We start from the raw sequence: 115806 nt of genomic DNA on the forward strand, positions 1-115806 counted from the left end.
TGTGTGAGGAATAGAAATAGGCTGGCTTGAATGGTACATACCTCCGTGACTCTGAAGACTTGAGCAAAGCTATATTTAATTTTAGACCTATGAGCCTGTGATTGTAGTTAATTAACGGGAGAACTGAGAACCAGAACTCAGGCCTTCCTAATCCCAATCTCTTTTCACTGCACCCGTGTTTAGCATAGTGCTAGGCATATTTGTTGTTGAGTTGTTTCAGTCATATCCAACTCTTTGTGACCCCATTTGGATTTTTCTTGGTAAGGATACTGGAGTAGTTTACTATTTCCTTCTCCTGTTCACTTTACAGATGAGGAAACAGAGGCCAATAGGGTTAAAGGCTTGCTAGTAAGTATCTGAGGCTGGATTTGAACTCAGGAGGATGAGTCTTCCTGATTCCAAACCTAGTGCTGCTCTCTCTACTGTGCTATCCAGCTGTGGCCTTCGAATATACGTTTTAAAAAAATGTTTGTTGACTTGGCTGAAGCGAAGTCGGTTTTGATTGTGTGGCGATGGTGTGACATTCAATAGGAACTTACAAGCATCCGATATTTTGCTACTTGACGTTACCATAGTCATATCCCATGTATCTCTCCCTGTCCCACTCCCAGACAGCCATTCCATATGACAAATAGCATTTTTTAGAGAAAAATAAATCAGCACAACTGATGGACTCATTGGAAAATATCTGAAAACATGTGCAATGTGTAACACTTGTGGACCTCCCACCTCCACGAAAGGGTAGGTTGGGGGTATCTACTCATAACTCTTCAGCAGAGTCTTCTGGGAGCTTTGTAATTTTGTTACATTACTTTTGTTTGTGTAGTTGTTATTTCCACTTACATTACTGTAGTCACTGTGTATATCGTTTTCCTGGCTCTGTTTACTTCACTCTGCATCAATTCATGTACGTCTTTCCATTCTTTGTATTCATCACACACATTATTTCTCACAGCACAGGAATATTCCACTATATTTATGTACCACAATTGGTGTAGCCATTCCTTAGTTGATGGGCATCTACTCTGTTTTCAATTTTTAGCTATCACAAAAATGCTGCTATTTTAATTTTATTTATTTGGAGTACATAATCTAGGCTGGATGCAGCCTAGATTTCTCCACACAGGTACCGTCCCCTCACCTTTGCGCCTGCAGGCGGCGCCATAACTGCTACCTCCTCTCTCCATCCCCACCATCCCTCCAGCTGCAGAAGGACCTTCGCCGCTCACTCCTCCTCCCCAAGCCGCCAAGGAGGTGGGCGGGGCCTCCAGGAGAGACCGACTTGCTCTTCGATTCGCTCCCCGAACCATCAATCCCGGGATTTGGCTCCCGCCTACGTCACGTGACGCAGCCCATCATGGCGACGGTGGCGGTGGCGGCGGCGTTGCTGCTGGTGGGGCTCCGGGTTCCGGCCAGCGGCTGCTGAAAGGCAGGCGGCAGCGGCGGAGGCGGTCGGAGCCGCAACCGCAGTATCGACCGACAGACACTACGACGGGAGCGGGAAAGATGCTGTTTCCCGGGCTGGAGCGACGGGGGCGGACCAGGAGCCGGGCCGGGATTTGGGAGCAGCGATTTGTCTTGAGGAGCCGGCGCGGGCGCCGCTGAGGCAGCCGACGGAGGGAGGTAGGGGAGAGCAAGAAGGAGGGAGCGACCGACGGGCCGGCACGTAGACGGACCCGAGGCCCAGGGAGCCGGGATCCAGCTCCGGGCGGCTCCGGCCGCAGAGACCTCGCCCGCCACCTCCATTCGTGCGGGGGAGATGCCGGGGCCGCCGGGCGCGCTCCGGCCGCCGCCGCCTCGGCAGCTGCTCCTGCTGCTGCTGCTGCTGCTGCCGCCGCCGGGCGTCGGAGCCGCGCCACTTCCGCAAACAGGTGCAGGTGAGAGGCGGGGACACCTCGGCGGGGGTCCTGGAGGAGGCCGGGGGCGGGGGCACCTGCGGGGAGCCGGGGAGGGGACGCATCGGGGGGACTTCGGCTAGGAGAAGGAAGAAAAAAGGAAATGGCTTATAGAGCGGGGTGGGAATTGGGGTGCCGCTTAAGGGATGGAGGAGGAGATAGATGAGCCGAAATCACCCCGACATCTCCGGAGGATGAAGGGGAGGAGGCTGGGTAAAGCCCGTACCACGGGGGAGGGGGGAGATCTCAATGAGACGAACCTTTGGTTTGGGGTGTATGGTTTCGGAGAGACTGGGGAGCTTCGCCGACCTGGTGCGGGAAGGGGAGTTGGGTTAGGGAGCAGCCCCTGGGCAACCTTCCCCTGCTGTTGCGCTCCGAGGCCGCCGCAGTCCCGGCTCCGAACCTGTTGTACGTGGCTTCGCATCCCGCATCTCTCTGCAAGGCGGTTTAGCTTCCGCCGCTTCGGAACCTTCATCTGTCTGCTGTCACCTGCCTGCCTGCCGTGGGATTTTCACTTCTTGTAGCAGGAAAGAATGTTAAAATCCTTTAAGTGATTAGTGAGCGCCAGTTCTTCTGTAGCTTCTTGAAACTTAATTGTTTACAATTTAAAAGCAAATGTTTAGGCTTCTGGTTTGTTTGTTTTTTTTAAATTTCCTACGAAATGAATCTACGAAGATGATGGTTTTGGAATTCCATCTGTAAATCACCTATTTGTTGAAATCATGTAAGCAGAGCAAACTGCTTTGTACAGTTATTAGGAATCAGGTCTAAAAATGATTAAATTTGTTTTCTTAGCAATGTCATTGATTTTTTTTCCTTCTATTTTCCTCTATAATCTACATTTGGCAGTTTTTTCCCCAAGAGTACATTAGCCCAATAAAGCATATTCTGCATTTCGCCCCCTTTTTTTTTTCTTAACAAGTCTACATTAATTTGCCATTATGAATTGTTGCTTGTTTGAAATAGGAGAGACCAGTGTTAACTATTTAGGGAGCTTCTTGTGGTTTATCGTTTTCGAGAGTCAGATGCTTGGAAGAAGAAAAACTGGAAAGCAAAAAATCTTTGTAGGATGAGTAACATTTATTGATCACGTTGAAGTTATGTATATATTATTCAAGAAGGTTTGGAGAAAAATTCACAGTATTTTGAGACGAATACCGCTGAATTTGACCCAACCTGGCACTCTCTTTTGAGAGTCTTTATTGCTACAGGGAAGTACCAGATGGGGAAATCTTTCTTTCAATATAGATTACTGCCATTTTTGCAATTGATAGTCTTAAAGAATTTCCTAGAGCGCTGAGAGATTGAGACTTACCCAAGGTGGTACAGCTAGTAATTTTCCTAGAAAGAATTTGAACCCAGGTCTTCCTGCCCGTGAGGCCTGCTGTCTAGCCACTACGCTTCAGCTTCCTAGACCAATTATCTTGTAAGATGAATTTTGATCTAGTAGATAAAAAGAAATGTGAATTTTTAATTAGCCCAGAGCAGATTGATACAACATCGTCTAAGAAGAGAAAATGGAAAAAGATGTAAAAAAGTAATTTTGAAGTCAATTCAGCAAGCGTATAAGTTCCTGCTATATACAAGGTACTATATTGCCTACAAGGAGCTCCTAGGAAGACTGTTATGTATTGATTGACATAAATAATGAGTAGAAGGGTATGATAAAGGTTGCTTGTAAAAAGAGTGATGACGGTACAATTGCCAATTCCCAGGATTACTGGGGACATGTTTTTTAAAACCTTAAAACAAATCTTTTTTAAAAAAACCCAAATCTTAAAATAACAAAAACAATGCCTATTTGTGAATGCTAAATGTCAGTTACTGCCCTTTAGGGCTATAAATTCATGTGGATGCTTACATATAAAACATAAAATGAAACATCAGCTTTTGCCTGAATATTATAAAACAAAGTGACTTCTAAAGTCCTGGATTCTTATATTAAAAATTAACCTATAGATCTTTTCTAATTTATTGGTATCTAGATTATCATGACAACTTTTGTAAAACTAAAAAGTTTTCCCAGTAGATGTTCACCTTGTGATATATTGAATTCTTTTGATTAGAGGGTTTCAATAGATGAGTGACAAATTCAGATGATAGTTATCTAGGTAAAATTCTGTGGAAATGACAGACTTAAAATATAAAGCTTGTTGTCTTATGTGGCTGACACAGTACTAGATATTAAAGTACAAAGATCCTGAATAAATGTTTGTTGGATTGGACTGATAATTGAAATGATTCAAAACTGAATTCAGTTAGGCCAAGAAGAATTATTTGAAGAAAACTTTGTTGTATATTATTATTTCTCACTAGGTAAGGCAGACTTCCCAATGAATTTGTATGCTTGATAAGAGCCATTAAGCATCGTAAAAATGATAAACATTCATCTTTTTTATTACATCGGTCATTCAACAAACATTAATTCCCTATGTGCCAGCCATGGTTTTGGGTTCTGGGATTACAGAAACAAAAATGAAATAGTCTCTGGTCTCAAGGATATGACACACATAATATGCAAATATTTACAAAATAAATACAAGGTAATTTGGGGGGAAGGCAGCAGCAGGGTAGGGGAAGAAACTGGAGAGCCTTCATATAAGAAGTGGTCTAATCCAGGGGTGGGGAACCTGTGGCCTCAAGGTCACATGTGGCCCTCTAAGTCCTCAAGTGTGGCCCTTAAGAGTGAATCTTTGAAGGAAATTAGGATTCTGCGGGAAGAGGGAGTACATTTTATGCATGAAAGTGAAGAGGAAGTCTCTTTCACCCTTGTGAGGGGAACAGCCTGTTAAAAAGTAAGGGGGAGTCATGAAATTGAAATTGGTAAGAACAGTTATACTTTTAGAGTTCTGTATGCAGACTTATTTGTTGCTTCTTTTTGCTCTTTTTGTAGAGAAAAGGAAGGAAGAATAGCATAGTATTTCTTTTACATATACAATAATTTTAAAGCTATTAGGTATTATCTAGCCTAGGTGAGACTTCTTATTATTCACTTTTATTATTTGTTACTACCCCTTTATGTAAAAAAGATATGGTAAAGAAGTCACTTGAAACAATCAGGTAAAATCAAGCTTTAGAATTTCCTTTGAATTTCAGGTATCTTTAACCATTCCTATTTGTAAATGACAAAATAATCATGGATAAATATAAGTCACAGAAAAGTCAACAGCTTGATTTTACCTTATTGATTTAAATTCCTGCTTAAATCATTCAATTATAATGTTTCCATGGTAACTATATGTGGTAAATATATGGGTTGGGCTTACCCACCAGGTCTGAAGGAGTTTGCTTTATAACCCTCTTTCTTGGCTCTCCCTTTAAGTTTCTTGGAGACATCCTTGCAGTCAATGATCTGAAGCCTTTTTTTTTCTTTTTTCTGTTTTAGCTGCTAGTCCATATTTCTGGCAGGTCCATCATTTGCGGGCAATCTCATCCTGGAGATCTTCAGGAAAAAAGTAAAAAAGAGAGAAAGTTCATTGTTTTCATGACAGTTGTAAAGTTAACAATTTTTGAACAATTTTTTCTGGATCTCAGTTTTCATTAGATTCTGCTTATCTTAGAAAGATTTGTCTATGCATGCAGATTTCTTTTACATCTGCACTATTCTCAGACCTCTTGCAAAAAGTAGAGACACTTCGAATTGTTTTGAAAGATTGAGTATTTTCCTAAATAGAAGGCCCTCCTGTAAGTACACACAGTATCTTAGTGATATCAGGGCAGTAGTTAGTCAAGGAAACCTACTTCTATTGTTCTGTTGGATATTAGGTCACAGAGTACAGAAGAAGCTTTCAGCAGTTCCAGATAAAGGACTATACGGACGTTTCAGTGAAGCCAGTGGGAATCAGCTACTGATTAAACTTGAGTATGTGAAACTGGGGCTCTAGGCTTAGACTGAACAGAGACTTTTAACTTGCAAAATGCTTTTAAAGGGAGAATTTAGTAAAAGGCAAGTTTTGACATACTGACACACAGCTGCAAATTATTTCTATCACAGTTTCCACAAAGGAGTTTTTCCATCTTTGTTAGAAATAGTCTATATAATTTAGTTGTAATTACTACTCTAACTACTTTTAGTATAATGAATAAGAAAAAATACATCTTATAGAAAGGTCAGTTCAGATATTTTGTAGTTTATCTACATATATACATCAAACCCCTAAGTTTTGCTTGGATTGCTAATGTTGAGTATCCTTTTTTGTTTGTTTTTTGAGTTAATGAGTCCTTAGGTCATTAGAGTTTTGTGGACAATGTAATTGAGATAATTGTAAAAAAAGGAAATAAGTTTGCTCTGGATTATATCCAGAATTCTGAAACACTTGGGAATGACTCCTCAAAATAAGGCTATGTGAATTTAGTTATACAAGGAAAAACATGTAGTCAATATTCTGTTTCATACTCACTGAGATTATATGGACTTGAGTTCAAATTTGGCATTTGACACTTGCTACCTGAGTGACCCTGATCAAGTCACTTTAAAAAAAATCTCTGCCTCAGTTTCTTTGTGTGTAAAATGGAGAGAATAACAGCACTAATTTCACAGGGTTGTTGAGGATCAGATGAGATAATATTTGTATAGCACAGTGCCTACACATAATAGGCACTATGTAAATGCTAAGTGGTGGTGGTAGTAGGTGGTGGTGGTGGTGATATTTCTTTTTTTTCCTCCCATTTAATGGTATTTTATTTTATCCAATTACATGTAAAGATAGTTTTCAATATTCACTTTTGTAAGATTTTGAGTTCCAGATTTTTTTTTTCCCCTCCCTTCCCCCTCCTCCCCAAGACAGCAAGCAATCTGATATAGGCTATGCATGTACAATCATATTAGACATATTTCCACATTAGTCATGTTGTGAAAGAAGAATCAGAACCAAAGAAAGAAAAAATAAAAAATAAAATGATATGCTTTGATCTGCATTCAGACTCCATAGTTCTTTCTCTGAATGTGAATAGCATTTTCCATCATGAGTCTTTTAGAATTGTCTTAGATTATTGTGTTACTGAGAAGAACTATATCAAAGTTGATCACTGTACAATGTTGCTGTTACTGTGTACAATGTTCTCCTGGTTCTGCTCACTTCATTATCAGTTCTCAGAAGTCTTTCCAGGTTTTTCTGAAATCTGCCTGCTCATAATTTCTTTTTCTTTTTCTTTTTTGCATTATATTTCTTTTTTTATTAATTTATTTTTATTTATCAACAGTCATTTCTATGAGCTTTTGAATTTTAAATTTTTCTCCCCCTCCCTCCCTAGCTCCCTCCCCAAGACAGCATGTAATAAGATATAGGCTGTATATATATATATATATATATATATATATATATAAAACATTTTCACATTAGTCATGTTGAAAGGAAGAATTAGAACCAATAGAGGAAACCACAAGAAAAAGGAAATAAAACAGAAGAAAAAAAGAGCAAATAGTATGCTTCGATCTACATTCAAACTCCATAGTTCTTTCTTTGTATGTGGATAGCATTTTCCATTATGAGACTTTTGGAGACATCTTAGATCCTTGCATTGCTGAGAAGGGCTAAGTCTATCAAAATTAGTCATCGCACAGCCTGGCTGTTATTGTGTACAACGTTCTCCTGGTTCTGGTCACTTCACTCAGTATCAGTCCATACAAGCCCTTCCAGGTTTTTCTGAAGTCCTCTTGCTCATTATTTCTTATAATAGTATTATCACAACTTGCTCAGCCATTCCCCAATTGATGGACATCTCAATTTCTAATTCTTTGCCAGGTGATGATATTTTTAAATTTCCCTCTGTTGTATCCTATCCTTGTTAATAATGGTCAAATGTGTCATTTCAAAGAAGGAAGGAAACATCTTATTTCAGCTCAGGGAACCACTTATAGAAGAAAGATACCAGGGAAGGTCTAGAATTTTTTGGATTGTTAAATTTTAATTACACAGAAAACTCTTTCTATGGTATGTTGACAAAAGAAGACCCTTCATACCTAGTATACAGATTGCATAGGCTGGGTTATTTAGTTCTCAAAATAATTTTGTGTATTAGTAATTTATAGGCTGAAGGACAAGAAGTAATTTGAGTCTTGGAGAAGGGGTTATGTAAATTCATGCTGGTCTCAGTATACTATACTGAGTTTTTATTAGAATAATATGTTATTCTGTTTTGGGGAATACTTTTTGGGGGACAAGTTGCAGTTATAGCAGCTCTTATAAGTAAAAAAATTGCAAACTAAACAAAGATCCATCTAAATTGAGTGGATTGAAGAATAAGTACAGTATTTTGTTAGAATAAAGCATTTCTGGAGGCTACATGGTAAAAAAAAATGAACATTTAGTAGACATCTATCTGTGGGATAAGCACAAAGAAAGTGTCATTTCCACATGGAGAATGGTTGCTACTGGCTTTTAGCTATTAATCATTTTCTCCTACTTCCTAGCTGAATATCTCATTCACAAGGGAAAAAAGTATTATAAAATAGGGAGAGTTAGACAAAAGTCCCTAGTCTGAAATGTGCAAACTGCTAATTACAAACTGCTTATACATTCCATTGTTAACCTGTCCTTGGACCTTTCTTGGTGACACTGTAAGAACAAGCTAAGAAAATAAGATGAAGCAGGTATGTTGGGGCAAAATAATGAGATAATATATTTAAAAATTGCAGCTGGTGACTAATTTGGAACCATGCCTTGGCATTGCAGTCATAGCCATACTGACAGGCACATCAGTGAAATAACTTTAATGGTTAGACAGGAGTTAAAATAGATTGTACTTTTCATTCGGAATTAATATTTGAGCTTAAAAACATGGAAGAAATGAGGACTATTGTTATCATATAGCCTAGGTACCTGAAACCAAAATATGGTAGATGTTCTTTCTGTTTCCATTTCTGTTATCTTTTCCAAGCCTGCATTACTTGCAGTAATCTAGACATTAGTAGTCTTCTATCTGCTCTCCCTGTCCAGAGTCTCTTCTCCCCTTCAAGTGATCTAATACATTGTTCCCAGATTAATTTTTTCTCAGATTAATTTTCCTAAAATACTGTTTTTGGACATTTTACCTTCTCTGCTCTAAAATCTTCAGTGACTTCCCACTGCCTATAGAGCAAAATGCAAACTCTTCAGCCTGTCATTCAGGTTTTCTCCACAGCCTGGATCCCACCTAAGGCATCCAGCTCATTTCATACCAATTTCCTACTGCAGTGGTTCACAAACTTTTTGATCTCAGGATCCCCCAAAGAGTTTTTGTTTATGTGGTTTATAAATACACTTAAGTGTAAATGCAAAACAATTTAAGGAGGAAAGTAGTTTGGGGGAAATCCAGGAAAGGCTTCAAAAAGAAGACATTGCTGAGCCTTTAAGTTCAGTCATCATGATCTTGAGGTTAGATAATGATGACAATAACTTAGGACATTTAGATAAACTTTTAACATTTGCAGAGTAGTGTATATACTTCATTTGAAACTTACAGTAAACCTGTTATTAACCCCTAGTTAAAACTCAGATTTTATGACCATTTTCCTCAGGAGGATTCTGATTCTCACAGAGCTTTTTAAGCCCAGGTCTTTCTGATTCTAAATCTAGCACTCAGTGTACTATGTTTTGAACAGGCAGAGATGAGGGGAAAAGGCACATTACAAACACAGAGGAATAGTTTCTGTGGAGGAAGTGGAATTCTAGATTTAGGAAACAGCTAATAGTACAGCTTGGGTAGAACATAGAGTTCATAAAGGGGGTATAAAGTGAAATAGGCCTCAACAGGAAGGTTGGAGCTGAATTGTAGAGATTATTAAATACTAGGCTGAGGATGGGCTTTGATATCTATTGAAACTCTGTGGATCTTATGCGTTTTATTTTCAATTACAGGCGATAGGGAATTGCTAACGGTTTTTTGGTACAGGAACGGTATTGTCAGACCTGGGCCTTAGGAAGTTAATTTTGGCAGCTTTGAGAGAAGGATGAATTGGAGAGGGGAGGATTTGGAGGCAAAGAGATCAACTAGAGAATATCACAATAGCACAAGTGAGAGATGATGAGGGCCTGCTTGAGGGTATTGGCCCTATGAATTGAGAAAAGAGAATAGATGCAAGAGGTGTTGTGGGTTTAAATTTATGATACTTGGCAACTTATTGGATCTGGTGGATTAGGGAGAGGGAAGGGTCAAAATGACTCAGAGGTTAAACATGATTGACTTTGAGGATGGTATTTTCAACAGAAATAGGGGAAATTTGGAGGAGGAATGGGTTTAGGTTAGCGAAAGATAATTCCAATTTGGGTTTGAGATGTTGATGTGTTAACCATGTGGGAGATGTCTGGCAGTCAAGTTGGTGCTACAGAACTTGAGGTAGGGAGATAGATTAGGACTTTAATGTAGAGTTAGAAGTAACATGAGATATGTTACCTACTAGCAGTGCCCTGTATAGTTAGCAGTGTGAGTCAACTGATGCCAGCTTCTGCCTTCTTTCCCCCAGAGTCCTAAGACTAGAAGTATGTATAGTTAAGGAATCACTTTATGATGCAAGGAGGAATGCTTTTTATGATTACTTTTTATAAATGGATATAAATGTGCTAACAATCACAGTTTGTAAACATTGACTTAACATGGTTGGTATGTTAAATGGGAAATCCTTGTCCAGTGTGCTATGGGTAGAAATGCTACTAGAGTAACTGCATCACTTCAATATTGACATTCTTGCTATAAATGAAGACAGAGAGCAAAAGGAAGTTGCAACTAAATGGAAGATGATGGGCTCTTGAATTTTATTGAGAGGCTTAGCTTTAACTGCCCTAGTTAGGCCGTATCTGAAATAGTGTTCAGGGCACTACATTTTAGTGAAGCAAAGAATTTCCAGGTTAGGACAAACAAGTTAGTGAAGGGTCTTCTTCTGTGAATTTGTGTCATATGGAAGTCATTTGTAAGAATGGGAAGTGTTTAGCTTGGACAAACAGAAGACTCAGGGAAGCAATAGCACTGGGTGGAAGTTGGGAAGAGGCATTCAGGCATAATGTCAGGAAAAACTTCCTAATGGTTAGATTTGCTCCCAAGTGGAATGTGTTACCTCAGGAATTACTGGGTTGCCTCTCCTTGGAGGCCTTCAAGTGGAGATTGGATGACCACTTGTCATAGTGGAATTCCTTTTGTGTGTGAGTTGAATCTCTGATGATCCCTTTTAATTCTAAAATTCTACTAGTCTATGAAGAATGGGTCGTGGGTAATTCATGGAGAAGCAAATAAAGGAGTTGACAGTTTTTGTTTTTATCTTTTTTTTAAATTTATTTTAAATTTATGGAATAAAATAAATATTTCCATAATATAGTGTAATAAAAAAGATGATTGCACATAAAACTGCAGATCTATTATGTACAACTTGTTATTCCTTTTAAATGTATAATAAAGTTATCGTGTACATTTCCTTTTTTCCCCTCTTTTTTTCTTCTTTCCCCACCCTCTGCCCTGGGAATGGCAGCCATTAAGAATACAATTTCATTAGACGCATGGTCACTTCATATTATAATATTTGTGAGAGCATTTCCAAAAAAAAAAACACTATGAAGATAATTAAGCTTATACCCTAATGTCCGTTGTAGGTCATGAACAGTCTATGAAGAACTCAGTAAGACCGTTTAAGTTAAAACAATGTTAAATACTTGGTGACTTCATTGCAAAGGAAGTTATAAGCAAGAATGATGAGAAATGCTGGGAAAATGTGATTTGGGTGTAAGAAACAAAAGGCCAGAGAAAACACAAGCGCATGTACACACACACACACATACACACACACACAGATGCCTATGTATCACGAATATTCCCTTCAGGAAAAGAATGAGGGCATGGTGGGCACCAAGTAACACCATAAGAAATGAAATTGATTATATCTAAATGGGTTTGAAAAAACTACTTACAGGTGTGGGAGTCATTTCCAAGTCAATTATCTTTGTACAGTTAGAAGATCAAAATTTTTAGAGCAAAGATCAAATCAATACTGAATTAATAAAAAAATAAAAATTAGAAGATCTGAAATGTCATTAAAACCATTCCAGCCTTTATGCAGTTGATACTGAAAAATGGTAAATGGAAGACAGCTATATAGACTAACATCATTTCCTAAGGATGTAACTATTTTCCTAACATTTAATTCAGTCATCACAATAATGAGAACAAAAGAGCTTAAAAACTGCCTTAAATCAGCAGATAATAATTTCTGTTTGGCAAGCAGATAGATGTGGCAGCTGAAGATAATACAGGTCTAGAGAATAAGCTCATATGGAAAACTCTTAACGAAGAAAGATGGTAGATCACAAGTAGTACTGTGTCAGGAAAAAATTAAGAAGTGATATAAAAAGAAAAATTTTATAAAAAACCTTGGAAATATGAAAAACCTGGTTAATTCAGATCATCCTGAGGGCATTTAGGGAGGAAACTGAAAATACCACATGAAACAGATAAAAACAGAAAAGATTTGTTATTTTCAGCCATTTTTTAGACCACGTTAGCTGCATTCTGGCCATCCTCATCCTCATTTCACCATTATGGACTCTGCCCTTGGGACCTTAGGCTTTAGATAAGCTTACATTTTATTTTGTCTAGAACCAGTCCTGCTCATCACTTCCCAAATTGTGCAGCTTTGATATCATTCCCTTCTCCCTTTATGTATTATCCTCCCCCATTAGAATGTAAGCAGCTTGAGGGAAAAGACTTTCTTGCTTGTACTTGTGGCCCCTGTGTTTAACACAGTGCCTGGCACATAGTAAGCACTAATAAAGATATTATCATTCTTTCATTCATAATCATCATTATTTGTTCATTATCATGACAAATTAGTTATTCTCTCCATCAATGACAGTGAGGGCACAATCCTTGATATCCGTACATAAAGAAATAGAAATAGCACTAAAGAAAGCAAAGGGCAGCGAGATGAGTCCTAGTTACACCAGAGGAGGATATACAAAGAGCAGTGAAGAGTTGATTCTCAATATTGCCCAAAGAAGGTAGGCTGCCAGGCAGTTGGGGGAAAATATTGTAGCTCTTACTGCTCCTACTTTAAAAAGATGAAGAGGAATAATCAAGAAAACATCCTATGTGCCCACTTTCCCACGTACTTGAAATCTTAATGAAAATAATTTATACATGCATCAGCATCATTAGTACATATGTGAATAAGTAAATAAGTAGGATATTGCAAAGCATATTGTACAGTAGGCTCCATCTTTATAATCACAAAACTGACTGAGAGTTGTCGAACACACTAGGAATTATTCTGTTTGTTACTAGTTGACTAAAAAAGAATTGGATTTGGTGATGCATAACCTTTCCTTCAGTAAGATATCTCATGTATTGGTTAAAGTCATGCAAGGTTCCTTGAAAGGTAGAACAGAGATAAATTTGTTCAGCCCTCTAATTATAAATAGCAAGTAAGGAATAATGCAGGGGTAAGTATAATTGTTAAGGTGTGTTTACCACTCTTAAGAAGGATGATCAAACCACGTGGAAGAGGTTTTCCGTATAGATGGTGAAGTCCTCCAGATGATTCTGTTTTCTGATGCCAGTATGCTGATCATATAAACATTGGAATGTGGGAAAGTCTCCTAAATTAAATCCATAATCACTCAAAGGACTGGTCAGTTGTCAACTCAGGAAAACCCAAGTGAATGAAGAATGTCCATTGATGAGGCTATGTTGTGAAGGTAGATAGGCAGCTCAATAGAGCTGATCCATCAGTACATATATCTTGAAGTGACACTGCATGAATAGTGAACTGGTCCTAAATTTGTATAGAAAAAGAGAGAGGCACATTTGTGCACTATTGATGGACTTGTGAATGGCCATAAACATTTTGGAAAGAAATTTGGAATTACACACAAAAAGTGTGTACCCTTGACCCTACTATACCACTGCTATGCTTATGCTTAAAAGAGAGGAAAAAAAGAGAAAAGGATTCTATGTGTAAAAAAATACATATATGTATATATACACATACACATATATATGTATTTGTAGCAGGTTTTTTTTGTACCACAATTGAGAAATGTCAGAATGAGTAAATTGTAGTATATGAATGTGATGGAGTACTATTATTGTGCTATAAAAAATGAGGAAAAAGATGATTTCAAAAAGACTGACATATGAACTGAGGCAGAGGAAAGCAAGAACTAGAAAAGCAATTTATAACATCAGTAGTATAAAAAGGAATAAGTTTGATGGACTGATGAAGAATGAAATGAGTAGAACTAGGAGAACAATTTATTCAATAACACTGTAAAAACAACGTTAAGAACTACAAGAATTATGATCAAAGACACAGTGACTATTCATGTAAAAATATTGAAATGTATGCCTGGCAAAGGAGATCTTACTGATTATGTAGCAAGAATAAAGGGTAACTGTGGACATCATGTGTGCTTAATTGTTAACCTCTTATTGTCTAGATCTAGAGAAGCACCCTTGGTAGAAGATTAGTCAAATGACATGGACAAAAATATCACAAATTGAGGTGGTGTGCTTGGGTTATGACCTCTCACTATCTGGAAGGATTAAGCACATCAGGGAGAACATTGAACTTGAAGCCTATTTTTAAGGCTAGAAAATTCTGTTCTTCATGGCATAGTATTTTGTGATAAGCCACATATTATAATGAAAACGTAAAGCCTTTTGACAGTGTAGTTTATCTTACTTTCAAGTACTCAAAATAACCTTTCCTGACTTAATTTTCCAGTTTTTGTTATTATTTCTGCCAGTTACTTGCAAACTACACCCACTAGCAGCATTCAGGGGCATTGATGCCCTGCTCCATCTATTACCTGTGTGAGCTGAAAGCGGGTGGAATTTTAGTTGGTTCCATAGAGAGAATAGAAGGGGATTGATTGTAACCAGGGAACAGAGGTAGTATGATTTCTGTATCTTGAGGAATTATCTGGAATTTTCAAGACTAAGTCAAATAATATTCATGAAATACCATTTTAGAGCTGCTAAATCTCTTTAAATATGTAATTTAAAGAGGAAGCAGGTAATTCTTTAATTAGCAAACGTTCATATTTTAACTAGTCATGGTAGTGTGCTGTGATATATCTGAATAGCATGTAGTATTGATAGGCCTGTGTAATCTGAAAATCTGTAATGTCTTGCTGGAGGGAAAAGTTTATTTGTCTTAATCAATCTTGTATAGTATGAGAAAATACTTACTAAAAGTTGTTTATGTGTGAAAAACAATCTTGGCGTGTTTCCTACTTTTTACTGTTTCTCTAATTTGCCATAATTGTGTGTGTGTGTGTGTGTGTGTGTGTGTGTGTGTGTGTGTGTGTGTGTGTGCCCAGCATTCTTTTATTAATAGATTTTAATGATTTACATACTCGGTTTTGATTTAAAACATAAAAGCACATTAACATTTGATAAAGATATATAAGGATTTTTATCTTTTTTTTTTTTAAGGCAATTGGGGTTAAGTGACTTGCCCAGGGTGACATACCTAGTAAGTGTGAAGTGTTTGTTCTAAGGCCGAATTTGAATTTAGGTCCTTCAGACTTCAGGGCCAGTGCTCAATCCACTGCACCACCTAGCTGCCCTGATTTTTATCATTTGTGTAAGATAGGTACTTAGGACAAGAAAACAGACTTTAGTATCAGTTTAATCCCTAAAAAGATTTTGATGGAGAGGGAGTGTTTAATAAGAATAATTACCATATTGAGATTTAACTTCAAAGAATTAATTCTGTAGAACTTTATCCTCTAAATTTGTTTTATACAATACTAAAATGTTAACAGACCTGAAGGGATTTCAGTTTAATATGCTATAGCTAAAACTCCTAATTATAATAGGTAAATAAGCAAGACGTTTTAAAATATAAGAGCAACTCCAAGGTTCCAAAGTTAACAAAAATAGAAAATGAAAGATGCTGGAGAGGTTACAGGGAAAGAGGCACATTGATACACTGTTTTTTTCCTTAGGCAGTTGGGGTTAAGTGACTTGCCCAAGGTCACACAGCTAGTAAGTGTCAAGTGTTTTGGTCTGAGGCCATATTTGAACTCAGGTCCTCCTGACTTCAGGGCCGGTGCTCTATCCATTGTGCCACCTAGCTGCCCGTCACATTGATGCACTGTTAGGTGGAGCTGTGCATTGGTTTAACCGTTCTGAAAGGCACCTTGCAACTACATGCTCCCAAATTTATTAAATTGTGCCTGCCCCTTTCCCAGTGATACTTTCTACTAGGTCTATACCCCAAAGAGATTAAAGAAAGAAGAAAAGGATCTGCATGTACAAAAGTATTTTAGCAGCTCTTTGTAGTGGCAAGGAACTAGAAACTAAAGAGGTGCCCATCAGTTGGAATGGCTGAATAAATTATGGTACATGAATGTAATACAGTACTAATATACTGTAAGAAATAAACAAGTAGACAATTTCAGAGAAATTTGGGAAGGTTTCTACGAACTGATGCAGAACGAAGCAAGCAAAATGAGAACATTTTGTACCGTAACTCAACTATAGAATTCTTTGCTATACTGTTCTCTTGAATGGTGTTTCCTGGGGACTATTTTGGGTAAGTTTGTTATTTCTCAGAGTCTCAGTATCAGTCAGTGTCCTGCTGTTGCATTTTATTGATAGTTTTAGGTAAGAATAAAGTAGGGTCCTGAACAGTAACCAAAAGGCTACTTCCCTGGAAAGTATCATTTGTCTGTATGGAGAGTCTTTTCTTAGAGCCATTGTACTATTAAACAATTTTGAAAGACAAGAATTCTGATCAACCTTAATTCCAGGGGCCTCAATAACAAAGATTGCTCCCCATCTTGTGACAGAGAGGTGGTGGGCTAATAAGCAAAATAAGATGTACTTTTGGATGTGACCAATGTGGGGATTTGTTTTATTTGTTGTAAGCTTTATGTGTTTTCTTTTATTCTTTGGGGGAGGGGAACAGGTAGGAAGGAGAAAAAAATAAATGCTTGATTTAAAAAAACAATTCTGTAATACTAAGGATTTGCAAAAAAAAAGTAATATAGGACTACTTTATAACCATTTTGAGTATAGAAAAATAGCTATTTTAAACTAGGCAATAATTGTTTAACAATTGAAATTCTTGTTTTAAAAACTATTAAAAAATTATAATATATTTACCCATCATCAAGCTAGCTGTTCAGTTTACAGATTATAAGGTATTTATAATACATAACTACATTGGGAATGATACTTTTATGATGATTTTTAGAAAGTCAAATCTGGGGGCAGCTAAGTTGTGCAGTGGATAGAGCACTGGCCCTTGAAGTCAGGAGGACTTGAGTTTAAGTCTGGCCTCAGACCACACACTTGACACTTATAGCTGTGTGACCTTGGGCAAGTCATTTAACCCCAATTGCCTAAAAAAAAAGTCAAATCTCTTTCAACAGTTCTGACAAAAATTGAGGCCTATTTTCAAGAACAGAAAATTGGAGCATTCTTATGAATCTTTTTATGCTAATTTTAATAATATTTTTTCTAGTGGGGATGATTACTGATCAGCATATTTACAGTATTTACATTTCTTTTATTATGCAGCGAGAAATAGTTGATTGACCTATAAAGTAAGGTCCAACCCTCATGTCAGTAGTTTCAGATTGTGAATAGAATATATATTTGCAGATATGATTAGAGAAATCTTTGGTAATTGGCATTACTGGTCTATTAAGAGGTCTCTAAAGTATCTGAAAGTCAGAATAGATCAATGAAAAGGTCACGAAACAGAGTCAAAAGACATGATTTCTAGGCTTACTTCTCCAGTTAACTAGCTGTTTGGCCTTTGGCAAATCATTTAATTTCACTAATCCTTTTTCATCCTTTGTAAAATGATCATATGGACCTAAATCTTTCAATTGTAAGATTCTCTGATTCTAAAATCCAGAGAGTCCACTAAGAGATAACTAATATAGCTGCCTTTGGTGGTCAGAAATTTTTGTGATAAGATGGATATTAATTTTTTAAAAGAAAAGCATTTTTAAATTTTATCTTTTCTAGTTACATGTAATAACAATTTTAAGCATTAAAAAAATTTTTTTTTGAGTTCCAGGTTTTCTCCCTTCTTCTCTTCCCTCTCCCACTTTCTGAAGGCAAGCAGTTTGATATAGATTATACATATACAGTCATGCAAAACATATTTCCATATTAACCATTTTGCAAAAGAAAACACAGACCAAAAAACAAAACGAGAAAAATAAAGTTTTAAAAAGTATGCTTTGGTACTGCATTCATGTATCTGTTCTTTTTCTGGAGATAGATAGTATTTTTCATCATAAGTCCTTCAGAATTGTCTTGGGTCATTGTCTTGCTGAAAATAGTTAAGTCATTCACAGTTGATCATTGTACATTGTTGCTGTTACTGTGTGCAGTGTTCTCTTGGTTCTGCTCATTTTGTTTTGCATTAGTTCATATGTCTTCCCAGATTTTTCTGAAACCATCTTGCTCCTCATTTCTTATAGCATGATAGTATTCCATCACAATCATGTACAACAATTTATTCAGCCATTCCCCAATTTATGGGCATCTCCTCAATTTCCAATTTATCGCTACCACAAAGAGGCGCTATAAATATTTTTGTACATATATAGGTCCCTTTCCTTTTTTCTTTCATCTCTGTAGGATATAGAAGTAGCACTGGTATTGCTGGGATCAAAGGGGTATGCACAGTTTTATAGCCTTTTGGGCATAGTTCCAAATTACTCTCCAGAATGGTTGGATCAGTTCACGACTCCATGAAGAGTGCTGTAGTGTCTCAACATTTGTCATTTTCTTTTGTCACATTATTCAGTCTGGTAAGTGTGAGGTGGTACCTCAGAGTTGTTTGTTTGTTTTTTTCAGTCAATAAACATTTATTAAGTGACTCATGTTCTGGGCTCTATGCTAAGTGCAAAGGAAAGTCCCTGCCCTCAAGGAGCACACAGTCCAAAGGGGGAGACAACAAGTAAACAATTATGTACAAACAAGATATATACAAGACAAATTTTAGCTAATTAGTGGAGGGAAGGCACTAGATTTGAGTGACTGAGGAAGGTTTCATGTGGGTGGGGCTTTAGCTAGGACTTGAAGCCAGGAGATGGAGATGAGGAAGGAGAACATTTCAGGCATGGGAGCAGCTAGAGAAAATGCCCACTGAGGAACTAGGAATGTCTTGTTCAAGGAGGAACGAGAAAGTTGATGTTCCTGGATATGGAGTACATGGGGTGGAGGGTGTGGGGAAGAGAGAGGCTTCAGAGTTGTTTTAATTTGCATTTTTCTAATCAGTAGTGATTTAGAGCGTTTTTAAAATATGACTTATGGATAGCTATGATTTCTTCTGAAAACTGCCTGTTTGTATCCTTTGACTATCAATTGGGGGATGATGTGTATTCTTATAAATTAACGCATTTATGTATTTGAGAAAGAAGCTTTTATCAGAGAAACTTGCTATAAAACTTTTTTTTTCTTGTTTTTTGCTTTCCTTCTAATCTTGGCTTCATTGGTTTTGTTTGTACAAACCCTTTTTCATTTGATGTAATCAGAATTATCCATTTCACATACTATAATACTCTCTATCTCTCTTTTGGTATTAAAATTTTCCCTAAGAAAAGCATTTTCCACCATATATTTCTTTGCTGTACCCTTACAGTAACATTCTCTTGAATGGTGTTTCCTGGGGACTATTTTGGGTAAGTTTGTTATTTCTCAGGGTCTCAGTTAGCAATCAGTGTCCTGCTGTTGCATTTTAATGATAGTCTGGAGTAGAAGTAAAGTGGGGCCCTGAACAGTACCAGAACAGCTACTTCCCTGGAAAGTAGCATTTGCCTATATTGAGAGCCAAATCCTTAGAGCCAGAGTGCCAGGTCGAAAAGGGAGGAGATTTAATTAAATTTTTCTTGAGAAAAACACAGCTTTCTTTACTTCTTTTTTTTCTTTCCGTGTGTGTGTGTGTGTGTGTGTGTCCGTGTGTGTGTAAAAGAACCAAGGAGGCATTAGTATTTGTGCAAAATAATATTAAATAGATGAGACCTCTTCATTTATATGGACCCTAAATTGGTTATTATTATGGAGAATAAATTAACTTCTAAAGTAAGATGGAAGAATAAAAGAATATTCTGTTAGATGTGGTGAATTATAGTGAGTAGATTATCAGTATTTTTTGAAAGTAAGTTTAATACAGATACTTGTAAAAAAAGCAGTATATCATGTAAAACCCATAATTTAATTCACTTTCTCTATGCCAGCAAGGTCCATATTTGTGTTTAACCAATTATGAACCCCTATAACTTGAGATCTAGAGAATTGAGAGGTCCTCCCCTCAAAAAAAAAAAGGACTTTAAAAAATGTTTAAAGGAATAAGATAATCTTATGAGGAAGTTTTTCTGAACCTGGGGTCTGTGAACTTAAAAATTTTTTTTGTAGCTGTATTTCAGTATAATTGGTTTCCTTTGTAATTTTAGGTATTTTATTTTATTCATTTAAAAACATTTTCCTGAGAAAGGGTCCACAGATTTCACCAGAGGTCAGAAGGGGTCTATGACACACTTCTGTTGTAAGGGAAGACTAAAGGGATTAGAGTTTTTCAGTCTAGAAGTGAGATTGGTATAGGGGCTTGAAAATCTCTTAAAAGAAAATAGTATTCTAAAAGAAGAAACTGCCATATACTGCAGAGTGGAACAAGATAAAATAAGTTTAAATTATACTGGGAGAATTTAAGGTAAATGGGAAGAATTATAGGTTCATACACACCAAAACAGGTTATTAAAAAGAGATTTTGCAATCATAGACTGCTGAGAGGCAGAATGGGATAGAGGACTAGAGGAAGGAATGCTAGAGTTAGACATGAATTCAGATTCTGCCTTCCACCCTTGTTGGGCAACCAGTCATAGGTCACCTAATCCAAGACTCAGTTTCATCATCTGCAAATATTTACCTCATAACATTGCTATGAAGTACACAGAAGATAATAGTTAAGTGCTTTACAAATCTTAAAAGGTCTGTGTGTTCGTTGTTCTTCACATTTTTAAAGGAAAAGGCAAACCGCTTTTGAAGATGACATTTAATCTGCTGTAAGATCTAGAAAGTGAAGGAGTACGAATGAGGTGATCTGACCTCCAGAGATCCTTTTCAGCCATGATTCAATAAAAGTGACATTATGTTTTCTGATATTATTACTAATATTAAGCTGCCCTAGAAGTTTCCTTAAATTTTTATAGACAGTGTTTAGAGGGGAAAAATGTTCATTTTTGGATTTGAGCTTCCTTTAGTGACTTTTCTTATTAAAATGGATTTCTCAGGTTGAAAATTTAAGCAGTTAACTAGCATAACAAAAGGAGCTAGCTGTAGTGAGGATCTGGAGTCCAGGGGTAGGGAATCTGCAGCCTCTGTGCGGAATGTGGCGCTCTGGTTCCTCAAGTGTGGCCCTTTGACTGAATCCAAACTTCACAGAACAAATTTCCTTAATAAAAGGATTTGTTCTGTAAAACTTGGACTCAATCAAAAGGCCCCACCCAAGGAACGAGAAGGCCTCAGGTTCCCCACCTTGCTGGATTCTAAGCTGTATTGAAATAACCAAATAATATGAAGTACTTTGAGTTAAGAGTTTCCTTCCTTCCTTCCTTCCTTCTTTCTTTCCCTTCCTCCCTCACTTCCTTCTTTCTTTCCTTCCTTCCTCCCTTCCTTCCTTTGAAGTCTTTAGTTCTTGATGATTGTGAGCCTCAAAGCAAAGTCTGGTTCATGTCACAGAAACCTTTGACTTTTCTGGCTAAATTGTGAAAGGTACTTGTATCACTTTGTATTGCAGCTACCAAAGTAGTCTTCCTTTAGGTTAATTTATATTAAGTGTTATGTTACAATTTTTCTGATGCGGCTAAAAATTAGACCTCTTACTGTACATCCGCTTTGACCAGCAATACTGCTGCAATGTCTGTATTTCACAGAGATAAAAGAAAAAGGAGGAGGACCTGTATGTACAAAAATATTTACAGCAGCTCTTTTAGTGGTGGCAAAGAATTGGAAATTGAGGGATGCCCATAAATTGCAGAATGGCTGAACAAGTTGTGGTGTATGCTTGTGAAGGAATGCTATTGTGCTATAAGAAATGATGAGCGGGATGATATCAGAAAAACCTGAGAACACTTATGTGAACCTGATGCAAAGGGAAGTAAGCAGAACCAGGAGAACGTTGTGCATAGTCACAGCAGTATTGTGATGATAATCAACTATGAAGGACTTAGCTACTCTGCTCAATACAGTGGTCCAGGACAGTTGCAAAGGACTCGTGATGAAAAATGCTATCCACATCCAGAGAGACAACCGATGAATCCTTGAGTACAGATTGAAGCATATTTTTTTCACTTTATTTACTGTTCCCCTCCCCCCTTTTGCAACATGGCTAATATGGAAATGTTTTGCGTGACATGTACAATGGATATCATATTGCTTGCCTTCTTGGTGGGGGTTGCTTAGGGAGGGATAAAATTTGGAACTCAAAGTTGAAAAATGTTTTTTTAAGAACTTAGAGCTCTTTTTTGGGGGGGTATAATTTAATGGAAAATGAAGAGAAATAAGCAGTTTTACCTAAATCAAAAGGCCTTACTGACATTCTGTTGAGGCAGTGATCGAATATACAACCTTCCCCTAATATTAGTAACAATTGGTGAGCTAGTCAACCTTGAAAATGATCATTACACAGGTTGGACAGCATTGGCCATAATTAGCGTAAGGTGCAGTTTTATTTCCCTAAGCTGTTAATGTTTAAGTTATGTGTCATTTCAGGGTCTCTGACTCATCAGCTCTAACGCCATTTACAGCGCTCACAGTACTGCATGAACAAGTTTATTTAGTGCTTTGGTTCATTGTCCCTGCCTTTCTAATATTAGAAACTACTGAGACTTGAAATTGCTGAACATTAACATTATAACAAATGTATTGTTACATTGAGGCATAGAAAAACATTTTAGTGACTTAAGATTCTGTGTGCAGGAAGCTCATGATAAATGTATTCATAATTTGTGGTTTAAAATATTTGTGATGTCACTTTAAACCACATTCTGTCCCAAAGAGTATTGACTCCTTCTCCTCCCCACCTCCCCTGAATCCCTGCTGGTCATCTTCTGTGTGGTACAGAGCTGCGGGAGGAAGAGGTGGATGGATGGTCTATTGCTGTATGCCACTAAATGATGTAATTTTATTTTAAACCTTTAAATTTGTCTTTGCTAGGCCAGTTGATATAATAGGCCTGGTTTACAAGGCTACAAACCTCAGCCTTTCCCCATTCATCCCATTCTCCCTAGTCCAGTTTATTTTGCCATTTCAGGCCAGGTACTCTCTGTTCACCATGGTCCCTTACACATTTACATTTACAGGTGAATTTCCTGAAGTGGAAAGGGGTGGTAGAAAAGAGGAAAAAGAGAGATTTATGTATAGGCTTTTGTGGGTCCCCCTTTTTATGTTACCACTCTTCTTGTCCCTAAAGCCAACATGATGGGAAATGAAAGAGAATGGATCATCAGGCAAATTTCTCCATTTGTGGTGATTCTGAGAATGACAATGGTGAATATATCTTAATAGAGTATTCGCAGTATTTAGGTAGGAAAGAGAGATACTCTTGGGCATTTTGTTTTATAGTACTAAAGTGAAACATCTTTATGAAATATTCTAGCATTGAAAGAATTTTGAGCATTTATATATGAAGAGAATGACATGTATAAACACATAATACATAAAATTATTTTATTATCCTTGCTTCAGATCTTAGGAAGTGAACATAGATGGATAGAGCTTAGTGTCTCAAAAGCTGAGTTCAGATCTTTGCTTTGACATTTATTACCCGTATTGACATTGGGCAAATTACTTAGCCTCTTTGGGCCTTATACTTATCTGTAAAATGAGAGCATTGAATTAAATAATGTCTAAGATCCCTTTCAGTTCTAAATAGTTGACCCTATTAATGTGGAAGAAATATAATACTCTCCTATCCACTCAGATGTACTATTGGTGTCATGTTTTTGTATTAAGGAAATACCCTGTTACTACTTTGGCAAACATGAATTGCAAAATAAGTAAGAAAAGTATGAAATATTTTATTATATATAGTGGATCTGAAAAGTTCCCAATTTCTAAAAAGTGGTAAAGGAGAGGACTAACTAAATCCAGTATATGTAAGGAAATTTCTGACTATTTCTGATTTGTGATGGAAATATTTGCCAACGTGGATATTGAAGTCATGTTGTGCTTCTCATACGTAATAATGACCATGGACAAGTCACATAACCTCTTAGTGACCTAAGTCTTGTCAGAGATGTTGTTGATCTTCATTGGTAGAAGAAATTTCTACGGCATGAATTCATAGCTCCATGTTTCCGTATTTTACAAGAAAAAAAATTGTCGAAATTGACTTAATTCTTTAAATAAATTATTATAAACTTAATCCTCAGCATACGCAAAGGTTTTAATATACAAAGACATACCAAATAATCTGTATGAAACCCTGAACTTCTATTATGTATAGTCCGTTTTGAAAAAGCATGTGTTAAATTTAACAAGACTAACAAATTACCATATTTTGTATGCTTTTCTGAATTTAAAGTTCTAGGTTTTTTTTCAGTGTTTTATTGGTGATCCATTTTTTCATCTCTATCACTGCCTTTAAAAAAATTGTTATTGTATTTTTCAATTAACAAATCTATTTCCTCTCTCCCTTTACCTTTACACACACACACACACACAGAAAAAGGAGGAAAAATAAAATCCTTGTAATAAATATGCAGAGTCAAGCAAAACATTTTTACATTGGCCGTATTAAAAAAAATATGTATCTCAAAAGTATATCTCTGAATCTATCACATCTCCGTGAGAAGGTGTATAACAACGGCATGAGTTCTCTAGAGCAATGGTTGTCTTTCTGTTAAGTCAAAACTTTAATATCTTTCAGAGTTGTTTTTCTTTATAATCTTGTTATTATATATGTTCTGGTTCTGTTCACTTCGCACTGCATCATTTCATATAAGTCTTCCCAGGCTTCTTTGAAGCTATCCTTTTCATAATTTCTTATAGCATAGTAGTATTCCATCATATTCATATACTATAATTTGTTTAGCTATTCACCAATGGATTGGGATCCCCTTAGTTTCCATTTCTTTACCACTACAAAAAGAACTGCTATAAATAATTTTGTACATATTAGTCATTTTCTTACATCTTTGATCTCTTTGGGGAGTAAACCAAGTTGTGTTATTGATAACGTTTGCACACTTTAGTCTTTTGGGACATAATTCTGAATTGCTTCCCAAAATTTGGCTTAGCAGTTTTTGTAAATGTCTTGAGTGTGTGCAGTATATAGACTGCTTTCTGGAGTGGCTGAATTAGTTCACAGCTTTACCAGTGGAACATTAATGTGCGTGTTTTCTCACAGCCACTCACACATTTGTGATTTTCCTTTGTTAACTTTGGCAATCTGATGGATGTGATATGGAACCTCAGTGTTGTTTTGATTTTAATTTCTCTAATTATTAGTGATTTGGAACATTTTTAATGTAGTTATTTATAGCTTGTATTTCTTCCTTTGAAAACGGCTTCTTCGTATCCTTTGACCATTTGTCAATTAGAGAATAGCTCATTACTAAATTTGAATCCGTTTCCCATGTGTCTTGGAAACAAGACTTTTATCAGAGAAACTTATTGCAAAGATTTTTTTTTCATAGTTCCCTGCTACCTTTCTAATATTAGTTGCATTGGGTTTGTTTATGCAAAAACTTTTATTAAATTTTTATACAATTAAAACTATGCATTTTATTTATCCTCTTTATCCTTTGGTCATGAATCTATCACTACTTATTCTCCACCCAAATCCACATAGAAGTCCTCCATTATAACAAGCATAGTCAAACAAAGCAAGTTAGTACATTGGCTATGTTTGAAAATAACACCTCATTTGGCACCTCTTGTCCATTATCCTTCTTGCCAAGAGGTAGGAGGCATGCATCATCATTAGTCTTCTCAAGTCATGATTTGTCACTGGTTGATAAGTGTTCTAAAGTTTTATAAAGTTGTTTTCTTTCATATTATTTTGGACATTGTAAACATTATTCCCTTGTTCTGCTTATTTCACTCAGCTCATACACATTTTTCTCTGAATTTTTATGGTTGACTTTCTTATGGTGCAATGACATTTCATTACATTTGTATACCATAATTTGTTCAGACATTCTCTAATTAATAGACTTTTTCTTTGTTACAACAAAAAAATGCTACTATAGATGTTTTTAAATATGTATGCTCTTTTCCTCTGGCTTGGATCTTTCTGGGGTATATGCCTTATAGTGTTATTGTTGGGTGTACTTAGTGGGGTGGGGTTTTATTGTTGTTGTTGTTTTGGATATAGTTCCACATTGTTTTCTAGAGTGGTTGAATCGGTAACATCTCCACCACAAGGCATTAGTGTGTTTGTCCTCTTACAGCCCATTCAAGTAATTGACTCTTTCTTTAACCATATCTTTTTTTCTTCCTCTCTATGGAATTTTTAGGCTAGTTTCATGAAAATTATTTTTTCTCATTATACCGGTTACCAAAAAGCAGCTTATATACTTCTGAATATTTTTGAAATAACAGGTTGTCTGCCTTGTATTCCTTTGAAAGTATCTAGTAAGAAGGCTTCTAGATTTTGTAATAGAATTGGCATTTGGGTATAGTTACTGTGGGGGAAAAACTGGTTAGAAGCCTTTGACATTAAAGTTCTTTTCCATGTTTTTGCCTTCAAGCCCTCCCTTCTTCCAAATTCCTCATTTCTGTCAAAGGTATCACCATCCTTCCAGTCTCCCAGGTTTGTAGTACAGGTATTAATTTAGACTTTTATTCTCCCACACCCCACATAGCCATTTGCCAAATCTTGCCATTTTTCTCTCTACTGCATCTCACATCCATCTCCTTCTCTCCACTCAGACCCTCACATATCTTGCCCTAGGTGTTGAACGTTTCTTGATTGTTCTCTGTGCCTCAAGTCTCTTACCACCTCAGTCCATCCGACAGACTGCTACCAGTATAATTTTTTGTGTGACTCCCCTAATTAAATGATTGACTGATAGAATTCTAGACCCTGTTTCTCATACATGTTGTAACCTCTACCTTCTTTCTACCTTTTGGCAATTCCACTGTTTTTATTATGTATATGGAATTATGTAATCTTATGGATATGAAGTGTTGACAGTATATGTGGACAAATATCATAGATCTGTTTATGGAAACAGCCTGGATTTTATAGGATGAGTCAGAAGTCTCTGGGCATTTACCATTGATGATTAAGTACAGTGAAATCCTTTTATAAAGATGATATTGAGAACTGTGTTTACATTAAGTTTCCATCGAGTTTTCAGGTATCTGTGGTGTATCCAAATCTTTGTAGTAAGTAGACATGTTATTGTAGGAAGATATTGTAACAGAGCACAATTCCTGCACATTTTTATACCTCAACTAAAATGTTGACAGTTGTACCTTCTACATGTTTACAGGCCTGAATCTTCATGTCTTTTTTAAATTATAGTTTCTCTTACACCTTTTCAGCAATGGTACCACAGGAACATTTGGATCACCCTATTTAAAGATTCCTAGTTTCATTGTCAATATTTTAAATACTTATGCTTTAAAAATTCTGATGAACAGATCTCTGAAGTTCATATTTTGTTCACTATAGATTAAATAGTATTATAGTTGCTACTTTTTTTGTATTTGAGAAGAATGAAAGGGTACTTTTTGATGTAAGTCAAACATTTTTTTCATTCAGGAACTTGCAGATTATACTAATTAAGTAATGTTTATTATGTTAACATTTGTAAAGAGCACAGAGCTCCTTAGGAACAACACTGTATATGATTATTTAAAAGTAATCATTTTTTGAAGAAAAGAATGTTTAGTTTTCTTTGTAAGTTCTGATGTCTTTACTATGGAGGCCACCTGATTTTTAAAATTTAACAATACTTCTAATGTATAAAGTGACCAATAGTATTTGACTCATAAAGATCAATATCTTTTGATGATAACTTGAAAATGAATTTTAGAATGTTTCACAATGGTACTTCCTGTTAACCTTCTAAGAAGAGTAGGGTTCTAGATTTGCTGATAGAACACTTGGGTTCAAATCATGGTTCTGTCAGTGAAAGCTGTGGAATATTAGACAGATCACTTCACCTCTCTGGTCCTCAGTTTGCTTATCTGTAAATTGATGAGTCTGTGATAACTGGACTCAAATTCTGACATTCTGTGGGTCTGAATCTTCTTGTAAACAAAGGGTTGGTGGCCAGTTTGGTTTTTGTTGGGTTTTTTTTTTTTTACACAGATTCGGAACCCACAGTGTAAACTTTCCCCCTTTTTCATTTTCAGAAAATACTGAAAATCTTAGTTCAGCAGAATAGAGGGATGAAGCATACCCCTCCTCTCAGTAGGCAGGTGGGGGATCATGGTGGGGGATGTTCCATGAGCAATTAGATGCGGTTGTTATATCAGTTGTTTTTGCCTGTTTTGTTGTTATAGTGCAGAGTTCCTTGGGGAGCAGGTTGTATATGAAAATCAACCAACCTGCTCTTTCTGTAGTTATTGATGATCTATTAACTTCCCAGTCTAAAGTACTTGAATACCTTCTTCTTCTGGATACTTGCTCTTCCTTGAATTTTCATAGTGCCCTCTTTTTTATTCTCTTTAACTATCTCATCATTCCTCTTCAGCACCCTTTGCTGGTTTATCACCCATATCTGACGCATTGACTATAGGTCCACCCCAAGGTATAATCCGGGGCCCTTTTCTCTACATTTTTCCTCTTGCTAACATCATCAGCTCCCATGGACTCTGGTTGCAACCCTCTTGCTATGAAAATAGCTCTCTTACTACTCAGTGTTTTGGAATCCCTAGTTTCTTTTAAGACATAGCTCAGGCACCATCTTCTACATGAAATTTTTCACGATCACCTCCCCAGTGCTCTGCAGATACTATTTCCCCCTCCCCCCACCCCCCAAATTGCCTTGTATCTAATTTGTGTATCAGTTGAAAACCTAGACCTAATCACAGAAAAGGGGCCAAAATATTATATTTATTATGAAATCTGGCCATGCCATATGATCTCTTTATGATATATGAACATAAGTTCCTTGAGTAAGTCAGAATGGAGCAATGTCATTGGACGATGATTGAGCATTTTCCCAGGAGACCCTTAAAAGACAGTCTAAGTGGGTTTCAGAAAAACCTTAAAAGACTTATATGAACTGATGCTGAGTGAAGTAAGCAGAACCAGGAGAACATTGTACACAGTAACAGCAGCATTGTGTGATGACCAACTTTGATAGACTTAGCTCTTTTCAATAATGCAATGACCTAAGACAATTCCAAAAGACTCATGATGGGAAATGTTAGAGAAAGAACTGTGGAGTCTGAATGCAGATTGAAGCATACTATTTTTTCCTTTTTTTGTTGTTGTTTTTTCTTTCTTGTGGTTGTTCCCTTTTGTTCTGATTCTTCTTGACGATGTGACTAATGTGGAAATATATTTAATATAATTGTGCATATATAGCCTATATCAGATTGCATGTCTTCTTGGGGGAGGGTAGAGAGGAGGGAGGGAGAAAAAATTTAGAACTCAAAAATCTTATAAAAGGGAATGTTTACAACTAAAAATAAATTTTAAAAAAAGATCACTGTCTAGTCACTCAGAAGTAATGGAGGGAGGAATCAGAAGTTAAAGAAGAACCCAACTCCTTAGCTTTTGGGGAAGAAGAGAATTTTTTCTCCTCCCGTCACCTCTCACTGATTATGGCATCTAGTATTGGAGGTACTTGCTCAGACACCATCTGGTGTTTGGAAAGTTAGTTCCAGAGAGTTCAAAGAATATTTGAGAGAGGACAAACTAAACTTGGTAGCCATTTGAGGCTGGAAGCGACTTCAAGGAACAGGACTTAGAGCAGTACAGAAGAGAACCCACTCTGGACTCAAAAGAGAGCTACCCTTGGCAGTCTCTGAGTGTGGAGCTACAGAAGAGTAGACCTTAGGAACCGAGCTGAGCAACACCCCCCCAGCATATGCTGTACAGGAGTAAATTTGTGAGGACTCCACCAGGAAATAAAGGACATTCTGGAGTTCCAGAGTTGTGAGTTGCCCGACTGGATGTGTCCCCTGCATGGTATACCTCACTGCCATTTTACTCTGTGCACACGCTTCCCATGGACACTACGTTTGTGGAAGAAGTTTGTGCCCCAGGTTTATGTCAGAAATGTTTTGTAGCCATTATGACATTTTTTTAGTAAATACCATTATTCTGGGTTAATTGTGTCTGTCAACTGACTTACTGAAAATCACATCAGTGGAGTTTATAGGATTAGAAATGTAGACCCACAGGCTACCTATGCTGTGTCCTGCAGTAGCAGCCACCCTAAGGGGCCCCAGCTCATCAGCTGGAGTACAAAGTTGGGGAAGGAGTACACAGGTCATGCTGCTCTTAAATATGTACATATTTGTCTCCCCAGAGGGAATATAAGCTATTTGAGGGAAGAATTGTTTATTTTTGTCTTTTTATTCCCAGCACCTAGCACAGTGCTTGACACATAGGTGCTTAATAAATGTTTATTGTTGTTTAAAATAAAGCCAAAAGAGTTCCATTAAAAAGGAGTGGGGAGACTTGAGAACCATTGTTGATGTTGTACTGCATCACGCATAGAGTAGGATATATTTTTGTTGTTTAGTCGTTTTAGTCATGGCCAACTCTTCATGACTCCGTTTAGAGTTTTCGTGGCAAAGATACTGAAGTGGTTTGCTGTTTCCTTCTCCAGCTCATTTTACTGATGAGTAAATTGAGGCAGACTGGGTGAAGTAACTTGCCCAGGGTCACACTAGTAAGTGTCTGAGGCCAGATTTGAACTCCTGAAGATGAATCTTCCTTATTCCAGGCCCAGCACTCTATTGACTGCCCCACCTAGCTACTCAGGATATATTTTAGGTTTCTTCTAATCTGTATTTTCTCTTGGAATAATGCTCTAACATATTTCTCTTTATTAACAGGATACCTAATCATTTACTCAGTAGACATTCAGTGTTGGTTGATGCTAAAAAGGCACCCTTTAAAAATTCAATTTAATAACCAAAGGAACAGAACTTGGTAGTATTATTTTTAAAAGATGATAAATTCGTTATCTTGGAAAAGATTTTTCAAATGTGTCATTTTTTTATTAGTGCTTCAGTGCATAAGCACTTCACTATATAATTTTCTTGTGACATGCATTGTAACTCAGTCTTTCCAAGTAAATTTAAAAAATTTTGTTACTAGCTGTCTTAAAATATTTTTTGAAACATCTTCTTTGCATTCATATTTTGTAGGATATCTTAATGTAGTGCAGATTTCCATTTGTATGACTATTTCAGGGGATGTTAATTCTTTTGACTAAAATTAAAAAAGATTAGGCAACAGAGGTTTTTACTTAGCTAGTGAAATCTCTATTTCCTGTTACTAATAGGAAGCCAAGTATGGATATGAATATGTACATTTCTCCAGAACGAAGAAAGATTGTATATTTTCACCAAATTCTACTAAAATTAGGTATAGAATGGTGGCTTAGGAAACTAGCTCAACGTATTTGCTATTATACTTCTACTCTTCAGTTTTGGAATCAGCAAATTTAGAAAAATTACCCCTTAAAAATATCTCTATTTTTCAGTCAGTACTTGAAAAAGTTCGCTATTCCATCTGAACCATTATTTCATAAATGACTAGTAAGTAAATTACACAGACCAAGGTTAACATTTGTTTTTCTCAGTTAGGAATTTTAAGAGCTTTGTTTAGTATTTGGATTAGAGGATCAAGTGCTTGACTAAGCTGCTGAGTTATACTGAGAAACTTTCTCTCCATTTACCTTTTGTAAAATGTATAAAATATGTGCTTAGTCCTTTAAGTTATGTACTTACTTTGGTGAAGAATAACACCCTGACGTTAGTGAAATTGTGTATCATTGGAAGTACTGATGTTGAAGCAGTTTTCATGAAAATTCTCAATGTGATTGAGGCCATCTATTAGTGACTTTATTTCCCTTCCTTCAGGCCTCAGAACTTAGCTCTCTGTATCTTCATCCATCCTTGCCTCCTTATCTCAGAGGATGAAGTAGCCTTTTTTTTTTTTTAAACCAAGGCTGACCCCTCCAGTTATACCTGTCTCCTTTGGAAGCTTGCCTCTTCTATCATTTTGTCATCTGAGATAAGAAACATAAATGTGTTCCAAGCTTTAATGAACTATGTAAATGCCAACTATATAAATCTATGTTTACATAACAAACATAATCTCATTCTGTTCATCTTTTTGATGAAGTTTAGAGAGAAATGGTCCTGGAACAAATTATTAATCTGCTATTATTCCTGTGTATTTAATTATATGCAGGTTATTGTACAGGTGAATAAAATATCTGGTATTTTTTTGGTTTTTTGTTTTTTGTAGTAGAATAATGGTATTAGGTTAGGATATAAGCTCATCCTCTGTGGATGCACTGAAAACATCCTTGGTACAACTTCAGTAATACACAAGTCAACAGGAATGACATATACTTTGTTCCATATGATATTGAGCTTATCTGTTAGGTCTATATATTTTGAAAGCTTTTTGTTCCATGTAGCATGAAGATTGAGAATTTTGTCTAGTGATAATATATTTAAATGGTTATTCTTAACTTTTTATGGATCAGTGTTATGGGGGCTGGGTGGGAGCAGTTTATTCTATAATAATTATAGGGTAGCCGTAGAATTATTATTTAGTTCTTTGTGTTATTTTGAGACCTGTATTTGTAGTATGGGAATTTTCCATGGAAGGTAAATAATTCTAGCTTCTGATAAATCCAGCCATCAGGTCATGTTTTGCTAGGTATATGTTAGTGCTGAATTTTCATAGTCTGCAGTAATGTGTTGCAGTGTTTCTACCATTTACTTGCATAACCTACATAGATCACTAAATCCAGGCTCCTTAAGAATACTGTAGTTTCTTGTTGGCAGTGTCCTGGTCCTGAATTATCGTTAAAAAAATCCTCGTTTCCACAAACAAAACTGAGTGACTCTGTCATTTCTTTATTAAATAGCATGAAAATGTCCCATGTGGAGGGTCTTTTTGATTGCTTTCTTGGATCATAGCCATTTTATAAACTTCATCCAGAGGCAAATCACTTTCACTTTCATTTGAACTTCCATTCTGGTGACACCTACCACTTAACTACTTCAGCTATTGTTTGGTGAAGTAGTCTGTTTTTTGCAAAAATCTTTGTTTGGATTCTCAGCCTATCATACTTGCTAAGAATGTCTGTCTATCTTCTTCCTCTTTTTTTTTGGTGAAGTATCAATTTTTCTGTAACTGCCTTAGTATTGTGGGTCCTTTGTTTCATTAATGTTATACAAATATGTACAAAGGCTAAATAATAAACATATTGATTTTGTATCCTTAACTGATTCAGACAATAGAATCATTATTCACATATATTTAAAGCTGATCTTCAGTTATTGTGTTACTTAGTATTATAGAATCATAGTTTCACATTGGGAAGGTACCTTACAAAGTAAATCAGTCTCTTAACTATCTCATTTTACAGATGAGTAAACTGAGGCCCAGGGAGGTTATGCTGTTTACTCAGAGTCATACAAGTAGCAAATAACAGAGCCAGGATTTGAACCTAGATCCTCAGACTACAAACAAATTATCATACTCCCTGTTTTAAGATGTCTGATTCTATGCCCAACTAAATCCATTACTTATTCTTGCTACAACAGTAATAATTATAAAATAGCAGTAATAGCTAGCGTGCACACACACATATGGTACTTTTAGGTTTATAGAGTGCTATGCAAATACTATTTTATTTGATGCTTGAAGTAGCCTCAAAAGGTAGGTTTCATTATTATCCCCATTTTACAGATGAGGAAACTGAAGCAAATAGAGGCTAAGTGACTTGCCCAGAGTCACACAGCTAGAAGGTGTTTGAGGCAGGACTCAGTCAAATCTTTCTGACTCCAAGTTACATCCATCTAGCTGCTTAGGTTGCTGGATATCCTTTCACTGCTATTTATAAACCTTTTATTAAATGTAAAAAAAGTAACAAAAAGGCTGGTCTGGTCAATCTTTACCATGGTCATTCTCATATACATCTTACCATTCACATATTCCTTCCTTGTGACAAAGACAATGTTAGTGCAACTTTTAAAAATCATTAGCCAAAAGTAAATATACACATATATTTGTATGTATAAATGTGCTAAAAATTTACCCAGTTTTCAGACCATTTGTAGAATTTAATTTGACTAAAAGTGAGATTCTTGTTCAGTGATCAAGATGTGGACATACTGCTGAATCATATCAATCTTGACATTCTTGGTATAAAAAAGAATAAAAGAAAGTTGTAGCTAATTGAAAATGTGGCATATGTATTCATAGAGAAACAGAAAGGAGTTGGTAGCATTAGTTTATATTTGCAAAAAGAACTGTAACATGTAAATAATTGCAGTTTATGCACCAAAATATTGCTGAGGATGAAGAATAAGAAAGTTCTACTAAGAACTCAGCAATATTTTCTATATTATATCTCTGATGCCTAAGGACTTCTTTGCAAAGGTGAAGAAAAGGGTTAGGATTCTGAGAAGTATTTTAGAAAACATGGCTCAGGGAAAAGACTTGTCGACTACAATTGCAAAATTGATTATATTTTAAAACAGATAAGAAAAGATTTATTATTGATGTGGGAGTCAAACCTGAATCAATTACTTGTGTACCATCAGATCACCAACTTGCTAAAACAGTGATCAGAATTGGTTAAAAAAAAAAAGCAGGAAAAAAATTAACATAAACCTGTTGCCACAATAAGAAAGCTGAAAGAAACCAGAAAGTGCCTTAGCAAACATTTTGCATATCACCAATCAGAGACATAGGACATTCAAAGGCAGCACTAGTTTGAAATGTAAACTTGTTTGTAAAGTGTTACAAAGAGAGAGAATATAGCAGATTATAAGCAGTATCACCTCATAAAGCAGAAGCAGTAAAACTAATTCCAACTAAGCAAAAGTTGTCTTAAGGGTAATTCAGAGATGAAAATGGGAAAATGATAAAGAAAAGGAAAATGGAAAAATCTGCAAAGATGACAGTTACAAAATTGTTAACATTTTACTATCAAGAACAGTGGAATGAAGATCTGTGAATCACAGTTCCAGATGTGCTTTTAGGGCAGGTACAGATAGCACTAAATAGAACACAGACAGGAAAGGATCTGGCTTAGATCTATATAGAGGAAAGGGAGGCATGCCAGAAGCACCACAACTGTTTGAGCATCGAAGAATTAATAGGCAATGGGCAGTTACGTGGCACAGTGGATAGAGTGCCGGCCCTGAAGTCAGGAGGAGTTCAAATCCGGCCTCAGACCAAACACTTGACACTTACTAGCTGTGTGACCCTAAGCAAGTCACTTAACTCCAATTGCCTAAAAAAAAAATAGGCAAGGTATTTGAAAGTGAGGTAGATAATAAAGACATAGACAGAATCTTGGGCCTTATTGTCCACCATCATCCCCCTGCAAAGGCAACTGAGAAAATGCCATCAGTAACTATCAACCTATACACCCGTTTTCCGTTCTGTGCAAAAGCTTTCTGAGAGTTACCTGTACATGAATTAGGGGCATCTTCAAAGAGTATATTAGCATGTAATATTAGGCTTTCACAAGCAATATTAAACAATGGACCGTGTGTTTGTCATTTTGCAATTGACTGAAAGATGTAGGGAATATAAGATCCCATTGTACTTATTGTTGATTATGGAAAAAGTATTTGATTCATTATAGCAAAACTATGCTTTACAGGCTCTCTTCCAACAATTGTCTCCCATCCATACATCAAATCACTTAAGATTACTTGAAAGAGAGGACAACAGAAATGAACTGAAACCGAACTCTGTTCAGTTGATGCATAAAACAAGGAGATGTGTACTCACCAAAAATGTTTCAGATGGGGGAAATCCAGTCCAAGTTGAAGAAGGATTCTCTGTAAATTCCCATTTGTGTATGACATTGTTCTTTGAATAGTATCAGTATTCAGAATGCTTCTTGGAAGAAATCTCAGAAGTTTGATCTGACCATCCATCAGGAAAGACCAAATGAATGAAAAGGGTCTACTGCCTAGGTTACAACATCCATGTGCATGGACAGCTTACAGATCTAATCCAGTGGCATCTATTGGAAATATATAGCACAAATGGATGAGATGAGTCTAAAGTTGAATGGAAAGAGAATAGGCTGAATTGCTTTTGAGAAACTGTAGATAATAGTTAGAATTTATGTAACATTTTCAGGTTTCCAAAGCACTTCACATATATTATTTCATTTGACCTTCACATTACCTCATGTGTGAGCTAGATATTCTTATTTTACAGATGTGAGAAGACAGAGTTTATAGAGTTTAAGTGACTGGACCCAGGTCACACAGCTAGTAATAAGGCAGGTTTTGAATACAGGTCTTCCTGATTCTAAAGGATCACCTGGGATAATTCTGTTAATGACTCCAAGCTTCCCATAGAATCCCGGGCCATCTTTTAAATAGCATCATTCTGCCAGTCTTGCTACATGGCAATGAAACATAGAATATAATGGTTTCTGATGAATTAAAAATGAACACCATGCAAAAGGCAATGGACAGTCACATAATGTTTGTGAGCTTGCTTTACATGTTAGTAAGAAGCATCACAGAAGAACCAGAGTAAAAGATGTCTTCAAGAAAATATGTGGTTAGAAGAGAGGTGCTGGTGGTCATGTTGCAGGGGTGCAGGAAGACAACTGTGTTACCAGAGTGTACCAACACCTCCTGATATTGAGAGAAAACAGGAAGGCCCCCATCATGTTGGATGGATCCTTTCGGTGAATTTACAGGAAGACATGGACAAGTCATATAGGACAGTCAGATATGAATAGGTTGTGGTCTTTAGGGGGAACTTCCTAGTTGATGACATTTTAAAACCATTTAAGTGTTGAGGATCTTCAAGGCACTATAGTAGGTGCTGGAGCTACAAAGAGAAAAAGAAAACAATCCCTTTTCTCAAGGAGCTTACATTCCAGAAATACTCAAGTAGTAAATGCAAGCTATGTACAAAACCTTACAGATTCAGATCAATATAATATGTGTTTCAGTAATTGAGGGGGATTAGAGAAGGTCTTGTGTAGGAGATGGCTCCTGATATGCTTTGAAGGAAGCTAGGGATTCTGTGATTGAGAGACGAGGAAGAGAGTACATTCCAGCCTTGGGACCTCCTTGTGCAAAGGCAAAGAGATGGGAGATGGAATGTGGTGTATGGGGAACAGTAGACTAGTCTGCCTAGAGTAGAGAATACATGAAGAGGAGTAATATGAAATAAAATTGGCAAGGTAGTCTGGAGTCAGGATGTGGTAGACTTTAAGTTCCAGACTGAGGATGTTGAATTTTATCCTGAAGACAGTAGAGAGCCGTGCAGATTTTTGAGTTAATCAAGGTTGGGGTAGAATGTCACCCCATTGTCAGATCTGTATTTTAGGAACATCAGTTTGACAGATATGCAGAGAATGAATTAGGAAAAGAAAACTTTGAAAGATAGCATTAACCTAAATCAGATATGGAAAGTCGTTTCTTAGGTTTAAAATCAATGTAATACAGTGAATTATTGAGAGTAACTCTGGAATCTCCTTCTTAGTTAGTTCTTAAATATATTGATTTTTCATTTGTCTTACATGGCTAAGTACTGAACAGAACTGCCAAGAATGTACTCTGATATCCTTTGACGTTCATCAGTTTAACATAGATTTTTTTTTTTTGGCAAGGCTTGAGGTTAAGTGACTTGCCCAGGGTCACACAGCTAGTGTCAGGTGTTTGGTCTGAGGCTAGATTTGAATTCAGGGCCAGTGCTCTATCCACTGTACCACCTAGCTGCCAAATTAACATAAATTTTTGTAATACATATTTTATAGCACAGATTTAAGTTCTACTATTAGCCAAAATAGTTTTGTGAGAATTCTTTCACTTGAATGCTTGTTACTGCACTGTTACCCACAGATAGGTTTTATTCATACGAGAATTGTATAGCGCTATAGAAGCACTATAGAGATCATCTAGACCAACCTCTTTATTTTACATTATTTTGAATTCATTCACACTTTTTTAAACTTTTCTGTCACTCCTCCCCCAATGAACTCTTTCTACTAGAGAAATATAGTTAAGCAAAATAACACATTGAGCATATTTTAAAATGAATGCCTCATTCATCTTCCTGTTGTTTGTCATCACACCTTTGCCGAGAGTCAAGAGACATGCTCTCTACCCTCTGAATTCACAGTTGGTCACTAGACTAAGGAAAACTGAAGTCTTTTAATGTTGTTTTCTTTTACATTATTGTGGTTATCATGCAAATTGTTCTGGTTCCACTTACACTGTGTTTTAGTTCATGTTTTCCCAAGTTTCTCTGGATTTCTTCTTGTCATTTCTTATGGTGCATTGATATTCCATATATCAGACAGCACAATTTGTTCAGCTATTCTTTAGTTGAAGGATACCCACTTTCCTGCTATAAATATTTTTACATATAGAATCCATTCATTTTACAGAGAAAACAGACCTAGAGGGAGGTATGATTTACCCAAGTTCATGGTGTTATTATTGATGGGGAATTTAGTGCTTTTTATTTGTTGTAGACATACTCTGGTCTTTCTTGAATGAACTACATTTACAACAAAATTTGCCTCATCACAGTCCAGTTTTTTTTAATCTACTATGATTTCACCATAGATATATTAGCTACACTGTTAGTGAATGGTATTAAACTAATAAGGAAAAATTCTTTATTTAGAGAAAATAGTATCTACCAGTATACCCCAACCCCAAAAATGTTCAATCAGACTTGACAAATCATCATTCAGATAACTCATTCATTGCTCAAAGACAGGTGTAAATGAAACTCTTAAGTTGGCCAAAGCTTCATTCTAAGCATTTAAATAGCATTTATTTAATATTTGATCTAGTTTATGCCTGGGGGTGGGGAACATGTATATTGATTCAGTGATTAAAATTGAATTTTGAATGCGTTTGTTTTTAAGAGTACTTGCCTCTTTCTTTTTAGGGGAACCAGCTGCTGCAGAAGTGTCCTTACTTTTTGTGGTTCTATCTGTATGCAGTTTACTGACATTGGTAGTGCTGATTGTGAACTGTGTATCCTGCTGTAAAGATCGAGAAATAGACTTTAAGGTGAGCATTAAAAAAAAATTTGAAATGGTTGTTCTGGAAATGATTCAGGTATAATGGCATTAAATATGTGTAGCATCTTTGACAGTATTTACTACAGTGAATCTAAATTTTTGCCATGCAAGTAGGAAACCATGTTCATTAATTCATTTCTTGTAGGGGGAGGACCTATTCTTTTTAAAACAAAAGAAAAAAGCCCATAAGACTTTTTTGACTAGTAAATTTGTGTTATTTTGTTAAGATTGCTATGGAACAGATGTCTGCAAACTTTTTCTGAAGTTGAGCTGTTTTTCATTTCAAACTAGATGACCATTTGGGGATATTTTTAGAGGACATTTCATCCTTCAGCTACAGGTTGGGCTAGATAACTTCGATGTCTAACTTCAAATGATTTCCAGAAGTCTTGATCTCCCTAAGGCTAGGCATTTCCAGGAAAATATCTAAATATCATTGGAGAGGAATACTACTGAGAATGGAATAGTAGTAGCGATTGCCTTAAGCTTTGAGATCTCATGGTAACTCATACGGTCATTAAAAATCATGTAATCCAAACAGTTAATTTTACAGATGAGGAAATTCAGGCCCAAAAAGGTAGAGATTGGTTGGGAACCTTAGCTATAAAATTTTGCTTTTAAAAAAGGAAATATTTTCAATGGTCATTCCCTGGATTTTATTGGTTATTCTATGTTTATTTATGATGTGGAAAACTTCCCTTAATTCAGTGTTACTTGTGGCTAATATCCATATATTAGCAATAATAATAGCTAACCATATATTAGTATTGCCACCAAAGGACTAAGGACCACTGGTTTGGATACTGTAAAATCTTTGTAAGCCAGTATTTTCTTGGCTTTGATGTATAAAAGCAGTCTTGTAATCAAAACCATCTGTGTGTATTGAATGGATGTTTCTAATTTATATGAACTTCTCTGTCAGGTGCTACTTTGCTCCAATCTAGTAGCACAAGAAAATTACCAACTCTCTGTTTATCACTGGGATTCAATCCATACAAAGAAGGGGGAGAGCAAGGCTGTAGGAAAAGAATCATACCAAACATGCTTCCCTTCTGGGAGCGCAGAGGTGGGGTGACTACCTGGACAGTGAAGTGTTGTACATGCTGTTACAATGTCATCATTTTGCCAATTTGTTTTGGTAACCTCTTTTTGTTGTTACGAGAGGAAGCTTTAGTGTTCCTGCTGGGAAAGAGACTCAGAAATGCTAGTGGAATAAAAGTCATAATAAATGGGGAAATAATCATCAACAGTGATAATTTTATTTGTCTTTTAAAGATTTTATTTGTTCAAATGAGTCAGATATTGGTATCATCACGCTAAAATCATTTTTTGTTAATTTAGTGACCAGGCTACCTAGGGTTATAGCTCTAGGAATCTATTCGCTGAGAGAAAAATGTGTCCATATGGAAAATTTTATTACTATCATGCTTTTATGTAACCTACATTTTACAGTGTGTTCTACTCACCTTCTGATCCCAGAGAGCTGTCTCCCATAAGCAAGAAGGAAAAAAAGGGGGGAAAACAATTCAGTAAAACTCAACAACATACCAGAAAATTCTGACGACATCTCTTCTTTAGGGCCAGACTTGGCCATTATAATTTCAAAATATTTTCAACTGTTTTGTTGTTGTTTTTTCCATTTATACTGTTGTCTTATGTATGTTTTATTCCTAGTTCTATTTACTGTACTTTGCATCATTTTATTTCATACTTATCTTTATTCATCCTATCTTCTACTGTAGTAATATTCTATTACTTTCATATGCCAAGTCTTGTTTAGCCATTTTGTTTTCAGTTCTTTGCTAGAATGCAAAAGATTCCATTATAAATATTTTTGTGTATATAAAGACTTTGTGTCATTTACCTCTTTCTTTGGATAATTCAAAATTGTTTTCTAGAATGGTTAAATCAATTCACAACTCTACCAATAATACATTAATATGCCCATCTTTCTACAACACCTCCTACAATGACTGTTCTTGTTTTCTGTTTATCTTTGACAGTTTTCTGAGTGTGAAGTGATACCTCAGAGTTTTGATTTTCATTTCTCTTATTATTTGCAATATGTAGTGTTTTTATAAAGTTGTTAATAGTTTACAATTCTTCTTTTGAGAACTCTTCATATCCTTTTCTTCTGATGGGAATGGCTTTTGGTCTTATGAATTTCTTTTAGTTGTCTTTATATCTTGTGGATTAGGCTCTTATCAGAAATAATCCACACAAAGATTTTTTTTTCTTAGTTGATTACTTCCATTCTTATTCTCGTTGCATTTATTTTGTTCATTCAAAAAGTTTTAAATTCCGTGTAATCAGTGTTATCCTTTTTACCTTTTATAACTTTCTCTGTTGCTTGTTTATTAAGAATTCACTTCCTAGCCTTAGCTGTGAAAGGTACCTGACTGGTTCTCATCTGTTTTTTTTATTTTTTCATGGTTAGATCTTTAATAATTTAGGTCGTCTACCCATTTTGAGTTTGTGTATTGTATAGTATATAACATTGATCTAGATCACTTGCCAGATTTCCTTTGAGTTCTTATTTGTCTGGGTTTATCAGACACTGCATTATTGGGTTTAGTTGTTTCTGATTCTTCTTTGTCTAGTCTGTTCATTTATTTTCTTTGCTATTTTAAAACTAATACTAAATAGTGCTGATGATGGCTACTTCATAATATAGTTTTGAGTATTCCTTTTTCATTCCTAATTTTTTTCATTGTTTCCCTTGATAATCTTGATCTTTCGTTGTTCCACTGATTGTTGTTATTATATCTAGCTCTGTAAAGTTATCCTATGGGAAGCTTGGTATAGCACTGAATCTGTAAGTTAATTTCAGTAATATTGCTATTTTCATTATATTGGCATGACCCACCCATGGACATAGACCATCCTTTTAAATGGTTTATTTCTGTAAAGAGCATTTTGTAATTGTAACTGTATAGGTGCATTGAATGTGCTTTGATAGATTGACTCCCTTATAGCTTATGCATTTTGTGGTTATTTTGCATGAAACTTCCCATTCTGTTATTGTTTTCTGGATTTTGTTGTTGCTGTGTAGAAGTTCTGTTGATTCTTGTGGGTTTATTATATAAACTACTACTTTAACAAAGCTGTTGTCTCAGTTTCTTTCCTGATTCCCCTAAGATTGTGTAAATAAATCATCATACTATCGGTAGATAAACATAATTTCATCTCCATTTTACCTGTCTTTATGCCTGTAAGTTCTTCCTCTTGTCTTATTGCCATTGCTACCTTTTCTAGAGATGTGTCAGGTAACAGTGGGGAAAGGGGAAAGTCATGTACTGGGGAAACTTCTGGTTTTCTCACATTGCACATAATTTTAGCTTTTGATTTTAGATAGATACACTTTATTCTGTTAAAATGTATGTCCTTCTGTGTCTATGCTTTGTAGGATTTTTAACAAAAATGAGTGTTGTCAAAGGCCTTTTTGCCATCTAGTGATGTGGTTTGGTATGTTAACTCTTGGTCTTACATTGAACCACCCTTGTATCCCTGGTATGAATTCAACTTGATCATATTGAATGATTTTAAAAATAATTTATTATGATTTTTTTGACCAAGATTTTATTTTAAAAATTTGAATTAGTATTTATTAATAATATGGTACATAATGTTATGCACCCCCCCAGTTTAGATATTTGAACTGTCTATATCTCATAAAAGGAATTTGGTTGAATGTTTTTCTTCACAAATTTTGAGAATAATTTTTGTGTATAGATATTAATTGTTCTCTCAATCACTTCACATCCTTCTTTGTTGTTTCCTGAATTTCAAAGGTGCTATCTTCAGATAATTCCAGCTTTTGACAGTTATAATTAAATTCAAATTATACAGAATCATTTTACACTAGTCATTGTGGTTCAAGTCTTGACATAATTCTAGAGATCAAAGATTTTATAACTAATTTATTTCTTTTTCTATAGAAGCTACTTTTCAAAATATCTTTTATATTTATTTTTATAAAAATCAACAATTGGAAATGGAGAGAAAATTAAAATAATTAAAATATGAGGAACCTGATTTGACTTGCTTTATTGGGATCTGTGAAAATGTTCATTGAAAATAATTTCTCATTTTATGGTTAGCGTCATATAAATGAATGGAATGATGTATTTTTAAAGTCATAAATATTTTGGAAATCTAAGTAACTTTTAGATGTAATCTTTTTGTATGCATGAAGGCAGTATGCTATAGTGGTTATGGGGGTAAAAGAGTCCTTTAAGTTAAGAAGATCTGTATTCAAGTCCTGCTTCTGGCAGATTAACTGAGGGACCTTTCAGTGACCAGGCATAGTCTTCTGTTTGTTTGGTTGGCATTGCTTCATAGAACCTCACAGTAGCAAGAGAAATCAGAAGTTCTCTGAGTCTTCTGCAATCCAAGTGATAATAGAATTTATAATTTTCTGACAGTGTAATTTAGTCATGTGTTTTCTTTTTTTTCTTAAACGAATCCATTAGTTCAAGGAACTCCCAGGATGCTAATTCTCTCCACTAGAACAATTTAGCAACTCCTTTATATCTCACTCTTTTAGAGTTGTCTTATGTAATAAAAGGAAAAGTGACTTGCTCTTGGTCACACAGCTAACAGAGCCAGGACTTCTTTTGACCTCCAAGGTGGGACCTCTCTGTTACTTTGCCATACTACCTTTCTGTCCATTTTTTAGCTGTGAATAGTCAAAACATTTCTTATTAATAAATCAGCATAATTGATATGTTTATTCTCTTCTACCCCAACTTTTTTTTAGGAGTTTGAAGATAATTTTGATGATGAAATAGATTTTACACCACCAGCAGAAGATACACCCTCTGTTCAATCTCCTGCAGAAGTTTTTACACTTTCAGTTCCAAATATTTCTTTACCGGTTCCATCCCAGTTTCATCCTTCTTCAGGTAATATTATTGATTTAATTGCTGTCCTGGTGTCAAGATTCACTCATTATTCTGAATGAAATCTAAAGAATAAGAAAACTTCTATCATTGCTGGAAGCTGTACCAATAATCAATGAAAATTGGAGGTGGTACTTATTTTATAATCTCTGTTCTTTTTATCTTTTCTACCTTCCAAAGACTATTTTTTGCCATGAGTTAATTTTTTGTGCTGCCATTGTTCAGAGATCAAAGGGGAGAACTTTATTCTTAGGAGAATATGAGTTCTGTTCATAAAAGGAAATGAGCACTTATTGAGCTCCTATATGTGGCAGACAGTGTGCTAAATGCTGGGGATATTTTAAAAGGGGCTGGGGGGGGCAAAAACATCCCCTGCACTTGAGAAGCTTACATTCTAAGATAGCACACAAAAGGGAGCTAAAAATTGGGTATGGGGATGGAGGTATCTGGTGGGTGCATGGTTTTGAAGTTGAGAAGTCAGGAGCAGAGCTAAGAATGAAAGAATGAATGTGGCTGACTCACCTGGGCCCCTCTTTTTCTGTTAGCATGGATAGTTAAAGTATATGACTACTCTTTGCTGTATTGTGATATAAAAACATAGATAGTAGAGTAAATTACAAATATAGTTCCATATTAACCACTTAAACACATTAAAGTATAAAACATTTTCTTTCCTAGCTCATAAACTCAATTCCATCACCTAACCCCAGACTTTGAGTCATTATTCAATTCAATAAATTCAATTTAGTAAACATTTATAAAATGCCTACTATATATGCCAGGTACTGTCAGCACTGGGGATACAAATACAAAAAAAGACAGTCCCTACCCTCAAGGAACTTCCAGTCTGTTTGAGGATGACAGCACCCAAAAGGAAGTTGAAAAGTCGGAGTGGGGGTGGGTACCAAGGGTACTAGGTGCAGGGGCATAATATAATGTTTCGTCGAGTCAAAACCAAGCAGAGCTGCTAATGGAAAGCAAGTGGAGAGTTACCTAGAAAATTCAGATGCCAGACTCCTGTAAAGGAAAGTTTTGGGAGGAGTTTAGTGCTCACCCTCCAAATCTTAGTAGCCCACATTATTTCTGGCTCCCAGGCCTAACCTGCCCACTTCCCATTAGTCTTTAAAAAGTTATCCCTTTTTTCTTTTTTGGATGTACTCCTTTAGTTTTAGGTCAGAACTCTTCTCCTGGTCTTCTGACCTGTCAGTGCAGCCAGTATTTGTACATTCTAGGTTCTACCCCTAGAAAATGTTTGATCAATCTTTCTTGTAATTATAGGCACTCAGCCCCTTACTGAAATTCTTACAGGTGAGTTGTGCATTGTTATCTTGGGTTCTGTTCTGTCTGGATCAATGCATCCTTTCATTCTTTCCTTAAGTTTTTAAATCCTTAAGATTTTACTAAAAAGTCCCCATAACTCTTTATTAATTCTTCCTTCTTTCACCTTCTATCGCCAGCCCAGAAACCACATCCCTTCAATAAGATTCTCTGTATCCCTTTCTTCAAGAATCACATAGATCAGATAGTCTATTACTGTGTTAAAAATATGTATATATATCTTTTTGCCTTGGAAAATCCCAGCATTGTTTTTACTTATAACAGTTAAAAAGTAATTAAGGTCTTATACTTAACTTATTATCACATTAATTTCTGCCTCTACTACCAGGAAGTTAGAAACTCTCTTGCTCTTTTTATGTTTTGGTCTTTGTATCTTTAGCACCTACCATGGTGCCTTGTATAGTAGGTAATTAATTAATAAATGTTCATTGAATTTGAATTGGTATTGCCCTTCAGTGCACCGTAGAAAGTGAATAGATCTGTTAGTAAGATTGACATCTCACAGTCAACATTTGGGGATCTATTTGGTTGAATCCTGCAGATTTACTGCATGTTATAAATTAGCTATAAGAACTGAGTGATTATATGGGTAGAAGAGCATATCATTAATTGTACCTTCTACTCCTTAGGTTTCAGTAATCCCTTTACAGTAAATTGATGTAATAAATAGTTAGAAACAAAAAAAAATCTATTGTGATTATGTAAGTTTACTATCACAAATGTGTTCCGGTGCCCCAGGCATTTGTATTAAATGTATAATGAATGGCATTTTGATGTACAAATTCCTTTGCATTAATGGAGCCAGAAATATTTAGTATAACTCAGTTATTAAACTAAGTTGCTGTTAAAAGAGCCAATACGTGAATTGGAAAGCTACATCAAATCTATATTTAGTGTTAACTAGGTGGCGCAGTGGATAGAGCATGGGCCCTGGAGTCAGGAGGACCTGAGTTCAAATCTGCACTCAAACAGTTGTATATAAAAATATATATATATTTAGCAAAGTATTACTGTAAACATTTTCTCAATATACGTCAAAAACTATTTAGCACACTGTTGTGTTTGGTAAATCTCTTTTAGGTGTTAGATTTTTTTCCTATTAAAATTCAAGAGACGCATCATGGTATAGTGAGTAGATAGTGAACTGAGTTCAAGTCTCACCTCTGATACACATTGGCTTTGTGACTCTAGGCAAATTACTTGACCTATGAGTGTTTTAGGTTGGTCAGTAAGAATACAAGTTGAAAGATATAGATCTTTATTGGTAGAGGGAGTTTTCTCTATGGGAGATTCTCATAAGAGTGAAGGCTCAGGAAGGTCTGTTCCAAAACAATACTAATACAAATGCCTAAGGTTTAAATGGAGGGTTTGAAATTGTGGGATATGTTAATTTACTGGGTGTTTATTTTATGTTCTTTGCATAGAACTACACTTACCTTTCCCATTTTTGAGAGGCTTATGGTATTTAAGACCCCGAGCTTGGTATTAGGGATACAAAGATAAAAAATGACAGTGTCACCTTCAAGAATATAGTTTTAGTGTATAGTTTTAGTGTAGTTTATGGTGGCAGAAGCTAAATTGCAGAGGATTAAGGATTGAATTGATAGTGTCATGGTTATAGTAGTTCAAATTACTTATTTGGGAAGTTTGGCAATTCTAATATTTAAAATGAAATATCCTAATGTTATTTGCCCATTTACCTAATTGTTATATTTTAATAAATGCAGCAAATATTTCTTAATCATCTAATAAATGTAAAACACTGCTAGGCACTAAAGATGTGAAGACAAAAGGGAAACAGCCCCTGCTTTTAGCAAGCTTATACTCAGCCACATTAGGAAAAACTTAAAACAATACATAGTTTTTGTTATAGAATGTATGCTTAAAACTCTGGTCAGTGTCGTGACTAACCCCAGCTCCAAAGGACAAACTCCAAAGCATGCTTTCTGTCTCTTGACAGAGAGGTAATAATAAAAAGATACAAAATGAAATATTCATTTTTAGACATGGCCAATATGTTGATCCATTTTGGTCTACTAATTTGTTACTGAAGAGGGTTTTTGAAATTTCTTTCTAATTTCAAATTATAAAGGAGAAAGGGGATAGTTAACATATAATATAATGCAGAGGAGAAAAAAAGAAAAGCATAAATAAGTAATTTTTAAAGCTCAAAGAAGAGAACAAAGGGAAGGTTAGAGGGAAATAAAGATAAGCATGACAGCTTGTGGAACTAATGTGCTGAAAACTAGTAAGTGAAACAAATAAGTTGTACATAAGTAGATTCATGTACAGTATTCTTTCTCATTTTTGTACATAGAAACATTCATATTTATTGATATTTGTGTTCAACAAAAAATTTTATTATATGCTTGATGACTTTGTTACTTAAATTCTGGTGACCTTGAAAAAAAATTTAATATGATGAAGGGGGATGTGGTTTGTTTTTTTTCCCCTGTAGCAGAAGGAGTGAAGTCTCAAGTTGCACGCCAGAGTCTAAACTATATCCAAGAAATTGGAAATGGCTGGTTTGGAAAGGTAAAAATTTAATTTCTGAAGCTTCAGTAGTGAAATTTTGGTTTTATGACTGATTGATCTACATCCTTCATCATGTAGAATTCCTATCGGATGTCATAATCGAAAATCACATATATCAGAAAATCTTATATGAATCCTATACTTTTTTATTCCTCACATTTTAAAAAATATTTCCACAAATTATGTATTTGTGTATATATCAAACAATTTTCTAGTTGAACTTTTAGTGCTGGAGAATCATTCTTTTTCTACATATTTCATTATCTGATAATTTTTACTTCTCAATGTTCCTTCACCTCACTAGTTCCCAGTCTTACTTACCATCTATTTCTGCCTGAAAGCAGGATTTTTAGGTTCAGCAACCTTGTGTTTAGGATACCAAAATGACCATGATTGACCACTTGAGTTTTATATTAGAGATTATGGGATGGGGAGAAAGAAAAAAAGTCTTTATCTGAAATTCTTTCTTCTAAGTTTCTCCAAATTCTCACTCTTTAGCTTTTTGTATTTTTTTTAAAAGAACTATCAATAGTTCTTAAAACCTTAGAAATACAAGTAACATCCTGTTGTAACAATATGACATATATTGATCATATAGTATGTTTGAGACCTAGAAGGAACTTTCCTCACAGTAGTGCTGTGAAATTCATAGTACAAGTATTGTTACCCCTGTTTACAGAAGAAGCAACAGATTCTGAGGGGTTAATGACTTCTCTATCATTGCATGTACATAACGTGTCAGAGTAGTATACCTGACCCTGGCCTCCTAATTCCCCTTCCATTTTTTCCAGTATTCTGTACTTTGTAATGAATACCATTAGAAAGAACCATTCTTGTGTAACAAAGCTTTTGATGCCTTTTTGTTTTTATATTATGGTCATTTTTGAGGAGTCTTCCTGTCTCAGCTTAATCCTTCTGTCATGACAAAGAAAAACATTTCAGCAAAGATATCCAGTAGTGTTCACATATATGATGTATACATTAATCTATCTTAGTATTTCCTAATCTTTCTTCCATGAATAGGGAGTTTGTTGGGTTTTTTCCATCACCAGGACCTTCACAGGTTTTTCAGTTACTCAAAGGTCAGTTTCCTTTTAGTGACTTTATCATCGACATTGCTGTAGTCATTTTGTATATTATACTTTTGTTTCTGCATTATAAAGTGAATGGCAGAGAGAGTACTAAGTTAAGCTGAATTATAATTGAGCATTTTAGAATTCTTTTGGTTTGTTTTGGTCTTAACCATCTCAGTTATTTTTTAGATCCTTTTACTTCTCACCTTTCCCTACCTCAGTTATCTCAATACTTTTCAATTCCCAAGCTACCTACCAAAGTAAAATAAAAGTTAAAAGATCAAGGAATTAGGATGTGTACATATGTACATGAAAGGATTTGTGTTTTTACTACTGCTCTTTAGTTTCTCACTCTTTTCTATGTTACTGTGAGAAGATTGGCCACTGAGTAATAAATTTTTTGTCACAGCAATTCACAAAGATATAGAAGGTTTGCAGTATGTATTGGTGAAGGGTATGTCCACACTGTTCAAATCATGGACCCTTGAAGTAGAAATACTTTCTCTATAGTGAATGGCATTGCTAGGTCATACAAGTCAGGTATGTGACTTATCACGATATACTCATTAGAATAAAATTTTACTACAACAAAACCATTTCAAGCACCATAGAGGTGCTTGACAGGTAACACCTGAGGAGTTAATTTTGCAGATTGCAAAGAACCAAATATTGACACAATGTAATTCTACTCACTTCCATGCCAGTCTTTTAATTTTGCATGTTAGCGTCATTTTCTGGTTCTGCCTTCTGGATCAAGCAACATAAATTTAATCCCTCCTTTTCATGACAACCTATCTAAAATGATATTTGATGACACCTTTATATCTCCCCTAAATGTTCTCCATGGTAAAAACCTGTAGCTTCTTCAATAATTCATCAAATAGCTTATTTTCTAGTTCTCACAATATTTTGATTGCTTTCATATGTTTGTACTCCATCTTGTCAATTTCCTTCCTAAATATGGTGCCCAAAAACTAATCCAGGTGTGATATTACAGAATATAGTAGGACTATAAACTGCTTAGTTTTGGACACTAAGCTTCTATTAATACAGTCTGAAAATGGCTTAGCTTTTTTTATTGGTAACATCACATAATTAACTCATATCAAACTTTCAGTCCACTAAAATGTTTTGGTCTTTTTTACATGAGCTGTTGTCTATCTAGGCCTCTCCCATTTGTATTTCAGTTTTTATTTATTCAATTTTATAATTGAGTCCATTCGCTTAAAATCTTTTCATATCTCAGTTTTGTCATTCAGAATGTTCAGTGTTTCTTTTAGCTTGGTCTTTGACAAATTTGATTTGCATGCCATTTATATAAGGTATTGTTAAATGTTGAACAGAATAGGGCAAATAACAAATTCTTGTGACCTTCTACTGGATACCTCCCTCTAAGCTGTTGTAATCTTACTACTCTTTAGGTCTCATTTTGGCGTTCTGAGCATTTTATTATGTTAGAGTCCATTATTATATTGTATTATATTTCTATCTTACAAGGATCTCATGAAAGACTTGGCTGAATGTCTTGCTGAATTCTAGATTAGTATGTCTTTAGCCTTCCTCTGGTTAACCTGTACAAGAGCCATGCCATAAAGGGAAATTCGGTTTGTCTCCATTATTGAAGATTACACCTTGGCTCATAGATTTCAATTGTCTTTATCCCTTCCTTAACATTCTTTTTTCCCTTAAAATAAATTAAACAGCAACAATTTAAAAAAAATCCTTTTCTCCCCTGACATACTCATTCATGGCTTAAAATCACAAAGATCAGCTTCCTTTTCTTTATTGACTTACTTTATTTACCACATTGGTGGGAGTCTTTTTTTCCCCCGTATATTCTTATTACTTTAAAAAATCAGACCTCAGTTCATTAGCAAAGTTATGTAGTGTACATTTTACCGACCCTTTTGTTTACCTTCAGATATTGTTTGCTTACTTACAACCCTTTCTACTTACAGGACAGATTACTAGTTTATTCAGCCAGCAAGTGAAATAATTTAAAAATACTTACAAAGAAAGCATTTTTCATCTTTGATCATTTTGATCTAAAGCCACATTAGCTATTGAGTTTAATTTATGTTATCACTTTTACCTTAATTACCATTTTTCATACTTTACCTTGTAGTTTTTTTACTCAGATCTGCTTTTCTTAAATCACTTCTGTTAATCCTGTATTTCTTTAATGTTTTATAAAATTCAGTTAAACTAGTTTTTTTATGCTTTATTTTTATTAAGGATTTTTAATTTGTGTTTTGTTACTCTAACGAAGATGCTCAGTGTGTAGTTTTAGGTACAAAATAAAGACATACTATTTCTGGAATGAGATGTTTATTATGTTTAGAATATATATCTAAAGATTTGCTACTTACTTGCACCCAAGAAATGAGTACTTTTATCCCTTTATAACTACTTGCCACTTCTAAAACCCTAGTCTGTTGTCTTATGACTACTTAGATTTAAGCCTGAGGTTGTTAAGGCCTATGTCATTAGAGAACAAGATCTAGCAGATCCTACCCAATTAGAAAGGTTTGCAGCACATTCTAGTGACTGTTAGGATCAGTCTAGCAAAATTTGGAGAGACACATCAACACTAGGCTGGACAATGGATATTGTCTTTTGGTCATAGTCATAGTAATTTATAAAGCATAGAGGACATAGGGGACCCAGACAAATTAAAAATCAGATCCTTTGCATTATTTAAATGTAACAGAAAAAACTAAAATAAGCCTGTCAAAGTAAAATGTTTCTGACCAATAAAATTTTAAAATAGCCCTGTAAACTGACCTGTTAATTGATATGTTTTGCCTAATAGAAAAGGTATTTATCTGTATATATGTTAGAATAATTTGCTTCTTTCTGAAAGAATTATCCACAACTTTTCAGTGGTGATTTAGAAAAGGAAAAGAAAGGACTGTTGTGTTCACATCTTATTTTTCCCCCATATTTCAGTTGATTTTAATCAGGAAATGAGATTTCCTGTTCTAGTTTGGTGGGATTTATATAAGGAACTATTCTTTGTTTCCAGGTTCTGCTTGGGGAGATTTATACAGGCAGCAGCGTAGCAAGAGTAGTAGTGAAGGAGTTAAAAGCCAGTGCGAGTGCAAAGGAGCAAGATAAATTTTTGAAAAATGGAGAGCCATACTAGTAAGTAAACTTTAAGCTGTGTAATGATGTGAATATGTTCTGTTGAATGAAGTTTTTTGTTTTTTTAATATTGAAGATACTTTTCTTTGTCTCTTTTTAATGTTAGTATGGTGTCTTTGGTGGGAAATATTTAAAGAAATTTTCATACTCTATGGCAAAACATTGAAAGGATATAGTATTTGCCCTAAAAATAACCTAGCTATATTAAATATTGAGTTATAATTCTATAATTACATTTGCTAATGTATAGTGGTACTGTAATAAAGGCTCAAAATTGAACCTTTCTATGTAAATTTGAATTACTCTCCTTAATAAAAAAAACATTCAATGAAACATAGAAATGTTCTCTTTACAGTGGGCATTACTTTATTAAGAAGTTATGTGTAAATTATAAATAGTTTCTCCTGATCAAAAGTAACATACTTATCTTGTTATTTTTAGTTTGCTATTGCTGTTTAAATTTGATTTAGAATGCTCTGGGATGGGGGGGTATAATGTTGGACTTAAGGGCAGGGAGTTGAGTGGAGACAATTGATTTCCTGCCCCTCACACCTGCTAGCTCTGTGACCACAGGCAAGTCACAGCCTCTGTGAGGCCAGGCAACTCAGTAACACTGACTTAGAAAGAGGTTGCAATCTATATAGGTAATGGGAGTTCCCTCATATCTAAAATCACAAGTCCTTAACATATTGGTATGTTATGACTGATTTACATTTGATTCAGTGCAAAAAAAAATTGGAGTAAAAGCTTGTGGGAGTTTTATTGGCATGTTTAGTGATGAACATTGATTTGAGGTTGTTTTTTTTTTTTAATATAGTATTCTTCAACATCCAAATATTCTTCAGTGTGTTGGACGATGTGTGGAAGCCATCCCATATCTTCTGGTGTTTGAGTTGTGTGACATGGTAAGTTTCAGGAGAGAATTTAAGTTCAGATTTTTAGAAGATTTTATTTGAAAGACATATGACATATGTGAACTTGGGGGCCAAATACCAGTTTCACCACAATGTCTTGCCTCAATTTCAGGTGCTTTGCTGGTAATTTATTGAAAAATCGTAACTAAGCTTTTCTGGGAAGTATTTATTTACGTGTTGCCACTGGAGGAGGAGTATCTTGTTAGCTCTTATACTTCCTGGACTCTGGGCCTTGAGGTCAAAGAATAACTTGGTTCTTCATGATATAATAAACAACTTGATCTTCCACTCCTTGTATAAGGCTACCAAAGAAATGGATGAGCCCAAGCTCAAAAGCTCAACTCAACTTTGTGGATAACTGTGGCAGGGTGGTATTATTAAGTATCTATTAACTGTAACCTTCCACAAACAATTGTAGGTACTCCTATCCTTTGTTCTACATATGCCTCTTCCACTTCCTGTCATGTAAACTTTTTTTTTTGGCTGAGTAATTAATATACTATTAGGCAGCTCACTAAAGCTGAAAGGGTCTAAAACTTCTTCCTTCCCACCTAATAGATTTGTGCAGTTAACCTCTCTTCTTTCCTTGTTGTTCTCTCTGTCTCAGTTTTCAGCCAGATTCAGTAACTGTGACATTTAAATCCAATTCCTTTGCAAAGGATGGATTTTCAACCTGTCAGTGACTACTACTTATATACATAATCCTTAACATTAACTCTTCCTGCAAATCGTCAGTTCTTGGACAGTGCCTGTCTTCTTAATTATTTTTGTTTGACATGCTCCCCACTGAATTCCCATACACATATGATTTGCAATCCTGAGTCTATCCCTATATTAAAATCTTGTGTCCAAAAACAATAACAAAAAAAAACTAGAAGAAATTTTCTTATATCCATCAGATTCTGGTCCTCATCCAAATGCATCCTTGACACATGATTTAACATTCCAGTAGAGTGCCAAGCAACTTGTGCTAACTTTTTAAACAGCAATTCTGCTCTTCCTCTTAAATGTCACATAGGGTTAATTCATTCATAATTCTCAGTTTTATAGATACAAAAAAAATGAAGTAATGAGAACTGTGTTCCTAGTTGTTACCATGACCTTTGCCTACAAAACATGCCCATATTTTAAAAAATTTATTTTTACAAGCTTTTATCATTTCTTTCTCCTTCTACCCCCCCAGCCCTGTTGAACAAGAAAACAAAAAGAAAACCTTCATAACACATACGCATAATTCAATGAAGCTTCCTGAATCCATTTTCTCCTTTCTCCAATTTATCCTCCACACATCTGCCAAAGTGATTTTCCTAAAGTACAGCTCTTACCATGTCACTCCCCATCTCATTAAATTTACTGGTTCTGTATTACCTCTAGGATTAAATATAAACTCTTGTTTGACCTTCAATGCCTTTTTACAATATAGCCCCATCTGACTTTCCTTACTTTATTCTTCTTTATGGATACTACAGTCCAGCCAAACTGGCTGTCTTACCATTCCTCACATAAGCCGTTCTTTCTCCCATCTCCTTTCTTTTTCACTGGCTATCTCCCATGCAGTCTTTCCGCACCTCTGCATCTTTGAATCTTTAGCTGCCTTTAAGTCTTAACTCAAGCACCACCTTCAATATGAAAACTGTCCTGACCCTTTCAGCTGCTAGTAGCCTTTCCCCCAATATATTATATGTACATGTGCTAGATTAGTAAGCATCTTGAGGGCAGACATTTTAACTTTTGTTGTTAGATCTCATTGCCTCAGCAACATGCCTTCAAAGTATTTAGTAGACTCTTAATTAAATGCTTATTGATTGATATTTTCATTTAAATTTCCTGATGGAGTTTGAAATGTTTTAGTATTAGTCATGAAGATAATTCATTCCAAAGAAAAGTGATTTGATGACCATAATTTGTTCAGGATTCTTCCTGCTGCTTTAAGGAAGTGATACTCTTGAGTTGTGTGATATTCTGGAGTCATATTTGAGATAATTACTAGACAAAAGTCACATGAGTACTGTATTAGAAGGAATTCATATGCCTTTAGTAGCATGGTGTGAATTGATCCATTCAAAGTAAATTTAATAACTTTTGATAAGGCTTTCATTTTATTGGGAGATCATTTAATTTAAGTGCTGTTAGTTTCCTTGATAAAAATAAGATGTCCCCAATCTTACCCTTCAGGCCACCCTAACACAAACTCTGCATTTAGCGACCATATTTTTTTTTCCAGGTTTTGATTTAACTTTATTGCAATAACATGCCAAACACTGTCATACATAGTCCTCAAATAGCATAACCTTTTAAATACAAAAATGAGCTATCAGAATTTTGAACCGTAAATTAAATAAATAAGTGGAAGGCACATTACAAATCATAGTTAAAAAAAAACAAAAAGACCCCACCATTTTCTTTCAAGTCCATGTACTAATTACATCTAAAAGAAACAAAACCAGTACAATTCACTATGTACACTGTATGATGATTGTTTCAGGGATAAACCAGATAAGGCCCAAAATGTCACTTGTTGGTAAGAACCAAGTTCTTCATGTACACATGTAATTGGAAATTACATGGTAGTGTATGCAGATTGAAGCATTGAGGGGTCATAATGCAGATGTAACTAGAAATCCTGTTTTAGAGCTGAGACATTGTTCAAGGTAAACATTTTATCTGCATCTGTAAGTGACAGGTAACATTTTCATATGGGCATTAGTTTTCCACTGAACCGTGTTGAAAATGCTGAAATACAAACACTCCAGGTTCCAAGTATCCTCTTGATTTCCATGGTTGAAAAGAATGGATTCTGACAAACCTCATAGCATTCACTGAAAAGCTAGTTTCTTCCACATTTTGCCCTCAAAAGCCTTTTACAACATCCAACATACTAGGGATCTTCACTGTTAAAGCCATCTGTCAGTTAACTTCAGGTTGTTTTGGAAAGCGTGGACAACAATTTTCATACAAGGTGTTCAAAATACAGCTTGTCTCTAATGTCTACAATTCATTTGGCCAATTCACTTGTACCTTGATTGAATTCTGGGATCTGCAGGTTGCAGAGGTGAAGGATTGGGCTCACTCAGCAGGAGAGGTTCAGGTGCCTTCTGCCCAGACAACCTGGTCAGGCTGGGGAAGAGGGATTCTGGCCATAGGACAGACAGGGAGCAGACCACTGACAATCTTGCTCCGGAGTCTTGCTCTGGGGGGTGGCCGGCAAGTGGGGAGCTATGCTGGGGCTGTGGCAGCAGTGAAGAAGCACTCAGCAAAGGTGTGAGCGAGGTGTACGAGTTAGCTGGAGGGTCCGAGCTCCGCTCGCCAAGAGGTTCTCCACTGCTCTTAGCTACCATATTTTTCAAAATGTTGGTTGCCTTTCCCACCTCCCCCATCTTTGCCCACACAGTAGTTTAAGCAGACTTTCATGTAGCCAAGCAATATGTGTTTACTTTTTTAACAACGATCATAAATATGTATATAAATCTGTATATATAAAACTATCAAAATTATGATCTGTAAACTTTCAAAATCCCCAGAGCACTTCTTCCTTTTTTCATCACTATTAAATAATATACTAGATACCACAATAATAATAATAATGTTATTGCATATAGCACATATAGTTCCAGAGTGAAAATGCAAATGCAGAATTTCATTTGGTCCTCAGAACATCTTTGTGAAATGGGTAGTGCAAATACTGCTTCTGGTTTACAGATGAGTAAACAGGCTCAGAAAGATCAAGTATGTCTTGCCCTCAAATTGTTGATTGTGGATCCGGGAATAAAACCAGTGTCTTCTTTTGTATGTGGAGACTAATTAAGCTTGTTTTCTAAATGTATACAAACCCTGCTGTAGAGTTTTGCTTTCAATTTTACACATTTCCCATTATTTCATATAGTGAGCACTCTTTAACTGAAATAGGATCAACAAGCGTTTATTAATCACCTACTATGTGTTAGACCCTGTGCTAGGGAGACAAAGACAAAAGGAATTGTCCCTGCTTTCAAGGAACTCACATTCTTTCAGGGAAGATAATGTGTGCACATAAGCATATACAAGCTGAATAGGAAGTTTGGTTTGGTTTGGGATGGGGAGGGAATATTAATAGGGTTTCTAAGAGAGGAAAGTGAGGTGAGGTTGCATTCTAGGTAAATGGGACAGTCACATATACAGGTCACTAACAGGATGTGTGATGTCATGTGTGAGGAACAGCAGGAAGCCCAGTTTGGCTCGAGCGGTGAGTAAAGGCTAGGAATGTGGGCTGGAACCAGGCTGTGAAGGCTTGTAAATGGCCCTCTTCGCCAGTCCAAGGCTCTTAAGGTCATTCCTCTTGCTAGGCTACACTCCTTCCAACTCCCAGCCCAGGCTGTTGTATCTTGCTCTCTTTTTTTTTCTTCAAAGTTAAATTCTCTTCATAGGATGATAGGATTTAGAACTGGTAGGGACTTTAGAGCTCATCTATTTTCAAACCTGCATTTTGAGATAAGGAAATTGAAACCTAGAGAGATTAAGTGACTCCCCTAAGGACACACAGGTAGTAGCAGGTGTCAGAACTAGGGAGTACTGGAGTTTATAGTGTTTCCTTTAAGCAGCTCACTTTCTAATGGGGAGACAATATGTGAACAGCTATGATCAAACAAGACACGATCAGAGTAGATAGTTGGGGGCAGATAGGAAAGACCCTTTGCAGAAAGTAGCATTGAGCTGAGTCTTGAAAGAAGCCAGAGAAACCAGAAGGTGAAAATGAGGAGGGACAACATTCTAGGCATAAGGGACAGCCAATGGAAAGGCACACAACTGGGACAGGATGTCAGATGCAGAGAACAGGAAGAAGGCCAGTGCAGCTAGATTTTAGAGTATGTGGTGGAGATTAAGGTATGAGAAAACTGGACGTAACAGGAAGACTCTGGAGTTCACTGAGTATCAGACTTCCCTTTAAGAAAACATCTGGGCTTCTTCCATTTCCGGGAGCTAAGATGGTGGAGTAAAAAGGTAGTCGCTCTCACCCTCCCATATCAACCTCTGAAAACCCAGAAAATATCACCCCAGAGGAAAAAAAAAAGCCCTGGGACAGCTGAACTAGAAGAAAGACAGACAGCAGCCGAGCAAAACAGGTCTCCCAGTGTCTCAGCAAAAATAAGGGAAGCAGCACTATAAAGGGCCCAGGTGGATAAGCACCCTGCAGCATTCATCTGAAAGGAGCCAAAGAAAGCAATCTAAAGTCTTCATAAAGCTCCAGCCTTGCTGATTCCAACACAACACCAGATAAGGTGTCGGAACCCCAGGAAGAGATCCTGAAGCCCGGGTGGTAGAGCAGGCAAACACCAACACCTGGACCTCCCAGTGCCTCAGTAAGGGTGGGGGAACCAGTGGAAACTAGCTCAGAAAACCACCAGGTTCCTTGGCCCTCTACTGCAAAGGAGTGCATTAGCAGAAATGAGGGAAGCAGCATTGCAAGGGGCCCCAGGCAGATAAATACCCTGCACCGCCCATCTGAAACGAGCTGAAGAAAGCTAAAGGAAAGGAAAAGCAGGCAACCTATAGAATTGCCTGAAAGTTCCAGCCTTGCTGATTCCAGCCCAAGATGAGGTAAGCTGCCAAAACCCTAGAGCCTCCAGTTGCCACCATAAGAGGCCCCAGCACATAAAGCCAGTGACCAAGACCTAGGCTCCCAACACAAGAAGTTTGGGTCAGTGCCCTCTGTTCCCCAGCAGGAGAGCTCAATCTCTTTAAAGGCCAGGGAATAAAGAAACCATGAGTAAAAAGAAACGTTCCACAGATTCATATTATGAGAAGAGTGAAGATCAAGACAGAAATTCTGAAGAGGACAACATTGTCAACAAACCCACATCTGCAACATCAAAAGGGAATATGAACTGGTCTGAAGCCCAAAAAGCTTCTTAGAAGAGCTCAAGAAGGATTTTAAAAGTCTAATGAGAGAGGTAGAAGAGTCCTTAAAAATACAATTGGCCAATTGGAAAAAAAGTACACTGAAGAAAACAAGTCCCTAAAAAACACAATTGGCAAACTGGAAAAAAAGTACACTGAAGAAAACAAATCCCTTGAAAATACAATTGGCCAATTGAAGAAAGAAGTACAAAAACTAACAGAAGAAAACAATGTTAAAAACTAGAATTGGACAAATGGAAACTAATGACTCTATGAGAGAGCAAGAATCAGTCAAACAGAAACAAAAAAAATGAAAAAATAGATGAAAACATAAAATACATCATTGGTAAAACAACCGACCTGGAAAATTGATCCAGGAGAGACAATTTAAAAATCATTGGACTACCTGAAAATCATGATAAAAAGAAGAACCTGGACAATATCTTTCAGGAAATCATAAAGGAAAACTGCCCTGAAGTCCTAGAACCAGAAGGTAAAATAACCATAGAAAGAATACACCACTTACCACCTGAAAGAGATCCCAAATTGACAATGCTAAGGAATATAATAGGAAGCAGCCGGAAAGAAACAATTTAAATATCTTGGAAGCACAATCAGGATTACACAGGACCTTGCAGCTTCTACATTAAAAGACCACAGGCAGTGGAACATGGTATTCTGTAAGGCAAAGGAGTTTGGATTGCAGCCAAAGATCAACTACCCTGCAAAAATGAGCATGATTTTTCAAGGGAGGAGATGGATATTCAACAAAATAGGGGACTTCCAAACCTTCCTGATAAAAAGACCAGAACTCAACAAAAAATTTAATCTTCAAGTACAAGATTTAAGAAAGATATGAAAAGGTAAATGGGACAGAAAGATACAAAATGTTGTTAATAAGGGTGACTGTTTACATCCTACAAGGGAAGATGACACTTGCAACTCTTGAGAACTGTGTTGTTATTACACCATGTTAAAGGAGTAAACATAAAGGGGGTGAATATTAGTTGACTTTGATGTAATAATAAAAAAAAATCTAATCAAGTGGGTTAAATGGATCCAAGTAAGTGGATTAGTCTGATCTTAGAAAATGTACTGAGAAAGGAGGAGGCAGACAAGGGTAAATTACATTACAGGAAAAGACAGAAAATCCTATTGCAGCAGAGGGAAAGAAGAGAGGGGGTGAGCATTGTTTGAACCTTACTCTCATCAGATTTGGCTCAAGAAGGGAATAACATAGTTCAGTTGGTATAGAAATCTAACTTGCCTATGGGCAGTAGGAGGGAAGGGGAAGAAAAGGGAGGGGGATAGAAGGAGGGAAGAAGCAGTAAGGGCAAAGGGGAAGAAAAGGGAAAGGGATAATAGAAGGGAGGAGAGACTGAAGGAGGCGGTGGTCAAGAGCAAAACACTAGTGAGGAGGGAAAAGGAGAAAGGGGAAAGAAAAGCATCAATGGGGAAAAAAGGATGGAGAAAAAGACAGTAATCATAACTGTGAAAGTTGAATCGCTATGTTTTTTTTTTTCCTCTTCTGTTGAGTTTTGTTTCTTCTTTCTGATGGCTCCTCCTATTGGTTTTAATTTTTACTTACAACTTCACCAATGTGAAAATATGTTTAATAGGAATGCAAATGTATAGCCTGTATCAGATTATGCGCCATCTTGGGGAGGGTGGCTGGGAGAAAAGGGGAGAAAAATTTTAAACTCAAAAGCATATAGAAGTGATTGTTGATAAATCAAAATAAATTAATAAAATAAAAAAAGAGGTTAAAAAAAAGAAAATATCTGGGGTGTGAGTGGAGGATAGATTAGAGTGGTGAGAGAGTTGAGGTGATGAGAATCTCTACCTGCTGGCAGCTGTGTGAGTGGAGAGAAGGGGATATTTATGAAAAATGAGGTGAACGTTCAGGAAGTTCTCCTGGGTAATGTAGCCAGGGTCTGGTAAATTCTGTCCCTACAAAAATCTTTGAGTAGTTGTTTATTCTGCTTTATGGACATTTAGCCCCTTCTTTTTAGTTCTTTGAGCTGAGCTACATCTTTCTGTAAGAACATCTTGGATCCTATTCTCATCACTTGTATTCCTGTTTTTTACTTTTTATCATTATTTTCCTTTTCTAGTGAACTTTCTTAAACTAGCCTTTCTTTGATGAATTAACTCATTCCTACATTCTCTGACTCTTCTGCAACCATAAGTTCACTGTAAAAAAGAAAACAACCTAATTTTTCTCAACAAAAAATTTCATATAAGTATTCCCTAAGAATATTTAAAGTATTTATGATCTCACATGTGTTTTATGTTATATTGGTCTCTACATCCATTTTCCCTATATCAGATTGCTATTTAGTCTAGCATTCTAAAGTAGAGATACATTTTGCCATATGTAATATTTTTTAAAAACCACTTGTTTTATTTGGGAACATATAGAAGTAGAGTACATTGGGGGGGATATGTACATTCTGAATTACTTTGTGAATGTTACTTTACCTATACTGTACATTTAGAATTATAATTAAACTAGGTGAAGAAATGGCATATTCATTTGTTTAATAATTGTGAAACCTTCATTTTCACCTTTTCTTTTTCCCATTCAGTTTTTAGATTGAAAATACTTAATTCAGTATAGCCTACTATAAAAATTAAGTCTCTCAGAACAATTTCTATTCATTTCTCTAGAATTTTTAAAAGGTATTTGAATAATTCTTTTTCAGTATATTTGAAATGAGTAATAGACATTAGTTCAAAGAAACCTAAAGTAACATGTTGCTGCCCGTGACATCTTAATGTAGTTGCTTGCTGCCCTCTACAGTTAGGTATGGAAGATTACAGGTTTGTGGGAATTTTAAAAATTCAGATTTCTCTAGGGTATTTGATTTTCATCTAGAATATAAATCATTAAATGCCCATTTTAATTAATTTTTTCAAAGTAGAATGTGCCATTCTAAAGTCTTTCCAACCCTACCCCACCCCGTTTTTAATGAAACAATATAATATAATACAATACAATACAATACAGGCCTGGCCCATACGTATTATATGGGGGGAGTTAACATTGTTTCATTTAAATGATAATGAAAATTTATAACTGGATGACCTCAGCATTTTCCAGGAGCTAAAAATCCGAATAAGGACTGGCAATTCTGTAATTGAACAAACCGATATGAACCAGTTGCTGTAATGTGAAATCTGTTGAAACCGAAGACTTTATGCTGAATTTACCATGTAAATGCTTTTAAACATAGAATTGTTTCCTTCTGGATCCCATTGGTTACAAAATAATTATGAGCAATCAACCAAGTACTGGCAGTGTTGTAATAACTGGCATATAGAATCATCCCTGTATCCTGGTCAAATGTGGAATGTCTTAACTTGGCAGAATATCATTGGAAAAAATTATATCAGTATTAAAAGAGAAATTTTTTCCATGTTAAGGATTGCAATTACCATCTTAACATAGTTATATAAGTTTAACAAACTTTTACCTTAGTATTTTGGGTTTTAGTGACATAGGAAGGAAGAAGGACATTTCAAAAAAAAACAGTATGTGGACATGAATATCCTTTAGTGACATTTTTAAATGACTGCTGCCACCCTGCCATTTCTCCTTCTACCTTTGTAGTAGAAGGCACTTGTGAAAAATGTTAACTGTTTGGCAAAAGCTATTGTTTATTTTGATAAATAGCCAGATATTACAGAGCATAAATCATCATGCCCATAGGTTTGTGTTTGGCCTCTTTCATTGATATATCTGATAAGATGCCCTTATAGTTAAGAAGTCTGAGTAATAGATTGGATTTTAATATTCCATTGAAAATGTAGATATACATCTTTTTTCTTGTTTGATTTCCAAATAGATTGCCTTCAAGTGTCCTCCTTTAACCTATAACCCTGTGATCATTTGCTTGAATTGATTTAATTTTCATTAATCAACATTTATTGACTTCTGCTTTTCGTAGAGCAATGTGTATGATGGTGGGATTTTTTATTTTTTGATTTTGTTACTGCCTTTGAGGTTATTACTCATTTAAGAAGATAGAGAAAAAGTCGTAAAAGTGATAAAAGAGAATTTTAAAAGACATAAATAAATTCAGTGTAAAATATATACCTAATTCCTGAGAGAGTGGGACATTTAAGACTTGCTTTCCTTGTGAACAAAAACAGTGTTTGGCTTAAAAATTATTTTCAGTGAAACACCATAATAATCCAGCAGTCTTTTCTAAGAGCTGTAATATATTAGAGTTCTTCAGAGCTTAACTAAAATTTTAAAAGAAAAACTTCCGTGCCTTTTAGTTAGCATTACCTTTTTTCCTTGATTTTACACTTCTCTTTTTTTAAGTTAAAATTGAAACAAAAGTATTTTCAGATTTCCTTCCCAGTGAGAAGCTGAGAATATAGTTGTCTTCATTTTTAATATGTTCATTTGTTAGATCTAGTATAGATCTTATTTAATCTAATTATGAAAAGTTTAAATTTAGAATCTAATCAAAGTTCAGTAAAAGTCTAAATGTGGATTTAAAGTCATTATCAAAAAACTGAAGATATAACGTAGAAATGTTCTCCACTATGATAAATTCCTTTTTTCTTTAGGCAGTATATTTTGAACCTCCCTGATCACTACTTCCCCTCATATAATTTTTGAAACTACTTTCAACAATAATTTACATTCCCAGTTGTTTAACTGAACATGTTAAAAGAAGTTCCAGTGAATTTGGAGAATTATGTGGTGGCAACATGGGAGTGACTTAGTGTCTCAGACTTTAAAATTTAGGTAGTTTTAGGGGCATAAATGCAAAGTTAATTTTATCATCTTGTTTATACTTTTTTAATCAGAATTATTATCTTAGTGAAATTTTTTAATTCATGGGGAGAGATAGTTAAGGGAAAATACTTGTCAGAGAATCATGTCATTTCAAGAGAAGCTAGACTTTTCCATCACATAGCAGGTCCTAGGTAACCTATTGGACCACCTGAATAAATTGTTATTGATTCTACCTCATTCTTTCCCCTTCCCTTTCCTAGTTCTATAAATTGGTCAGTGTTAGATTCATGAGGATACTCGGTATAATAGAGTGGCAAGAACAGTGGGTTGAATCAAAGGACCTGGGTTTGAATCACAGTTCTACTTATCTCCTGTGTGACCTAGCACCAATGTAATTTACAAGAGTGTTGTGAAACTATAACCTAGGTTGGCCCCAAAGAAGTGTTATGAGAAGGTACCTTCCTTACTTCTTTACAGAAATGGTGGGAACTTTAGATATAGAACACTTTCTAATAGTGTCAGACTTTTTTGATATGTCAGCTAATTTTTCTGAACTATTTATTTTCCCATCTCTTTTTTCTTTGTTATAAGGAAAGGCAAAGGAGGAAAAGATACATCAGGAAATGCAGGTTATGTAAAAACAAAACATATCAATAAAAAAAATTTTTAATCTTTATATTCCCATTTTCAGTTTTCTTGTCTGTAAAATGAGTTGGATTAAGTGCAGGCCCATAATTCTGCATTTCTGTGTTTTCTGAGTTTGGTTTAAAAGTCAAACCTATGTTGTAAGTAATGCAATAATGCAGAGCTATTAGTTTTGGGGGTTTTTTTACTGTTGTGCATATACTATTTCACGTATGGCTGGATGAAGAAGGTGATATGATGGTACTTATAAGACAGCAGTATATATTTAAATTGTGTTTTGTAAGAATCATTATTTTTGATTTAAGACTTGATGAGTTGGAGTCTTTTAAGTTCATTTATTTTATAACTGCTGATAACCTTGTTGATTGATGTTAACCAAGTAATGTGTTTAGTTGCTGCTTTCATCTTAAGTATCTCTTGGGCATATTTGGCATTCAAAAATAGTAACATATGTTAATTAATTTTTTCCAGGGTGACCTAAAAGCATATTTGTGCAGTGAACAGGAGCGTATTAAAGGAGATTCACAAATAATGCTGCTACAGAGAATGGCCTGTGAGATTGCTGCTGGACTTGCCATAATGCACAAACATCATTTTGTACATAGGTAAGATCTTCTGATTTGAGGACTGGTTTTATACCACTTTGTTGCATTCTGGGGAACGTTTAACTTTCTACAAAGGTTATCTTACCAAAACACATGAGGTAGAGATGGCAAAGTAGAGAATTTCTTAATCTGTAAGTATGGTTTCAGGTAAAACTGTATCTCTCTTTCATTGTAGACTTCTCCTTGCTAGTATTTGACGTAATGGTAAAGGTAGAAATATACTCAAGCACCAGAACAAATGCTTGACATTTTTTAATTCTTTGACAGATGTCATTTCATCACTGTGGTTACTCTCTGTGTTGATAAAGTAGAAAACACTCTAAAGCTTCTCATTCTGAATAATTCATGTCCTGGAATTCCCATAAATCTTCCATAGAGGTTTAACTGAGTATGTTCTTTAATACATTGGCACATATAAGATATTGATTCAAGCTCTCTGTTTTCTCTCATTTTTGCCTAACTTGTTTCGGAACATATATGTCCTCAATAATCCATAACATATACCATCTGTGGCATACAAGTTTCTGTTGATAGCATGCTACACCCAGATTACACTCAGCCATGCATCTTTCCATTGACCTTTGGATTATTATCTTTTTAGTTCTTCTGAGGGTGTAATATTTTATAATATACAGCTAGATAGCATTACTGAGAGCGTAGTTTTGTAGCAGTGCATATTTTGAAATTGCCAAAAGTGCTACATAATTTCACAAATGCGATCCAGTCATATCACTGCTTCTTTCTCAGCTTATTATCAGTTAGCAGTACTTTACCAAGACACAGATTGACAGACCAATTGAGTCTCTTTTGTTTTTATCTTCATCTGAGTCACACCTTGTAACCATGGGTGTTTCCCCCAAGGCTTTGCTTTTCCCTCTGTACTTTTTCTTTTGGTGATCTCATCAGTTCCCTTGGATTCAGTTATAATCTCTATGCAAAGATTCTCAGATCCATTTATCTAGCTCTAACCTCTCTACTAACCTGCAGGCCCATGTCTCCAACTGCTTATTACACATCTCAAACTGGGTGTCCCATGAGCATCTTAATTTCATGATATCTAAAACTGAACTCATTAACTTTCCCCCACAATGCTCTTTTCTTCCCACTATCAAGGACATCATCCCCATTACCCAGACTTGGAACCTGAGTTCATCACTGTCAACTCCTCCCCCCCATTTCTAATTAGCTTTCAAGTCCTATAAGTGTGTGTGTGTGTGTGTGTAAAACATATATCTGTGTGTATGTGTATATGTAATACTTTTCATATATGCCCCCTTCTCTCCTTTGTACATAGTTGTTTTCGTATTGTTTCTCCATTAGACTGGTGAGCCCTTTAAGCAGATGGACTGTTTTTGGCCTTTCTTTGTATTCTCAGTGTTTACAACAGTGATTGGCACATGCTCAATAAATACCTTTTGATTTGACCAGTTCAGTAAGCTGCCCATCCCTTTACTGTCTCAATATGTGCAATTTAGAGTTCATAATTTGCATTACAAGTAGCTTAAAAGAAACTTACGATGTGCAAATTTAAACATCTCCACTTGCAAATGTTCTTGCAGACTACTTGTGCCTGACCTGTGGGAGAGCCTTCCAAGCTCACATTGGTCTGGTTAGCCACAGTCGGAGACACCATGCATAGTGATATCATCTTCAAATATGAAGGACAACAACCTGTAAGCTCCCAGAGCTGCTACTATCTTAACATAACATGTCATTTTTAGCCTTCATTGACCGAGAGTCTGGACTTAACACTCCCAGAATTTGAGTCTTCTCAGTGTATTATTAAAATGCCATCAGGTCGTTTTGAGAAGATTATATTAAATACACTATATTATTGTTTGCACATTAGCCACTTATATGTGTTCTGTAGTAGCCTATTAAATATCCAGATTTGTTTTACCTGGAAGAACTAAGCTCTTAGGGTTTTGTTCAATCCTGTCAATAGTATAATATTACCAGAATTGTTTTAATTGAAAATATTGAGGTTACTAAGTTATTCGGCTGTCATAAATTGTTAGGTGTCAGGTGTTATCCAGGTTTATAATTGCACACTTAATATTAAGGAGCATTTTCCTTAAAAGTTTTTCCTGGTATGTAACTAGAGGGATAGGTATCTTAACCAGAAAAGCATAGGAGTTATTTCATTCATGTTACCAGTTTATATATATATCTTATAAATGAAGTTGGGGATCACCTTGCTTTAGGAACATATGACAACACAGTCACATCCAATGTACAAAAATATATAAATAGTTCATTTTCTTAGATTGAGCATAGATGCTAAGGAAAAATTGATTTTTAAGGGATCAGCACTACAGATAAGACAATTTATTGTCTTTAACTAGTTTTTAAAAGTTAAAGGTATTTGCTCATTTGAAAATATACATATATAGAACATTTGCACACTATATTATCATATTGCCTAATGTATTTTGGTCCTAACCTTATACCTAGCTTTGAGTTTTCAAAGTAATGATAATAGCAACTAACATTTACATAGCACTTAGAAGATAAACAAAGTGCTTTGCATATGTGATTTCATTTGATCCTCACAACATTCTTGTGACAAAGGCACACTGTGTTACTCTTCCTTGTTACACAGATGAGGAAACTGAACCTCAAAGAGGTTAAATAACTTAATGACCCAGGATCACCAGCTGGGAAGCATCAGAGGTAGAATTCAAACCCAGGTCACTTCTGACTTAAGTCTTGCTCTCTTAACACTATACCACACTGCTTCAGCCAGATCTAAATAGAATATAGTGAGAAACAAGGCTATTTGCCTACTACTTCTACTTCTGTTCTTATAAGCTAGGTAAGTTCTAGCTCCCAAGCTTTTTTAAGTCTGTTACCCTAATGTAAGATAAATTCAACAAGTCTACTGTGACCCAAGATGTTCTGCCTTAGTCGAGGTTAAGTCTAGAAATCTCATTTTGTTCAAAGCTCCTCTCTTAGTCAACCCCCAAGCGTTAGTTAACTGAAAGTATTTCTTAATGACCTGGCAGATTCTCTGAATTCACCCCAGGCAGGTGAAACACTTTGGCAGTTCTCTTGGCCTAATATATTTCCTTCCACTTCTCTATATTTTCTCTGTGCATAATAGGTTGTGTCACATTTTGAGACAGTAAAATAAATGTGTATACTTGTCTGCTAAGAAATTGTTTGGAATTGGTGGCCTATACTAGCTCTCAGATTTAAGATTTAAAGAAATTTCTCAGAAAATGAAAGGCTTTTGCATCAGTTCACTGCCCTGTCTCATCCTCAGATACATAGCAGATGGCCTCATTCACTTCCTACTTTACTGAGAATATTGAAGCCATTAGCTCTCTTCCCATCGAAACCTCTACTCTTTCTCCCTTCTCTTGAATTCTTAGTCTGTACTCACTACCTACACTGTCACACTACTCACTCATTCTTTACTTACTTTCGGGTTTTTTTCTGTTTGTTTTTGGTGAGGCAGTCGAGGTTAAGTGACTTGCCCAGGGTCACACAGCGAGTAAGTGTCAAGTGTCTGAGGCCGGATTTGAACTCAGGTTCTCCTGACTCCAAAGCTGGAGCTTTATCCACTGCACCATCTAGCTGCCTTACTACTCATTCTTTAACACTTGCAACTGAGTTTACACCCCTCCCCCCCCCCCCCCCATCACCAATAATCTCCTAATGGCCAGATCCAGGTCTTTTTCTCAGTCTTTATCCTCCCTAATGTTTTTGCATCTTGTGGTATTATTGATCTTTCTGTTTGTTTTGCTTCCATCACACTGTCGGCTTCTGATTCTCTCCCTTCCTTATTGATCTTTCCTTGATGATTTTTCTTGACTCTCTCAGCAACAAAATGTAGATCTCTTCTGAGGCTTTTTTTTTCAGTCTTTTCTCTTTACACTCTCTTCCCTTGGTCATTTAATTCATCCCCACCTTCAACTACCACCTCAAAATCGTTGTCCCTAAAACTAAACTCATCATCTTTTTTCCTTAAACCTGCTCTTTTCCCTGAATTCCCTATATTTATCAACGGTATCACTATTCTCTCATTCACACAGGTACAAAACTTTATTCATCTGTGACTCCTTTTTCTCCTCAGTGTTCTACACCTTCAGTATTAAATTTTCCCTCTCTTTGCTGTTTGTTTCCATAGCAGCTTCAGCCCTTTGTTCTCTTGACTGTATTATTACAGTTGGTCTCCAGGCTTTTTGTTTTCTCTCCCTGTTCCCTCCATTATTCTTTATTTCAGCAAATATTCTTAAGTACCTATTTTGTATAAAGCATTTGCTGTGAGGATGAGATAGAGTTAAGACTGGATCCCCACCCTCCTGAAGTTTACAGTTTAATAGTGAGATTACTTGGTAATACAGGTCATTATGATATACAACCTTCCATGCCAAACTGAGCCTAACTTTTTTTGGATTAAAAATTATTTTATTTTTTAATTAAATTTTATTTTATTTTCCATTCCTAATTCTCCTCCTCCCTCCCACCCCTTCCTTACCAATTGAGGAGGTAAGAAAAATAAAATCTATTACCAGTATGTATAGTCTTGCAAATAAATGCCTGCTTTTGGTGAGGCAGAGAGAGAGAGAGAAAATATTCTTCGCTCTGCACTCTGAGTCCATCAGCTCTCTCTGGAGGTGAAGAGCATGTTTCATCATGAGTCGTTGTTTTGATCAAAATTGCTATGTTTTTCATAGTTGATTATCTTTACAATATTTTATTACATAAATTATTCCCTTGCTTCTTGAGCCTAATGTTGTTAACTAATCCTTCCAGAATTCCTAGGTTATAATATTCAAAGCTGGAAGGGACCTTAGGTATCATTTAATGCAATCATTTTTGTTGTACAGATGAGGAAATTGAGGCCTAGAGAAGTTGTGATTTCAGAGCCACAGGGGTGTTGTATTAGCTCTCAGTTCCTCTGACTGCCATTCTGTTTCCATTACTCCACTATACTCTTTTTAAGTACTTTAGAGGTGCAAAGCAAAGTTCTATGAAAGGAGTCATTACTGACCAAGGAAAACTTAAAGGATGGGAAGGAATTCAACAGATGAAAAGGAGGAAATAGTAGGGAACCATACCAACAGATAACATGGAAATGGAATAGTGATCTTGTTGAGTCTGTTGCATCTTTCCCCTATCTTAATGCTTTCACATCTACTTCAGGTTCTTATCACTTTTCACTTGTTCTGTTGTAGTAACTTAATTCATTTCCCTACAGTCTTTCTCCTCTTCAGTCCATTTTCCATATAGTTGTCAAAATAATCTTAGGCAGAAATCTAGCCGTAGAACTCCCCTGCTCAGTTTCAGCTTCGATTTTTCCCTATTGCCTCTGGGATTTGATATAGACTTCTCTATCTGGTATTTAAGGTCCTCTACCATCTGAGTCCATGTGAGTTCTCCAGCCTTATTTCACAGTTCTCCCCTTGATGTCGTTTTTTTGTTTGTTTGTGTGTTTGGGGGGGTTTTGGCCTGTTTGGCTGTTCTAGATATTCTGCACTCCATTTCCCACCTCTGCACATTTGTACAAGTAAATCCACTCCCACCTCCCATAACCAGGAATTTTACCCCTCCTCACATCTGCTTTTCAGAATACTTTTTCCTTCAAGGTTCCACTCAAGTGCAGCCTCTTCAATGAGTCTTTCCTGTTCTCTCCTTCTTCGAGTTAACTTATATTTACTTATATGTGTATTATGTCCTACTAGAATTTTTCATTGGAAGAAATTGTTTTGTTTTTGTAACCCCAGCATGTAGCACATGTCTTACACGTAGTAGCAGTTGAATAAGTGTTTGTTGATTTGAATTTTATTCACACAAAATAGACCATTTTAGCTGTATTTATAGTAAGTTTGAAGATAGTAATGAGAAATGGCTGGAAAGGTAGCACGGTGCCAAATTAGAGAGGGTCTCGAATGCCAGACAAAAGAGTTTGAACTTCACCTTCGAAGCAGCAAGGATGCCTCTGAAGGTTTTTTGAATAGGGAAGTGACACGACCAGATCTGTGAGGAAGAATGATCATTCTGGCACTGGTATGGAGAATATAATGGAGGAAGGATTGGAGTTCGGAACACTTGGTAGAAGGCTCTTAAAATAGGCCAGACAAATGGAAATCCATCTTATGTACTGCTCGCAAATTGCTCCATAATGTTATATTAACTCTCCATTGAATAATAAACCCCCATATGAATGAAGTCCTTTCTCCCTCACAAGCCTCCCTTACAAGGCCTTCCACGATCTTAGTAACTACCTACTTCTCAACTTCCATCCCATACTGTCCCCTCTGACATACTTTTATTTTATAGCCAAAGTTGACCACTTGCCATCTCTCAAATGCTTGCAGTGTTGTACGGTCACTCCTTTGTTCTTGGAAGCCTGGTGGTATGGAGGATAGAGCACTGGGCCTGGAGTCAGGAAGACCTGAATCAAATTCAGCCTCACAGCTTACTACCTGTGTGGCCCTGGGCAGTCCATCTAACCTCTGTTAGCCTCAATTCTTCAGCTGTAAAATTGGGATCATAATAGTACCTACTTTCCGGGGTTGTTGTGCAGATCAAATAAGACATTTATGAAGTGCATGGCAGATCTTAAAGTGCTATATAAATGCAAACTGTTATTATTGTTCAATATGCCTAGGATAACTCTTCTCTGCTTCTGCTTCTGTAGCTTCCCCTAAATCTCCCAGCTTAATTCTTCCTCCCTCATATTCTGTTCAAATTTATATTAATATTTATCTGTGTCCATTAGAATGGAAGCTCTTTGAGAATGTGGTGTTTCGTTCCTTGCATTTGTATCCCTAACTCCAGTCCCTGGGACATAGCAGGCATTTAATAAATACTTGTTGGTTCATTGAGCACCATTGCTAGATATTCCAAAAAATGCTTAGTAAGTGGCTATCCTATGTGCAATCAGAGACACAAATATAAATAAAATACTATTCACACCTCAAAGAGCTAAGAATCTAATGAATGAGGGATGAACAATGGAGTAAAATTTGATATGCCCATAGATAGTAGCACTTCATTGCATGAATTTTGGTATTTATTTGCTTCAGATGGCACATAATTCTAATCTAGGCAGAAAAGTAAAGAATGTTTGGCTTAAAGGCTCACAAATTGTTTATAACATACTCATTATGGATTTTTAATGTAGGAAAAGACAAAATGAAATGGAAAAACAAGCTTAGAAAGCCATCCTGCTAGGGTTAAAGTTTTCTATTGGTTCAGAAAAGAACAGTATCTCCATCTCAGTGGCTCACCCACCAGTACCCTTTGTCTCTTGGGTTTTAGGACAAAAATATCCTGAAGGCGTAGGCTTAATCCAGCTTTTTTTTTAAAACTTGATACCTTCCACATTTATGGGCTGTAATTTTACGATTCTCTGTGTGTGTGTGTGTGTGTGTGTGTGTGTGTGTGTGTGTGTGTGTGTGTACAGATTTGTCATTACAGCTGTTTATTTCTAACATTTTCTTGATGATGTCAGTACATGGTAAAGCTTTAGCATCCCTCATTTTGTTGGGGGTGGTAGATTCAAACAACAGGAATGATACTACCTCACACTGCTCATTTTCTGGACTTACCTGAAATGATGAGCGTATTTTTCATTGTTGGGTTATAATGGTTTTCCCATTTTTGAAGACATCAACATCTAGAAATCACTACTACTGTTCTTTCTTAGTTAGGTTCTATAATTTCTTAAACTATATTCCAGTAAAGAGCTACAAGAAACTAGCAAGCTAGATTTTTTTTTTCTGAACTAAACATTCTAAGTAGAAGAATTGCAGCAAAATCAACAGATCATCCTAAGGGCTTTGTCTGATCGTGAGCAAGTCATTTAAACTCTCAGTATCCTAGCAACTCTCTTAAGTCTAAAGTACAGATGAGTTGCTAACATGCATTGGTAGAGAGAATTTTATTATTTTACTAATAAAATCACAAGTCCAGACAAAACACAAAAACTAAATAGTGATAGGAATTTCTAGCAGGTCACATTTTATCCTTCTTCATATTCATTTAGCCCTAAAACAAGGTGTATTTCTGTCTAGTAAGTAGTTAATATAACAATGAGCCTCAAATAAGCTTTTCTTTTTTTTTCCTAACGTAATAATCTACTTAATACTATAAATTATAGAGATTAGGAGGAACAAGGATGAGCTGAAAAGGTTTCTCCTTTATTATTCATCTTTAATTAATGAAAGCAATCCTTTTATTTTGATTTTTTTTTTCTACTATTAAAAATGAAGGAGGTAAGTCCCTAAATCTAGTTTGCTACCTCCTGGATTTCCTGACCATTCAAGCCCAAGCAACAATCTTACCTTCTACAAGAAGCCTTTTTTAATGCTCCTTAATACTAGTGCCTTCCCTTTATTGATTATCTCCAAGTTATCCTGTATATTTCTTGTTTGTCCATAGTTGTTTGAGTGTTATCTCCCCCATTACATTGTGAGATCCTTGAGAACAGGGACTAGGCCGACTTTTGTCTTTCTTTGTATCTCTGGCAAATAGGAGACTCTTAATAAAAATTCTTGCTGACAAACTAATATGGTATAACAGTGAATCAGATGTACTGATTTACAAAAGAGCTCATTCACTTCTGCTGTCCAAATGAAACACATATATTAAAATTTCTTAGAGTAAATTCATGGAATGCTTTGAAAATCAATATTAGAACATAGCATAGGGTTTATCATTGCATTCACTCTAATGTTTAATCTAGGTTTTATTTCTCAGTCAGTAAACCATTAACCACCTCTATGTGCCAGGCACTGTGCTAAACCCAAAGGATACAGAGAAAAGCAAAAACCTTACTCTGCTCTCGAGGATGGGGGAGACAACATGTAAATAACTATGTATAAACAGGATATACATACAGGATAAAATGGAAATGATAAGCAGAAGTCACTAGCATTAAGATAACAATATCATGTTATCTTTTCGTACTGAGATTAATTTTTAAAAATTAATTTACTCTAATGCCTGATAATGAATTCAACCGCAGTTCAAACCTACATTAGCCAGGTTATTGATTTTTGTCACAGAATTGGCTTTCCCTTTTCTTATTTTTGTTTCATTCTTCTTTTTTGTTTTCCAGTGACTTAGCCCTGCGGAATTGTTTTCTCACATCTGATTTAAATGTAAAAATAGGAGACTATGAAATAGGACTTGGCAAATACAAAGTAAGTTAGAGGTGTTTTGATGTTGACTTTTCCTCCTAATTCAATTTCAAAGAATAATAACCTTTGTATTCATAAAATATCATTCTTTGTTCAGTGCAGCTTTGGTGTTGATGTAATTTTTTAAAAGAGGGAATTACTGTTCTAATTATTTTAATGGTAGTTTTGGCTTCTGAAGAGGGGAGGGGGAGGGGGAGAACAGGATAAAGTCTGAAGTCTTGTGTCTGGTGTTCCAGAATGTGATGTAGTTCTGCATAGGAAATTTAATATTTCCTTCCGGTGAATAAGAAATGTTAAATGAGCGAGTGGCCAATAAACCTTATTACTGTTATCCTATTTTTGGTTTATATAAGGGATTTTTAAAGTTGAAGATCACAGAAGTTAAAAAATGAATTGGAATATAAACTTCCCTGTAACAATTTATGTTGATTAATTACCAAAGAATAAATTCTAGAGAAATAGTTTTTTACAAATCTAAAGCTTCTTTTTAATATAGAAATTCATTTAAAAATAACGGCAACAAATTACTTAACTTAAATGTACAAGAAAGATAGCCTAGTGCAGTGGAAAGAGCTCTGGCCTTAGAGTCCAAGAACCTGGGTTTGAATGCTGGTCTTGCTACTTAACTCCCTGTGTGACTTTGGGCAAGTGACTTAACTTTATGAACCTCAGTTTCCTTGCTATTAAATGGGAGGGCTAAGTTATTTCTAAGATCCCTTCCAGTTGTAAATCTATGAAACTGTGATCTTAGTAGCATCTGCTATGCAATACTGTACATATAAAACTTCTTCATATAGCCAGTAAAATTACAGTTTAAATTCCATTCCCTTCTGGATGTAATTATTAGTCTAGATTTAACTGTCAGAACATAACCCTGAAGATGGTTTTTCTATTTTGTTTATTTACATATAGATCACCTGTATAAAATAATGTATTTATAACACTGTAAAATACCCATAAGTTCCGGTATTTATATCCAAATATTCTTTTGTTCTATGACTGTGGGTGATTATACACCAGATATCGTGTGCCTTTATTTTCTAGGAATTAAAGGTCGTTCAGGACATTCAGTAGTTCACTATTCAACTTATAGAACTTTGTAGAGAATTTCACAGAAGCTCGTTACTTACCCTTCATCTAGAATAGTTCTTTTGTGACAGCAAAAGCAGAAAAATATATCCCTTTACCCCACCCTACGCCACCCCTTTTTTATACAGGTGTTTTTAGTTCATGTTAAGCATCTCTTAGAAATAAGTTATGATGCCTATTAAAAGTCTAATTCTGTTTTCCCATATTCTGTGTTTTACTTAACACCATAGGCGGATTATATTGAAACAGATGATGATAAAATTATTCCCCTTCGGTGGACTGCACCAGAATTGGTAACAAGCTTCCAAGAGAGATTACTAACTGCAGATCAAACAAAGTTTAGTAATATCTGGTATGTAACTGATTTTAGTTGTCATCTTGTATATCTTTATTTGGCAAAAATTAGATTGTGACTGTTTTTAAGAAGCAGAGTGGGTTCTATGCTTGGGCTAAAAATATCAACTACATTAGGACAAGATGGAAGAGGACGACAGTATATGAAAAAGACATGAAGATTTTAGTAGATTGCAAATTCAGTTGAAGAACTAGGCTACTCAGCTGGAAGCATGGTGTCCATAAGAAGGGAGGTATTATTCCCACCATACTTACGTACTGTGTCTAAGCTGCAATGTTCATACAGAAGAGTGACCAGGATGAAGAAGGGTCTGGAAAATGTGTTGAAGGAACTGTAGCTCTTTAGCTTGGTATAAATAAGTCTTAACGGGAATACAAGGTGTGGAAGAGCAGTCACGAAGGATAAGATTTCCTCTGCTTTACCCTAGAGACCAGAATTAGGAGCAGTGTGCAGAAATTGTAGAGAAGTATTTTTTAGTTCAATATGAGGGAAAACTTCCTAATCATGAGAAATGTTTACAGTGCAAAGGGTTTCCTTTAAAGAGTGAGGTTCCTCAACACTAGAGATTTTCAAGGGGTGGCAAGCTGTCAGAGATGTTATAGAACAGATATATGCACAGATTGCTGTTCAAGTTTGGGTTAGATAAGATGGCCTCTGCAGTGTCTTCCAACTCAAAATAAAATTCAGTCCACTGTAAACATCCTGATTCCTTCATCCAGCATGTTAGCTTTTCCTTTCATATGATCTGAAATTTTGATAAGCATTCCATCTTTGGCTTCAGTTGTTGATTTTAAAAAAAAAAGTATTGAACAAAAAAGGGCTCAGTACTTAATGGAATTAATTTGTAGCTGGTTTTTTTCTAATTGATATACTTTCTAACTAAGGGTAAAATAATAAACAGTTGAAATACTGGATATGTTCAAAAGAGTGACATAGTAGATAGAGCACGGGACTTGGAGTCAGAAAGACCAGTTGTAATTCTTCTCAGACACTGTGTGACCCTGAGCAAGTCACTTAACCTCTCAATCTCAGTAATAGCACCTCCCTCAGAATTCTTGTGAGGATCAAGAGATAATTAAAATAGGTAAAGTGCTTTGCAAACCTTGAAGTGCTATATAAATGTTAGTTACTGTTATTGTTGTTGAAAATAAGTCATCATAAACAGATTGAGTTTATAAAATCTTCCCAGTAACAAATGTAATGTCTTCCATTTGGACAGTGCTTAGTAACAGTTTCCTGAACTCTCATTCAGTTTTCAGATCTCAGAAGTTAATGGAAAAATAGCATTTTTATTAATGCTGTGGTTACGTTGTTTAGCGATGAGAGTCGGTAGATATCAGTGTATCATATAAAGATACAACACTGCGTTGACAGTAGCAGAAAAGAGACAAAAGGTAGAAAGAATCAAAGATCTCTAAGGCTATCCACAAAAATTAATTCAGTTGTTGATATTCTCATCATAAAATCTTTGTCCAGGAATCAGTGAGATGAAACACCACTGAAGGAACTGATCACTAACATTCTTAGTATAAATGAAAGGAGGAAGGAAGTTGAAGATAGATAAAAGGACGACTAGCAGGCTTTCTCTTTGAAGGGATAAATAAGGGAGAGTTGATGTTATTATGTTCCAAAAGGCAACAATAAACATAATTTCATGGAACTTCATCTCACTTTGTAAGCCTTTCAGTGAGCATAAGCAAATACACTGACATGAAGTCAGTTAAAGCTTATGCTATAATTATACATCTTATGCTGAAGATGAAAAAACAGAAATCTATGAAGAACTTGACAATATATCCCAAAATTAGTTACCATATACATTCATACTTAATGACGTCAAAACAGGTAGATACAGAATAAAACTGCAAAATCTATGTTGGAAATGAAGGCTTGGCTTCAAAAAAACAACAACAACAAAGCAGAAAAGGATTTGTAAACTTCTTAGAAGTCTCCTAGCTTACAAATATTCATAGATAACTTTTGCAGTAAGAGATAAAAAAGTTGCTGCACCTGCAAGCCAAATAGCTTTCATAAAAAGGACAATTGACTACATCTGAACAGGAAATGATTGGTTACTGACAGTTGTTTGAGAATCCATTTTCTTTGTGCTGTCAGATTATTGACTGGTTAGAGCAAAATCAAATTAAATACAAAATTAAAAGATAAAGGTAAGAAGAGCACACCATATCTGAACATACATCACAACTTGGGGACATGGATATTAAGTAAAATTAAGTAAAATTAAATAAATAAATAAAGATATTAATTGTTATTACTATTTCTTAGAGAAATGTAATTGATGCAAAACAGTTGCTGTGAAGAGGAGACTAAAAGATAACCCAGAAAAGGCAAAGGCCTTAGCCTGTATTCGTCATCTTGGACAATTGAAAGATAGAATAACCAAGAGCCACAATAAGGGAGTTTGTAATTTTCATCATCATCATCCTTGCAGTATTTTCCAAATGAGCTTCAAAATTTGAATTTGTGATATTCTTGGTGAAAAGCATTTGAGGAGGAAAGGAAACTGTAGAGTTCAGCATGAGATCCAACCAAACCAGCTTATCCCAAGAACATTTGTAGATGAAACCAAAAGAACAACAAACTGATTTGAAATGGAACAGATCTGCCAGTGTTTATAGTCATCTATTCTCATCAGCCTCAATAGCAAAACCACTATATTTATACTGACCCACTTCTGTACCAGATGTACCATAAATAGATACTTAAGTATCACTTAAGTCAGGAAGAACAGATCTGACCAAATACTTCTAGAAGAAACCTGTGGTACAGCCAGCAAAAATTTAAAGGCTTTTTGGGTTGATTTTCATAATACCTCAAAAAATGAAATTTTTTTAATGAAAAAGAGATTAGTTGTGATTTTTTCACCTCCTCTCAAAAAAAAAAGATAACCAAAAAAGATTGCAATTATAGACTCCTGGGCCTGCTTTCTTATTTCTATAAAATCTATAATCTATAAAATCCTTGAAAACCATTAGAGATAGATAGACACGTATATATATATGTAAATCAAAATTATCCTTTATGAAACTTGGTAATAACAGGAATTATTTTGCAGACTTTTTATGACAGACCATATCTGCAGAGTCACTAAGAGGGGAAAAAATACAAGATTCTGCTGTGTGGTAGTTTTTTATTTTAAAAAGAATTTGACTTGGAAAAAAACTGTCCTCAGATAAGTCTCTTAAATATACATTTTAACTTTATGTAACCCTATCACAGATGTGGCTGTGGAATTAACAGTCATCTGAGTATTGATAGCAAGAGAGATATGGAACATTAAGATAAATGTTCATTTAAGGGGTTCACCCAGTGTGATAAAAGATGTTCTCATTATTTAAACAGAAGGATTCCTATTCATGTTCTTGTTCAGAGAGGCATTATGCTAATTGCATTGAGCCTCATAACATTACGAATACATAGTTATACTAGACAGATTGGTCTAACCTTCCACACTGAAAAAAAACCAAAGTGGATGAAAAATGAGTATTTCCCACACTTATGCAGGTTAGAAAGGCAAACTATGATGGTAACTCACTGGTTCAGAGTGTCTTTCACAGGTTCTACATATGAACAGCAAGCTGGACTAAGAATTCAACTGAAGGCAGACTTTGGACTGTGTCACATTTGAGAAAGGGAGCAGTCCTTTCAAATAATCCCAAATACCTTCTGCCACAAAAGCTTCTCTCTGTCTCTCTCTCTTTCACTCACTCTCTCAAGAGCTTCATTCTCTTAGTAATGCTTAGATGGCAGAGAATCATGGAAAAGACAGAATTACTTATAGCACAGGATTTAGGACTAGAAGGAACCTTAGAGGTCTTTCAGTCCAACCCCCTAGTTTTATAGATGTGGAAACTGAAGTCCCAGGAGGTCGTGATTTCCCCAAAGTTGCACAAATTTGAACTCAGATTCTCTGACTTCAGAGCCAGTACTCTTTCCCATTATTCAACAGATCCTCTATAATAATAGTAACATTATTATTAATAAGCATTTATAAAGTACTTTAAGGTTGCAAAGCACTTTACTTGTTTGATCATGACAATCCTGTGAGGTGGGTGCTATTATCTCCATTTTACAGATGAGGAAACTGAGAAGCAGAGAGACTAGGTGGCTTGCCCCAGGTCATATTGCTAGAGAGCGTCTGAGACAAGATTTGAACTCAGCTCTTACACCTTTGGAGTCTGGCTTCTGACCGTCCACTACTGAAACTGCTCTTTCAAAGGTTTCAGTTGATTTCTTAAGGGAGGTGGCTTCTTTTCAGCCATTCTCCTTGATCCCTCTGCATTTTTTTTTTACTGGTAGCCTTATCTCCTCCTCCTCCCCCTAGATAATCTCTGTCTTCCCTTCGCTTCAGTCATATTACTGTCTCTTGGTTTTCTTCCTGTCTGACCACCCCCTCAGTTTCAGCTGGTTCATGGTCCCTCCCCAGCCTCCCAAGCATGTATTTCATGAGGGTCTGCCCTCAGCCTGTTTTTCTGTCCACACTCTTTTGGTGACCTCATCTATTTCCACAGGTTCAGTGATTTATTTAGATGACTTCACAATTTATATATCCAGTTTTTATCTCTCTCCTGACCTCTATACCCACATCACCAGTTAATTACCTACTAGACATCTCCCTTTGGATGTTCCATTGAATCCCAAGCTCGGTATGTCCAAAATAGATCTTCTCAATTGCCTTACCCCAAACATACTTCTCTTCTAATCTACCTGGTTTCTGTTGAGAGCATTACCATCCTCCCCCTTGCCTAGGTTAACAATCAGCTATCATCCCTGACTCTTCCATCTCCCTCTCCTTCCATATCCAATAAGTTTCCAAATCCTGTTTACCACCCCAGTATCTCCCTCCATATCTTTTTCCACCATCCTTGTTCAAGCCTCATACCTGTAATAATTAATTGTAGTAATGTCGTAATAGGTCTCTCTGCATCCAGTCTGCTTCTTGTTGATCTGTCTTTCACACTCAGCTGCCAAAATAATCTTCCTAAAGTGCAAGTCTGAACATGTCATTTCCCTGTTGCAAAAATCTTCAGTTATTCCCTACTATTTCTAGGATAAAATAAAAATGCCTCAACCTGGCATTTTAAGTCTTTTACAAAGTGGTTGCAACCTCTATTTCAGATCGGGAAGTCTGTCTCTGTCAGAGGTGGCAAACTTATGGAAGTTGATGAGGTGACCAAGTAAGAGACTGTAAAAAGAAAAGGGCCCAGGACAGAGTTTCAGGGTACAACCCAAAAGTTATAGTGGCCATAACATGTATGAATACAGCAAAGGAGAATGAGGAGGGGCATTCAGATAGGATGAGAAATAGGAAAGAGGCCCTAAGGGGTGGTCAGCAGTGTTGAATTTTAAAAGGTCAAAGAGGATGAGGATGAGAAAAGTCTGTTAGATTTGAGGATTAAGAAATCATAGGATCAGAGATTTAGAGTTGGAAAGACTTTAGAGGCCATCGAGTGCAGCCTGCAGATAAGAAAGTAAGTTACAGAGCTTGAATGACTTACCCAGAATCATATGCAACAATGTCTTTGAGGTATGTTTTGAACTCAGGTCTTCCTGATGCCAAGTCCAAGCCCTATCCACTGTATTATGCTGCCTCTTACCATACCTCTTTGTTAACTTTGGAGAGAGCAGTTTTAATTTAGTGATGAGGTCAGAAGCCAAACTGCAGAGAGTTTAGAAGAGAAGCAGAATTAAAGAAATGGAGGCAGCAAGTGTTCTGCTCAAAGGCTCTCTGTAAATAGACCCCATACTCTCTACCCATTATTTGTTTCCAATTCCCCCAAAAGATCCTTCAGACCTCTCCTTATAGTCCCTAGAAGATACCATTCCTCTCCATGTCTCTGTTTATATACTGAGTTTCTCCCCCATTCTGTTCTGGAATGTCCACCATTCTTCTCTGCCTTTATAAATCCTGCTTGTTCTAAGGTCTGTATCTATATCTATATCTATATCTATCTATGAATTCTCCCTTTACTACTTAAAACCACATTGATCCTTCTCACCACCCTCCTTCTTCAGCACCCATGGTCTAAAATGTACTCATCTTAATACTTACAATGTATGACCATTTACTCTTCTGCCTAATGGGATTTCAAACACCTTGCAATCAGGGACTATCATATATTTATTTTTCAATCTGTCTTCCCCACCTTCTCCTTATAAACACCTAGTGGCACAGTGTGAAACACATAGTAGTCAGTCAGCCAGTCAATAAATAATAATTATGCTATATGCTGTATGCCAGGCACTTTGCTAGGTGCTAGGGATATAAAGAAAGACAGAAAGCAGTCTCTCCTCTCAAGGAGCTCGCAGGCTAATGGTGAAACAACATGCAGATAGCTTGTGTACAAGCAAACACGTACAGAATAAATGGAAATAATTAATAGAGGGAAGGCATTAGAATTAATTGGGATCAGGAAAGGTTTCCTATAGAAGGTGGGGTTTTAACTGGGACATGAAGGAAGGCAGGCAAAACAAGAGGCAGAAATGAAGAAGCAAAGCATTCCGACCATAGGGAATAGCTAATGAAAATGCCCAGAGTCAGGAGATAGAATGTCATGTACTTGGAAGAGCAAGGAAGCCAGAGTCACTGGATCACAGAGTATGTGGGGAGGGTAAATATAAGAAGATTGGAAACATTGAGAGGGAAAGGACAGGTTTTGAAGGGCGTTGAATGCCAAACAGAGGATTTTATATCTGATCCTGAAGGGACCATTGTTATTGGAGGTTGGGAAGAGAGTTACATGGTGAGACCTGCACTTTAGGAAGATCATTTTGCAACTGAATGGAGGTTGAACTGGAGTCTTGTGGCAGGGAGACTAACCAGCAAGCTAGGTGTGAAATGATAAGGGCATGCACCAGAGTAATAGCAGTGTCAGAGGAGAGAAGGGGACATATATGAGAAATATTATAGAAGAAACTTAAGTAGTTAGGGGAGTGGTAAATAAATCGCTGGGCCTCTCGTAAGAAGACCTGATTCAAATGAGGCCACAAACACTATTTACTAGCTTATAACCCTGGGCAAACCATTTAATCTCCATTTGCCTCAGTTTCCTTAGGATCAAATGATAACATTTGTAAAGTACTTATCACAATGCCTGGTATATAGTAAGCATTATATAAATGTTAACTGCTATTATTGTTATTATTTAAAACTCAATAAGCTTTGGAAACAGATTAGAAATAGGGAAGGAGGGGAGAGTGAGGAGTCAAGAATGACACGTAGGTTGTGAGCCTGGGTAACTGGAAGGGTGATTGTACCTTGACAGTAATAGGAAAGTTTGGGAAAAGGAAGTTAGATGACGAATTCAGTTGTGGACATCCCGAGTTTAAGAAATGTCTGATAGGCAAATGGCGATGGAGTTTGGAAGTCTGGAGAGATGAGGTTGTTGTTGAGTAGTTCAGCCCTCTTCTTTTTGTTACTTAGCTGTTTCAGTCAGGTTTTCTTAGCAGAGATACAGGAGTGGTTTGCCATTTCCTTCTCATTTTACAGATGAGGAACTGAGGCAACCATGCTTAAGTGACTTGCCCAGGGTCACACAGCTAGTAAGTATCTGGGGTTACATTCAAACTCAGGAAGATGAGTCTTCTGACTCCAAGCCCAGTGCTGTATCTGTTGTGCCACCTAGCTGCCAGGAAAGATGTTAGAACTGGAGAAGTAGATTTGAGAATCACTAACATAGAGATGATCATTGAATAATCCATGGGAGCTGATTAGATTATGAAGTGATTTCATTCAATAAATGCTAGTTGATATGAATTGTGCTTTTACCTCTATGCATTATACACTGTTAGGTATAGTTTTTAGCAAATGTTATACGATCTTTTCTCAAGGTATAGTTTTTAGCAAATGTTATACGATCTTTTCTCAGCCATAAGAAGCAAACTTGTATTGAAATGTAAATGTATGTAGACTTGGTTCTCTCAAGTGCCCGTTTATTTCTGTGGCCAGTGATTTTAACCTGTGGCTGCTTAGAGTACCATGTTTTGACTAATATGGATATATATTTTACGTGATTGCACAAAAATAATCTATGTGAAATTGCTTACTGTCTTAGGGAGGGGAGGGGAGGAGAAAATTTAGAACTTAGAATTTTATAAAAAAAATGAATGTTAAAAATTGTTTTTACATGTAATTGGAAAAAACAAAATACTATCTGGAGGGAGGGGGCTGGAGGCTGGGGGCAAGGGAGCAAAGTACCATGTTAATGAGACTTAAGTATCCTAGTCTGTTACAAGCTGCTTTGAGACTTAGGAGGCTTTCCAAAAAGTCAGAATGGACGGAGATACTGAAAGCTACAGGCCTTTATTTGGCACATGTTAACTCATACAAGGTAAAGTCGAAGGGAGAATCCAGAAGGGGGAGCACCACAAGAGGAAGCAGAGGCAGCAAAGGAAGGAAGGATACAGCATTAGTAGTCACTGTATTTTGGGTCTTCTCTTCTTTAAGCCATGGCAGCAGGAGGAAGGGCTTCAGTGGTAGTCTTTTGGAGAAGCTGCTCCTTGGCCTTGTCCATTCAGCTCTAACTCTCCTGTCTCTACCCTAACTGATATGGGAAATGATAGCCTCCTTTACAGAGCAGCAGACCTACACTGCTATACAAGAACAACCTGTCTGCTAGGGCAGCTCAAAACAAAACAAGTAAATAGGGTTTTATAGGGTGTGATAGAGACTCAGGCTAGCAAATCTGATTTGTTTCCTGCCTCTGATGTCACAGGCAGGAAGACACCAGGGATTGGCTAGTGAACATGGAACATTGAAGTTTACAGCTTAGAACATTCCAGCATGGAAAATTCCAGAAAAGGGAAGACATATGGGGGGGCAGGACAGCATATTGAGAGCCGGCTGCATACAAGTTTTATGGATCTCAAAAAGGCTTCTAAAACAAAAAATTACCACCCTGAGGTCTTGAGTTTTTTCTTTGTATGGGCCCTATGGCCTTTGTTTTGTTCCATGCTACAGACTATACCTTTAAGTATGACCATTCAGTCATTTTATAAATGTGTCCTGTTGTTCACAAGGAGGAATAGGGAAGGAAGTATAAATGGATCAGTGCAAATATGTCCTTGCTACTGGAAAAACACCTCAAAGAGCATGAATCAGTAGTGTCATCTTCATATATCAAAGCACATATTAACAATGAGGAGGAAATGTGCTAAACTCACACTTTTGTTCATGGTATTATTATTGTGATGCTAGGTCCAGGATTGTCATGGGTTCTTATTCTTTGTTTATGATTTAGTATAAACCATCAAGAAATCTTGCAGTGCTGGTTGGTATAGAGGGATTTTGATGTGTAACTTTAAAAAAAAAGTTTAAAATGGCAAAACGTTCAATACGTATTGTCCAATAAGTACCGAAATTTAGGTGAAAAAAAAGTTGTGGAAAAATCTAGTAATCCTTTCATTTTTTTCCCTTGTCTAGGTCACTGGGTGTAACACTTTGGGAACTCTTTGACCATGGTACTCAGCCTTATGCACACCTTTCTGATGTCGAAGTTCTCCAGCTGGTCATAAAAGAGAGGGACACAAAGCTCCCTAAACCACAACTGGAGCAGCCCTATTCAGAAAGATGGTAACCTTTGGTTTCACTTTGTTGTCTTTCATATAATTAGATGTTCTGAACATGGTCCCATTATGTTCGTTTTGGGGGAATTATAGTTGTGAAAAGCCACTGTTTTGTGTATGGTTGTTTTTAATTGTTTTTAGACATCACTGTCCATTTAAAAAGCTTAGCTAACATTCTGCTTGCTGTTTTTAACTGATCTTTTTTCTTCTTTGAAGCAAGATATGTTTTTTCTTGAGGTAGTAAATTGTGTTGAATTTTTAGGCAGTATTGGGTTGTTGATGCTGTAGGGGGCTTGAATCTGGAATAATTAGAAATAAAAACAAAGGAAATAATCTGTTTTTCATTACCTTTTGTCTTTTTTGGATAAAAATAAAAGCCATTAAGAGCAGTGTTAAAATTATAATAGTTATTTATGTAGTATTTTATGGGTTTCGAAATTATTTTCTGTGTAACCTTGTGAAGTAAATGTTTATTGATTGATTGAAAGAATTATTCCCACTTTACAGATTAGAAGATGAAGCTCAAAGAGCTTAATTGACTTGCTGAGCTAGCTAAGGGGCCCTGGAGTTAAGATTCAAACTTAGGTTTCTTAAAACAGATTTTTTGCATATAAAAAAATGGAGATAAACTGATTTGCATCAGTTACATTATAAAGGGTTTATACAAAAGAATGTTTCTTTTTCATGAGATTATTTTATCCTGTGCTTTGTAACACTAATAATGTTATATTTGAGCCCCACAGTTTTCCTTGCCTTTAATCTTTGATTAAAGTTTACCATATAATCTTGAGCTATAACTTAAGATACTGACTTTGGTCAGTTAAAACCTGCAAAGATTTAGCTGATGGTTACCTTTTACCTTGGACTTTTTGTTCCCCCATTTTTCTCCTCTTTTTTCTTCTCCCAAGTTATGTTGTATGCTTTATGCAGAAAGAATAATACATGGCAAGAAATTATATCATTGCTAATTCTTTACTGGAAAGAGAACTAGTAAAGGACACTTTTCTGTGCTAAATTCACTTAAATCGAAATGAATCCACTTAAAACATAAAAGAATGTTTCCCAAATAGAATGTCAAGTTTTTGGAGTAGAAAACTACAATTAAATCTAAATTTAATTTAACTTAATGGATTTGGGATTGGGTAGTTCCCATAAAAAACTAATGATCAGGCAAAAGAATTGAAAGCAGACTTAAAGAAATGTCATTCTGCCAAAAACTCAGGCTAGATTTTTATGTCTGTTCTTTCCTCTCAATATCTTGATTGAATTGAATCTCAAAAATTAAAGAATAAAAATTGTCCAGGGAGGTGTGAAGGTCTTGTATTGAGGTGGGAATTTGCAAAGATTTAGCTTTGTTATTTTGTTATTTTATTATTTTATCTGTAAATACAGTAATTGCCTCTTATCTTTCAGGTATGAAGTTTTGCAGTTCTGCTGGCTACCACCAGACAAGAGGCCAACAGCAGAAGAAGTACATAGACTACTAACTTATCTTCGTATGCAAAGCCAAAGGGACTCAGAAATTGACTTTGAGCAGCAATGGAATGCTCTTAAACCAAATACCAATAACAGAGAGAGTTCAAATAATGCTGCATTCCCAATACTTGACCATTTTACCAGGGATAGACTTGGTCGTGAAATGGAAGAAGTCCTCACAGTAACTGAAACAAGTCAGGGGCTTAGTTTTGAGTATGTCTGGGAGGCAGCTAAACACGATCATTTTGATGAGCGCAGTCAGGTCAATCCTGATGAGGCCATGTCATATACAAGCATCTTTTTTCCAGTCGATGTTTTTGAAAGTTCACTCTCAGAGCCTGGACAAGGAAAGCAAGATGAAAGTGGCCAAGATGTGTCACTCAGGGCACCGGGGGTAGTCCCTGTTTTTGATGCCCACAATCTTTCTGTTGGGAGTGATTATTACATCCAGTTAGAAGAAAAAAGTGGTGGCAACTTGGATCTTGATAACCAATCAACAATTCTCACTACTGAAGTGGATAATCCTGACACTCTAAGTTCCCAATTCATGGCACTCAGGGATCTTGATAATGGGGAATCAAATACTGATGGAGATTTTTTTCACTACACTGGAGATCCTAAAGATATTGGTATACCTGAAGATTCACATGTTGCCAGTGTCCCTGAAAGCCCTTTCAGTAATATATTTAATGAGCTTGATAAATCAGAGGATTTGCACAGTCATCAAAAAATATTTGATTTAACAGAACTAAATGGGATTCATGCTGAATTTAAACCAGCTACTCTCAGCCCAAGCTTGGATGTGCCTAAAGAGACATTAGTAACTAGCCATCTTGAAAAAAAGACAGGCCACAATATTTTTGATCATGATGCCGTTTTCTTATCTGAAAGTCTTGTACATCAGAATGATTTTGACCCACTGAATATTCAAGAACTGTCAGAAAACTTCTTGTTTCTTCAAGAGAAAAACTTAATGAAAGACACGTTGTCTATGAAAGAGCATGCAAGTGATCTCCAAACAGAATTAGAAAAAGCAGGTTTTACAGGGAATATGTTAGAATCTTCACATAGAAATTCTTTAGACATTGAGCTTAACTTCATTGAAAATAAATCAGCCTTGTCTTTGTTGCAAGACAATGCAAAACCTGAAAGTAAAGAAGAGTGCATAATGCCTTTAGGAGATAATTTGAATGTCTCTTTGCAGTCTTCTCCAGAATTGCAAAAAACATTTAGCTTGACCAAAACAGAAGAAAAGGCTTGTGGTATACATCCAGATTCTGTTCTCTTTCAAGAAGAAGCTGAAGCCACATGTTTAAATGTTGTTGCCTGTGATGATAGCCCCAAGCAAGAGATAAATCCAAGCATTAAAACTGCCTTGGTTGAAGTGCTATCCAGTGATACGGTATCAGAGAACATTGAAAGTGGAACACATGACATTTCCCCCAAAAGCAAAAAATCCACAAATATTACCAAAAGTGAACCACTTCATTTTGATGAAGAAACTGCCTGTAGTATAAGTATGGAGATGTGTCTTCCAGAAGAAATGAACCAGGACTTGGAAAACAAGTCCCCTTTAGGAGACCATAATGCTAGAAGCTTGCTAGAGAAAGAAAATGAAACTCTAGGGATTTCAAATCAGCTTACTTATAAAGAAACACCAAAAGAAGTAGGCTTGATATCTGCCCTTTCTTCTGATTCTGCAAGCCAAGACAGTCTCTTGGAAGACAGCCTCTTAACCCCCATGCAGACATCTGAGCAATCTGTAGAAACACCAGATTCTTTGGATTCATTAGATGTCCATGGGGTTTTAGATGCTTTAGGTACCCAGAGTCCTCAGAAACTTGTGCCACCTGATAAACCTGCTGACAGTGGTTATGAAACAGAGAATCTGGAATCCCCAGAATGGACTTCCCATCCTGCTGTTGATGATGCTTCAAATACAGGTACCACATTAATTGATGATGGCACTCTTACCACTTTGCCTCCCAATCCAGTTATCATAATTTCAGATGAAGCAGACAGCAACAAAGATTTTGACTTGACCTCAAAGACATTAGCATGCAGTACTCAAAACTCCTATCGAGACTCTGCCTATTTTTCTGATAATGATTCTGAGACTGATAAGAAAAACGAGGATGTCACAGGAACATCAGCAGCATTGGCCTTGTTTACAAAAGATCAGCCCCAAAGGGGTGTATCCAGAGCTGAACAGAGTTGTGATGCCAAGCATAATTGTTGTGAAGAGAGAGTTAACCAAAGCCTTCTATCTGGTTTGCAGAACACCAGTGAACCAGAATTACAAGACACATTGGAGCTGGAACAGACTGACATTCCTAGACAGGTTGACATGGCTGAATTGGAAGCTGAAAATTCTTTAACTCTTATCGCAAGTTCAGAGTGTAGCTATAGCGAAGAATTTGACATTCTAGATGATCATTGCTGCAATCGCACTTCTACTGGCACCAATACTGATGAATTACTTGCCTACACAAATGCTACATTTTGTTCTGGAAACCCTTCAGCAATGGCAGGGGCCACCTTTTCAACAGACTTGATGGGAGATAAGTCCTTATCCTGCTATTCTGAGGGGCCCAAGTTGAAGGAGCCAGATATTGAAGGAAAATACCTGGGGAAACTTGATGTTTCAGGAATGATTGATATATCAGAGGATGGAATAGATGCAGATGAAGAGGATGAAAATAGTGATGATTCTGATGATGACCTGAGAGCTTTTCATCTTCACAGTCTCAGTTCTGAATCAGAAGATGAAACAGTACATCCAGTGCCAGTGATACTGAGTGATAATGATGATGGGAAGCACTTACGGAGTTTACTGAAACCACCTATGCCTATTGGAAATGACAAGCTACCTGATAATTGGAGAAAGGATAAGAAGGCAGTAACATTCTTTGATGATGTCACAGTCTATCTGTTTGATCAGGTATCCATAATCTTCTAAATTCTGACTGGAGAAATTTTTTTAATATTTAAAAATTAGTCATATCAGGGGTTCAAAATATAAAAATGAATCTACTTAGAAAATTCTTGGCATTTTGAAGCACTTATAGCTTTAGCATCATCATTCTATTACCATTGGGCAATTAATCTCATTGCTTTGTAGCATCATAATCTGGGCATGAAATCAGATTAAATTGAGGGACCACAGATCCAGGTTCTTTTTCTCAATTCACCAAATATCCTCACCACCAAAATGCCTCTGTTTCATATATTAAAAATTGCAAATAATATTTAATCCTTACTCAGCAGAACCATTGCACAGATGATTTAAACCTTTACATGTTTGTGACTCCCAGAGAGTAGCATAGATAATAAGCATAATACGGTAAGCTTTTATTGGCATACAAAGTGAAATATTCTCTGTGGTTAGCGTTCTCTGGATCTCTGCCTTCTGAATCAACTGAGTTACATTAGCAAAGATCATTCTACTCTGTTTGTGGTTAGGTGATTTCTATGAAGAGAAAATCATGTAAATTAAACCCAGACAACCAACAAAAATAATGAGGTTACAGCAGCTAATTTTTTCTAATTCCTAATTCATGCCCTTTGGAGAAAAGTAAAGTAAGGGTAGGGATTTGGGCCTAGCTGTTGGGGAAAGGGATTAGTATTTAGCACTGTAGTAACTACTGTGGTAGTGGCCATGAGAATGGCTTCCCAAAGGAAGAAGAGTATTGATCATAGATTTAGATGGAAGAGACTGGAGAAGTCATCAAGTCTCACTCTTTTTTTTATAAATGAGAAATTTGAGGTCAGGGAGATTGTGACTTCCCAAGACCACACAAATACTAAGTGGCAGAATCAGGATCTGAACTCTGAATCCAGCATTCTTTCCACTCTTCACTATCTATCTTAAGCTTTGTGATCATTTCTGCCTCTTGATAGCAATATTTCAGGGTTATACCCTGTTTAAGGGGGCCACTTCAATTCAATAAGCATTAATTAAGGCCTCCTGTGTGCAAAAGCATGTGTTAGACCCTGGCGATACAGAGACAAAACAAACAAAAAATGATCCCTAGCTTAAAGGAATTTACCTTCTACTGGGTGGATACATGTAGAAAGATAAATATGTATGTTATTTTTGAGGAAAGAAAGAGCATAAAGCATTTATTAAAAGCTTACTGTGTGCCAGGTGTTGTGCTATGCACTGGGAATGCAAATGCAAGTAAAAAGAAAGATCCTAATTGAGGAAGACAGCGCATAAAAGGGAGGGGCAGAGAAGCAATCCAGAGAGTCAGGATGAGCCAGGTTTGAAGTGAATATGGCTGTGTTGGGTACTTTCTCAAAAGGAGGTCTCAGGGGAAGAGTTCTCTAATTGGAGGAGGAAGCCATGAGGTGTAATGGTGTTGCCAGCATGAGTCAGCTGCTGGCTCAGAGGTGAAGTAGGCCAGGGAGTAATGGGCCGAGCCAATACAGTATAAAGACCAGGGGGAATCAGAAAATAATTCCCATCAGGGAGATAACTCATGAGCGTGAGCTGAGCTTTGAAGGAAGTCAAGAATGCCAGTAAATGGAGGTAAGGAGTGAATACATTCCCAGCATGGATGGCCGCCAGCCTATGCATAGGCCCAGAAACTGGAGATAGGATGTCGTTTCAGGGAACAGCAAGTAGACCAATTTGCCTGCAATGTGTAAAGGACAGTTGGGTGGCCCCGGGGATAGAGTGCCAGGCCTAGAGTCAAGAAGACTCATCTCCTTGAATTCAAATCTGGTCTTAGACACGTATTGGCTGTGTGACACTGAGCAACTTGCTTAACCCCATTTGCCTCAGTTTCCTCATCTGTAAAATGAGCTAGAGAAGGAAATGGCAAACCACTCAAGTATCTTTGCCAAGAAAATCCCAAATGGGGTCACAGAGAGTTGGACGTGCCTAACAGCAATGACATAATAGATGAAGGGGGAGGAGGAGTAAGATGCAATCAGTAAGCCTAGAAACATAGGCTGGAGCCAAATTGTGTAGGGCTTTACATGCCAAGGGGAGGAGTTTTTATATTTTATCCTGAAAACAATTATAAACCATTGAAGGGTCCTGAGTAAGGAAAATTACATTCTTTGGAAGGCAATTTTAATTACTATGCTTAATTTCACAAGTAACTTGACAGAGATATAGTGCTTCTATTTCTAAATAGTCTTCAGTTGAGGTCATCTCTGTGACTTTTGATTTAACTATTTATAAATAGGACTTGCCAGATGGAATAGAACTGCATCTACAGAATATGATGAAGCATTATCCTCCTTGAAATTCAGTCTCTATAAAATTGTTTGGCGTCTTTTGGCCATTTATAAACGAATAACATTTTCTTTCCTCTTCTACACAGTGTCTTCCTGCTTAGGGACAGGCTTCCTCATTGTCCACTGTAGCACAGGTGTCAGACTGGAGACTGAGCAAAACCCTGAACCAGATTAAAATGCAGCTGTTTAACGAAATAAAAATACAGTATAACATAGGTCATGTTGGTTTGTTGTTTTCTAAGTCAGTGTGGGACCCACAGGGATCAAGATGCCCTCGTGCTAGGGAAACAAAAGGATTCCTTGCTCTTTCTACTTTCCCTCTGCCTGTCCCACCTTTGTTGCACAGAAGCCTATTTTCTAAAGCTTCCTTTAAGCTTTTCATTAGGATTTGTCTGCTCTCAACCTGTGGTGCCTTTCAGTCGCAACAGTTCTCTTTCCCCTGTAGTATTGCATGTAGTTTAAAACCGAAGCAGCTCACATTTATGTTGGTTTATAATGGGCTTTCTCCACAACAACTCCTTGAGGTGTGGGTATTCCTAGAATTGTTCCTGTTTTACAATTGAAGAAATAGGCTCGAAGAGTTTAATTTTTGTTTTTATTAAAAAACCTTTTAAAATTTAAATACAAAATAAGAAAAGAAAAAGAAGCCTTGCCATGTACACAGAAGAAGAGAGGATTCAAAATATATAGCAATAAATTTCTATCTCAAGAAAACCTATATAATACATACTACACATTGTGTTCCAAGCTGCCCATCTTTTCTTTGCTTCCTCGTAAGTTTTCTTTTGTTTTCTACTGTTCTTTTTTCCTCTCTTCCTTCCCCCTAAGAAGGCTACAATTAGACATGTATATATACATATATATAAACATACACACCTACATGTATACATACATATGCACACACATACATATATTTGTGTGTGTGTCTATACACACACACACACATATACACACACATGCCCTTATATACTCATACATATACTTAGGTATCTCTAATCCTACTCATATATAGATACATACGTTCATATGCATCTGTGTAAGACCATACTATACTTGTTTCTCCTCTGTTTCTCTGAGGGTGGATAACGTCTTCCTTCATAGGTCCAAGTCTTTCCATATTTTTCTGAACCCACCAGCTCATTTCCTATACCACAGCAATATTCCAATCTTATACTGTTTGGTTATTTTAAATAAGTCTAAAACAATATTGATTAATATGGCTGACACATAGTGTAGTTTCCCTTTTTTTCTCTTTTGATTAAATCTGTTTTAGCTTTAATTTTCTCTGAGATCGTGTTTACAACCCCTGCTTTTTTTTTCCTTACTAAATTCTACTTCTGATCTTTATTTTATGTTTGTATGTATCTCCTATTTCTTATTCCTTCTGATTCTTCTACTTTACTTCTACCTGCTACTTTGCTCTCCTATTACTTAGCCTACTCCCCCACCAAAGATCCTTCCCTTATCTTCTCTCCCTACCCTGAAATCCCTCCCTTATCCTCTCCCCATCCCTATCCCTTTAGCCTTTTATTTTTTTCTGAATTTAGAAGACTTTTATGCTCTTCTAGATATATATGTCTTGTTCCCTCTTGAACCCATTCCCAGTGAGAGTAGGGTTCTAGAACTACCAGCCCTCCTACCCTATCTAATTTCTCTATGTCAGATCATTTGTATAACAGAATTATTCTCTTTATCTTTTCCTAGACAGTTTCCTTTTTAGTTTCAAATCATACTTAGCTCTACCCCAGTCTTTCTTTTGAACTACTACCCAATTACTAATAACAATCCTAGACAATTTACATTTCCTTATATAAAAAGTAAACAGTTCTTATTGAGTTCCTTGTAATTACTTTTTTATGTTTACCGTATAATACTCTTGGATCTCATATGTCAAATTTTCTATTGATTTCAGGTCTTTTTGCACCAGAATCCTGAAAGTCTGGCAGTTCATTAAATGTCCCTTTTTTTTTCCATTCAGGATTATGCTTAATTTTGTTGGGTGTGCTATTTTTGGCTACAACTTCAGTTCTTTTGCTTTTTGATATATAGTGTTCCAACACCTCCAGTCTTTTTGCATAGCTGCTGCTAGGTCTTATGTGATTCTGATTGTGGCTCCACCATATTTAAATTGTTTAAACTGTTTTGTTTTTTCCCTTGTTGCTCATGATATTTTCTCCTTGAGTAGGGGGTTTCAGAATCTGGCTATGGTATTCCTGTAGGTTTTCCCCATAGGATCTCTTTTAGGTGGTGATTGGTGGATTTTTTTCTATTTCTGCTTTCCTCTCTTGTTCTAATGCTTCAGAACAGTTTTCTTTAATTATTTCTTGTATTATTGTTATCAAGATTCATTTTTGGATTGTAGTATTCAGGTAGTCTGATTGTTCTTTATGTTTTCTTGATCTGTTCTCCCAATCACTTGTTTGTTTTTCTTATGAGATGTTTCATTTTCTCTTCTATTTTTTCATTCTTTATATCTTGTTTTGTTATTTCTTGGTCTCATAACTTTGCTAGCTTCTCCTTGCCCATTTCCGATTTTCAAGGAGCCATTTTCTTCCTTAAGATTCTAGATCCCCTTTTCTAGTTGGTTGACTTTATTTTCATAATCTTTTTGTTTTTCTTCCATTCTCTTTTTTTTTTTTAATTTTTCCTCACTCATTTGATTTTTAAAGTCTTTTTTAAGTTCTTCTATGAATTCTTTTGGGGCAGGTGACCATTTGACGTTACTCTTTGGGGTAGAAGAGGCTTTTTTCAAAAAAATGTTTAATTAATTTATTTTTAGTTTTCAACATTCACTTACATAAGCTTTTGAGTTTTAAATTTTCTCCACCTCCCTTCCTCGTCCCTCCCCAAGACGCATGCAATCTGATATAGGTTCTATATATACATTCTTAGTAAACGTATTTTCACATTAGTCATGTTGTGAAAGAAGAATCAGAACCAAAGGGGAAAAGACCAAGAGAAAAATAGTATGCTGTGATCTGCATTCAGACTCCATAGTTCTTTCTTTGAATCTGGATGGCATTTTCCATCATGAGTCTTTTGGAGTTGTCTTAGATCCTTGTATTGCTGAGAAGAGCTAAGTCTATCAAAGTCAGTCATCACACAATGTGGCTGTTACTGTGTACAATGTGTTTTCCTGGTTCTGCTCACTTCACTCAGCATCAGTTCATATAAGTCCTTCCAGGTTTTTCTGAAGTCTGCCTGTTCATCATTTATAGCAGAATAGTATTCCATTACATTATATACTACTACTTGTTCAGCCATTCGCCAGTTGATAGGCATCCCCTCAATTTCCAATTCTTGGCTACCATAAAAAGAGCTGCTATAAATATTTTTGTACATGTGGATCTTTTTCTCATTTTTATGATCTCTTTGGGATACAGCCTTAGAAGTGCTATTGCTGGGTCAAAGGGTATGCACATTTTTATAGCCCTTTGGGCATAGTTCCAAATTGCTCTCCAGAATGGCTGGATCAGTTCCCAACTCCACCAACAATGCATCAGTGTTCTAATTTTCCTACATCTTCTCCAGCATTTATAACTTTCCTGTTTTGTCATGTTAGACAATCTGATAAGTGTGTGATGTGGTTCCTAAGAGTTGTTTTGATTTGCATTTTTCTAATCAATAGTGATTTAGAGCATTTTTTCATATGATTATAGATAGCTTTACTTTCTTCATCCGAAAACTACCTATTCATATCTTTTGACCATTTATCAATTGGAGAATGACTTATATTCTTATAAATTTGACTTAGTTCTCTATATATTTTAGAAATGAGGCCCTTGTCAGAGACATTGGTTGTAAAAATTCTTTCCCAGTTTTCTGCTTCCCTCCTAATCTTGGTTGCATTGGCTTTATGCAAAAACTTTTCAATTTAATTAGTCAGAATTATCCATTTTGCATTTCATAATGTTCTCTATCTCTTATTTGGTCATAAATTCTTCTGTTCTCCATAAATCTGACAGGTAAGCTATTCCTTGCTCTTCCAGTTTGCTTATAGTATTTTGACTTTATTTTGGTATATGGTGTAAGATGTTGGTCTGTGCCCAGTTTCTACCATACTGTTTTCCAGTTTTCCCAGCAGTTTTTGTCAAATAGTTCTTATCCCAGAAGCTGGGATCTTTGGGTTTATCAAACAGTAAGAGAGGCTTTTTTTGCTTCAGTATCCTCCTCTGAAGAGGAACCCCAGTCTTCTCTATTCCCACAGTACCACAGTAACTTTCTATGGTTGGGTTCTTTCTTCTTACTTAGCCTGCTCATTTTTTTTTTTCATTTGTAGAAGCTTGTTATTGTAATCACCTCTAGCCCTGGGGTATGGGGCATGGGGCATGATGCCTCTGGTCTCAGATCCTCTTTCAGTTCTCCACTCTGACCTGAAATCAAATCAAGACTTCCACCCTCCTGTAAGTGTCCACAACCAGAGGCGTCCCAGGGATGCTGCACTGCTTTTGCAATCACCAGCGTGTGCTGGTTCCTTTTCCCCCCAGGTGCCCTGTCTTGGCTGCCCAGCTGGGCCTGACATCCCTTATCAGCAGAGGTTCCCTCAATAATTTTTCCCTGCTCAAACACCCATCTCCCCATACTGTCCAGGAAGTGAAAATCCTGTGACTGGGGCCGAGGCCATCTTCCAACCAGTTAGAGAACTAGCTTATAGGTGTTTACTTTTCACAAGGACCAGCCTTGGTTCTGGGATTTTTCTTTGGATCTTCTCCTGATTGTCCCAGGAAGACCAATGTTCTGCCCAAACTCTTCTTACTGCTCTATGTTCGCCCTGAGGTATTATTTTGTCTTGTTTATGGGGAAAATTTGGAGTGCTTGGAATTTTCTGACCTGCTCCACCCTCTTCCCAGAATCCTCTCTCAAAGAGTTTAATTCTGTTCAAGATGATACAACTAGCAAATGTTGGTGCCTGAATTCAAAATCTCCTATAGTGCTCTTTCTACACCATACTTGTTTGTCATTGAAAGGATTACGGACTGCACAGTACTTTCAATTTAGGTTTGGATCTCAAGATATAATGACACGTACTCAGTATAAACTTAACAAATTATCACATTTATTTTACAATGATTAATAATGATTAAGGCAAAACACAGATAAAGGTGAGAATAACATTCAATACAATAAGTAATAATCAAAATAAAGAAAGGGGGGAATAAGAAAAGAAAGGATACACACTCACTAACCAGGCGAGCTCAAATATACCTATTTGACCGGGGAGGCTGAAGAGCAGTCAAGAGGTCTAGTCAGACGGGCAGTGGGCGGCGTCCTGCTCCGACTCAGCAGAGGCCGTGCATGCTCCGACTCAACAGAGATTCCGCGTCCTGTCTCTGACATCAGAGTACTCCAAAAATCCCCTTCCAAATTACCCCTTCTATATCTATGTAAACCAGGGAAAAACAATCTTGATATTTCGTTTTGTGTACGTGTCCTTGGTGAGCTCAGGTCCAGGACACATACACACCTTTAACAAAGCTTGGGGCTTGAGCAGAGCCCAAAATACTTGTTTGTTGTGTAAATCTCCAAGGAGCGATCAGTTCTTGGACAGTTACACTCTTTTCTTAAGACAAATGTTCCTCCTGGGTAACAGTTTGTTACTTGATGTTCCAGTCTCCTTGGTCCCGGCCATGCATGGTAACTCCAATTTGTCTTTATGTCAGGTCATGAGGCGGTTACACCAGGGGGCTGGGGAGAATCTCCTCGGTTTCCCTTACACTGTTTTAAAAATATGGTTGTTGCCTTTTAAATTTTTTCTTATTTCTGCCTACTTGATTATTAATACAAACATGCTGTAAGGACAATGCAAAGGGCCTGGAGTCCATGTCACTTGAGGGCTCGTTGGGGGGAGGGGGTAGTGTTGATAGCTGCCATCATGTGCAGAAAGGGCCAGAATGCATAGAGAGCAGAGTCAGGAAATAGGTGGACATTGAAGAGAAGCAAATTTAGGTTTGATGGCAGGAAAAACTTCCCTGGCAATTGGAGAAGTCCAAAAGTGGCTGTGGCTGCCTTGAGAGGTGGTTAAGTTTCCTTTTCTCAGAGGTCTTCTGGCAGAGGGTAGACAATGACTACTGTTATGGTATAGTGAAGATTCCTTTTGAGTATGAGTTGGTCCTTTCCAACTTTGAAATTCTGTTTCTGTGATTCAGATTTGATGTTACCTTTTTTAGTTTTAAGCTTGGAAACCTATGTATAACTTTTTAATGTTTAAAAAAAAAAAGATGCCATCATGGTAAGTGAGGACTGTACAAAGCAATTCACTTGAGATTGAGAATTGAAGTTATGTTAATGGGTTTTAAAAATGCAAAAAAATCAGATGATGTCATACAGTGGCATGATAAAGTACTATGGATAGAGGGAATCATCTAGAGTGTTTAGAAATTAAGACACAAATCGAATATTCTTTAGCTCTTCTTTTGATTATATTTTTATTTTTTTTCCTGGTTTGTGTGGTGAAGAGTTTCGTTTTCTTTTGCCTAATTAGTTTATTTGCTATTATTTATTTGACCTTCTATTATCTCCCCCCCCACCACCTTTCAGTTTTCCTTTCACTTTTCTTTTTAGTTAACTAAAGAAGCCTGGTAAAATGGAATTCCTTTTTCTATTAAAGAGTAGAAAGAAAACTTAGATCCCTGGTTTGAAGGACTCATTTCATTAGATATCCAACAAAAATTAAAATTTCTCCATTATACTCTGTGTGTGAGTTGCAGGCTTGTCTTAACTTTTCTCATGGAGGCTCAAACAAAATTCGATAAGTAAATAACATAATTATTTAATCAGCATGTCTTTGTTGAGCACCTGTACATCCAAAGCATCTGTTAGATACTGTGGGGATTCAAAGCAATGTAAAATACAATTCCCGACCTCAAGAACCTTACAGTTTGTTGGAGAAAGAACATACATATTCCAGGTAGATGTGGGCAGGCAAAACAAAGAAGACAAGGCAGAGAAGAGAACACACACACAAAAAAAGTGTTGTAGACCAAGTTGTTGACTAAAACTGATGACTGACATGATTTTTTCCCCTTTTTTCCATGTAGTGTATAATTAGAATTTTTATTTTCTTAGGAAACACCAACCAAAGAGCTGGGACACCGAGGAGCAGAAGCAAATAATCAGGAGTCTGATAGTGCAACACCATCATTAGGTCCCAATGACTTGAACAGGTTTACAAACTCAGAAAGTTCAACCGATGAAGAAGGTATTTTGAAAATCTGAGATAAGCTTTAAAATGTAGTATTTATCAGTTCATTTGTATTCTTACAGATACTTAATGTTGCCTGACAATTTATCTCTGCTAAGAGAATTTTCATTTCAGTACAAGTTTTTTTTTGTTAATTGTTGTCAGCAGATTTTATTGTAATATGCAAAGTACTATGTATTTGGGTTCTTTTCTTAAGAGTAATTAAGAAGCAGTTTCAAAACCAGAATTTTTTTTTAGGTGGAGGTTTTGAATGGGATGATGACTTCTCTCAAGAGTCTTTTATGGCAAAAACAGCAGATAACCTTGGTTCTAAGCCCTCTCTTCAAACATCAAAGTACTTTTCTCCTCCACCACCATCTAGAAGTATCGAACAAAGTTGGTCACATGCATCGCCTTATTCCAGGTTTTCTATCTCTCCTGCCAACATTGCAAGTTTTTCTCTTACACATCTTACAGATTCAGATATTGAACAAGGAGGTGAGTGCCCATGTGACAGTGGGTACGTGTGCGCCAATGGGTACACGGGGGTGGGAGATTTGGGAAAGTGTTAATTCTTCTTTAAAGAAGGCAACCAACTAATATGGTAGAAGTTACTGTGTGAATACAGGTTTATTTCAAAGTGTCTTGTTTCTTACATCCATTATAGAAAACTCTTAATAAGATAATCACGAGCCTTAGATCTTATTCCACAAGCTAACTTCTTTTTATCCTATTTGTTCCATACCACAAGCTGAGTGTATTCAGTAAAACCAGATATGCCAGATGTCTGGTGGGGATTTTTAGGTTCCCTTTCACCAGAATGAACAGAGCTCCCTGGGGGAGCAATAACCTGTTCCTCCCCAGTGTCTTTCTGATCTTTGGTTTGAATTTCAGAAATAGCTCTGAATCATTGCCAGATGGAGTATGATATTCTCTTGCCCTTAAAAATCTTTTCTTCTCTCCCTGCCCTTTTAATACAGAAAGAGTAATACAAAGGATTGGTTTAAGCTCCTTAAGTGTGGGGCATCTCTAATTCATGTTTTTTGGTAACAGACCACACTTTGCTACAGTGGCAGTTGAGGCACCTCCTCTTCGAATTCACATTTGCTGTAAAGTGTTTTGTGAGGTTGTTTGTTTTTTTTTTTTAAACTAATATCAGTGTGTGGTAGATAGGGGTAGAAGTGAAGGGTCAGGGATACATATTAAATAGTATCTTAGAATAAATACCACCTTCTTTCATAGCTAGATTTAAAGATAAATGTTAATAGGTGCTCTGGCGTTGAGGTTTGCAAATCAAATAATTTAAAAGTAATATAAGAAGCTTTTATTTGTACTCGAGCTATATTTTACTTATACTGATTAGATAATACCAATTACCCAAGTAGTCCTACAAATAGGCAGATGTTTAGAGAACCTACCCAGTTTTTTTGCATGCTTCAACCTGTGACATTGAACTAGATGTGTGAGTTAAACAGATGTGTTTCTTCTGTATGAGAGTACAGCAGGTGTTGCTTTAAAGCAGAAAAATAAGTCAAGTGTTAAGTCCTCAATTTGCTTACTTTTCTACATAATGCATTTGTGTTGAATTTGAACTAGAAGATTTTTACCCTACAAAAATTGTTTATCTTTATGTCATCTTATTGTCTTTTTACCATATAGGAAGCAGTGAAGATGGAGAAAAAGATTAAGTGGGAAAAATACTTTTTTTAAAAATCAGAAACTGCTCATACAGGACAGCATGCCCACACTGCTGGCCTGCACAGTGTAAATACTGACAAACACAATTGTGTTCGGAGAGCCACTGTAGGCTTCTTCTGGAGTAAGAAGAGGAGAATCAAGAAACACAGAAATGTTAAATAAGGACTTTTGATGTGTATTTGTAATGCGTGTTTTTAATCAGTGCAATTTGCTTTTCATTTGGAAGAGATGAATCTACAGCTGTTTTAAAAAAAAAAACTTGAAGTATTAATTCTTCAGGCAATTGTTATTTGTAACAAACTTGTAAAGCAATTACACAACCTTCTGGTTATGTATGGGATTGTATCATATTCTTTTTATATTTTTCCATGTAGTTTATTCTATTTGAACCTACACCTGTCATAGAATTATACATAATTGTGTCTGTACAACAGGTGGCTGTGTCACTGAAACCGTATGAATGATAGTTGGTCAGTAGTGAGCCATATTTATTCATGGGGGGGAAATCACTAAATACATATTACCTTGCTTTCTGTAATTGCACTATGGATATATGTTCCCAGAGTCCCCAACATTGTACAGAATCAGAATCGTAAATTATTCAAGGAAAATAAAGCAGGTCAAGCTAGGGCTGTTCACTAGTTTGATTTCTCCTGTTTTTATATTTTGTTTGCTATGCATGGTACTTGTAAAATTTAAGTGAGTGTTATGCTGTTGTAGAATTTGCTGGAATCTTAAACCCAGTACCATTTTTCAAAATGATAAATAATTCTGAATGTTGCAGTGTTCGTGTTTTTATAGGAAATATTTTTGAGGAGTCTGAAAACACTGATCTGGGTTGCTCAACTGAATCAAATGCATTTACATTTCTTCTCTTAGAGTGACTTGAGAATATCAGACTTCTTTCCAAATAGTTGAAGGGTCTTTCAACCTGTGATTCTTAAGGGATGTGGAAATGATTTCACTCCTGAACTCCCTGGAGTAAAAAATAAAGCTACTGTAAAGCTTGGCCCAAATAAAATTTCTGAGCTTGTATTAACCAAATATGAGATTATTAAGTCAGATACTTCATAGTAATGTCATGAAGTTTTCTCAAAAATTAATTTGAAAGATCAGACTTACAATGACAGTTTCATTCACCTTTGCTTTAAAAAGGCAGTGATACCAAAACTGAAAATGGGAAATGGCTACCCCTGAAGTCTCTCTGCCTTAAAATAATTAAAAGTTAATTGCTGCTTACCTAGACGCCATCATTGTTTGATGTGAACAGTTGAATAAATCAGCAGCCTCCTAAGATGAACCTGGTTAACTCCAAATAGTTCTCCTGGATGGTGTGGCAGTCAGTCCATGAAATGAGTAACATGGTGCAGTTTAAGGTGGCGGCTAGCTTTAAAATTTTGTTAGCTAGATTTATAGACCCTTCAGATATTGCTGTTATTGGCCTGAGCACACAGAAGTCATTTTCTACTTTCTTTTTCTCTTTCTCTTTCTTTCTTTCTTTCTTTCTTTCTTTCTTTCTTTCTTTCTTTCTTTCTTTCTCTCTCTCTCTCTCTCTCTCTCTCTCTCTCTCTCTCTCTCTCTCTCTCTCTCTCTCTCTCTCTCTTCCTCTCCCTTCCTTCCTTCCTTCCTTCCTTTCCTTCCTTCCTTCCTTAAAGCAGGGATTTGGGGAAAATTGCCACTAGATGGGCATGACCATAAGCTGGCCCCAGTGCTCATGGGACTGGATGTTTCCTCCTGGACTAAATCACGGTGCTGTTTTTTAATTGTTTAAAAGCACTTGATTTTTAAGAGACTGGAATGCTTGAGACACAGCTTTGTGATTGTTCAGAGAAGGGGGAAAGGGATTTACTCTATAAAACAATGTTTTATTTTTTAAAATTGATAGTGGCCACAGGTAAGCCTAGTGTCCAGCTTCCCAAAATACTTTTACAGTTGCCAAAAAGATGCAGTGATATTGTGCTGGGTGAAGAATCAAGTTCGTGGTGAAGTTATTTATCATAAGGGAAAGTTTGCCAATCCGTGGGTTAGTTGATGCCATAGAACATTGTTCTTTATGTCATCGAGTACTCCTAAGACCCAAGTATAAAAAGCCTTACTCTCTTTAGTAAGTATGTTTTACAGTCTCCACTACTCTAATAGCTTTGAAAACATTGTTGGTCACAGTCTGTGACTAAGTGTTAAAAGATAGTTAAGACCAGTAGGCCATGGCACCTTATGACTTATGATCTTAGTTCAGTAATGCAAATTTTTATAAAATCTGTAAGTTTATGTAGTAAAATTTATGACCTACTTACTACATGTACACGTTGACTAATTTCTTGTAGTAGCATTAAAGTTCCACAGGGGAAAAAAATTCAAAGTAGAGACTGTGACCCTTTTAAAAACCACTATTTGTTGTATACACTAAACACTTGCAGGAGTCCCCAAAGAGCATGAAATCCTGTTTCAGAAACTGTATTCATATGTGTGTGTGTATTTTTGTTTCTTTTTAAATGACAGGGCATTAGAGTATGATTATGCCAAAATTAAGCCTCAGCTCTGAATTTCTTGCTATGGAGACTCCTTGAGTAATAGCAGTGAATGGTATGTTTTATAGGTAATCACTGACCTAAATTGAGTAAAAAATGAGATGGCTGCTCTAATTCAGCTTATACTGTTGACATCAGACATCAACAGATGTTAATTAAGCACCTACTAATACATTGTGGTAGGTGTGAGGATTCAAAGATCAAACAAAAAAAAATTGCCTCTGCCCCCCAAGGAACCCACATGGTCAGCCCATCAAGGTTTTCTTCAAACTTTTAGGCAATTTCTTTTTCACCATGTTTAAAGAGATTAGGCCATAGCTTCCATTTAATAGACTTTTTTTTTTAATTAGTACTACCCTGAGCCTCAATAAAGAGTTATTTCATTCAGTCTAAATGACATGTAACTAGTTGCCAAACATGCATCTTTATATGATCAATTTAGATTGGATTTTATGGAAAAATCTTACTGTATTAGAATATGGAAGGTAGAATTTATTTACTAAATGTGTGTTAGCATAGTATTTTGAAATTTCAAGCAATACACAGTAGATGGTTCAATAAAATAGATTTATAGTTGTCAACTCTGTGTTTGGAAATATTAGCATGTAGTTCATTGTTCAAATTTAGGGGGTTTTTGTTACAAGCAGTAGGATTTTTTTTAATGTTACTTGTTCTAAAGCAGATTATGCAATTGAAAGCAAATCATTGGGATCCTTCAGATTAGATAGAATTGGTTTATAATACTTGGTCCACAACAGATATTCATTGCTAAACTTCCTTTTGATAGTTCAAAAAATATCCAGTTTTAGGTTGCATCTTATTTTTTTCAGTGGTTTATTGCTGAATAGCTTGTTTCTATCAAGTAAACCCCATATTATCTACCCTTTTAAAATTGCCTTTGTTGTGTCTCTAAAGCAGTTAACGGATTTTCTCAGATGATCCCATAATCAACCTAAAATAGAAATTCATGAAAAGAACTTTCAGAATCTCAGATAACCTGATTTAATGTTTACAAATTAGGCCTTCGGGGTAAATAAACCACAGATATGTTTAATTTGAAATAAAACATACGGTAATCTGGCTTTCACATGTATAGATGGATGGGTAACCACTTTTGTAGAGATGGGCTTATCTAGGAAAGGTTATTGTATATTTCTGCTGCACTAAAAATCCTTTCAAGCCACCTCCTTTTATTACTATTTTAAAGAGTAAATTTATAGGATTTAATGAATCTTTTTGAGTGTGTATTGAGGGGCTTGGCTAAAGGGAGAACTTCTAGTTTTGAACTATGTACTAAGCACTTCATTTAAAACATCAGAAGTGAATCAAGTGTTATAAATCCAATTGTTTGGATATAGTGATGGGTAGCATCAACATATATTAGCCTTATGAGAAACAGCCTTAAAATAAGAATGGGGTGTACAAAATAACTTCAGCTTTAAGTCACAAAAACAATATTCTGAGATATTAATGGTATTAGTTCAAGTCTTTGATTTGAAAAACAAAATTTCTGTAATAAAAAGGACATTAAAGATGTGTTGACAGTATTTGTGATACCAGCAGCCTGTTAAAGATATGTTTGAATGACTTAAAATAATTTGGTTTTGTTTAATAAGTTGTTCAGATTTGCACAGGCCTAGGTGTAACTTGATAATGGTACTGATGTATATATAATGTTGAATTATGTTTGTAAATGAGGAATTGTGTAATAAAATCATAGGTATGAGGGTTTTCATATTGTAATTTAATACAGGTATATGAGGTTTATGGCAATATCATAGTTAATGAAATTTCAGGTCAAATTGTCTTTAAATTGTGTACATTTTTAAATTGTAAGATTTCTACTGTATATTGATCATGCATAGTGTGATTCAATAAATTGCTTGTAATTTAAAACTATTTAATATTCAAAATAAAAAATATAGTTATATATTTATAATCTCTGTTTCTGTGTTCATTTACTACATCTTCACTGTAAGAGAAAAAAACAACATGTCAATTCATGGAGTTTACAGTGGTCCTGAATGGTCAGCACCCCCTACCCCTTACTTAGGATAGCATCTGAATTGTCCCAGTTGAATTAAGAATCTATCTTATTTTGGGGGGCAGCTAGGTGTGCACAGTGGATAGAGCACCAGCCCTAGAGTCAGGAGTACCCGAGTTCAAATCTGGCTTCAGACACATAACACTTACTAGCTAATGTGACTCTGGGCAAGTCACTTAACTCCAATTGCCTCACCAAGAAAAGGGGGGGAAAAAGTCCTATTTTTCAAGAGCTCATCAGAAGGCTTCTGAATCTCTGGGTAATGATAATGCTTTCCAAGATGGTGAGTACTCTCCTTATCTTTTGTCACCTTTTGTTTAGGCCCTGCAGCTCTTACACTATGACTCCAGAAATATTTGTATAACCCACTAGGTTTACTTTTCATGTTAACATTAGTTAACTGCTAATTCAAATAGATCTTTATCTCATCAATTCGGGAATTGCCTCCAGCAGTGAACACAATTTATTCATGTCTGCCCATTTTGTGCAACTCTTGTCCTCAGAGGATCCATCCAATCTGCCAGAGGCCTCCTTTGCTTTCTCCTGGCATTAGAGAGATACTAGAGGAGCACCTTGTCCGTCCATCCATCATCCCTCATTCTTGCCACATGACCAGCCCATCTCTTATTCCTATCATACAATTCCTTGATGACATCTTGTACCTCTCTTAGCTTGCAATTCACTCAGTTCCCCAGATCTTTGCCAGACAAACCACCTAACCATATTCCAACCACTACCACCACCACCATCTTATATTGATGAAGTTGATTTTTTTGAATCCATGTAAAATTTCCCATTTATCCCTATTGAATGCCATCTTATATTCAGCCTGCTGCTTAAGCTTGTCAAGATCTTTTGGGATCCTTACCCTGTCGTTGAATCTCTTCGCTATCCCTTCCAGCTTTGAGTTATCTTCAATTTTATCCAGGTCATTGATAAAAAATATTAAACAGCATGGGGCCATCTACATATGGAAGGATGGAGAAGGGGGGGTGCTTCTAGAAACCTCCCTCCCAACTGATCCTGAATCCAGTCATTCAGCAAGCTCCGAATCCATCTAATTATCATCTTTCCATCTTTTCCACAGGAAGAAAATGAGGTATTTTAATCAAGTACTTTGCATGTATCTAAATAAACTTCATCTCTGCCATTCCCTGATCTAGCAGTTTAATAACCCTGTCAAAAAAGAAAAAAAAAACTACTTCATCTTCTAAATGGGTACCAACCTGTCCCAGAATTGTTTTTGCACTTAACAGTATTATGTTTTTCCCCATTACATGTAAAGATAGTTTTCAACATTCATTTTTATGAGACTTTCAGTTCTAAATTATCCCCCTCCTCCTCCCTCTTCCCTCCCCAAGGCAGCGAGCAATCTACTATAGATTATACATGTACAATCATGTTAAACATATTTCCACATTAGTCATGTTGTGAAAGATGAATCAGAACAAAAGGGAAAAACCATGAGAAAGAAAAAAATATGGAAACAGTATGCTTCTATCTGCATTCAGACTCCATGATTCTTTCTCTGGATGTGGATAGCATTTTCCATCGCGAGTCTTTCAGAACTGTCTTGGATCATTGCATTGCTGAGGAGAGCTATCATAGCTGATCATCACACAATGTTGCTGTTACTGTGTATAGTGTTCTCCTGGTTCTGTTCACTTCGCTCAGCAATGGTTCATGTAAGTCTTTCCAGGTTTATCTGAAATCCACTCGCTCATCATTTCCTCTAGCACAAAAGCACTGGGGATATGAAAAAAAAAGGCAACAACAAAAACAACACACACAAAAAACCCTTCAGAAAACAATCCCTGCCTCCTAGGATTTCACAGTCTAATGCACTACTACCTTTTGGGTATTTCAGATTAGCTATCCCATAGGCATTGTCCAAAACATAACTCATCATCTTTCCCCACCCCAAAAAAAATCCCTCTTCCAAACTGTTCTAATAATGTTGCGAGCACCATAATCCTTGATTCCCCACTTTCCCTTATATCCAGCCAGTTTCCAAACCTTGTAATTTCTATTTCTACAATATCTTTCCCATCCATCTTCTCTCCATTCACACAGTCACTATGCCAATTCAATTCCTTATCACCGCTTACCTGGATTACTGCAATGTCCTTCTAATTGACCTCCCACCTTTGTCTCTACTCATTCCAATCAGTACTCCACAGAGCTGCCGAAGTGATTTTCCTACCATAGATATTGTCCCCCTGTGCCAAGTGGCTTGAATGCATCAATTAGGGGGTCTCTTGTTAATTACTTGCCCATCTTGGGTATCAAACTCCTTGTTAGATATTTGTTTTGTCATTTCCTGTGCAAAGGTCATTCTCCTTGGCAGAGGAGTCCAAAGAAAATAAGGAATGAGCAGCTCTGCATTCTCTGAGTTGATTATCATCGTTCTTCCTCTTCCCCGTCCTCCACCCCCAAGATAAGGTCATGACTAGGAAACTCATCATTTTGGAGATATCTTCAGCTTTGGTACTCACACCTCGTCAGCATCCCTACTAGCCTCTGCCCCTCTGACTGGAGAGCTGAATGGTGGAGCCAAAGGCTCCGCCCAAAGCCTCCCTTTATAGAGGGCTCAGAGCCCTAGGCATTTCTTCATTTGTCACCAGCTGCTGTACTTGGTTGAGACACCAACACCATCATCATACTCTCCAGAAGGGCACCCTCCAGCTCCCTCCTCCCCTCTTCATTGTCTTTCCCCATTAGATTAGAAGCTTCTGGAGGTTGGGGACTATCTTTTTCTTATGTGTATCCCTCGCACTTAATCTGGCCCATAGTACGTGCTTAATAAATGTGTATCCTATTGCATCATTTCACCTACCCCAAGCAGCGATTTTATCCCTTCCTCACTCATCCTTCTCCTCAACACAGCTTTAAAACAAACAAACAAAAAACCAACTGAACACTTCACGGTGCTCTTAGCTCGTCTTGCTAGCCTAAGTACATTCTGAGTTTTAGAACTCCTGACACAGTATTCTTAGATTCATCCTCCATCACCCACTTTTATATCATATTTCTTTTATATTACATTTCTTTTTTAAAAAATCTAAATTGGGCAGCAATACATCCAAAGTCCAAAAAATGAAGATGAAACACGCCACTCACCTCCTGACAAAAAGATAATAAATTTAAAGTGCAGAAAAAGACACGCATTTTCAGACATTGCTAAAGTAGGGATTCGTTTTGCTGGACTAGGTAGATATGTGTTGAAGGATTTTTTTTTAAATTTGCTCAAACTGGCCCCATTTTTCCTTCTTATTGGAATTGTCTCGCTTTTCATCTTCAGAATTTCATTCTTGAGTTTTCCATTCCCTCTGGGTGGACTTTCCAAAGGGAATCTTAGTCCATAGGATGCTTCCTATTCTTCTGAATTCTTTGAAATCTGTTTTCCCAAAATTTAGGGTAGATGCCTGACAATGCCTGACTATCCTTTTTTTCTCTGCAAAAAACTTTAAGAAGGAATAGTCACTTCCCCTGAAATTCTGATTATTTCTACCCCAGCAACCCTGTTACTGAAAATTAGATCCAGTATTTTCCCTTGTTGGTTCTTCTTCTTCTTCTTCTTCTTCTTCTTCTTCTTCTTTTTTTGCTTTTAGGCAATTGGCGTTAAGTGACTTGCCCAGGGTCACACAGATAGTAAGTGTCAAGTGTTTGGTCTGAGGCCAGATTTGAACTCAGGTCCTCCTGACTTCAGGGCCGGTGCTCTATCCACTGCACCACCTAGCTGCCCCCCTTGTTGGTTCTTCTTAACTTTTGAATGGTGGCATTATAATTAAAACAAATCAAGAAGTTATTAGCCACTCTGCTTTTAACAGAAAAAGGACCCTACAGATGTCTAAATAACTGGTCTATCATCACTATTACATCATGTTTCAGTGCCAAGCTTGTGATATTTCCCAAGCTTCTCATCTATTTCTTCTTTCTGACCAGGTGGTTTGTAGTCTCCCTCCATTGATCTTCACCAAATGCTCTCCACCATGCTTTTTCCCCTCTCTGGTTCCTGGGTTTTCTCACATGATTTTACCTTCTTTTTTTTTGTGAGGCAATTGGGGTTAAGTGACTTGCCCAGAGTCACACAGCTAGTGAGTATTATGTGTCTGAGGCTGGATTTGAACTCAGGTCCTCCTGACTCCAGGGCTGGTGCTCTATCCACCTAGCTGCCCTGATTATACCTCTTAATATATAATGCCACCACATCCCGCCTACCCTAACCCATCTTGTTTCCTTTGAATAAAGTATTCCCAACCAGCGTTATAGTTCAGTCGCATGGATTACACTCCCGTAAGTCTCAGTAATACCTATGACGCCTCACTTGTCTCCTTCCATTAGGTCATCTAGAGATTTATTGTGTACATATTTGAGACCATTGGTTTTTACTTCTATACCCTTTCTTAGATTTTGTCTCCTGTGAGCTTCATAGACACTTTGTATATACATGTAGGAAATCTGTAATAAAGGAATTTTTAAAAACTTGATGAGGTGGAAAAAGTTAAATGAATATTTTCTGGCAACCTGTGCACAGGGAGACATAAAGATTGTCTTCAATTGGGTATAATCTGTTGCCATGCAACAACAAATTCGGCCATTGTATCCAAGTCTTTCTGTTTTAGGTAGGTGGTGACTTCAGCGCACAGAATAAACTGAAAGCAATTAGTTTTCATTGTCCTAAAGCCTTTTCATCAGCCATGAAAATACTGTGAAGTTTAAAGACTGGAAATGTACTCAATTTTTCCTTTTAATCAAAAAACAAACATCTTTGGTTATACTAGACAATGGAATAAATTAGTCTTTAGCCTGTGCCTCTGTTTGCCTAAGATAATGTTAAGACAACAGACAGGTTTTTCCATGAAATATTCCCTTCTGATTCTCAGCTTCAGATTCTTACCTAGTTAGGCCCTTCTGACAAGTAAATTTCGCCTATTAGAGGAAACTCAAATTATTAATGTGACTCATTTAAAGTTTCCAGTGTAAAGAGGCATAGTAGCTATGAGCAAATGAATTCTATGGATTATCTATTTATATCGATTCTTCCTTTGATGCCCAGTACACTCTCTACTTTCAATTTCCACATCATTATTGGCTCAGTCCTGGAGTTTAGGACAATCTCTCACTCCTTTTTCCCTTCCTGCAAAAAAAAAAAAACTCTATTCTTCACATGATCTAGCAAATTAGTTTTCTTAAAACATTGTTTTCGTGTAATTCCCTCAAAACTTTTGGAAAGTCTCCATTGCCTAGAGGTGAGCCTCCAAACCTCCTGACCCTGGCTTCCAAAGCTGTCTTGAATCTAGCTTTGCAACTCAATGCCCCACTACTACTGGACTGGGGTACTTCACTTCTAAAGGATCATAGATTTTGAGCTGGAAGGGACCTACCCAAAAGGCCATCAAGTCCAACTTGTACATAAAGATGAGGAAACTAAGGCCCACAGAGACACAGGCAGTAAGTGGTGGAAGTAGAATTTGAACCCAGATCTTTTGACTCCAAAGTCAGTATTCTTTCCATTGTTCCATTCATTTGCTCTAGTCAGGCTGGGGTACTCATTATTCCATGATTCTTGCACTTTCCTCATCTCTTCTCTGTATCTTTGATCATAGTTTTCTCCTTTTCCAACCATTCCTTCTAAACCCAACCCATCCTTAAAAGTACAACTGAAAAAGGGGAAAGCAGCTCTTTTTGTGGTAGCAAAGAATAGGAAATCGAGAGGATACCCATCAATTAGGGAATGGTTAAACAAGCTGATTGTGATGGAAGATTATTGTGCTGTAAAAAATGACAAGCAGGATGATTTCAGAAAAACCTGGAAAGACTTACATGAACCCATGCAAAGTAAAGTGAGCAGAACCAAGAGAATGTTGTACACAGTAAAAGCAACATTGTATAATGAAGAATTGTGAATGACTCTTGGCTATTCTCAGCAATACAATGATCCAAGACAATCCTAAAGGACTCATGATCATGTTCTAACGGCCTCCAGAGAAAGAACTGACACTGTCTGAATACAGACTCAAGTATGTTGTTTTCACTTTTTCTTTCTCTTTCTTTCTTTCAATTTGAGTCTTCTTATACAAAATGACTAATATAGAAATGTTTTACATGATTGCATATGTATAAACTATGTTGAATTGCTTACCATCTCAGGAATGGGGAAGGGGAAGGAAGGGATAGAAGGAAGAAGGAAGGGATAGAATTTGGAACTCAAAACATTTTTTAACATGTAAATTGAAAAAATAAAATATTATTAAAAAAAAAAGCACAACACAAAATCCATCTCCTCCATTAAGCCTTCCCTGACTCTTCTAATATTCAATGACTTTTCTTTTTTCTGAATTCCTCTAGTACTTTTTTACAACGCACTTTTTTTTTGTGGCTTAACCTTACACAGATAGTTGCATAAATCTTTATTGGTCACTCAACAACAAGCATTTATTAAGCACCTACCATGTGCCAAGTTCAATGAATATTTGATCCATGATCAATCGAAGCAGCATCAACCCAAAATTCTTTGTTATAAAGAGTGCCTCTCTGAGAGAGAAGAGGGGCAGGAGGAGGAATAGGAAGGGAAACTTAGACGATGTGAAGGATATGAATAAAAGTTATCTTTGAAAAAGAAAGAACATTAGCTTACTCTAACTTCAAACATTTCACCTGAATTATGATAAAGCAGCAAAATTATTTGATCAGAGATTTGTCTCTTCTCCCCAATGATCCCACCTGTTTCAACAATATCTTCTATTATCCAACACAAAACCGTGTCTCCTGTATAGATAAGGCATATTCACTCTAACCTTCATTCATAATTTATGCTAAACTCATTTCATTGGCAGTGTGTACCTGCATGGCCAAGAGCTGAACTAAGAGGGAGGGGAGGGTGTTTACCCCCCTCCCCACGTACTTCCATACTCACATACCCTCTATCCAGGCTTGTCTACGCTCTTAGTTCCACTTGCTCTTTGTCAATCAGTCAGTTAACAAACATTCATTAAGTACCAATAATGTGCCAAGCACTGGAGATATAAACAAAAAAAAAATTCTTTGCACTAAGACAACTTACAGTCTAATGAGAAAGACAACACACTCACACACACACACACACACACACACACCCCAAAAATAAAATAGTTACAAGGTAACCCTAGGGGGAAACTCTCAGGAACCTACCCTGAAATTTCCTGTACTTTCTCATTTCTCTTTTCTATTTTTTTTCACAATTATACCCTTCTAAATTATCTCTGAATAGTCTAACTTGGTTTTCTCTCTCCTTTCTCTGGCCTCTTACACATATTTGTACCACACACTTTAGTACTCAATGATACCTATCTTTTATTCCTTTCTAATTTACATATGTGCTCAAGTGTGTGTGTTGGGCATCAGGCTGGTCTTCTTAACAAGAGCATAATTCCTCCTGAGAGGAAGGAATATAATTACAGTATCTGTGTACACCCTTTAGTGCCTGGGCAGCTGGGTGTTGCAATGGATGGAGCACTGGGCCTGGAGTCAGGAAGACCTGAGTTCAAATATGACCTTAGACAGTTACCAGTTGTGCAACCCTGGGTAAGTCACTTAACCCTGTTTGCCTCAGTTTCCTCATCTGTAAAATGAGCTGGAGAAGGAGATGGCAAACCACTCCATTATCTCTGACAAGAAAACCCCAAATGGGGTCACAAATATTCGGACACGACTAAAAAGCAACTGAACAACAACTATAACGCCTAGCATAGAGCTGAGTGTCTAATAGGTACTCAACAAAAAACTTGTATGGCCAAAGTACGTTCTGTTCTTGAATAATCAAGAATTGTTTCAAAACTATGTAGGTAAATCACATTGGAAAGGATAATGCTATCCAAAACTAGGAAGTAAGCTTTCTAAGACCAACCTGATCTATGTCCTAAATATAATTCAGCAACCATGTACTAAGTGCTTAGTGCCATATGCACCAGGCGCTGGACTAGGTGCTGGGCTTACTCAAATAAATTCGTGATCTCTGAGAACGCGCACACCCATTGATGTTCCTTCCAAGCGTGCAGATCATAACCTGGCTGTGCCCGCCCACCCTGTGCAGCCCCTTCTCATGTTTTCCCAAAAGTTGGCCATCCAATATATTAGAGGCCTCCCTTACTTTCTTCTGTCGCTGCACTCAGTGTGTCCACAGCCATCCCTTAATCCCGACACATGGCCAGCCCATCCTTTTTCTACCACACTTTTTCCTGATGACAATTTTTACTCCATTCTTCATTTATTCTGTGTTGTCTGTTCATATCCACCATCTACCTTTCCATGTGCGTACCCATTATTCGATATTTATTTTCATCTCTTCAGAGGCCATACAAAAACAGTCGAATATTAGTATTTTATTTAAAAAGGAGTATCATAACTTTTGTAAAAGGTACTCTTTATCTACTTGGTCTTTTTCATATGGATGGTCAGGCTAAACTCTTGATCAACTATGGATCTCTTCCAGAAGGGTCTGCAATGTTACAGGGCAATAGTATAATGTTACAAGAGTAGATATTCTCTAGCATCTTAGAGGACCTCACTGTTTACAGGTAATCCCTCTTCACCTTGGACTCTGCACTGCATTTGATCAATTAAGTGGTGAACACCTTGGCAAACAAATGTCTCCTTGTTTTATGCCTTCCCTGGTTTTAATGATCAAAGTTTTTATAGTCATTGATAAAGGTTTTTTAATTTTTGTTGTTGCTATTGTTTTGTTTTGTTTTTTGTTTCATTTTTTTTTCCTGCAAGGTAAGTGGGGCTAAGTGACTTGCCCAGGGTCACACAGCTAGTAAGTGTGAAGTGTCTGTCCGAGTCCAGATTTGAACTCAGGTCCTCCTGACTCCAGGGCTGGTGCTCTATGCATTGCGCCACCCGGCTGCCCAGTGATCCAGGCAACGGACGTTGTTATATCTTTCTAGTATAAGGTGTACAATCAAGTACATCTGTCAAGTCAGCACACTCTCCTTAAAGCAAGTGATGAGATGCCCAAATAACTTGACGAAGGAGAAGTCTTGTTCAATCGATTAAATCTTAACTGTAGGTTTTAATTTAAATCAATCTTAGGCTTTAAACTAATTATTTAAAGTCCCTGGAATAAAGATGATATTGCACCAGGAGATTGTTCAGATAATCTTAACTACCAAGCTGTTCTAGAGATGAAAACAAATAAATTGTCCCAGTTAAAACCCAGTTAAAAAAAGAATTGCTTGGATGAAAGGGAAAGAAGGGGATAAAGCATATATTTATTTAGCGCTTAGTACATGCCTAGCAAAGACCATTGCATTTGCTCCTGTGTGGGACGGCGAAGACCCTTACCCAAATTGACTACTCAGGAGTCCTCCGAGTAGGGTGCAGAAAATTTATTAGAATCTCATGAGCAGCGGGCAGTCCCACTGCGAGCCGAAAGAACGACAGAAATGCTCATAGCAGGAGGGCCGCTCCCCTGAGCGCCTGTGCAGTTTTTATACATTTTAGACAAAGAACCCCGAAAATTCCACCTTCCTTACATTGTGATTGGCTAAATAAACTTTTCTTTCCTTATTCGGACAATGGAATGCGGTGACTGAGGTAATGGTATAGTTCCTCCGCCACATATATTCCAATTCCTTTTTAGGACAATGGTATGCAGCCCAGTCCTTATCTAACATCACATGACTGAGGCCTCCAGGCTTCAGCTAATCGAGCTAACAGTTACCTATTAGTACATACCCGGACTGTGAGTTCTTCACCCATCTCATACAATCCTCACAACAACCCTAGAGGTAGGTGCTGTTATTATCCCACTCTGCATTTGAAAAAACTGAGTCAAACAGAGGTTAGATGATTTGCCCAGGGTCACATAGCTAGTGAATGTCTGAGACTGGATTTGAACTCAGGTCTTTCCTGAGTCCAGGCCCAGAGTTCTGTACACTATACCTCCCAAATGCCTCTAAGGAGGCAAGGAAAAGCCTGGGCTTTGGCCTAAGTCTAGGTCTTGGCTGAAGAAAGACCTTAAAAGTTGTGAAGGATCAGGAGAATTTTGGACTTCCTGTCAGTGTCCTGACAGCATCCCCAGATCATCTGACAGTGGTGTCTGCCTTGGGAACCAAAGATTTACTTTGTAGATTCATGGCTTCATCAGAAGAATACCAAAGAAGCTTTCCCTTACCTCAGGGTAATTTCCTGAGTATCCCACAGAGGGAAGAAAAGGACTTCCAGCAGCTAGGAACTGTGTATTAGCCACATGTGCTCATGTGTCTACTTTCCCCTGATGGGAGAGGTTGTCCCAGACTTTTTCAGGATGTTTTATACCAACTGTTCTTACTCCATCACTTATAAATACCTCCTTTCTAAAGGCTATTTACATAGCCTGGCTATGGTTATCTAAAGCCTGGCTAACTACAAAGATTCTCAACTGATAACCATAAGGAAAAGTACATCAGAAAAAAGTCTCAGGCTCCTAGCATTGGAGGGAGAAGGCCCTCTTTAATCCTGAGGGTTACTCACAGATCTTTGAGTAGAACTGGGCCCTACTCTATGGGCCCTACTCATCAGGGCAAGTGGGAATTAAGATAAAGCCTCAGAGGATGTATTAAACAAGAAC

General features: G+C 36.5%; 1 protein-coding gene across 4 annotated transcripts; it reads left to right on the plus strand.

Moving 5' to 3' along the window:
• The first annotated feature begins 1759 nt into the window (after positions 1 to 1759).
• LMTK2 (lemur tyrosine kinase 2) lies at positions 1760 to 105110 on the plus strand. 4 transcript variants are annotated; one of them, XM_020965364.2, is made up of 15 exons: positions 1760 to 1877; positions 38941 to 39065; positions 43836 to 43980; positions 45256 to 45285; positions 47774 to 47850; positions 51949 to 52067; positions 52885 to 52972; positions 64725 to 64858; positions 73932 to 74016; positions 75333 to 75454; positions 84900 to 85049; positions 86456 to 89459; positions 98831 to 98963; positions 99204 to 99443; positions 100605 to 105110. In XM_020965364.2, exons 1-15 carry the CDS (start codon positions 1760 to 1762, stop codon positions 100631 to 100633), a joined length of 4599 nt encoding a protein of 1532 aa, XP_020821023.1. In that variant the 3' UTR covers positions 100634 to 105110. The 4 variants fall into 4 exon arrangements, with proteins under 4 accessions (XP_020821023.1, XP_020821024.1, XP_020821026.1 ...); XM_020965365.2 differs by having other exon boundaries at positions 47777 to 47850; XM_020965367.2 differs by lacking the exon at positions 45256 to 45285.
• Positions 105111 to 115806: the final 10696 nt, after the last annotated feature.

This window comes from Phascolarctos cinereus, unplaced genomic scaffold, assembly GCF_003287225.1.
Source record: "Phascolarctos cinereus isolate Bilbo 61053 unplaced genomic scaffold, phaCin_HiC Scaffold_4;HRSCAF=312, whole genome shotgun sequence".
Taxonomy (NCBI): Eukaryota; Metazoa; Chordata; class Mammalia; order Diprotodontia; family Phascolarctidae; genus Phascolarctos; species Phascolarctos cinereus.

Excerpts from the sequence above, each read along its gene's own strand:
- LMTK2 (XM_020965364.2), top strand. The coding sequence starts at position 1,760 with ATGCCGGGGCCGCCGGGCGCGCTCCGGCCGCCGCCGCCTCGGCAGCTG. Across the intron at positions 43,981-45,255 it reads CCAGTTTCATCCTTCTTCAG|GCACTCAGCCCCTTACTGAA; the intron begins GTAATATTATTG and ends TTGTAATTATAG. Across the intron at positions 45,286-47,773 it reads CCTTACTGAAATTCTTACAG|CAGAAGGAGTGAAGTCTCAA; the intron begins GTGAGTTGTGCA and ends TTTCCCCTGTAG.